The sequence below is a fragment of the Pectinophora gossypiella genome, chromosome 4, assembly GCF_024362695.1.
Source record: "Pectinophora gossypiella chromosome 4, ilPecGoss1.1, whole genome shotgun sequence".
Classification (NCBI taxonomy): domain Eukaryota; kingdom Metazoa; phylum Arthropoda; class Insecta; order Lepidoptera; family Gelechiidae; genus Pectinophora; species Pectinophora gossypiella.
The window spans coordinates 12,714,547-12,843,368 of NC_065407.1; the positions used below are offsets into that span (position 1 = coordinate 12,714,547).

General features: G+C 37.0%; 5 protein-coding genes across 9 annotated transcripts; 3 read left to right on the forward strand and 2 right to left on the reverse strand.

Moving 5' to 3' along the window:
* Positions 1-30,155: 30,155 nt before the first annotated feature.
* LOC126366069 (myoblast determination protein 1 homolog) lies at positions 30,156-31,580 on the forward strand. The gene has a single exon (XM_050008981.1). It carries the CDS (start codon positions 30,267-30,269, stop codon positions 31,473-31,475), a length of 1,209 nt encoding a protein of 402 aa, XP_049864938.1. The 5' UTR covers positions 30,156-30,266; the 3' UTR covers positions 31,476-31,580.
* A 15,850-nt stretch (positions 31,581-47,430) lies between these two features.
* On the reverse strand, positions 47,431-53,588 carry LOC126366056 (facilitated trehalose transporter Tret1-like). 2 transcript variants are annotated; one of them, XM_050008958.1, is made up of 3 exons: positions 53,348-53,588; positions 50,693-50,825; positions 47,431-49,880 (listed from the first exon to the last, which is right to left on the reverse strand). In XM_050008958.1, the coding sequence occupies exons 1-3, from the start codon at positions 53,471-53,473 to the stop codon at positions 48,634-48,636; spliced, it is 1,506 nt and encodes a 501-aa protein (XP_049864915.1). In that variant the 5' UTR covers positions 53,474-53,588; the 3' UTR covers positions 47,431-48,633. The 2 variants fall into 2 exon arrangements, with proteins under 2 accessions (XP_049864915.1, XP_049864916.1); XM_050008959.1 differs by lacking the exon at positions 53,348-53,588 and having other exon boundaries at positions 50,697-50,822.
* A 5,724-nt stretch (positions 53,589-59,312) lies between these two features.
* On the forward strand, positions 59,313-72,245 carry LOC126366494 (cytochrome P450 4g15-like). 3 transcript variants are annotated; one of them, XM_050009608.1, is made up of 11 exons: positions 59,313-59,415; positions 66,428-66,636; positions 67,218-67,415; positions 68,805-68,987; positions 69,265-69,334; positions 69,420-69,546; positions 69,634-69,820; positions 70,098-70,210; positions 70,485-70,722; positions 71,191-71,376; positions 71,958-72,245. In XM_050009608.1, exons 2-11 carry the CDS (start codon positions 66,432-66,434, stop codon positions 72,137-72,139), a joined length of 1,689 nt encoding a protein of 562 aa, XP_049865565.1. In that variant the 5' UTR covers positions 59,313-59,415; positions 66,428-66,431; the 3' UTR covers positions 72,140-72,245. The 3 variants fall into 3 exon arrangements, with proteins under 3 accessions (XP_049865565.1, XP_049865564.1, XP_049865566.1); XM_050009607.1 differs by lacking the exon at positions 59,313-59,415 and adding an exon at positions 59,777-59,798; XM_050009609.1 differs by lacking the exon at positions 59,313-59,415 and adding an exon at positions 65,483-65,548.
* Positions 72,246-77,902: 5,657 nt separating this feature from the next.
* On the forward strand, positions 77,903-95,624 carry LOC126366175 (cytochrome P450 4g15-like). Its single transcript, XM_050009136.1, has 11 exons — positions 77,903-78,043; positions 79,584-79,798; positions 86,230-86,427; positions 87,810-87,992; positions 89,717-89,786; positions 89,931-90,057; positions 90,359-90,548; positions 90,726-90,838; positions 91,733-91,970; positions 92,362-92,547; positions 94,521-95,624. Exons 2-11 carry the CDS (start codon positions 79,588-79,590, stop codon positions 94,700-94,702), a joined length of 1,698 nt encoding a protein of 565 aa, XP_049865093.1. The 5' UTR covers positions 77,903-78,043; positions 79,584-79,587; the 3' UTR covers positions 94,703-95,624.
* A 32-nt stretch (positions 95,625-95,656) lies between these two features.
* On the reverse strand, positions 95,657-119,705 carry LOC126366177 (monocarboxylate transporter 2-like). Of its 2 annotated transcripts, none has more exons than XM_050009140.1 (9): positions 119,374-119,705; positions 111,448-111,571; positions 106,615-106,758; positions 104,271-104,537; positions 102,304-102,382; positions 100,987-101,134; positions 99,608-99,752; positions 98,467-98,655; positions 95,657-97,512 (listed from the first exon to the last, which is right to left on the reverse strand). In XM_050009140.1, exons 1-9 carry the CDS (start codon positions 119,488-119,490, stop codon positions 97,391-97,393), a joined length of 1,335 nt encoding a protein of 444 aa, XP_049865097.1. In that variant the 5' UTR covers positions 119,491-119,705; the 3' UTR covers positions 95,657-97,390. The 2 variants fall into 2 exon arrangements, with proteins under 2 accessions (XP_049865097.1, XP_049865095.1); XM_050009138.1 differs by having other exon boundaries at positions 102,304-102,463.
* Positions 119,706-128,822: the final 9,117 nt, after the last annotated feature.

Genomic DNA, 128,822 nt, shown 5'->3' on the forward strand with positions numbered 1-128,822 from the left:
TGGATAGGGAGATCGGGCCTTAAACCACCACGCGGGCCCAGTGCGGATTGGTGGTTATTAACGGCTGCTAATGCAGCCGGGACCAACGGCTTAACGTGCCTTCCAAAGCACGAAGGAGCTCGAGATGAAAACTTTTTTTTTGTGGTCACCCGTCCTATGATCAGCCTTTGCGAAAGTTGCTTAACTTCAACATTCGCAGACCGAGCGCGTTTACCGCTGCCCCACCGAGCTCCGAGCTCCGAGAAGCGAAAGCTTGTAGATACAACTATTACTAATTTATATTTAACTCCTATTACTTCGGGACTGAATTTTGAAACAGTTCCTTTCAACATTAGTTACAATATTCCAATGCTTCTCTAATAGCAGGAACGTCGCCAGCTCTATGATAGATATGCACTGAGCTTCAGGCAACGGCGCCCATGTTATCTATTAAATCTCAATCGAATACGCTCTTTATCATTAACACAACATAAATATTTATTTATCGATGTCTACTAACTCCCAAACTCAATTCAGAAGCGGGAAATGTTAAGGAGTCTTCACTCACACCATCGAGTAGCTGCGAAAAGTTATTAAAGTGAAATTTTAAAGCTCCAGGTCCATTATTCAAGTTGCAAAGCATTACGAGAATGTATGAGATTGATATAAGGTAACATAAAGTGACATTTTATTCGATTACCCTGTCATATTTTGTAATCATTAGTAACTTGGCTAAAGGCCTTGGAATTGAGTATAACCAAATTGCAAAGTCGTCATCAACATCGCTAGAAAAAAGTCAAAATTTACTTTAAATCTACACAATTTCTACATTACAGCTATTAGTGGAAGTAAGTATAAAATAAATCAAGTAAAATGATCAACTTTGATAGCAAAATATTAATATGTGTTGTATCTGTTATTATATAAAAGTTTAGTGTAAATAAGTGTACCTTTGTCTACATGATATAATGACATTTGCATGCCAACATTGTTATGGCGACACATGTATTGTACCTACCTCTAATACCCACTTGTCACCTTATTCACCATGTTTGACGCAAATAAAGTTTCTATTCTATTCTATTCTATAATAGTCGTTTGAAAGAAGAAATGTTTTCTCTCAAGCCTTCTATTCATTATGGATGACACGTTTAGTTATTACTGACTCTTAAATAAGGAAAATATAGTGCGTGCTTCAATGTTATTCTTACCTGTGAACTAGTTCTGTAATCTATGGTTGATTTATTTCACGTTAGCTTAGTTCTCTCTCTTCTTAGTAGTTTTATTCTTCAATCGAGCGGTGGGTGTATAAGCCTCTCAACGACAAATCAAGCACTAAATCCGACACCTCATTAAATATCGGAATATGTTAGTTGCCTGCGGCGAGGCCTGCCGAGCTAAAACAAACAACTCTATTAATTCCTCAAGAACCTTTTAAGGGCCATCCACGAAATTACACATACACCAATATCAATCATCTCACATGTCCAACCATAATCGATATAGATAGCTTTTCTAATATTTAAATCGAGACCTAACACGGTACGGATCGATTAAAAAGCGTGGAAACGTGAGAAGCAAAGCGCACATTCGTTTACATATTTCATTAAAGATAGTGTTCATTCGTTTCATCATAACAAAACTAATAAATTGCCTACTTTTTATAACATATTCAAACTACGTTATAATTTTAAATTCGCATTTATCTCTTGCTTTTATCGACCATCACGCATTCGAATTGCCTTCTAAATTGTTATCTCTTTTGTGGGACAAAATTATCGCGTTAGTAAATTGCAACAGTTTAAGCTGCCGCCACATAAAAATTGGTGATATTTTATGTTCTACTTAGCGCAAATCCGACATTGTTGAAACTTCAGAGTCGGTATCTTTACACACAAAGTGAAAATGAATAAAATAAGTTGCTAAACCGAGATAAAGCGTCATTAAGATACGTTGACTGTCGGATCAGATGTTACTTAAGCTTGACGCATCGACTTTCTATTACTACCTTTGTAAACGTAACTCCAAATTACGATTTAATATCTTAAAGCCACCATTTACTTTCCGCTTCGTCTGGAATTAGTTTTTTGTAGCAATAAAATATTTACATACAAAAGAGAGGTTACCGCCGAATGATATACGCATCATAAGAGCCCTAAAGGCATCTCGTCCACTCGATATCTGTTACGAACAAATCACTGTTTTATCGTTACTCCCATCGTAAAAAATATTGATATCAATATAAAAAAGTGGTTCAAAAACAATAGAATGGATGGATTGAAAGGATTCTCGCGTCAGATAACGAGTCGGTTAGAAAAAAATATATGTATTAATAATAGCTTTGTGGTGTCGGTTTGTGAACCGCCGGTCATCGGTCGTGTCATTATAAACCCTATGAGTACCGTGGTCAGGGACCCGACGTGCCTTATAAGGCTCGAAGTCTATGGAAATAGGTGACGATTATAATATACCGTCATCACCATGGCGCCACGAAAACACGATTAAATTGATACCCTCCGCTGACAATGAGGTGATAATGTAAGACAATCTCTCTTTCACTTTGTGAGACTTTTATTTTAGATGATATGACAGTTTTGTTAGGCTGGTAGATAAGATAAAACGATAGAATCCTTATTTTGTCATACAATGATTACTATAGCGACGAGTATTTTAATGCCTAAAAATCTTCAAATGATATATGCACTGGACACCTCAATGCGGATATAAAAGTCGAGGCAGACCGCGTCTAAGATGGTGTGACGACCTCAATGCTTATCGGAGGGATTGGCCGGAGATCGCGCAAAGTCGAGAGGAGTGCAAAAATCAAAGGGAGGCGTTTGCCCAGCAGTGGGATCAAATAGGCTATACAAATGTAGTTTCAACATAACATAAGCCTAGACTTTATTCCCAATTAGGCTTGTCCCAATGTTTAGTTTTAAATTAACCGAAAAAATATAAAACATCTTCCCTTTTGCTAATTTGACACAATTTATTAGTGACCTACAGATATTTTGTCGAATGTTAATGTTTCGTATAAGCGTTTGAGTTGTCAATAGGTACGACGATAAATTCACGAACCAACGACCCTAAAATTTGTAATATAATAACTAATTTGCTTGATTGGATTAAGACGTCAAAGCCTGCTCTCGATTTTACGGTCGGCAAAAAAGATTGAGTTACAGTAATGGATACCCTTTCGGACAATGCCACGCGTGCTCCGTTATGAGTCGAGAAACTAAATATTCTTCCAAACATTCCCACACAAAAAAGTAGTTTAAAAAAGTTAGATTATTTTGCCGACGCTACTGACCAAGGACATTCCAAACGTGTCATCGTAGTTTACAAAGGCACAAAAGGACAAAATGTTTTAATCGATATTGAGAACTGGGACAATCACGGCAATCGACAATTCGTATGCATCTTATTAAATTAATTTCGCAATTATTGTTGATATATCATTCATTAGCTCTCATTATATATTTAAAACAGCAATATTGTTGTCAATATCTTCATTAGTATAAACTCATCATATTTGTTTGTCTCCCTCTAATTACTTTGTTATCACGGAAAATAACAACACCGTAAAATCTACCTACTAAAAATTAGCTGAAGGTTACAAATTCCAAGATGTCCTTAGAAATGATTTTGTACGATCTAATCTGAACCGGCGTGCGTGTATGAAGCGATTGATGAATGTGGAGGTAGCAGGAGAAGTTTGTCAGGATCGAAGCAAATGGAATTCTATAGTCTCTGCTTACTCCGGTGGGAAATAGGCCCGATACCGACCACGCCGGCGTGGTCGACGATTTCTCTCATTCAGCGCTTATCGCTATCGACCCACTACGGTCGATTAATTCTTTCAAATATTTTTCCTCTCAGACGACGCCCTGATCCGAGGTTGGCGCCCAACTGGGCACCCTCAGGCTGTTGTCTTAAACGTTGTACCGGGTGAGAGCCTACAGCGCTCCCCATTTGTCCGGCCAAGTAGTTAATGCCATCTGCGGCAAATCTACAATAAGTCAAAAAAAAAGTGGGAATAGGCGTGAGTTTATGTATGTACGAATTCCACCCACCTACTAACCTACCGATCGTTTTCACGCAATCTATAATCAACTTCATGTGTAAATAAGTACACACGAAGCCAATTTCGGACGCTGCACAACGCATTTTAACCAATATTTTGAAACTGCAGGCTTTATGGAAAGTCAATCAACTCTTATATTCCGGTCAACGACACTGTAAAAAGGAAAGAAGCTCGCTTTGAGGTGTTGCGATTTAGTTAGAAGAACATGCTAAAGTTAAATATTAAATAAAAACTATTCCTTACTTTAGCAAGGAAACTAAAATATAGCTTTCGGCAAGTCGTCCAAAGAACGTTATCGCAAAACCAGAGGCTTATCAGCGTTTCCCTTGTTTTGCGGCACCCATAAATTGTTTAAATATACCATAATTCTTTGCTCCTAAGATCAAGTCGCGATAAATGTTTATTAGAACACGGGTGGTAGAAACTCGTGCGATATCCAAACCGAAAACAGGTGAAGAACAAAAAACTGCCGATTTTTTTTCACCTGCAAATCTTAAAAAGCGACCCGATCTTCAAGCTTGTTTAGTCTTATCTCAGTTTGTTTAGTCAATAATAAGGGATCGCAGGTTGTTAACAAGATTCTAACATGTTCGCTTACTTTTTAACGTCCGTTTAGTGGCAGGCAAATACAAAATTTTCTCTTCAAAAAAATATTAATTACACACTTGGCAAAGTTGCATTACTTTTAATAAATGCAGCACGAGACAGGCTTGTCTTTAGCCTTCCCTTTACCGCCCACTCTTTTAGCATGATCACTGTATTAAGCCGCGGTCAGATATTGTTGTTATTTGCATAAGGGATTGGTGGTTGAGGCGCGGCGTGTGTGGCATGCTTCCGAGTCTGATATGTCAGTATTCGAGCAAATTGAGGTTTCAGGAACACTCGTTAAAGGAGTAAGTACAGGTGCCAGCACAGCCGCGCATTGCTATGCGTAAACACGAAGTGCTTACAGTCGGAATCCATCATTTTAATTGTCGGATTTCGTGCTTCATGAAGTAGTGGTTCATTCTTGCTCACAACGGTACGCGTGCAGCTGGAGGGTAGGTAATACGCAGTAGTTTATAAACGTCTTATTTTATCGTTTGCATTTCTTCAAAAAAATGTGCGTGCGATATTTTTTGTGCCAGTCGCTTTCTCGGCGTCGTAATTGGACCCGGCATTACAACGTCTATGTATATTCAAGGAGACATTTGTGAAACGGCGAATAAATGACGTAATAAAGATGCGAATGAATTACGATATCGATATCCAGTTTACTAAATTAACGATGCAGATCGACGCATCTCTGAGATATTTATGAGACGAATTTGTCTCCGGCTTGCTCGGTGTCTCATTACAGTTGCCGACAAAGCGGCCAGCAGCATTTATCACGCGAACAGTTGCAAATAGCGAAATTCCTTATAAGTAACAATTACAAACTGTGATTTCTTCGGTCGCTAATTAGATATAGCATGGGTTTAAAAAATGCCGCAGTGGGGACTTTGTAGGCTGTCGCGGCGATAAATCAGACGTGGAAAAAAGTTGAGCATTCGACAGCGTAAACGTTGTCATTGCTATGGTCAAGGTATTCCAACCAAAGGTTGTTGGCTTATTGTGTAATAACTCAGAAATACTTTTTATTAATTGTAAACTCTTGAATCATTCAGCACAGACTGCATGAACAATAGAAGCACATTCAACTACAATCATTAAAATAATTAGCATCATACAGTGCCAATAAGGTCCAGGAGTCTGTTCTTATAGCCACGTGCGTACGGTAGCTTTCACACGTGTATGAATTCGGGTGCGATGACTGAGTGCACCGCGCATGCGCTTTCATCACTCGTTGAGATGCACAGCGCAAGCGCCGCGAACACTGTACCCGGCTCGTGCGCTTCCTACCTCTTATTATAGTGATGGGCTTCAGCAATTTCCTTTTATTATAAGCCAATATAATATTCAATGCAATTATCTTGTTATGCGTGGACTGACATTTACTTGTAATTTCCAATTTACATCTCCTGAATATTCAGATTATAATGCGCGTTTATAATATCTACACGTGAATTAGAGTGTACTCTGTAATCACACCTGCGTGTTGGCCTATGAGTGGCCGGTTAGAACACCACTCTTCTATTTATCGTGTGGGTTGTGAGGTGAATTACCAACCTCATCAAACCTCGTTGCCCAAAAGCCCCCGACATGGCTTATGTAACGACTACTTACTTACATCAGTAAGCAGTAACCGGGACCAACGGCTTAACGTGCCTTCCGAAGCATGGATCATCTTACTTTTGGACAATCAGGTGATCAGCCTGTAATGTCCTAACCAAACTAGGGGTCACAAAGTGATTTTTGTGATATGTCCCCACCGGGATTAGAACCCGGGACCTCCGGATCGTGAGCCCAACGCTCAACCACTGGACCACGGAGGCCGTATCCAGCGGCTTCCCAGCAGCACAGCAGCAGCGGTTTCCAGCATTGGGCGTCGTACGGCTGATAATGATGATGATGATGATGACAACACTGCGTGCCAGAGCAGGACTGAATTCATTAATCATCGATACAACTTATAGAACATCTTTTAATATAGATGTATTATTTATGGAAACTGGAGCATGAATACATTTCCACTCCATAATGAATTCACCTTTTTTATTTAACTTCTAGACTAGTAGTAGTACCTAACTTTTTTTATACATTTATTCAACGTAATTATCATGGATAAACTTGTTGAAGGTCCATCTAACATTTTTGAATTTACATCATTTCGCAAGGTGTTATGGTTGAGGAGAAGAAATTACAAGAAACTGCTACAGCAACACGATATCTTTTAAATCAATGAGGGTATACATTACAAGTTATTTAATAACTAGAGGAACACGTTCAATACCAAACATTTTTATCATATAGGTAATCATTAATCTTATAATAAGCTTTTTTACATAAAGTAAGCTTTACATGAGCTTTAAATTTATTTTCTGACAAATTTAAAATATTATCTGGTATTTTATTGTAAAAACGTATACATAACCCCAACTGTTACCAATAAGCATACTTCATCATCACCAGCCCATTAACGTCCCCACTGCTGAGGGACGGGCCTTCCCTATGGATGGATAGGGAGATCGGGCCTTAAACCACCACGCGGGCCCAGTGCGGATTGGTGGTTATTAACGACTGCTAATGCAGCCGGGACCAACGGCTTAACGTGCCTTCCGAAGCACGGAGGAGCTCAAGATGAAAACTTTTATTTTTTTGTGGTCTCCCATCCTATGACCGGCCTTTGCGAAAGTTGCATAACTTCTACAATCGAAGACCGAGCGCGTTTACCGCTGCGCCACCGAGCTCCTCATACTCAACTTAACTTAAGCATACTTAACTGTATGTAATCATTTATTTTACATCAAAATAAGTCAAGATCAAATTATGCAAATTCCGTAATATTTATTCGTCGCTTAAATGCATGAGGAATGCACTTTCATGTGGAATCGATAAACTTGCTCATAAAGTTCTCTTCCTTACAGGTTTAGGTGCAAAGCAATTGGCTGGTTGATTAAGACTTCGATCGGTTCGGGTCGTTTTGAGGGCTCCCCCGGGCGGCGCGTGCGCCGACCACCCGTCTTTGTTTATTTGCGACAACGGGACCTTGTCATTATTGCATTTTAGGGTCCACAAGCCAGGCAACCGCAGAGGGCAACGACCGGAACGAATCAGCTGATTAGTCCCATTTGTACCTAATTGAAAATGACGCTGTGATATTGTCTTGAGCTAAGAATTTGAAATCACAAATATAATGGCCCCGATTCCTGCAGACACATCCTAATGTTATTTTAAGTTATACCTGTCATTTTCTTATTTGCCGAAAAGGAAAGGGGTGGATGATTGAAAACTGATAATTTTAAAATGAATGAGTAACTCGGGCGAATAAAATAGGCATCGCTCTTTTAGAATTCGCTCATATGCAACCCGTTTGACGTGTGTCAACTTAATTCTATCGGGTTATTGGCCAATATAAAATTTCGAATAGGTTATAAATTTCTTCCTAAAATTGACGTGTGTTCCATAAATTTTATGCCTGTCGATTACCCGTCCCTTTCTTGTTCAGCGGATAAGAAAATGACAGGTATAACTGTAAATAAAATTAGATGGTGTGCACTGAAATCAGCACAATTATCATTCAAAACTAAATAACATGTCGTGTCAATTATTATAAAGGAATATAAACCTTGCATTGACGTAGGTTCATGGTCTTCTCTTGAATGACTCAGTAACATATTTTAGAACCCCGAACGACAATGGGTCGGGACAAACTATTACCTCCTATAAGGTATGGACACATGTAAGCGTACCCAACAGTATATCGAGACCACTTAATGTGGATTCCCAAAGGAGCGACCAGTAAATAAGCCTGTTTTACGAGCGGCGTGCTGTAGAGGCGGTATTCCATTGTGGCAGGCTTCGACAAGCGCACTTTATTGGCTAATTTTATTCAATTAAATTGTTCTCGTTGCGCGCCGACACCGCGCCGGGTTCATTTTAGCGCCTCGGAAATTATTGTAATAGATAACATAATACACGGCATGCGGCCGCGGGATGTGATTTACAAGCTGCGTCAGCGTTTACGTTCGGTGCGCGCGCGCCGGCGAATTTATAGTAATGAGTTGCGACTGCCGACGTCCACCGTTCCTGATGCTATAAACGTACAATTTGATGAGGGATTTTCCAGGCTACGTTCCCAAAAAAAAATAAGTAGGTGGCGCTGTATGTATTTGCTTTCGTTTAACCTTCAAGTTTCATGGATAACAGGCATATGTGTATGTGTAATTTTTTTTTTTGTATAAATGATGACCCTTGTTATTACACCCATTATTATTTTGCGCAAAATAAAGAAAAACAATATAAGTAGGTAGCAACATAATTGTATATGTATCAAGCAACAATTATTTTCATGCCTCTGCCATTAGATTATATTTTTACCCACGACGGAACGGAGCAGGTATATGCGTTTAGGGTGAGAGATGTTTGTGTGTGCGTTTGTGCAAAGTAATATTACCACCTATCTTTTAAAGTAATGATCCGATTTTGAGGCGGTTTTCAATAACGGGATTGTGTTTGATGAGTTCATGTTCTTAGACAGGTGTCATGGCTGTAACTTACTAGGGGGCGCCACAATATTAGTGCAAAACAATGTTGCAATAAGATATACTTAAATGTAGCGATAATAATTTTACCATAAGTCATAACCGAGGAATATCCGTCGGGGGCTGCCATTAACCCAGCTAAAGTTTTTCTAGTGACGTGAATACAATTATTGAAGAATTGTAGATGTTTAACGACGACATAAAATACACTTATGAGTATGATTAAATTTTTGTTGATATTTCATATACAAAAGGCAGCCCCCGACGGATATTCTTCGGTTATGTATTATGGTAAAATTATTATCGCTACATTTAAGTATATCTTCGAGAAACAGACACGTTAGGAAAAAACTGTAAACATCCATATTCATTGTTTAGGTACTTAAGTATATCTATTACTGATGTCTCGAGATACCAACTCTTTTTTAGAAAGTATTTTTAAGTCTAATATAATATTTCGTTACATAATAATTGGGTTAAGTCGGGGGTTTTGAGTTATTTTATTCTTTTTCGATGAGATTTTTACCGTCGTGGGTTTTTTCAAAATTTTTAATTTTGCTTAATTTTTTGAATAATTATATACTCCGAACAATGAGAAAATGGGTTATTATCACGCTAATTCTGAACACCGCTATCTTTTTTTTAGCATATAGCCTAGAAAGTTCCTCATAAGGAGGTACATCCATCGCAAGATGACTAAGTACCCTTCACCGAGAGTACTATTAGAACAACTTGATGTTAGTGAAAACTGCACTTTAGATAAATAAACAACTCATTGGTACAAGTCCGGTACTTACCAGGATTCGAACTGCCGCTCGCCGATTGAGGAGCAAGCCGATGTACCACAGGACCACAGAAACAGATGATGCAATAAACAAACCATTTTAATTTGTCTGCGGTATCATATCGGGGGCCGCCTCCGACCGGGAACTTAATGCAAAGGGTTGGAAATGAAGATAATATGTTAATTTCGTACAATAACACAAAGCGGGTGGCTTCCAAACGGTGAGCAGTCCGTCAACCACATGCTGGGTATCCACTAAGACGTTTCATCACAACATTGTCCAGGGGACAAAACTATTATATCCCTCGTTGTAAAAAAAACGAATTTCATAAAGAGTTCACGTCATGCTGACATCGCGTTTTACAAATCGCTTATAATAGAATTTTATACGAGCGGAGATGCGTATGCGTTCATGATAAAATCGTGCGGTTATGAATGTTGACAACACAACAAATGGTTTAGAAGGGTTGTTTCTTTGAATCAATGGCAATTAATCGGCATGATACTATGAATTGCTGGACTTTTATTGTGGTTCTTCTCAACAATAATTAATTGATATTATTTGCATTTTTATAAAAAGCTGCGTTCACATTCTTTCTGTACAGAATGTTATATTTCGAACAACATTCTACACTCTTGACAAAAGCCTGTCTGTTGGTTAGCTAATATTTCATTGATACTCTGGTAGCAGACTGCATGAAACACTTTTTTTGCCTAAAACAAAAAACAGCATAATGTCGTAGCGCCACCGTTTAAAATCGCATCCTCATAAAACACAGGTCCGAAACATCCGCAGTTATAAATACAAGGATACCGCGCCTATAAATCTGTTTAAAAACAAAACAAAATTATATTTAATAGGCTCGTGAGAACTGTCGCCACCACCCACTGAGGGTGGTTCGTTAAATATTTTAATTGCCGCTAAAAAGGTCCCAAAATTTTATTTGTCGTAAATCAAAGGCGACGGTAGTCGCTACCAAGACATTTTTTTTTTTTCAATTATTCTTGTCGAGGAAGACGTCTGACGGACTGGCGATAAATAAAACCTAATAAGGTCTACACCTACACTATATCGCCGTCCCCGGAGAATAAAAGTATAAGTGCAAAAAGTCAACTTTTCAGGAAAAATAAAAAACTGAAATATCGTCATAACTTTGTAACAAATAAACTATGTGAAACATCAAAGATTGAATTAAATAGCTAATTTTTTACACTAACGCTTATTTATTATTAATTTGCTATTAAGTTTACAGTTTGGGAGATAATGTATTATTTTTACTTTAGCAAAAGAACAAATAATGAAAATTTTTTTAATAGTCACTTGTCATTTTATTCTTGTAAATTTTATTATGCAATATAAAAAAAAGGAATCAATATCATTTTATTCGTTGGAAATAATAGAGTGAAAGCTTGACGATTATAGACAGTAGTATTTTTTTTCTGGTTATTTGAATTATTGTTGAGGTTGGCAAAGTCAAATATAACTTTGTTCTAGTACTTAAAATAAAACAAAATTTTGTTAATGTTATATAAGTACATTAATTAGGAAATATTATTTTCATGAGATTAACTTTTTTTGATACAGAATAATTAATTTAATAAAATTTAAAACAGTAAAGTGCAATTTTGATAAACTAGCATTTCACCTACTTTTGCAATAATATTTAATTTATAAATAAGGGAAGGCAATATTCAGTATAATTTATTATGTTATAATTAAAACTTGATTCTATGTTTTATCCATCAAAAAAACTAATAGAAAATATTGCTCAAAGTGCCATACGTTGAAACATAGGACTGCCTACAGCCCTGAGCAGATGTATGGAATCATCATAAATGCAATGAAGTAAAAGAAATGAATCAGTCTGATTTTTACAATATTAAAGAACTGGTAACACATACAGGAAGTAACTGGACAAAAGACGAAAGTGGACAAAAATACAATCGTCAAAAAATATGGAGGTTTGCACTTGTCATACTCACCTAAATGGCTTATATTTTTAATATGATTTTGACAATGACATTTATTTACTTATATTTTTAATATGACATTTATAATGATTGCATACATCCATCAGCTGCTCAGGGGACAGTCCTGTATTTCAACGTATGGCAATTTAAGCAATTATTTCTATTAGTTTTGATATTTGGATGATACTCGTATATTTTTAATGGATGAAACACATAATCAAGTTTTAATTAAAACATAATTACTAAATGTTGTCTTTTTAATTTTAAAATTAAATATAATTGCAACAGTAGGCTAGCTTACGGCCTTTTTTCGATTTGCGGTCACCCGTAGCCAATTTGTGGCCGTATGTAGGTAAGAATTAATCAATACGCATTACTGCCTTTTTCCGGCTGTATTTACGTATTACAGCTATAGCTGCACAGTTATAGACGTAAATTGCTTTTTCCACTACACTCCAGAGTTACATAAAGCTGTCTAGAATAATGGTCACAAACTTGGAAACTACTTCGATGGATATGAAGTTTATTTGAGAACTCAATCTGGGCTACTATCACATCAATATTGACAGACTACTGATGTTCTTCAAGAGGCAGTTGCAAACCACATTTTCAACTGACGCTACCTCCTTGCACAAATTACCTACTACGTATACATCCTGAAACACAACTACAGCTGTAGACGTCTTCTAAACCTCGTGGACAGGGTCCGTGGACAGGGTCATAGGTCAAAATCTGTCTATTCTGTGAACTCTAGTGTATACTGACCTACATTAGATAATTTAAGACTGTATCTATTACTAGTACAGCAATGATGTTGAGATCGCCAGACCTTTCAGCTAGCTCCGATACAGGAGAATTAACTCAGTAACCATATCCTCATGGGCCACTTTTTTCTGGAGTTTTTCTAACGTAATCGGGTGCTATATGTCAGACGATGGAATATTTTATCGTATCATCTGACGCCCGTTCTTCATGCAATGCGGAAGGTACCAGTGCCGAGACACCAAAGCAATTCGCACCTGCAAAACGCTGACAAGTTTTCCAAGAGGTCGACGTGCAGGGCTCGTTTTAACTATTCATTAACAATCGGAATAGAAATTTGGTAAAGTACTCTTCTGGTAGTACATTTTGGTTACCATCCGGTGAAAGTGAACATCTGGTCAATCTCATCACAAGAAAAATGTTTCTGGTGGTATTCCGGCATTTGTCCCCTATAACCGTGTGTCTGAGTTATATCGTTCCATGGCTGATGCGCCTCTGTTGTCTATATGAGAGGACAGTACGTGTCACAAAATCTTGAAAGGTTGTCAAGTTGCAGCCTGTTCCCGAAAAAGAGGCAAATGACGAATCAAATCCTCCATCTACTGGCGATCTTCTTGTACGTGTAACGCCCCCGATTTCAGTGACTGTTCTCTCCTTTTTCATAATATATTAAAGATCTGTTGTTGACGCCTGATATCTATGGCTATGCAGACGATATAACAGTAACAGATAAATACTTGTTCAGTGCACGAGAAAACACCACAGATGTCTGTGCTTTCAGAATGTTCTTTTATATCGTGTGAATCTAACCACATAGTTTGAGTGGCCGCAAACTAATTTCATAGGGCTAGATTGCGGCCATGTAAATCTTATACATTTCTTAGGTAAACAACATTTTAAAACATTTAAGCATAACAGCGACCGTAAACTAATCGAAATGCAGCTCACGCGCAATAGTATTAAAATAATAATCGTAACCTAACTTAACTTATCACATAAACCAGAAGGCAAGGTACGTCAGTCACCTGCCACTCAGCCGTAAACCTGTAAAACCTATATACCGTTTAGTATTCGGCCTTTCTGATTTATACGTATATGTATTTTTGATATTTTTAACCAAATAGATTACCAAATAGACACGTATTTACTTAATTTTTTGTAACATTGCGAGATTTTGCATAAGGTTCGTATGGGTGACGAATTTAACAAAAGTTTGTCGCCGTATGGTTGATATTATCCTGCCAATTAAATAGCCTTCAATTGTAGTAAGTAAGTAAATAGTACTATTCTACTCATCCAAAATCGTAATTTCGTGTGTAAGAGTGTGATAGAACGCCTAAAATTTAAGTTTTTCTTCGTCACATCCTTCAAAAGGCCGCAAATCGGAGAGGGGCCGCCAACCGGTGCACTGGCCCTACTAAAAAATAAAACAAACAAAATTGACCTGGACGAGGATGAGCAAATGAGCGATATCGTTGCGTTACTTCCTATTCCAAACATTTTATTATGTAATAGGATAAGACAATACTAATAATCCTGATTAACGCATGATTTGAGACGATTAAACATTGCTTGAAATCAAGTTCGTGTTACCTTTGACTCCGATAACGTATTGTTATGGTGGAAGGTTACTTTATTTTATTTTGCTTATCATTCATTAGTAAATCGAATGTTCTAATAAGACTAAATAATATTGGTGTTTAAAGAATGAATGTATCAATGTGCTAAGAAGATATTGTTTAAATTTTATTATTATTTGGTTACAAGAATTACAAAATATCTTAAAAATGATTGAAACGAATTTCACCAATAGACATTATCAAAGTAATGTGTGAAGTAAATTTTATTAAAGGAAATTAGTGAATGTAGTTGCTTTCTGGTTTAACAGAATAAAATGACAAGTGCACTTAGCTATTTGAGTAACTGGATAAATCTAAGGGAACAATAATACACGTGCTATAACCAAATTAAGGTAAACTGAAAGTTTTTTCTAATGTGTTCATATTATAATCTTCTGGTTAATGCTGTAATTTAAAATTAAAAAGAATAAAATAACAATCTTCAGTATCTCCGTAAATAATCACTAGAAAAATCTGGAAAAAATTGACAAGGTGTATTTCAACTCACAGAAACAGAATATCAAAAAACATTAAAAAAGACGATATATGCGTTTGTCATTTTATTCTCCGGGGACGGCGATATCATTTTATTCATATACTTAAGTGTTTCTATTCTACGTTCATTTAGGTACTATTGAAAATATATAAGTATATTTGGATGATTGTTACAATAAACCGGGTAACTTTCCGGTAAACACACACACATAAAAATAGGAAGACTAATCTTATAACTACTACTATACAGAGGTTTCTCTTATATGGTTTTTTATTTCTTGTGGTTTTATAGAATAAAAATTATCTATCGTCTTCTATCGTGCGGGTTGTGAAGTGGATTACCAACCCCATCAACGCTGGTGTCAGGGTTATTTATTATTGAGCCGCCAAAGGCCCCTGACATGACTCATGTAACTACCACGTACTTACATCAGTAAGTAGTAACCGGAACTAACAGCTTAACGTGCCTTCCGAAGCACGGATCATCTTACTTTTGGACAATCAGGTGATCAGCCTGTAATGTCCTAACTAAACTGGATCACAAAGTGATTTTTGTGATTTATTCCCACCGGGATTCGAACCGGGGATCTCCGGATCGTGAGCACTACGCTCAACCACTGAATCAGGCCGTTAAAAAATAGTCGATGTTTTTTATCGATTTATAACAACATCAGCAGTGGATCGCGTAAGCGAATCCAACAGATATCGATTAGGATCGCTGCCCACGCACCGTCAGCCCGATTAGCCTTCTCGGGTTCCCTACAACTTGATATATTCACCACAATGCTTCTGTTGATGAACAGATAAATCGTACGCCGCCTATAAAAATAAAAAAAAAAACAACTATAAACGGCTATTATATATCCAAAATAGTTCTTACCATATCCATCATAACTGATTGATATAACTTGATGTAAGCTGCGCACAGAACAGCTATTTTTTGAAATCCAAATGTACTTTAGTAGCTATAGATTATACTATGGATTTCCAAATCAGCGAAACTGTCAACTTTGTATAGAATTTACTTTGTACAGGTTCACTTTTACACGAAACGTCTATTAAGTAATTGCAATTGTTCCTGTACACGGTTCTATAATTATAGCCTCTTTAAATAATTATAAATATATAACACCTAACATGACATGATGGCGCGACGACTTGGATGCTTTCCTGGAAGGCTGGCCGGAGGAAGCACTGGAGAGAGAGTCCTGGAAGAAATGGAGGGAGGCCTTTGCCCAGCAGTGGGACACTTTAGGCTAGATAAGATATGATAAGAACACCTAACATAGCATAGGTAAGCTCACGACTATATTGGGATACATCCATACATTGCAAGATGAACTATTTACCCACATCTCACCGAGCTTTCTGTTAAATTAAATATATTTATTTACCAAAAAACTCAAACATACATACATTCCGTATTCCGTGCTTCGGAGGGCATGTTAAGCCGTTGGTCCCGGCTATTAGCCGTAAAAACACCTCCACCAACCTGTAGTAGAGCAGCGTGGTGGAGTATGCTCCATACCCCCTCCAGTTGATTGAGGGAAGGCGTGTGCCCAGCAGTTGGACGTATATGGGCTGTTTATGTATGTTTGTATGTATGTATACATTACTGGCAGACCCCGCACTAAAGACACCCTGTATAGCGGAGATCCTGTACATTTGTTATTAGCAAATACTTTTAACACACAGAATATATATAAATATATATACGTAGTAATACTTATGTTTTTATTTACTTAGGTACAAGAATGTTATAATATAGCTATTCAATTAAGAATTAATTTAATTTATTTATTTGCTTATAAAGGGTATATTATTAGCAAAATGATACACAAGATGATGATGATGTTACAAGTAAAAATAAAATTAGCCAGATACTTATCAACAATAACATCAATAATTATTATATACAACAGGAGTTTCAGAATCACATTTTATCGACCACCCAAAAATCTGCAACTGAATCAGTCCACCAAAACTACCATTTACCTCTAACCACATTTTAAGGATATGATAATAATCATACTTGCTTGAAAATAAGTTATAATTTTTTCGATCATCATTTAGATTTAGGCTTCCATAATTGTGTGCCATCAGGTCGGAAGCTCTTCCTTGAGTCATTTGACATCCATCACTCATTCGCAACGAGACATCATTCTAAAATAGTCAATAAACGAGTATGTTTGTTTTTCTACAGGAAACCTACTTTGTAAAAAGATGGGTAAAAAATAAAGTCATGAGAGAGCACCGTGCCCACGACATGCGGGTTCCGTATACGACGGGTTTTTATTTTTATTTAGAAGCTACATAGAGAAGACTATGTAGCAAGACTTAACTTTGTTTCAAAGTATTTATTTTTCTGTGTTGGTGTGTATTTGGCTATCTAGAAGTGAAAAGCTATTGATTTAATATAATTATCAGGGGGGTTAAAATGACCACATCGAAGCAATTCATCTAAGAAAGCAATATAGCAATTTGACATTTGCGCATATAAAAGTTAGTGCGCAATGCAAACAAGTGTCAAATAGTAATATTTCTTTCTTAGATGAATTGCTTCGAAGTGGCCAATTTAACGCCCCAGAATACACAGTAAAAAAAAGAAAGTAAGAAAGAAAAAGAGAGAGAGTAGAGAGAAAGAGAGAGAGGCCTGATCAAAATTACTCTAAACCGACTTTGGTGAGAGTGAGTCACGAGCCATGGTCTCTGCCTACCCCAACGGGAAATAGGCGTGATTTTATGTATGTACGTATGTATAACATAGTATGTAAAAGTACGTAAAAAATATCGAACGATAAAAGCTTTGCCAGTTTTGGTGACGTAACTAGGCAAAAAAAAGGTAAGAAACTGTTTATCCCAAAATCGTAAGCATAGGTACTTATGTTTCGTCCCTTTTCTGATTAAAAATAATCTACACCTCGTGTGTATAAAATATTTGCGCATTCAATTGTTTTCACGCCAGCAGCACGAGTAGTCGCAAAATATCAGTCATTAATGGATTTCTTATTCGACGGTCCCCTGAATAAATTGGTAAAAAAAAAATAAAAAGGAGCCGTGTGGGTGGCGCGGCCGACGACAGTTTAAGTAGTGTAACTCGATACGAGTCCAGTAGTTTGTTTTTCTTAAACACTCCAAATTGTCGGAAGCCAATGAGATGATGATATTATTTTGCCGACGACCCTTCATAGAGCGTTTATGAGCATTTCAGCAGCCTTGATGTTTACGGAAGCGGCTTCTTATGGACACTTAACGGATTTTTTTTAAACATCCATTATAACATATAAAGAAACAGCCTTTAATAAAAGGTAACAAAAATTCTTATAAGTTTATGATTTAGGTAAGTACTACCTATATCAAAAGAAGTTATTATTAACATTATTACATTGGCAAATCAGTTCAGATTCTCTTCTATCGGAATGTTTTTTTTTTTTATATAAGTAGTATATATATAGATAGCTATGCCCAAAACTTGGTAAGCATTACATAAATCACGTACAGAATAAGAACTAACGTAAACAAATTCAGGGAATAACAATTAAATTCGGAATCACATTAATCCAGAGTCGGCGCACACAATAGCATTAATCGCAGAGATTTTTTCCCGAGATCAATAAAATGATCGAGGGTTCCGTTCTCTGTGTGTGTGTAGGCGCTGGGAAGAGGTCACGTGGCAAAACGCTCGCAACCCCTATTCTTATCACCCATCCCTTTCCCTCTCACAAACAAACCCCGAAAGCAGAAAGAGAAAAAATACACTGGTGTGGGTAAAAGCGGCGCGGGCGCAAACATCTGCCGTGCACTGATATTTTTTGGTCGGTTACGTTTAACTGGAATAATAATACGACGAAGGTTTTAATCAAAGTTGCAATTATACGCCGAAAATTGTTTTTGAAGTAATACAGCTCTTTCCTTTTTGATCGAACTGGAAGAGCGGAAGTTAAAGTTGCTACGTGTATGATCTGGAAAACAAGACTACGACAGTCGACGATCTTGAGTGCTTGATGTTACAGAATGCTTACATTACAACGAAGACGAACTTCATTTTGAGGGTGCAGGCTTTCTGATATCACTGGTGCAGCTACTTTATAGCTACAACGCTAATTTATAGCTTTTATGGTGCACTAGCTTTTGCCTGCGGCTCCGCTCGCGTTAAATTCGGGGTAACACGGTTCCCCTTTCCTAATGTACCAATTTTTAGCTTCCTACCTTGACAACTGTGAAAAGTCCCGTATAAAATTTCACTCCCTCTTTGAAGGAATTGGGGCAGATATCCAAAAATAAATGATGCACGATTTTATTGTTAGTCACAGTTAGTCTGCGTACCGATTTTTAGCTTTCTACCTTGAAAATTGCGGGTTGGCTCCACACAAACTTCCACCCCCCATTTTAGTAAAGTGGGGGGAGGGGTTAGAAAGAGACAAAAAGTAGCCTATGACACTCTCTATCCCTTCAACTATCTCCACTTAAAAATCACGTCAATTCGTCGCTCCGTTTTGCCGTGAAAGACGGACAAACTAACAGATACACACACTTTCCTATTTATAATAATATTAAGTTTGGAAGAGCATTCTGATCTTCTTGAGGAAGGACTTCTGGCCGAAGGGCGTCGTTACTTCTGGAATAGACAGGCGACGTTTCCTGCCAAAGCAGCACAAGTATTGCCAGCAGTATAAATTAATGTCGTTTCCATATCTCGGGACAATGGAGTCCCGGACTTTTGGAAGGCGTGCGTGGGGCCGAAACGTAGAGGCCCCTTAAGACAATTTAATCTAAATGTTGCGATTTTATGTATTATTAGATTAACCTAAGGCTCAGACTTCCAGACACAATAGTTAAACAATGGGGTTTGGATTATAAAGGACCTTCGGTCTTACGATTTTGAGGTACATATTGCATGAGCCACTTTACCTGATTTAAATAAATAAAAGCCTCTAAATAACACTTGGGAATTTTGAAATTTGTTGTGTCTGGCACAAAATTTACACTTCGCCAAATCGTGTGACTCAATTCTTTATTCCTCAGCTCTGCTCAGCATGTAACGGTTTCGCTATTGAAAACGAGAAACGAAATAATTAAACTCAACAGCTACAAGGACCTGATCTTGCACCTTTGCAAACATACTCTTACAGCCCAAAATATTGTATGCATAATGAAACCTAAGCAATTTTGATGGGAAGCGAAGGGTAAAGCATTTTGAATGTCAGCAAAATTTAAGTTTGCAGTTCAATAAGATGTTGGTAAGGAATTCATTGAAAATGAATGCACCTCGTATGGAGTTCCTACAGGGGGCAAGTTTGTGAACCGTCTGCTGAGGAACAAAGATTGAAAAGGTATTATGCCTGGACCAGAATCTGAATGAAAGCGCATTTAGGATATTTTATTTTGCTCCACCTGAATCGGTTACTACGCCAACGAGTTTGGTTCTTTAAAGGGTCGCTAAAGATGAATGAAATTAAATGAAAATCAAATTGCAATTTATTGCCGTTCTCCTGGAAACCAAAATAGTAGGTAAGTAATTTGATGAGGTGGCCGAAACAGTTTACTATTTTGCAAACTTCTCACGTACCTATAGGTATACGTAGGTACGTATACACTATATGTACACTATGCGTATACGTACATTCAACTACCTCTATAACGTCTTCAACTGAATTAGAGGTGGTGGACTCGCTGAAGAGCATAACACTATGTACCTCATACCTTAGGTATTTGTTTCGCGATTAAGTAAAATACTTGAATTCAAATTCAAAAATATCTTTATTCAGTAGGTAACATAGTTACACTTTGAATCGTCAATTTTTACATAACGAACGTCGCATCCGCCTAAAACTACTGCAGCTTCTCACAACCTGTATAGCCGGGGAAAAGAAGCTGCAAGAAAAACCTCGGCACAGGGCCCTAGACGTTCTTTAAAAAAAATAAACATAAAATATTTTTATACAATTGAACAATAACTGTATAATTAAAACACATAATAACGGGTTCTTACCGCGTTTAAATGGGGATATGAGACTCCCGATATTTCGACACTGTTGCAAGTGCCATGATCACGGGATGACTGACCCGTTATTATGTGTTTTAATTATGATAATAACCGCGTAAACTTAAAACAATGAATAAATGTATATCTACGAAATGATCTAATGTAAGAAATAACCAAGATTGCAAATACTAATAACTCTCGTTTGCAATACACAATAAAACTCCTGTCATAATCTTGAAGCTCCGGAAGTAATGCTTTTATGTGTCCCCCTACAATACAAGCTCGTCTAGCGTCTAGATCCGATGCAACAGCCATTGTGTGTGACCTTAGTTTATTTCATTTTCAAGTTGAAGGTTCCCTTTTATCCCAGTTCTAATAAGAAATAATGCTTCGTCTGGCACGGGGAAACCCTGAATAGCAGTCTAGCTATTTCAAGGCGACCTGTATAGAGGATATTGAGATAGGTTATAGCATTTGAAGGTAACTCGGTCGCCTATTCAACACAGCTGTTTGATATGAATGCGCAGGTAGTGAAGCGTGTGTCTGGTATTTGAATGACACGTTTTTGCAGTTATTAGAAGTGTAATGGATCTTATTAAGTTCTTAGCGGAAATTTACAGTCTTAGGTATAAGTATTAAAAGTCTCTGCAAGTTTTATCTACCGTGATAGACGGCACGTAAGACTATGTACATTAGATATGGGGGTAAGATACCTTTTCGATTCGCCCGGGTTATTCATTCATTTACTCATTCTTCCTAAAATTAAGAGCTGTCAATCATCAGTCCCTTTCCTTTTCGGCAGATAAGAAAATGACAGGTATAACTTAAAGTAAAATAAGAAGGTGTCTGCAGGAATCAGGGCCAATTTTCGTATGAACTAAATGTTATAGTACCTCTTACTGCTAACATGTGTAACAAAAAGGGTTGTGAACGATGTTTTGACAGTAAAAGCACCTTCCCCATGCTGTTCCGCGGCTCAGATTTGCCTCACCTTCACCTTCACCATATGGTCTGGCTAAATTTAGCCCGTTTAGTCCATAAGCTACGAGTCCCACATGTTCGCAAGATGGTAAGCCTCACCTTACAGAGGATTGGCGGGAAAAAACGCGACATCTTGAGTTACAGGATGCACTTTCGAGTATTAGGAACATTACTTCGACGATCCTAATCCGTATGCCGTGTTTAATTTCATTTCAAAAACGAATTTTAAATCTCGTAGACAACGCCTTCGAAACAAAGGCTTCATAAATGCTGTCCGTGAAACATTGCTCTTTCAAAAGTTAAGGCGTTTTGTGTATCATACAAAATTCGTTAAAATACAGTTGCGACATTCAGGTGCAGTCGATATCACATAAAGGAACATAAATAGACTATATACGTCCCACTGTTGAGCACAGGCCTCGCCTCAAGCAGTCAGCGTCATCAAGCGGAGGGGCTCTTGCAGCATACTCCACCACGCTACTGCAGTGCAGGCTAGTAACTCAGAACCAACCAGTCGAAATAAAAAAAAAATATTTCAGTTATATTGTAAGTACATTTATAATTGCCACCTATTGTTCGTAATAATACGATAAGTAAATGAAATTTTAACCCCCTTTGAAAATCCAATCAGTTTTGTATTAGAGTTGCATTATCAACTATTATGTCACTCGAAATCGCACTTTATCGCTTCGATTTATGGGTCTACGCTACTCTATAGACAAGAATAGCATGATGTAGAATGGGTACAATGGGATAGGACAGTGAGTGGCGCGTGCCGAAGCACAAAGGGCAAGCCAGGCGGACAGCTGGCGTAGGCGATACACACATACATACACATAGACACGTATGTATACAAACCGTAATGAATAGATATAGATAATATTTGTTTATCATTCCATTTATCAGCTGATCCCGAGTGAAATGACTGCGTTGGAACGAAACAAAGAGAAGCGTCGTTTTAGAGACTTGTAACATAAAACAGATAATAAGCAGTTACATAGGTATCTGTTTATACTTTTAAGTATTAATGTTTCAGCACTACTGTTTCAACACAAAAGTACTTAATACTACTTATTAATTTAATACTTATTTTATATCATGTTATCTATGGATACGGACTTTTTGGCGGGAACGGGAACGCGACAGTTGATTTCTTCATTGAATAATCTAAATAATTAATACAAAGTAGTGTTTTGTGGTTAATGATCGCATTAAGTTAGTCGGAAAACATTCGCGATAGTGTTATTATATCAGAATATTCAATAAACAAAGTGTACCTATTTATTTTCGCTTCGTGCCAACAAGTCGCTTTATAACTCGAAAATTTATGCGAACTTTTGAGTTAATTCGTTTGGGGTTCGGAGTAGGAGTCTGCTCCGAGGGTGGGGGCTTAGGTTTCATCATTCATCGTCATCACCTTTCATTAATCATCATCAACAAAAAATACATAAGACATGGCTGTATGGGCATAGTTCCCTTTGCCTTGCCCTTCGGGGAAAACCAAAATGAAAAAAAAAATATCAATGGAAACATGTTTTGAGGTTTACGCGGTTATTATAATGATTAAAACACATAATAGCGGGTTCTTACTGCGTTAAAATCAGGCACTGCAATTTCATCTGTCATCCCGTGAACATGGCACTTGCAACAGTGTTGAAATATCGGGAGTCTCATATCCCTGATTTTAACGCGGTAAGAACCCGGTACTATGTGTTTTAATTATACGACCATTTGTAACCATATACTGTCATGTTACAAATGATTGTGACAATAAATCTAAAATCGATACGTAAACAGATTTATTATGAAATGTATCTATCAAATATTGCATTTATTTATTAACTAAATTTTACTATCGTTAAAATTAATATTCATTTTTTATTTAAATACACAGTTTATCCCGCTCATTAGCTTAGGCGTCGTATGTATACAGCTTATTAAAATATAAGCTTTATTAAATATACGTAAGCAAAATAATCATGACAATCCCAAAAGTGCCGTTGCCTAAGATTATTGGCATAGAGCACTGCGCTGCAATAAACGGCGAAATATCTTCTGATATTTGTACATGGCCACACCCCGGACATTTCATACAAACAACCTCGGTTTACACAGACACCACACATTGACGTTATCGTACACGCGAAATCTGTGTGTGTGTCGTCTGACGCCACACGATTGAAGACTAAACTATGTCCGAGGGGGTGGGGGGCGATTAACCTAGCACAGACGCAGGCGCCTAGGAAGGGAGCGGAGAGTTGCCGTAATGTAATTAGTAGTATATTTTACGTAGTATATTTCTTTATTCTATGACATAACTAAAAAAGTGCACAACCTAGTTGAGTTGAGAGACATGGCATTAATCGTGGCGAATTTCGCCTCAATAGCCAATGACTACCATAGAATAAAGAATTATACAGGGTGGCCCAGAAGTTCAGGTTCAAAATGAAAAATTAGATAGAGGGGCTCATTAGCTACCAGAAACACCCCCATGTATGTTCAGCAATTATTTACGGTTTAGGAGATATGACCCATTTTGTACCTTTTTCTAGATTTTCTACCTTACTTCAGAAATAATCATTTTGTCGCTATCCCTTTCTTAATAATTATTTTATTTTACTTCGCAACTATGCCGAAGGCTGTGTTCCGCTCAATCAAAGATAAATCAAAGTCAAATCAAGTATGGAAAAAAAGTTATCGGAAGTCAAAGTGAGAAGTCGACCAAAATTGTTACAGTTGTTAAAACTTCGCCGAAGAATAATAAACACATGAGATTGTCATGGACCCTTAAAGTATTTCTAAAAACTGCTCCATTTAATAGGCTTTTAGAAACATCTAAAAAAAGTACCCTTAATAAGGACATAAAACTAAGTAATTAGCCCTCAAAGATTGCAAGACAGACAGATTTGAAGGAAAATTTGACATTCTCATACAATGTAGCTGCTTCTTTCTAACGTTGTTAAAGGTGCTCAAAGACAGATTTTATTTTAGTATCCAATATTATGAATCACCAACAGTGTTTGAGTATAACTTTTTCCTTGAAATCTATGTGTTTTCATTAAAATACGAATACCAAAAGTGACTGCAAGTTTTGTCTTCGGATTGTTGCTATGTTTGTTTGTTTGTTTGTTTGTATACTCTTTATTGCTTTGGAATACAAAGAAAATTTACATATAATTTATCATTAGATAAAGCATAGGCGAGCTTATCCCTAATTGGGATTTCTTCCAGCTAACCTTGGACAGCCTGAAAGAAACTCAGTGGGCCGGTATTATCACGCAATAAATGAGCTAATATCTATGAAAAAGCAAGTAAACTAAATGTATACTTATTACTAATATTACTAAATACGTATATAGACTACTTATTGATAATTACATAAATAAGTATATTACAAGATAAGTATATACATATATAAAACAGATATAATATAATATATAGTATGGTTTAGCTCAAAGTCAATGTTCCAGAAAATACTTCTTCAATAGAGCTTTAAAGGCAGTAATTGAGGGAGCCTGCCGCACAGTGTTAGGCAGCAAATTCCAGCTACGAGCAGCCATGACCGCGAACGATTTGTCATACGACCTGGAGCTACGTGATGGAACGTGCAGATCCAGCTCATTTCGTGGCCGCAGCCGAGCATCAGCCACCGCACGAAATCTGAACAACTCCCGGAGGTATCCAGGGGATGTCGGATTATACAGACAATTCCAGAGAAGACATAGGATGTGGCATTCTCTTCGCTGACGGATCGACAACCAGTTCAACCTTCTCCTATACTCAGACACGTGGTCAAATTTCCTTAGGCCGAACACATACCGGATCCCCAAATTCTGCAGCCTTTCAAGTTTGCTCAGCATCTCCTCACTGGCGTCAGGATATGCCACGTCCGCATAATCCAATAGAGGGAGAATAAGAGAGTTTACCAGCGTAACTTTTGTGTCAAAAGGAAGAAAGTTCTGGAGTCGTTTAAGCGAATGGAAGGACACGAACACTTTACGGCTGACCTCACTAATATGCGCCGACCACGTTAATGTAGGGTCCATTGTTAGGCCCAAGTTTTTAACTGCAGCCTTTAGTGGTAATACAGTGCCCGAAAAAATAATATCAGACCATCGTACGGAATTAAATCTAGATATGAAGTGGGGACTACCAAATACTATAGCTTGGGACTTGGAGGCATTAACCATAAGCCCAAAATCCCTTGACCAGATGTCAATTAAGTCTAGGTCGGAATTAATAGTACTTATGGCAGACTCGAAACTGGAAAGAGGCGCAGCGGTATATATTTGGAGGTCGTCGGCGTAGAGGTGAAATGAAGATGACAAAGTCGAGGTAATACTATTGATAAAAATGGAAAAAAGAATTGGAGATAAAATACCGCCCTGAGGTACACCAGAAGAGACTGAGCACCACTGGGAATGACTGTCACCGACTCTGACCTGCTGAACCCGATCAGTCAAGTACGACCTAAACCACGAGAGCGCTATTGGAGTAACGTTAAGTGTGTTGAGCAGCGCTAGTAAGATATCGAAATCTACTGTGTTAAAGGCGCTACTGAAGTCAAGGAGAACAAGCATAGTTAGCTCCTTGTTATCGACATTAACACGAATGTCCTCAGTGACTTTAACTAAGGCCGAAGCAGTACTGTGCCCAGCCCGAAACCCCGACTGAAACGGGCTCAACAGATCATGGCGAAAGAGATGATAAGAGAGACGCTGCTGAACAAATCTCTCCAGGACCTTCGAGAGCAATGGAAGAATAGATATAGGTCGTACATCCGAAAATGATGCAGGGTTAGGCTTCTTTGGTAGCGGGATAATAAGCGCTCGTTTCCAGGCAGCGGGAAAAACGCCTGACTCAAGAGAACAGTTTATTATGTGTGCTAGAATGGGAGCGATTAACTGTTGAATAGGTTTTAGCATATCCATGCTTAGACCGTCATCACCCACCGCACCGGATGTAATTGAGTTGAGAAGCTTCACCACTTCACTAGGAGATATTACCCCTAACTCAAACGGCGTGGCGGCTGCCAGAGGGGTAGTCGCAATACTCATAAGGGTACTTTGCCTGACGAGCGGATCCATACTAACTGGAGAGGCACTGAAATGCTGATTGAGCAGATTGAGGTCCATGTTAGACAACGTATCAGAATGTGTCTTACCAATTCCCAGTGATCTCAGAAACCTCCACAGCTTATCAGCAGGACAATCCTCAATGGAAGAGTGAATATATTTCCGCTTCGCAACTCTACAGCGACGATTACAAGCATTCCTAACTGCAATGTAAGCCTCATGGTTAGCCGTGGTAGGATCCTGCCTCAGTTTCAATTTGGCTCGATCACGCTTAGCCATCATGCCTTTCAGTTCTAGCGTTAACCATGGCGCTGGGAAATGTTTAACTCGGACAGGATGCAGAGGAGCATGCCTATCATAAATCTCGCCGAGAATTTGATTGAAGATGGCAAGCTTGGCATCAACATCCGAAACTGAGAGGATAGACTCCCAGTCCGCGTTGTACATATCCTGCATAAATGTTTCCTGATTAATACGATCGAAACTACGAACCAATATAACGTTATGTCTATGCTTGGGAGGCCTAATTCTAAAGGATGCGAACACTAGATCATGTGAAAAGGCTGCAGCGTTAAACTGGCCATGACTGTCAACAAGATGGGGAGATGACGTAACTATCAGATCTAATAGGGAGGGGGGACCATTGTGAGGGAAATGAGTTGGACCCAGAGGCAAACAGTTTAAATCCAGGGAGTGAAGTAAAGAAAGGAGCGAGCTTGCCCGATGATCATTTTTAATTAAACAGGTGTTAAAATCCCCCATCACAATGGTATGCTGATATTCGGACCGGAGATCCGCTAGAGTGGCCTCCAGACTGTTAAAATAATTTATGTGACAGTCCGGGCTATAAAACACCCCTAACAGTATTTTACTGTGATGTAGGGAAACTTCTAAAAAAAGATACTCAGCAAGATGCTATGTCTACCCTGTTAGCGATTAGAAGCGTGATTTTTATTTACTTTTAATTGAAAATGTGTCTTTGAGCACCTTTAACAACGTTAGAAAGAAGCAGCTACATTGTATGAGAATGTCAAATTTTCCTTCAAATCTGTCTGTCTTGCAATATTTGAGGTCAAATTACTTAGTTTTTTGCCCATATTAAGGGTACTTTTTTTGAATATTTCTAAAAGCCTATTAAATGGAGCAGTTTTTTGAAATACTTTCAGGGTCCATGACAATCTCATGTGTTTATTATTCTTCGGCGAAGTTTTAACAACTGTAACAATTTTGGTCGACTTCTCACTTTGACTTCCGATAACTTTTTTTCCATACTTGATTTGACTTTGATTTATCTTTGATTGAGCGGAACACAGCCTTCGGCATAGTTGCGAAGTAAAATAAAATAATTATTAAGAAAGGGATAGCGACAAAATGATTATTTCTGAAGTAAGGTAGAAAATCTAGAAAAAGGTACAAAATGGGTCATATCTCCTAAACCGTAAATAATTGCTGAACATACATGGGGGTGTTTCTGGTAGCTAATGAGCCCCTCTATCTAATTTTTCATTTTGAACCTGAACTTCTGGGCCACCCTGTATACTACGTACAGAACGGTAGGTAACTCGGTAGGTAGGTAACGGAAGGTTTTTTTCTTGTACCCATTCTTCTTTTTTTTTGTTGTAGTGTTGCCTGGCTGTAACTTTTCATACCTTTTGTTATTCCGTTATTATTTTATTTTTGAAAACAATTTCTACATACATGTTAATTACATAAGTTGTGCACGTCTGTAATTGGTGCAAACACTAGCCTTAAGAAAGTTTTATTAATTGTCGTGTGTTTGTACTGTTGATGTGCCCAATTAAAAAAAAAACTCGCCAATTCGTATCGGACGCTGACCTCGTCCCCTATCGGTCTTACCTTAGTCTTAAATGGCCGTAAGCTGCTAAGGAGTAAGGGAGACAAAGCGCGGATTGTGTCTCGCTCGCACTTACATGTTAGGTAGCACATGGTAAGGATAAGACTTGAACGCAAGAACAATACTACGCTTCTAATAGATTTAATATGTGTGTTATGTAATCGATTATTTACCCCTAAATAATCTAAATATCAATATAACTATCGATTACATTGATACTATCGATATGGAAAATTCTACAATTATATCGATTATAAATATGATTTAGATTATTTAGGGGCTTTGGAAATAATCGATTATAAATCGCTAGATTACTATTGAGCCAACTAAAGATTTGAAGGACTTGTATGAAGCCAAATATCATCTTTGCTACTTAGCATTAAGGGTTTCTTTTTTACTCTTTCTATTTCTCTTTTGTTTTGTGTTTCTTAAGTATGCAATAAAGTATTTGTTACTAGCGGCTGCCAGCGACTTTGTCCGCGTGGATTTTGGTTTCCCCGGTAAGAATTTTTTTTAATTGTTAAAGCTTATATGTTATTCTGATGCATAAGCTACATATTTGTAAAGTTTCATCAAAATCCATTCATCAGTTTTTGCGTGAAAGAGTAACAAATATCCATACTCACAAACTTTCACATTTATAATATTAGTAAGATGTAATTTTATCTTTATATAATGCAGCTGTTGTGATTGCTATAAATCTTTAAGCAACGGATAACATAATAAAATTGATGAACACGCTGTGTACAGCGCAGTGCTCCAAACCAACCCCATGCGCTAGCGCACTCATTTTCCGAATTCCATTCAAGCACGCGAACGGTTTTAGATCGACGAAGTATGTGTGTGTAATGCATTTGATTGTATACATGTGCGAGTGTGAGTATACATGTGGAGGTTAGTTGTTGGGTGCGACACCCCTTAGGAATTATTGTCCGCGATGTTCGTAAGATCCGGGCAGCGTCGATGCTCGGTTAATAATTCGGTATTGATGTAAAAAATATTATGTTTAATAATGAGCTATAGCGCTATAAAACGCTGTCATTAGGTATTTAATTCAGTCTTATAAAAGTGAATCTTGTTCACTATCTCGAATACTACGTAAGATATAATTGTCTTTTTGGTGTATAATTAATAAATGTAGATGCTTACGGCGAATAATAAATCAATTTCAGGGACCAAATAATGAATAGCAAACTGTAGGCTATAAATATCTTAATAAAATATAATAAACGTAAAATATGGTAATTATTACGCGACAACTGTTACCCATGTCCTAGTGTGCGTTGAACACAAATGCTGCCCCGATCCGCCCTTTCAAAGAGCATGTGTGCAACTAGTAAACGTAAGTACCCCTGTTGATCCCCCCGCTAGCCACCCCAGGTGCGCCCGCGCGGCACGCGCCATTCCTACCGCGGCCGGCGCCCTGACGCCACCTAACCTTCAAACAGTTATCCCAACAGTTATTCCCTACGTGACCTCATCAACCAACAACCCGCATCTAATACTACACAAACAATCATAACATGTAAAAACAGCAAATCATCGCGCCGAAATGAGCTCCATCGGCGTCGTCGTCTTCCGCAACTCGCCGCTTGCCAAGGCGCAGGTACTCCAAGAATCCGTGAATAATTCCGTGAACATAACAAACAATGAAGCCAATCAAAACGTGAGACGTGAAATTATCATAGTGAGCAAGAAACAGAAGATCCCAACTCCAACTACGGTATCAGTGACTTCCCTAGTGCGTGCGGCGGACTCCGTGACTTCCAATTCCCTTTCGAAAAGGCCTAGATTGCGCGAAAACATAGTGGAAGATAACACAAAAACGCCAACACCTCTGGCCGTGGCGCGGCGAAATGCGCGGGAACGTAACCGAGTGCGACAAGTTAACGACGGGTTCGCAGCCCTGCGCCGCCACATACCTGACGAAGTCGCTGCTGCTTTTGAAAATGCCAATTCTAACAGAGGACCGAACAAAAAGTTGAGTAAAGTGGAAACATTGCGTATGGCCGTGGAATATATTCGCAACTTGGAAACTTTATTAAATATTGGTCACGCAGACAAAGAGAATTCCTCTCGACCCTCGATGGAATCATTTCCTTCGCCAGCTTCATCTTCACCCAGAGAAAACAGTCAAGAAAGAAGTTACTATTCGATAAATTCACCGGCACTCGAAGACGAAGATATGGACGAAGATGAGCTAGATGGCTCCATTCATCAGTTACCACAGCAGCATTACGTGGACCTCTCAATCCCAGAAACCTTCCAGTTAGTCTCCACACCTCATTTGTATGAAGAAGAAGATGGTGCTCAACCATTAACTCCGTCGTCAGACCTTCTAGGTCAAGAAGAAGTCGGTCCCCATCTTCTTGACGGAAACTTTCCTTTTCCGAACTCTGCAGAACAATTTACTGTGATCCCTGAACAGAATTACTGTAGCGAATCTGACATGCCAGTGAATGAAAGTAATTTCGAAGTAAAATATGCAGAATCTATTCATCAGCAAATCCATGGCTATGGAGAAGACACCGAGTTGCCTTTCGAAGCGATAAACCCTGACTTGATTTTATCCCACGGTGACTATAAGTTTAAGGAAGAAAATGCATATAGTGGGACCCAATATGATGAAGTAGAACTGAAGAAAGAGCTTCCAGACATTCAGGTTACTCCTGAAGATAGAGAACAATTCGAGGAGACGCTTAAATGGTGGCAAGAGAAGACCAGACAAGCGCGTCCTTTAGCTAAGGCTCATAAAAACTGATGTTTTATATAGCATATTATGAAGTTAATTTATAGTAGTTAATATGAGATATTTATTGTGAAGTTGTAATAGAACATACAGCTGTCGTCAGTGCCAAAGACAGTGAAGGCGGGCGCAAGCGCAGACGCAAGGTGCGCGGTAACGGTCCGCGCACTGTAATCAAACCCGCACTTTCAACTACTTACATGTTCATAACTAATGAACAACTAATTTCATAGTCACTAGATAACAATTTTACGACACAGTTTATTGCTAATTTATTTTTACAACTAGAAGTTTCTTTAAGTACACAAAGAAAAGAAACTGTCATTAGAATTTAATAGTCAAGTTGTTTTTAGCTCGCTTGAACGTTAGGGAATGATACTTTTTTACGACTAAGTGTAAATGAAAGCCAGGGCACCACTCTCGCTACAAATTAATTATAGTGCCTTGTATAATAATCTTGTGATGTTAGATGTTAGTAATTTTAAATAAAATAAATAATAGTTTACATTTTTAAAAAGTTGCTTTTCATTAAGTTTCAGAGAAGAAGAGAATGTGTATCCATCGAACTTGTAACTAACTGCTGTTTAAAAGTCACAAGTTGACAATAAATTCGACAAAAAAACACTTTTACACTTTGCTTGCATACCTAGTTATCTCGACATAAATTCCAAAGAAAAAGCTGTCATAATAATATATACGTATCTGTTTTCTTAGCTCACAAATCTTTAAAAATAATTAAGTAGGTATAGGCGTAAATAGCTAGTTCCATTCATTTACAAAGCATCCCTTTACCCCACACCTGAACATCAATGGCGCTAATCAGCCCATTAAAAGCACATTCTTTCATCTCACCCCGTTTAAGACACAGAATTATTCTAATGAACCCGAATTTGTCAGTAAATGACCCACTTTAATACTTTTACCCTTTACCGCTAAACGAAAGCCGAAAGGGCCAGTTGCACGATCTTAAAAGCCTAATAGTTAAATAACCGACTTCAAATTGTTGCATGACTGAAAATAAATATTTTTCAATAAAAACTATGACACATGTACTTACGTAATAAAGTATTTTAAAATTAATTGATCTTGAAATCGGTGCCTGGACAGTAGATCATTACTGTTTAAAAAACATTGGAAAACAATTTATTTTATAAACTAAGTACGCATAATGTTACTAAAAAGTTACTAATTTACAGCACACATTACTTGAATATTAGGGTACTCCTAATCCATATTAAATAACCTAATCAATGTTCGTGCATGTGGACCCCAAACTTGGGCCGTTAACGGTAAGGCGATACGACTATTGTGATTATAATGCGTTGCCGTTAGCCGGGAGGAAAAAAAATCCTAAAAGAGAGCAGAAGCGTTGTGATTACATTTCGGGACAACTTGTAGTTTCTGTTTTTAAAACGGTCCGGGCATTTCGGGCTGCTTGGTGAATGAATAGCCCTTGATGACGTTTGAAAAGTAGGAAAGCTGATATCGGAGATCGATTTCAGCTTATTAGAGAACTTTTTTGCGGTCTACCTTATTTACATTATTGGCATTTTCGATTACAAAGTAGATAAAATACTTTATTGAGCACAATGGACACAAATTACAGAGATAAGGACAACATATACGGAAAAGCACAATAGGCGACCAAGTAGATATTTTTTTTACAAATAATTAAAATTAAGAAAGTTCTGACATGCGCTGGAGTAAAGTATGCTTCGTGCGCCATCTTGCTGCTCCACTGTGGGTTTATGGGTGTAGGATAATGTAAGGAGAGTTTAATTTATGATTTATAGAAAAAAATATAGAGTCAAATTTGAGTTGCAGTATTTTTTTCCAGAGCAGTATTACCATCTGGGACTAAGGAAGTAAGTACACGCGTTTAGAGAATTCAAACAATTCGAATGTTGGTAAAATATCATTTCTTGCTTCGTTCCGCACGCTCCCACGTTTCCGGGGTAGTAAGAATTTTAATTTCTCTCAATTTTTTACATCAAAATATGGCGATATTTTACGGGGTAAGCGGCTTGCACGCTATTTTGGCTTCCATTTAAATATTTTCCGGTTCATTCGTTAAGGGCTGTTTCCAGTGATTAGATATTTTGATGCACATGAGCGCGAATCCATCTTCGTTTGAGAATCGACTTGATATGACGCGGCATATTGTATCTAAGAGACCTTTTGGTAAAACCCTTTTTTATTCAAATAAAAAGTGGCAAAGATTATCACTAACAATTTCTTTGGAAAGTAACAAAACCATCTTATCACAATAATAAGAATTATAACTATAAAAGTATCGCTGCCTGTATGTCTGTTACGTTATCACATTAAACTTCTGAACCTGTTTAACTAATGAAATTTGGTTTGGAAATATTTTGAGTCGTAAAGAAGGATAAAGGATAGTTTTTATCCCCTAAGGGGATGAAACAGTGAGGGGAAATCATGCCGCACGCACGCAATAACCGAAGTTCACGCGGACAAATTCTCGCATCAATTCATATCGGGTGCCGACCTGATCCTCTCTGGGTATTAACTGGTCTTAAATGGCCCTAAACTAAGGAGTAAGAGGGAGAGGCCGCGGACTCTATCTCGCTCGCACTCATGCGTTAGGCGGCACATGATGATTATGAAAATTTTGTATGGAGTGTCCCGAGTGTGCCATAGTTAATCATTTGGGACTACAAGTGTGAGTCTATTTATGGAATAAATACATCCATAAACAGACTCACAGATTGAAAAACCAGAAAGAACCAGAACCCACTATACGAAGTGCAGCAACAAGGGTCCCCGCAACACATTGCCCACGACGTTGTCCTAAGGGTTATGCTAAGTACGTTTACCGCAGATTCCTGTTATCTCTCCTACATTAGTACTATACTTTGTCGGTTTATTAAAGGAAAATTGAAGAGATAAATACTATGACTGCAGGTACTGCTGTGCACTTATCTTTTCCTATCTGTAATAGGTAATTCCTTATCTATTATAGTAGAAGTTGAGATGTTGTACCTACTTCGTAATATACAGCACTTATATCGTAATCATAAAAAAGATTTGAATTAGTTATTTATCCGAATTTTCTTAAGTTACTTTCACTTGCCTGAATATGAATAGTTTTTATTGTTTTCAATAGTTTTGTCCAAAAATATCATTTAATTAACATTAACAACAACAACATTTTTGATGTTTAGGCAAACCCATACATGCCTACATATCCCCGGTGTAAGCAGAGACTATATGGAATTCCATTTGCTTCGATCCTGACACACTTCTCTTGCTTCCTCCACATTCATCATAATTGTTTCATACACGCATACCGGTTCAGAGTAGACCGTACTGAATCTTTTTTAAGGACATCTCCAATTCGGTTAATGTACGTCCTTCTAGGTCTTGCTCTGCCAGCCCTACTACCAACCTTCGCTTTGTAAATCATACCTATTATCCTTCATCCGCTCTACGGGTCCAAACCAACTTAACATTCCTTCTCAATCTTAGTCACTATATCGCCTTTTACACCACATCTAAAATTACTGATTACTTTCGGAAACGAACATTCCTACAATTACCTGATCAGTCCATCGACTAATAATAACTGAAAATATGTATGTACCATAAAATTAAGATAGGTATAGTGAATGCGTGGGAATCCCTCTTGGCTTCACAATCAACTAGGAAGCGAACCCTGATCGATGCACCAAAAAAGTCCGTTACTTGCGAGCCGCAAAGCTTTTATCCTCTCGGGTCTTATAGTGCGACCGAACCGTCATAAGAGTTTGAAAAGGAATATTTTTAAATGAAGAACAGCGTTTTTAAATACGTATTAAAAACTTTTTTACTACAATATTTACTTAATGAGGCGATTGCCATGAACCTATTTAAACCTCTCCCGACGTTTTAACAAAATATTTGATTAAACAACACTAACCTTGAGCTTGTGAACATTTGGCTATTATCATTATCATGATAAATTAATTTACGGGCCATATAAATCTGTTTTAATAAAGAAGCAAGGTTATGTAAATAAAATCGTTGAATCAAAAGCACTAGTAGGTAAAATAGTTACTTTGGAATACTTTACAGAAGTAGTAAAATAATAGAGAATGACAAAACCTTACTGTTCATAACTTGTGTGATAACAATATAGCTGAAGTCATTGTTTTGCGAAATCCTTCTATTCTAATATTGTAACTACTCGTAAAACACTTCGGAACTTCGGTTGTGCTTCGGAAGGCACGTTGCCGTTGGGCCCGGTTACTACTTACTGATGTAAATAAGTAGTCTTTATCATGAGGTTGGTACTCCACCTCACAACCCACACGATAGAAGAAGAGACTAAAAGATAAATAAATTAAAAGTTTAGTTATCGAATGAGAAAGAAAAATAACAAACGGTCAAGATTATTCGAGCTTGTATAGGTAAGGCAAAAGTGAAGTCAAAGACGCTACCCTATTGTAGTACAATATTTATTCTTGCGTGGATCTCCTCGGTGTATTTCAGTAAGGTCGTGTCTATTGTCACAGGGTTCATGGGAACCTACAAAAAACCGTTCGCCTTTAGGGAACGCCGAACCAACGAACTAAATTGAATAAACACTTTTTCTATGCTAACTTGTGCAAAGATCCACGTGTTCGAAGGTTCAAAGCTTAGGATGACGTATTTTATTATATTTAATAATCTCCGTTTCTTATGCGATCCCTGCAGCCATGTTTAGAAGATGTCTTTAAGAAACGCGAATATTTGTCTACCTTCATTTGTAAAGATATGTCGTTGTCCATGTTTGTACTGTCTCTTAATCCGAAAGCATAACCTGTTTCATGATGCGCTAAAAAAACTAAAAATATTGAGCGAAAATACTTACGTTCAACCAAAATTACTTTTAATTATAGACATTAATAAAAAATGATAGAACAGCGATCAAAGTATTCAGATTTCTATCAGATTGGTAATAAAAGATACGTTAACAAATTATAATCAATAAATAATTGCATGCACTTTGATATGCTCATAATATTAATAACTATTTTCACTTTACTTTGTATAGTAGCATTGACTTTGCGATGAGATTGTAGTAAAATATTATACCTACATCAATGTTACTTTGTATGATATATAGCCGACTAGCTTTGTGTTTGTATGCTTATTTTGTAGCATACACAATGGGCAATTGGATTACCAAACCAAAGCAAAATTCATCACTAATTTATAACCCACGCTCTTGTTGGTGTAGCATTCTCCATTCTTGCCTACCAAAAGACAATTCTTTCACTTCTTTATAACTTTATTACACGACGTTCGCCTTCTCTTTAATCTGTTCCATGTAAGTTCTTCAAGGTCTTCCCCTTTCTCTCTTCCCTTGTAGCTTCCCTTCTATGATTTTTTTAATAAATTCGTTTTGTGTTATTAAGCGTATAACCATCTTGCCTCTTCTGTTCTCAATAACTCTCAGTACAAAAATCAAAGTAAATTAATTCAACGTAATTGCTCACCCCAGACAGTACATACAAAACACCTCGTTCTACACAAACTCTACACATAGACGTTATCATACACGCGTACCTATAGATCTGTATGTGAGACGTCTGACGCCAATACGATTGAAGACTAAAGTAAGACCGAGGGGGGACGAGGTAAACCTAGCTCAGCCGCTGGTGGGGGCGGGGAGTTGCCGTTCTATACGTAATATTATTCCTTATTCTACGATTACTGTGCCTTAGGTCACAATTATTTATGAAATGCTGATTACTAAATAAACAAGGAAAAAAAAAGTTTATTTACTTATACTTATTACTTCCGAATTGTAATTATGAATAACTCTGACGTTATTTTCAATATTACATCATGTTTCCTATGACATAGTTCGCGATTTCATACAAATTCCTTAGTAAATTCTTGTTTTTATCTTTAGTAAAAAGTGGTTAATAATGGAGTATAAGTGGTTTTAGAAGTAGTGGAGTGGAAAAAATGGACTCTATATCAAGGATAAACTTGCCGAAAGTCAATTTCACAAGTTAAACAGATAGCAAGAAACTCAACGGAAATCAGACAGACAATTTATTTGGTATAGAAGACAATAAAATTGCGTTGAGATCGAATTTATCTTGCCGCCATACGGCATGCGAGAAAACTAAACCATCTGGTGATCAGGGATTGCACAAAAACACAAAATTAGCTCCAGAGCACGCCAAACTTAAAGTCGCGGTGGCATATGCTTTTGTTTAACTTAATTAATTTAATTCGATTCGAACACAAACAAACCATATGGCTGTAGACAGAGATAAGTAATCAAAATCAACAGTTTTCATTATGAATCACAATGAAGTCAGACATTATCTTAGTTCAAAGTAGTGTTCGCTAGATACATCTGTTATGTAAATAGTACCAGCATCGTAGATAAGTGGGATCTTTACAACACACAATAAAGCAATTTTCCTTTGTCAGATTTGACTAACCTTGTAAACATTAAGTTTATGATAATTAATTTTAGACCACGTTTATGGCGTATTAACAAGTTTATGTTACAAGATTATATTCTTTGGAAAAGTAGACTAATCCTAAGCCGTGTGTGCGTGTAATTAAGACCAATGCACAGAGAGTCGGTGTTCACTGAGTGTGAATGTAGATAGGTGTAGGGAAAAGAGACGACCCAAGAATTGTTCGTTCTACACTTTCTTCCACATAGGGTCACAGGGACTGTAACATGAAAACTGACAGAGGGCAATAGTAACTGTCAGTACTATTCAGAGGCGGAGGACAGGAGTCCTACTTGGAAACAGACTACTCTGGGCGCCATCCCACTCGCGTCAAACAGAGTATTGGGGGGCACAAGGCAAGAGGGAAACCACTACTCTATTTTTCCCTAAAAAGTAGCAAGGAGGATGCTACACCGACAAGAGCGTGACTCTTAAATTAATTATGATGATGGTATACAGGGTGTTAGTGATATCGTAACGAATACTGAGGGTGATGATTCGGACCATGATTCTGAGTTAATATCAAGTGGAATTTTCCACAGCAAAATTCATGACTTTTTTTTTCTTTTTTAACTACTATTTTCAGTTCCATATTTTTGCGAAGGAAGATTCCACTTGATATCAACTCGGCATCATGGTCTGAATCACCCTCGAATTTTTGTTACGATGTCACTAATACGAGACCCTGTAAGTATATGGATTTATCAACAAGTGCGACGGTCGCAGGAGACCATTTGTGCAAAAACAATGTGTAAACGAAGCTTTGTAATTTCGTCACTGCTCTATTTTTCCCTAAAAAGTAGTAAGGAGGATGCTACACCGACAAAAGCGAGGCTCTTAAATTAGTTTTTTTGACGTGACTTACTGTAGATTTGCCGCAGATGGCATTAACTACTTGGCCGGACAAAAGATAAAAGATAAAGACAAAAGATCTTAAATTAGTGATGACACTTTCTTTGGTCGTCCCGTACCCTTCTTCAGACAACTGAAGAAGGATAATGTTTGTGTGAAAGGTGTAACTACTGAGATAAATACTGACAGAGATGAATAGAAGAAACCCCACTTAGAACGGAATAAGGGCAAGAGCATAAAATAAAGAATAATACTACGATATATACTGATATAGATCTCCGCCCCGCACCAAATCGTATCTGGCGCCGAGCTAGATTTACCTCACCCCCTCTAAATGTTGCTATAGTCATAATGGACGTAAGCCGCTAAGGAGTAAGAGGGAGCACTGAGATTGTCTGTCTCGCTCGAACATACGTGGCAAGAATGAGATTTTTGTATGAAGTGTCCGGTGTGTGGCAGGAGGACGGTGATGCACACAGTGGCGGTATCGCGAACACTGCGGGCTGGAGATCGGTAGTAGTATAACGCGCCACGTTTTTTGTGTAAACGCGTAACGCTATTATTGCTGGAACGTTCCGCCATGCCGCCTCTATGTGTCTCTGTCCGCAATGCGCTGTATTTCTATATTATTTTAGCTCTTTACGATTATTGTATGTCTATTGCATGATTATATTTATTTATCTGCAATTGCGTTTTGTTTTTGTAAGACTGGAAAAACAAGCACAAATCTTAAAAAGTCAGATCAAGTAAATAGACGCAACGTTTATGCTGTTATAAAAAAATATCGAAACTTACTGGACTTGGACGGCATTCGAGCGAACTAAGTTATTCTTATGTTAACATAAGTATGTAAATGTCCTCTTTGTAAGTTTCTCTAAGCACAGGCTCGTTTCGTTTCATTCATTTCTAATAAAATAATGAATCCTATCGCCCGTAAGAATTGTCCATCATGATAGAAAGGACACAATCATGAATAGCCATTTGCAAGCTAAGCGTGATCCACATTAGACCACATCGTTACTTACCAACAGGTGAGGCCTATATTATTAAAAAAAACCCTCTGTCATGTTTATATCACTTATCCATGCTTAGGGAAACTCATAAAGAGTAAATTTAAATCGATAAAAATAATAATGCGAAATCCTGTCCTGTGTCCATGTGTAGTCCTGTCAGCTTAATGACGATACATAAATCGAAAGAATTCATGGACAGGAGGAGGACCCGGTGGTGTAATGGATAACACGCTCGTCCCGGCTTGACAAGAGCTGCGGGTTCAAGTCCCGTCCAAGTCAGAATTTTATTCGATTTAAATTTTCTCTTTGCTAGATAAGAAAACTTAAATCCGTTTAGTTCCAACTTTTTTCTTTTTTTGACGTGACATATTGCATATCATGTGGCATTCACTACTTGGCCGCACAAAATAGTTCCATCGAAGTCAGGTACCAGGTCAAAAAACGCAGTCGATGCAAGGTATTGCGTTCCCCAAGGAGAGTTATAATGAAGCCATATGGAGGCATGGAAGACCCAATTATGAAATACAAAAATAACCTCACGAGTCATGTGTGTCATTCGGCGGGAAGTGGGTTACTTTTACGGTGCTCAGTGGGGCTTAGAGCGCCATACTTTGAACATAATGTGGATGCGGTTAATGCTTTGTAAACATGATAAAAAAGAACAAAGTTTTAAGGTAACGATTTCTTTCTTCTGTGAGAGAAACATCTTTCTTACACAAGAATGCCCAAGATAGAGAAGAGTGGTTGAAATGGAGAGGCAGTGGGGTATAATAAAACAACAGAGCACTCTAAGCGGTCGCCTATTAGAACCCCGATTTTTAAGTGAATAGACCATTAGGGCCCTATCTCACTTGGATACCATTGTAACTCAACCAAGGTCGCGCTACCAACAAGACGTATGCAGTTGTACAAAGGACTAATACTTCACCTGCGGGCATAGCACCGTAAGCACGCGACTCTTTCTCGCGGCGACGGAGATCGTCTGTCTCTTTCTGTGCAGTACTGTGAGAGAGTGACGGATAACGTATGTCGAGGCGAGAAAGAGTCGCGCGCTTACGGTGCTAAGCCCGCAGATATCTTTATAGTTCGAAGACCAACCATAAGCAATTAATAAACTGCACAAATTTCCATGGTGGCGCCACCATAGCCGCATCACCTTGTTGAGATATGCCCTATTGCTAGATCGTATTGAAGTATTAGTTTTTCTTGACCATTTCTTAAACATTTTGTCACAATTCGTAGCTGACTTTGCAAACAAGACGTACCTGCATTATTTTGCTAAAATAATTTGTATCTTATTGCAAATGGTGCAAATCAGATTCGCCAAAAATCTCAGATACCTCTGTTTGCGACGTCAGCGACGAATTCTTACGATTCGTGACTCCGCGTAAACCGATTTGAATTCCGAACCGGATTCTATATAACATTATATCGATACATGTGTATATAAAAACGGAAACAAGTGGTATGTTGTATTGTAACTATGTAATTAATATTCAATTGATCCTTCTTTTACTACAATCTTTATGGTTGTAAATAACTAAGTATAGATAATTCTGTAACAACATGATTGCATCATCGAATGATTGCAACGATTACGTAGACGTGTTAGCTGTGTACATACACATACATACATACATACATAAACTCACGCCTATTTCCCACTGGGGTAAGCAGAGACTATAGAATTCCATTTGCTTCGATCCTGACACACTTAACTTATCTCGCTTCCTCCGCATTGATTCAATCATTATCTGTGTAATGCGTCGATTATTACAATACGATATATACAATTTATTTTCACACAATTAAATAAATTGTTGGCCTTGAGCTTCTGACAGTCAAATCAAATCAAACATACTTTATTGCACACAAACAAAACATACAAATATTTAGCAACAGTACAAACAAGGCAGTGCTCTTTTTTCTCTCTTGTTATCTCTTCTTTATACATATAATTTACCATTTTAACAAACAACTAATCCGTCAAACGATTGTTCTAAGGTCTTAGAATAAAATGCCTCTGAAATATACAGATTACTATTATATCAAAAAATACCTTTATGTTTTTTTTATTTTATGTTTCGTAACCGGAATCACGGAAGCATAGTGCACAGCTCAACCCTGCTTCCTATTCAGTCACATGTCACGCAATCTATAAATAGTGATGGGACTTAACATAATATATTGACTAGATAACTACTACTACTAGATAATCACATTAACAAAAGTATTACAGTTGTTGTTAATAACAGATGATCAAAATGTTCTTCTAAAATGAATTTCGATTAGTGGCTTGAAATAGGAAAGAAGAGTTTACCACAGACATAGAATAAAATATAATACAGAAGAATAGAAAGGTAACTATCCGCCCCGCACCAATTAGTATCGGTCGCCGAGCTACATTTACCTCACCCCCTCTGGGTCTTACTTTAGTCTAAGTGGTCGTAAGTCAGCTAAGAAATAAAGGACAGCGCACGCGAATCTCTCTCGCTTGCAATCACGCGATAGGCGGCTCACTGTAAGAATAAGACTTTTATATGGAGGGACTGGGATGACCCAGAAATCACTTGAAGACACTTTACACAATAGCTAATTCTAATCATAAGTTTGTAAAATGAAAACATATTGGAAAACACATCCATATAAAAACAAAAACCAGTATTACTCCCCGTAACTATAGGTACCTATTACAGAAAATAGCAGTACAAAAAAGCTACTGATACTACTGTAACTTTACCTGTACTAGTTTCGCCCATCCCTATTTGGTAAATAATTCAAAAACAAATCAGCATTACACACGACTTTATAAATTATTCATTGAATATACGAGTATTTAAACTGTGTATATTAAAAAAAATACGCTGGTATTTATTAAAGAGCAAATGATGACTATATCCGGTGGGATATCTGTCAAAATTACCTATATTTTCATTAATATCATCAGAAATACGTATAGACTATCCGACCTTTTACGTAACGAAGATTAACACACAGTAAATGTAAAATTTCATACTAAGTTACTGCTAAAGATAATTATTATCAGGTGTAAAAGTTTTAGACTGCGCCATGACAAAATTCCACGAATTCTAATGAAACTACTGCTTAATTGACCACATAACGTAATATAAACTCACGACTATGTTCTAATTGGAGTAGTTAGAGGTACATCCATCAAGCACGCTGATCTATCCAGCAAGATGAACTAAGTATGGGTACTTAGTTCCCTCACCGAGCTTTCCTAATTGACAAGTCATAATTAATTCTATGCAGAATATGCGACACTAGCGCCGCGGCTGTGGGACTCTTTCGTTTCGTGGCCTTTGTTACTATCACAATATGTGTTAATTCGCACGTCTATGGTCCACTCGCTCAAAACAATCCATACTAATATTATAAATGGTAAAGTATATATGTGTGTCTGTTTGTTTGTTTGTCCGTCTTTCATGGAAAAACGGAGCGAGGAATTGACGTGATTTTTTAAGTGGAGATTATTAAAGGGATGTAGAAGGACACGGGCTACTTTTTGTCTCTTCCTAACTCCCCACTTCCATAAAATGGGGGGTGGTAGTTTGTATGGAGCATTCCGTAAGTTTTAAGGTAGAAAGCTAAAATTTAGCATGCGGACTATTTTTGTGCGTCATTTTTTCTAAATCTGCCCGCAACCTCTTCAAAGATGGGGTGAAATTTTATAATATGAAACATTTCGCATTTTTCAAGGTAGGAAGCTAAAAATTGGTACATTAGGAAAGTGGAACCGTGATACCCCGTATTTAATACGAGCAAAGCCGCAGGCAGCTAGTAAATATTATAGTTTGTTTTAAGTAAAGTCGAAATAACAACTTACTTTAAAATCATCTGCGTCATAGAGTGCGTAAATAATAGGTATTCCATTATTTGATTATTATTTTCAAATAGCTACATGCAAAATACATCAGAAACATCTCAGTAAACATGCTTGAGAAAGCTTATACTGTCAGTCAAAACGGTGATAGTAATATCTACTTTTGGTTTTCTGTTTGATGCTGAATATTTATACTCCGCATGAAATATGGCGACGGCATTGAATACTTGTATAATTAGACACGACTAATCAACTAAAGAATAAACCGCCCGCTAACATATTTTACAATGAGGCACTTTCCAGACTAAGTTCACCAAAAACTATATAGATGGCGTTGTACAGCTTTTACGTGATAATTACCTATATTTCATACATACATACACACGTTCACGCCTATTTCCCGCCGGAGTAAGCTTTTTTTTTTTTTTTGACGTGACTTATTGTAGATTTGCCGCAGATGGCATTAACTACTTGGCCGGACAAATGGGGAGCGCTGAAGGCTCTCACCCGGTACAACGTTTAAGACAACAGGCCTGAGGGTGCCCAGTTGGGCGCGAACCTCGGCTCAGGGCGTCGTCTGAGAGGAAAAATATTTGAAAGAATTAATCGACCCTAGTGGGTCGATAGCGATAAGTGCTGAATGAGGGAAATCGTCGACCACGCCGGCGGGGTCGGTATCGGGGTCCTGAAGTGTTTGGTGTCGCGAGCTGATTGGCTGCCTCTATGGCTAGAGTAATCGGGTCGTCGGGATCGTATATTACGTCCTTCGGGCGCCGATACTTTTCAGTACCGTCCCTAAGCGGAATGTACTCGGAAGCCGCAACTATCAGGGGATTTGGGTGGTGCGGAGCAGAATCGAAAAAACGTTTGGAAGCTAATTTGAGCCATTGGGCAATGGTTGGCAGACCTAGATCAAACCGGAGTAAGCAGAGACTATAGAATTCCATTTGATTCGATCCTGACACACTTCTCTTGCCTCCTCCACATTTATCAATCGCTTCATACACGCACGTCGGTTCAGAGTACATCGTATTAAACCTTTTCTAAGGACATCTCCAATTTGGTCAATGTAATTCCTTCTCGGTCTTCCTCTGCCAGCCCATCAACTATCGCAATTATTTCAAAATACAATGTAACGGCAGAAGCATATATAAAAATAATTGTTGCTTGATATTTGGATCACATTATGTATACAATTACGTTGCTGCCTATATTGCTTCTCTTTATTTTGATCGGAATAATAATGATGGAAGATGTAATTGTGCGTGGGTGTAATAAAAGTCGTCATTTATAACCAAAAACAAAGATAAAAGATGCATATGTCTGTTATGCATGAAATTAGAAGGTTAAACGAAGTAAAATGTGTACAGCGCCATCTATATAGTGTTTGAGGGTCGTAGCCTGAAAAGTTCCTCATTGTCCTTGATGTCAATAAAAATATGAAGTGTATTGTCTTTTATTTAGCTAACATTGTAGTATTTTTAAATAGGTACCCATTACAACCCTTTCGTTCGCCTATCGCTAAAGAAATCGAGTTTACGATTTCGCTTTCTATGCCGCCCCGCCCACCGAAGGGCGAGCTTCAATAAACATTAGACTAGATGTTTTTTTTTTCTATCTTTCCACTTCTAATTGATAGCACGTGCAGCGTTTCCGTTCAGCCACGTGTCCTATTGTAGATTATTAAAATATTCGTTCCGGATTGCGTTCTTTCTACTATAGAATGCAAGTGGTGCGAGATAAAAGAAAAAGAACAACTTGATATGAAAATGAAGGCAATTGATGCACTGGGTATGGAAACAAGGGCTCCCGATATTGGCCTCCTTTTGTATCGCAATGCCGCATGTTAATAGATGTGCCCTACATTTGATATTCAATTAGGTACTTTTATCACGCGCGTGTAACACTAAATATTATTGTTCAATCCTCATTTACTTATTACTTGCTTATTATTTTAAATTTCGAAGACGTTCTTAAATTATTTTTTGAATTCGAACATTTCATTTAAATATAGAATTCTTAAATTCCTATTTTAATTCAAAAATTATGTAGTAGCTTAAGATTCTATTGCATAACATTTAGGTAATTCTAAGGTCGTATTTAGATCAGCGGGAATCAGAGTTTATGAGGCCACGGCTTCTAATCAGTGCTAACTGTCAATATTATAATTGAATAGACAATACAACTCTGATAAAAAGGTTGAATCAATTCTGATATAATGTTTCAAATCGTTACAATCAGTTCTTGACCCATGTAGTAGAGAGTCAGCAAAAGTGGGGGCTCGATAAGCGCCCTAATAAGATCGGTCATTGATCTTTATAACCCAGACTAGAGAAAAATAATATCCTAGCATCTAACATTTTTTTTTTGACGTCGTTTATTGTAGATTTGCCGCAGATGGCTTTAACTACTTGGCCAAACAATTGTACCGGGGGTGCGCTGAGGGCTCTCACCCGGTACAAAATTTAAGACAACAGGCCTAAAGGTGACCGGTTGGGCGCGAACCTCGGCTCAAGGCGTCGTGTAGCATCTAACAGAATATTGTATTTACCTACACAGACAATGGGTGCATATACATGTTTGAATCCCGGCTTGAACTCAAACCACTAAAATCGACTTTATGAGCTTGAATTCATATTTGGACCATAGATAATTGAAATCACGTGGTTTTAAGGATTTACGCACGGTAAACGGCAATAGACACACCACCTCTTATATGAGACTTAAATTTATTGCCTACCCCTTCGGGGATATAGGCGTGATGCGATGATAATATGTAAATCACAAAGTCTATGCAAGTAAAAACGTACTTAAAATTTCTCCCGTCAGAAAGCACTTCTTAATTACTTCCTCACACTTCACTTCATAAACATAGTCCTCCAAATATAGCCTAGCCCCCCAGATGTTTTCCCGATTGTTTTTTGTCAACCTCTCACAAAAACTGCATCGTCGTGGGAACTTCAAAAAAAGGGAAAAAAAACATCTTCGCAGATGTTAGCGAATCCTAGAACATAAAGTCACGTGTCAAAACAGGAAGAAGTTATAATTTACCGGACGCGTGCCTTCTATCTGCAACGGACTGTGAAATAGTCCTATTAATTTTAGGGTTCTCTTTTTGAAATCAGAACTAGTATTTTATGTCTAAAAAGGCCTTATTTCGATAATACAATTTCTCTAACGGTATCTCTTTTTGTTTTTTTTTTATTTTTTATTATAGACTTATTGTCGATTTGCGTATATGGCTTCAAGTACTTGTAACACTTACGATGGATATACATACTACTTATAAACAAAAAAGCGATGGCGTAGAACCTTAGATTTTTTACGTCAGACAGAATGAATAACCACATCGTCACTTACCATCAGAGGGGATTGTAGTCAAACGCAAGCCTATTTTATTAAAAAATAAAATGACCGCCTCCTTCCGTAGTAGTTCGTGGTTAGACTGTCAGTTGTTAGCGGTTATTTTGTCCATTAGTATTTCTGTCCATCAGTCTTTTATCTCTCGTGCTAGGAAGTTTCCCTTTGCTATAGGTCTGTTCTAATGTCGCAGACTTTATCCACCGTCTCTGCTACACGCGTCATCAACTACAAAACTCACCATAAACATTTGTGGGTCGTCAAATTCGACAGAACCCTGAAGTCTATCTCACGCTTGACCTATTTTGTTACAAAGGGTACCTCTTCACCCTTTTGTTTAACAAATAGAACATTATTGTTAACAAGCTATTTCTTATACTTCTTGCAATATACATAATTACTAGTTACTCAAGTGAATCGAAAGGAGAAAAAAGTCATTTTGTGTTTATAATTTATTTATTACAACCTTTATAAATTAATCTCATTACAAATACGAAAACATTCATGACTTACCGCTCTATTTGCGGTCTTTTTACGGACATTTTTAAAATTACAAACCATTTATTTATAAAACATCATTAACTACTATAACGTACTCCAAAGTCACATTCGTTGAACTGTAATAAAAACTCTAAACTCGCATAAAGAACTCTGAAGATGAAAGAAGCATTATTATCAAATCCCATTCTTAAGAAAAGTCAGATATAGCCTCTATTACAAAATTACACTTAAAACAATAAATATTATTATTTTACGAAGCGACTTCCGTTGTCCGGTGGTTGAGCGTTCGGCTCACGATCCGGAATCCCGATGGGGACATACCACAAAAATTACTTTGTGATCCCTAGTTTGGTCAGGACATTACAGGCTGATCACCTGACTGTCCAAAAAGTAAATGATCCGTGCTTCAAAAGGCACATTAAGCCGTTGGTCCCGGTTACTACTTACTGATGTAAGTACGTAGTCGTTTCATGAGCCATATCAGGGGCTTTTGGCGGCTCAATAATAACCCTGACACCAAGGTTGATGAGGTTGGTAATGATCCTCACAACCCACACCATAGGAAAAGAAGATTATTTTACGCAGACAAGTACAATTTTAAAGCAATTTAACAATAACGCATTATATAATAATAAAATAGAAATGCGATTCTATTAGACAACATATTTGTTAATTACGTATGTATTTATTCAATGTCTTTGTAAATCAACTAAGTACTTAGACTCGTCAAATTAATTATCTATTATGGCCATCATTCTGTAACAAATACACACATTAACTTGACGCCACAGTTATCAGTTACAACCATTATCTATTAATTTTAGTGCATCCATTTCGACACTAAGATATGCGACTAATAGCCATGATTAGTACCCACACATAATCAACGTCCCGTTATAAACAACAAATTATCATCAGACTATCTTTAACACAAGTACCGAAAACTAATTGAACCTTATCAAATATATCTACTGGTATCTACTTTACAAAGTAATTACAATGTGTCTCTAACAATTCGTTTGCTATTCAGAAAACAAATAATACTTGTGTAAGTAAATAAGATCTATCACCACATAGTAGAAGTGTGAGAGAAATTAATCGTATCTTATCAGACTCGTTTGTCGGTGACGACCTTGTTATCAGACACATGGTATACTTGCATCGTTATCTACGTCTTTCGTTCTCCCTTTCTTGCCATACCTAAAGTATTCCTCGATCTGCAGCAGCGTTTTGCCTCTTGTCTCGGGCAAATAGAAGTACAAATATATCGTGCCTAGCAACGTCGATAGTCCATAAAACATATAAGTACCATGATGTCCTAAACCTTCCAACATTCCCGGCGCGGTCTTTATCGTTGCGAAGTATGCAACTGATGTCGTCATCACACTTATTCCTGAGCCTATGCCCTTAGTTTCAGTGGCGAACAATTCTCCAACCATATTCCAGGGTAATGGCACCACACCCAAATTGGATACTATCATATAAACAGTCATGAGTCCTATAGTAATCACAGGCGAGATGCGGTTCCTTTTCACTGAGAACATGTATATTGCTAGAGCTATTAAAGATAAAGAAGTAAAAATTCCACTTATCATAGCCATAGGTCGCCGACCCTTCTTTTTAAGTAGCACACAAGCTACAAGCAAAGACGCACATCTCAAAACGTCTAAGCTCAACATTGCCGCGTCCGCATATTTCTTGCTACCCATCAATTCTTTCACTAAGTCTGTAGTATACGCACTGATAACATTCACCCCAGAAAGCTGTGTCATTATGAAGAACACTGTCATTATCGTCAGAGGCTTATAAAACTCTGGCTTTACAATGTTCGCCTTCAGCGCACTGAGTTTGCTCATCGATTGGTCCCTCTTTTCTTGAGCTGCTATTATTTTGTCAAGTTCGGCCTTCATTTCTGGACACGTTCCTCTGTACCATTTAAATGATTCAATGCACTTGTCTATGCGATTTTGAGTTGCCAGCCAAGCTGGTGTTTCTGGCGCAAAGTACAGGATAACACCACCAATTAATGGGAAAAGTCCACAGAGAAGCGAAGCGTAGCTCCAATGGAGCAATGTGCCAAACACGTGTGACATCAGCACCCCCACTGCTATAGCCAATGACAACCCAGCCAAGAAGAATCCTCTGTAAGCTGGTGTGCTGATTTCTCCAATAAACACTGGACCTAGAGGACCAAGCCAGCCTTGAGAGAGTCCGGTGATGAATCTTCCCACCAGAATCATGGCCATGTTTTTTGCGAATCCGATCACAACCCAGCCACTTATAAAAAATACAGCCAAAACCACTTGCGAGTTCCTTCTGCCATATCGTTCCATCAAGTATCCAGAGAGAAGGTTTCCAAAGAGCAGAGCCAATGACGCTGTGGCAGCTGAAACAAATAAAAATTATAATGTAAATGTATCTATAAAAAGAAACGGATAATGAACTTTATTCAACATGTACAACTGTACGTTTGAAATAACAACAGTAATCTTTATCTCTTTTTTTTAAGTCCCGCAGTGATTACTGAAATAGATTAGCTTGACCTGTGGTATCAAATTCAACAAAACATGGAAAAGTTCTGACCCAACAGTACGTACATACTTCCGTACTTAAAGACTGATGCAATGATGAATATAAGTTGTTACTTCTTTCCATCTTTACCTACATACGCAATAATATGATGTCTACCCGGTGAAAGGAAGCCGTGATAGCCCAGTTGGTAGAACGCTTGCCTCTCGCTTTGAGGTAGCAGGTTCGAATCCAACACAGGCCTAAGTCTAAATGATTATCACGTGCTCAGCGATGAAGGAAAACATCGTGAGGAAACCCACATTCCCGACAAATATATTTTCCGAGGTATGTGACCTAACTTATATTGGGCTGGTTTTCCCTTCGTGGGTTGGAAGGTGAGACAGGCAGTCGCTTCTGTAAAATCGGACCTGTCAAATCTTCAGGTTAGGTAAGCGGATCCTGTAAAATGATGCCAGGGAGATAGATAGTGTACCCAGTGAAATTAAATTTAAAAAGGCCACATCACCTAAAAAAGCAATATTGCAACTTGACATTTGCGTATACAAAAGTAAGTGCGCAATGCAAACAAATGTCAATAGCAATATTAGGCTTTATAGATGGTTTCTTCGATGTGGCCTTTTCAACCCACCAGAATTTTTCATTATATTATAATATTTCAATACATACCCACCCATGACACCATTTCCGTGGAGATGTGGCCATGTCGCTCGTGCTTCAGTTGAGGGATGAGTATTGCGGAGAAGCCAGCAGTGGCACCAGCTCCCAAAGTCAGCATAAACGTTCCCATGGCCATGATAGCCTGAAGGCAAAATTATGAAGTCCTTATTATAATATACCTCTATAAAGGCCTCTATAAGGGACGATAAGAAGAAGAAGGCCCCGATTCCTGCAGACACCTCCTAATTTTACTTTAAGTTATACCTGTCATTTTCTTATCCGCCGAAAAGGAAAGGCACGGATGATTGACAGCTCTTAATTTTAGGAAGAACGAGTAATTTAATGAATAACCCGGGCGAATCAAAAAGATATCTCGCTGGTATGCAAACCGTTTCACGTGCGCTGTCAACGTAATTCTGCCGGGTTATTGGCCAATGTAAAATTTTTAGATGGTTGTTTTAGATTTCTGCTTAAAATCTAAAACAACCAACACACGTCAGTGTGTTCCATAAATTTTAATTATGCTTGTCGATTACCCATCCCTTTCCTTTTCGGCGGATAAGAAATTGTGATCTAAATAAAGAGAATAACTCTATAATTCTATACGTATTTGATCCAAAACTCACGCAACAATTATTTTTATACATATATCACTGCCAGTACATTATATTTTTGTTTAATTATGTACCCCGAGAAATAAATAATAAGGTAATTATCACGTTAAATCTGAACAGCGCCATCTATAATTTTTTGGGGAACGTAACCTGGAAAATCCCTCATAAGACAACCAGCAGCCACTCCTTGATATGAATTCTATATAATGTATTCTGTGATGAATATGACAGTGACAGGTAGGTACTCTCAGTAAAGCTATAAGGGTTTATAAACGCCACAAATACATTTTTGATATTGATTGACATTGCGCATGCGCACACATTACTTTTTTTATAAGTACGCAAATGTTAAATTGCAATATAGCTTCTTTTTAGATAAGTTGATTAAACGTGGCCCTTTTAGACCCCGAGTGCATTATGTAAATAGTCCAACATTTACAAAAGGACATTTTCGGAATTCGGAGCGATATTACAGTTACATGTTGATTGGATGATTAAAGGAATTGGCCCCAAACAATAATTCCGAAGGTCAATAAATCGAAACTAATTGTCTAGGAAATTGGTCTTTGTCGTTTGTATCCATTTGGTAGTAATTTAATTTTGCCAATTTATTTTTACATTCAAAATCTCATGCCCTTAATTTATATTCCTATGACGGTATCATCTACCACCCCGGGAATTATCGTTCAAAGATAACGCCTATGAATGTCCCACTAGACAACATTAGGTAAATTAAAATAAATAAAAGGTAAAAATAACGTAGTAACATATTAAACATTAACAAGCGAAAATGTAATAATATCTTCTTTGATGTCTACGATATTACCAGGCTAACATATGGAATAAATATTTCTTTTCCCCTCCGGTTGATTGAGGGGAGGCCTGTGCCCAGCAGTGGGACGTATATAGGCTGTTTATGTACGTATAATCCCTTTTATGGACCAGCGTATGTTTGAATAACGGCTTGCAAATCTCCCTAGCGTTACTCCGCTTTCACCCTGAAACCTGCAAACGGGAGGACTTAATGAGCACTTCCGCCCTGTGCTGTTGCCATGGCAAAAGATAAATGACAATTCGAACAACGTAACTTGTCATCGACACGAAAGAAGCAGAACAGATTCCGCTAACCTAAACTAAAGATTTGACCGGTCTTTTACAGAATCGACTCGAAGGCAAAACCACCCTAAAAGAGGTTAGGTCATATACCTCCGAAAACACATCTCTCGGGAATGCGGTTTTCCTCAAGATGTTTTCCAGCTCTTAGCACGTGGTAATCATTTATAATCCAAACATGAATTTTAATATTAATATAAATAACTATTGGTCATTATAAACTATTGGTCATTATAAATATTATCGTTTTTATTACTCGTTATTAAATTATCATAAACAGTTATGGTAATGTAAAAGTAAATAATTCGTCATGATTTATAATCAAGATAACATTATAAAGATGTTTTGTGTTTTCTTCTGACTCACATTACTCTGTGTAAATAAATAGGTACTAATCATGAATTAAGAGAAACGATACGCAGCCTTTCCTTTACTTGTTCTGAGAAACATCTTGAGATATTCAATAATGTAACGTTTGCTACATCAATGTAATTTTATAATTGAATTGAATAAAGAAGGATTTTAGTAACTACGTGAATTATTATTTATTGTTATCACAGTTCGTTGGCATTTATATAAATTCCTATACTCGGAGTTAAATAATTTATACTTTTATACATATTATTTGTCTCAATATTTCATTATTAATTGTTCTGTTTTAAATTGTTTTTTTAGTACCTATTATATACGCAAAAATCTTGATATAAATTATATTCAATATTTAAATTAAATATGGCCCAAATTTAAATGTTTAAAAAATTTAGAATAACGATCATTTTTTTAATCTAAAATAATAAATCTCCACGCACAAATAGAGTTGTAGAAAAAAATAATTAACACAAAACTAAATACACTTATAATTGAGTTACACCTTTAAAAACACTTTCTTTTTGTCACCCTTTCAAAAACAATCACTTTGTCTTCAATTTCAACACACCTGGCGTTTTAGGGGCCTGTTGCTTTTCGCGTTTTCCCCATTTTCACATATCCGTTTTTCGTTTTCTTTCTCACATTTTTCATTGCTCTTGAATTTTTCCAACTCTGATGCTTTGTCGTGGTCCATGGCCAGAGTTTACTTCGACACTGCAACATATGTGTACCGAAACAACACTTTTATGTCCCAATCACTTCGCCAGATCGGACCTTATCTTATCGCATTTGTAGTCCGAATGAGTAATTTCATATAAGGGGACAGCTGTTTGAGTAAGTAATCTTTATGTTCTATGTTATAAGAAGATAATTGCGGTAATAAATATCTAGTACGGGAATTGCACTTCTACTATACTGACGCTTCGAGATTACGAATAGATTTCATATTAGATTTTCCTTATTAACGTAGATAGTTAGTTAGTAGAGGATAGTAGGTAAAAAAATATCAAAACCTATTTTTTGTTAAGAAAAAACCTCATTAATAATATCTACCGTAATAATATTGTGTTATTTTATTATAGAGTATTTAAATACTAACAAATAATAAAATAAACAAAAAATAAAATATAGCAGGCAGGTTGTCATATAAGAAACAGTGTCTTTCTTTCTGAAAGACGATGCATAGCATCTTCAAACCTATCGACTGCGCATGTCACAGGGTACTCAACTGGATACAAGTGCCTTTGTGCTCATTTTTTTTTTTTAAATTAGAGATAGTGTAGTAGCCATAGTAGGATCACAACCTTGTTTTTACTGATGTTATTTAATTTCCTCTGAGGCAAGGCAAGAAGATCTTCTGTCTCACTCGCACTAGTCGCACTTACGCGTTAAACGGTAAGAATTAAATTTTTGTATGGAGTTTCCTTCCTGTGTGCTACTGGGCAAAGGCCTTCCCTTGATCCTTATTTATTCCTGTGCACTCCGGCTAATCTCTCTTATAGGCACTGAAGTCATCACATCTTCTTTGTCAATACTGGGTGAGTAGTAGGTAGATTTAAATCAAGCTAGGTTTTTATTCACTTTATATTTTTACGTCACGCGCAGACTTTACTTGCAGTGTAATCTGCTTGTCCCTACAATTTTGTTACGAGCAAATATTCTTACTGACAATGTTGCATTCATAGTTTACAAGGGATAACCGAAACTAGTTTGTAGATAAGTGCAGTTTTATACCTTTTTTATTTAATATATTGACCTATATCCGTAAATCATGTCCTCTTTAAAGATAAGAAAAGATAGCTAAGTACATATAATGTTATCTTGGAAAACATTGGTTGTTAGCCATATTATCAAATCGCTGTTAGATAATCTGTTAGATGTTGAAGATAGCAATAACTCCCGCGTCCGTGATGTAGTGAATCAACAAATTTTGTGAAACTAGTTTTTCGCCCGCTATTCATCCGCCTCATCATCACTAATTTAAGAGCCACGCTCTTGTCGGTGTAGCATTCTCCATTCTTGTCTATCAAAGACCAATTCCTTCACTTCGTTATAAGACACGACGTTCGCCTTCTCTTTATCTGTTCCATGTAAGCTTGGTCTTGCTGCTGGGTTGACAGGTAATGGAGGATTTTGAAGACGGTTTGATTTTTTTTTTTGCTCTTTGGATATTGGCACACATTATATTGTAAAAATGACAACTGGGGGGTTAAAAAGGCCACATCAAAGCTTTGTTTGCAATGCGCACTTACTTTTATATGCGCAAATGTCAAATTGCTTTTTTAGAGGAATTGCTTCGATGTGGCCTCTTTACACCTTCCCTTGACACCTTCTACGAGGCAAGGCTACAGCCATTTAAACTAGCGTTAAACCTCCAGAACGGTTAAATATTGCCCAGAGCCAATTTGTAGAAAATGTTCTCTACAGCTTTTGTTTTCATTCCAAGTTCAATTATTATAAAACAAATTAGATATTACAATATGGCGGCGCGAGCAGGAAAGATACGAAGTAGCAAAATGAAAATTCGGAAAAAGAAAATATGACTAATTTTTAAAACTCCCGGAAAACTTTTCTAACAACCAGATTGATAACGACCAAATGATTCGAAAATGGACTATAATTTCAAGTTCTTAATAACTTTTGTTTCTTTCAAAATTCCATAGTAATTCCATATTCAATCGATGTACCTATGCCTAGAGGTTTAGGGATGAAAATTACAGACAGTATTATTTACACATTAATATTATTAGGACACAATGGTGCTGATTTCGGTACATACTATCTATGTTTATTTTAAGTTATACCTGTCATTTTCTTATCAGTCAAAAACGAAAGGGACGGGTAATCGACAGACATACAATTTATGGAACACACGACAATTTTATTTAGAAATTAAAAAAAACCCTTCCAACATTTTATATTGGTCAATAACCTGAGAGAATTAAGTTGACAGCACACGTCAAACGGATTGCATATGAGCGAGATGCTTATTTTATTCGCTCGGGTTATTCTTTCATTTTAAAATTAACAGTTCTCAATCATCCGTCCCTTTCCTTTTCGGCGCGCATAACTTAAAATAAAATTAGGAGGTGTCTGCAAGAATCGGGGCCATTATTTAAATACTTAATAATAAAACCACAATGAAGTGTGGGTACTTAGTTTATCTTGCGATAGATGTATCCCTGACTACTCCAATTGGGAATATAAACATGGGCTTATAACAGTGATAAGTAATCTCCGCGAACCGCGGAAATATTTTTATAAATGTATTTATGGCTATATATTAGTTATTCTGTTACTATGTATCATAGTATCTGATAAGGTGAAAGTATTTATTAGGTCCAATTTAAGTATAGCTATCGACTGTATTTTTAGTCGTAAACATTCTCGAAGTTTACTGTTCCTTTGCATTACGTAAAATATATTTTATAGTGTTAGTGACATCGCAACGAAAACTTTGAGAAATGATTCAGACTGTTATTCTGAGTAGTTATCAAATGGAACTTTCCATCGCAAAAGTAAATAAGATAAAATAATTTAAACAAACACTAAAATCATGAGTTTTGCGACAGGAAATTCCACTGGATATGAACTTAGAATCAAGGACTGAATCATCGCCCTTAGTATTTGTTACGGTCAGACTAACATATATACTCACTTGTATAGCTACCTGTACATATTTGTACGGGGTGTAAATGACACATCGTAACGAATACTGAGAGGGATGATGCAGCTCATTATTCTGAGTTACCACGTGGAATTCTCCATCGTATAAAATTTAAAAGTATAGATTTAAAAATAATAAAAAAATAAAAAAAAACATGAATTTTGCGACGGAAAATTCCACTTGATATTAACTCAGAATCATGGATTCACCCCCTCAGTATTCGTTACGGTGTCACTAACACCACTACTACTTTACTACTACTATCGAAATTACTACTTTCTATACAAGTAGTAATTTCGATAATGATGGTGCTAATTTCAGCAGACACCTCCTAATATTTTTTTAAAATATACCTGCTATTTTCTTATCCGCCTAAAAGAAATGGGACGGGTAATCAACAGATTAAACATGTACGGAACATAAGTCCTCTCTATTATGATATCATTACACCATTGCAACCCACTAGATATCCCCCTGACCCTTTCTAACGAACGGTCACGAGCATTAATATGTATACACTTTGGTACCATGTCACATTAACTTTTTTGACAAATTGAACTGTAAGTCTCACTAAATGTCAAATATGTTAGTGCGACAGAGTCCTAAAGTGGGTACATTATATTGCTAATGACTGAACATAAACTTACGTCTATGTTCTATGGAATTACTGGACGAGTTACAATTCGACCACCGAACAGGAGGGTTAAAATGGCCACATCGAAACAATTCATCTAAGAAAGCAATATTGCTATTTAATTTTGACATTTGTTTGCATTGCGCACTTACTTTTATATGCGCAAATGTCAAATTGCAATATTGCTTTCTTAGATAAATTGCTTCGGTGTGGCCATTTTAACCCCCCTGTTATCTTAAAACTAGGCTCCCGTTTCGACGCCCCTGACAACTCAGTAACCCCTAAGACAATAGTGGACTGGAGAAGGTGGCCGAAGGCCTCCAGTCTTCTGTTCAGTATACTTAGATAGTAACCCAGTAGAAATAACCACCTTAGAGGAGGCCTCGACAGCTATAAACTTCCGATCACGTAAAGTCGGTTTTGAACGAATGTTTTGTGTACTCGGAGTTATAAATAATTTATAGCTTTATACATATTTATATTGTTTTATGAATTATTTATTGGAAACTGTTTTAAATTGTTTTTTTGTAGTACTTATTAAGTACGCAACAATCTTAATATTATTTAAAATCAAATTTAAATTATACATGTTATAAAAATTTAGAATAACGATTATTTTTGGTTCTGAAATATTAAGTCGAAAATTAGTTAACATAAAACTAAATACACTTATAAGTGAGCAACACATTTAAAAACACTTTGTTTTTGTCAAAAACATACATTTTGTTTTCAATTTCACCACACGTGACGTTTTAGGAGCCTGTTTCTGTTCGCGATTCCCTCATTTTCACATATCCGTTTTTCGTTTTCTTTCTGACATTTTTCATTGATCGTAGTCCATGGTCAGAGTTTCCTACGACACTACAACATATGTGTAATCTAATAATAATATACAGGGTGTTACTGACATCGTACCAAATACTGAGGGGGATAATTGATAATTCAGACCAAGATTCTGAATACAGATAATTCCGCTTGATATCAACTCAGAATCAGGGTCCGAATTATCTCCCTCAGTATTCGTTACCATGTCAGTAACACCTTGTACAGCAGACAGATTGTCATATTATAAGAAACATGTCTCTTTCTTTATGAGAGACGATACTTAGGTCAAACCTATCGACTGCGCATGTCACAGGTTACTCAACTGAATACAAGTGCCTTCATCCTTAGTTTTTTTAATACAGAAGGTGTAGTACCTAACCATAGTAGTATCACAACATTGTTATTATCTTATCCGCCTTAAAGGAACGCAGAAAAAAATATGAAACACAATTGAGTATGTTTGCAAAAGTACTTGGTGATACTAACAGCTACATTTGGTAGTTAGTTAATTAAAATGACAGCTACATTGACCTCGTTTGGTGAACAGGGGGCATAAAATGGCCACATCGAAGCAATTCATCTAAGAATGCAATATTGCAATTGGACATTTGCGCATATAAAAGTAAGTGCGCAATGCAAACAAATAATATCAATAGTAATAGTAATATTGCTTTCTTAGATGAATTGCTTTGATGTGGCCATTTTGACCCCTCTGCTATTTATTTTTAACTAAATTTCACTTCATGTCAAAGTGAACGTCTTATATAACGTCATAATATTATGTCTTAGAACGTTTATTTCTAAAGTAATACATTAAATAGGCAGGAATTACTGGAATAGAACATTAGTAAAAACATAAGTTTTACTACCTATTGTTTGTAAGCTCAGTGCCATTTATTCCACCAAAAATATATATGTAAAGGCTTGGACAAGTTCTCGGGAAGAAATCAAAACTTTGTGGTTCTAAAAAAATATATGTAAGTGCTTAAATTAGCTTCCCGAGTATTTTTACCGACTTCAAAAAAGGAGGAGGTTGTCAATTCGACCGTATATTTTTTTTCTGTAAGTTACACACTATATTTAACCTACGTAAAAATATTATTTAACAAGGATTTCAAAAGTGTTTATTACTAATGTTGTTTACTTAGTGTGTCATACATAACTATTTCAAAGTACCTAACTATCATATTAAATGTAATTTGATAGATCCATCTCTTAAAATCTATAAGCAGCTATAATGATTGTTATCGTGTAGCTACAACTTCGAATATTCTGTAACGTAAGTATATTTATTTATACAATATGTGTTTAACAAATTACAAACTTAGATTTACCAACAGTGGCCGAAAAAGATTTGCATGCGGTCGGTAATTGGAAATAGGAGCTTGTCCTTTGCACTACTATGCGCTTTGATAGATGACTAGGCTAACGTATAAATATCCCGTATTATTCCAAAAGTAAACTACAAATTTCTTGTAACTCGGAACTATATATGCATCGGGTTGCACAGGTTCGATTGCATTTTTTTAATAAGATTTTGTTATTCAAGTGTTTTCAAGATAATAATCTGGGGGGGTTAAAGAAGCCACATTGAATCAATTCACCTAAAGAAGTAGTAATACATACATACATAAACAGCCTATACACGTCTCACTACTGCTGGGCACAGGCCTCCCCTCAATCAACCGGAGGGGGAAGAAAAGAAAAAAAAATATTTCTACTTTTAATTTTTTCACATTGCACACTTATTTTTATATGCGCAAACGTCAAATTGCAATTATTGCTTTTATAGGCGAATAGCTTTAATGTGGCCTTTTTAGACCCCGTGTATTCTAACCCTCTGTGGTGGTGCATGCCCTAGTGTGATCCTAGTGTCAGTTTAAGATCATGCCAGTACGTAATTTTAAGTATCATCGCAGCACTATGCTGTTTACACAAGGTCCGCTTACCTATCGAGAAGATTAAACAGGTCCGGTTTATTTACAGAAACGACTGCCTGTCTGACCTTCTGACCCGCAAAATACTAAACTAACTACAACTTCATAGTGTAAATTAACTGTACGTAGATTGACTTAAAACATAATTCACGATCTCAAGAACCTTCAATTATTCTAGTGCATACAAGTTAAAGTCCGTTTAATGCATTGTAAATTAAAGTAGATAAAAGATCGACCTTATCTGTTGTGATCAAAACAAAGTCAAAGAAATTCATGACAAGTTATAATTCCACAATATCAACAGGGCCAATAAACTTTTGACTATATATTTAGAAAGAAGATAACAGTAGCATGATTTTGCCCTCATTTCCGCAGACACTTTCTAATTTTATTTTAAGTTATCATTCTTTTATCAACCGAAAATAAAATAGACGGATGATTAACTAAATTAATTTTATTTTATTAGTGAATAAATTAATAATCAAGGCGAATCAAATAGGCATTTCACTGATATGCAACCCGTTTGAAGTGTGTTGTCAACTTAATTCTAATAGGTTTTTGGCTAATGTAAAATATTGATAGGGTTGTTAAAATTTCTGCCTAAAATTGATGTTAGTTCCATAATGATATGCCTGTCAATTACTCGTCCCTTTTTTTTCGGCGGATAAGATAATGACAGATACATCATCATCATCATCAGCCCATTAACGTCCCCACTCCTGGGGCACGGGACTTCCCTATGGATTGATAGGGAGATCGGGCCTTAAACCATCACGCGGGCCCAGTGCGGATTGATGGTTATTAACGCCTGCTAATGCAGCCGGGACCAACGGCTTAACGTGCCTTCCGAAACACGAAGGACCTCGAGATGAAAACTTTTTATTTTTGTGGTAACCCATCCTTTGACCGGCCTTTGCGAAAGTTGCTTAACTTCAACAATCGCAGACCGAGCGCGATTATCGCTGTGCCACCGAGCTCCTCAATGACAGGTACAACTTAAAATAAATTTAAGTAGATGGTGAGCAATAAATTTATTTTATGTAATTTATTTTAATTTGCATCCAAAAAGCAACAAATAAAACTACTTATATCGCAGCAATAACGTATTTAAATAATTTTGAATTAGTGTCATGCAAAACATTCGGAACAGCAATATTCAATAAGCAGTTTGTATTTTTTGTTCTGATAACGAATAAAATGATTGCTATTTTAAAAAGTCAAGTAAGAAAAAGAACATGGGAATATCAATTCTATGTTATGGACTACCGTCAAGTTTAGGTAAGCTGTTAACGAATTTCCCACATTAATAGGCTGATCTTCTGTCACTATGCGGTCGTCATAATATCCATTTTAGAATTTTGTAACATAACGAGGGACTTTCCAGCCTACGTTCCTCAGAAACAATGTAGATGGCGTTGTACAGATTTGAAGAGATATTTACCCATTTTCTCACTACTTGGGTGTTGGGTATGGCAGAAGAAGCATGAAAGTAGGATCAATGCCGTAGAAATGAGGTCTTTGCGTAGCATCTGCGGTGTGAAGTTGAGTGATAGAGTGAGAAACAGTGTGATAAGACAGAGATGTGGTGTAAAAGACGATATAGTGACTAGGATTGAGAAGGGAATGTTAGGTTGGTTTGGACACGGTGAGCGGATGAAGGATAATAGAATTGCAAAAGCGGTATATAAAGCGAAAGTTGATGGTAGGGCTGGCAGAGGAAGACCGAGAAGGACTTACGATGATCAAATTGGAGATGTCCTTAGAAAAGGTTCAATACGATCTACTCTGAACCGGCGTGCGTGTATGAAGCGATTGATGAATGTGGAGGAAGCAAGAGAAGTGTGTCAGGATCGAAGCAAATGGAATTCTATAGTCTCTGCTTACCCTGGTGGGAAATAGGCGTGAGTTTATGTATGTATGTATGTTGGGTACATAACTATTCAAAAATATAATGTAATGGTAGAAGGATAAATTATCTATATAATTATGTAGCTAACGACATTGCTTCTCTTTTTTTGATCAGAATAATAATGGGTGGAAGATGTAATTGTATCCCAAGGATAACTTTACAGCGCCATCTATATTGTTTTTGAGGAACATAGCCTTGTTGAAATTTTAGTTCTGTGCAATAAAGTATATTTGATTTAATTTGATTTGAAAGTCCCTCATTGGCTGCAGTTTTCTGATTATTCTTTACCCTGTCTCCTCTTAAGGATCGCGGGTGGGAATTTGTGTATCTTAGTGTGTGATATTGCTCATAAGCAATATCACATATTCACTTTAGAATCCTATCTCATTAACACTTTCAATGTCAGAACGTCTAATGACGTTCCGATTCCAAGGTGTCATACTATCTATTATGAACCATCAATGACCCATGGTCTCTGCCCGTCAAAGGGTTAACATATTTGATAGAGAGACTTACAGCTCAATTTGTCGACAAAAAACGTGACATAAATAGTAGACATAAACATAATTAATTTTCATGGCCGTAGGTAAGTATGTGTAAATTAGTGCATTTTGATTTGATATTTATTAAAATATTCATTATACTTAGAGATCAGCATACCTATCTAAAAATTCCTTAATGTAATTTTACATAATTGTCTGCATTCGGAGACAAAACTACTAATAGGTATTTTTTTTTTTTAAGTTTATCCAATATGAAATCCTAAACAGTTTTCACGTGATCTAATCTAAAGATTTGACAGGTCCTTTTTACAGGGCTGTCAAATAAATACTTATACACGTTCGTCTCTTGTTTATTTTATATTGGTAAGGCGGTAAAACTTCTTTTTCATAACTCGCTTTTCGAAACTACTCGCTTTTTTAATACAGTTTTGGATTACATAGGCGATATATTTACGACTTAAATACATTTCTAGAAAAAAGTGTAAGTACCTATGCAAAGAATGCACTTGCACGTGTTCCTTAATTATTTAAAATGGACAAATGAATAAATAATGAAGTACCTTCACTGCATCGTAAATTAAAAACAAAGAAAACAGTCACAAAAAGGTCATTATTTACATTAGTTGCAAGTCAGTATGATAATTCCTCTACAAAATTAAATGTAATACCTACAATATTTTTACCAAGTATAAGTAGTACCTACGTAAAATGAGCTTTCCTTTATTTGTAATGAAAACTGCTTTTATGGTTCGGCATTTGTTAGTCTGCCAAACAAATGCACTCCCGACGACCCGATTACTCTAGCCATAGAGGCAGCCAATCAGCTCGCGACACCAAACACTTCAGGACCCCGATACCGATCCCGCCGGCATGGTCGACGATTTCCCTCATTCAGCGCTTATCGCTATCGACCCGCTAGGGTCGATTAATTCTTTCAAATATTTTTCCTCTCAGACGACGCCCTGCGAGCCGACGTTTTCGCCCAACTGGGCACCTGTTGTCTTAAACGTTGTACCGGGTGAGAGCCTTCAGCGCCCCCCGTTTGTCCGGCCAAGTAGTTAATGCCATCTGCGGCAAATCTACAATAAGTCATAAAAAAAAAACAAACAAATGCACACTATCCATACTAATATAATAAATACAAATTCAAAATATCTTTATTCAGTAGGTAACATTGCCAATTTTTACATAACGAACGTCCCATTCGCCTAAAACCACTGCAGCTTCTCACAACCTGTATAGCCTAGGAAAAGAAGCTGCAAGAAAAACTTCGGAAATACGGAAGTAAGTCTTGTCTGTATTACCTTTGAGCTATGAAGATATTTTGGGACCTAGGGAAATACATGGACTTTTATCCCAGAAATTATTCCCTATGAAAATGGGATGGAAAAAACGCGTCACGCTTACTAAGTCACGGATGGAAAGCTGGTGGAAATATAACTACTTAAAATCGTACTACTATAAAAAAAAATACACTTTCAAAGTTATGAACAAATCAAGTCTTAACGTTTTATTTCTCCGGCCAATTAGGGAAATCTTCAGGGGAAAACATACAATGATGATTGCTACTTAGCAATAAGGCCGCCTATTGTACTCTTTCCGTTACTGTTTTGTATTTTCCTCTTTGTGCAATAGAGTATTTGTTATGTTATGTAGATGAAAGAACAAAATCACTTACTTGTCTCGTAAATGACACATTGGTGCCAGAAATTTTATCCTTTGGCACATCACTATTCACACCTTCCGTATTTTCCTGTATTTCATTTATTTTCTCAAGTTCATCAAACTTTCCGTGCAGCATGGTAAAAATCTCGGAAGAAACACTTCAGAGCACTTCGGAAGAAACACTTCACACTGCAGAGCAACTGATTTCCTTACTTACCTAACTTTAATATCAAAATAAACTATTTCGTTAAGCTCATAAAATTAAAGTAAACCTTGAAAGGGCTACTATTACTACGAGTAATACTAGCGAACAAGAATCGAACTTAAAGGTTAAGCCTCACAATGCCTCACATCGACTTCGGAATTTAGTAGGATTATAATTCTGGTTATGCTAAAAATATCTGGATATCCAAGTTGCATAACAAATAAAAAAAATGCTTAAAAAAAGAAACAGTGTGACAAGTGCATTGCAATGTTTGATTTTAATAAAGTCTTTGCTTTCGTAGAATTTTGAATTTTTAGTTGGACCCCATTTTTTAAAAATTTAAAGTTTATTGAAATATTTCTATGATCCAAAAAGCACATATATTCTATTTAGTTCGTTTACATCTTATTATATAATAAGTCAATTCAATGAAAAGTAATGTAATCAAAATGGGCCCTCCGTGTACTTTGGACTGTGTCATTGCTTTTCGAATTTGTTAACCGACTTCAAAAAAGAAGGAGGTTGTCAATTTAACCGGTATGTATGTAATATTGTTGGGATTGTACAATACAAGTATTCGCATATTTATGTTAGTATAGTAAAATCTTGTATTATTTCCAATGTTATTGTTCTGTAAGCTCTTTTCACTCCTGTTCTAACATTAGACAACGCACTAAGAAAGTAAAGTTTGTACTTACTAAGTAATTACTTAAAGTGCTCACAAAATATCTTGTGCATCTTATACATATAATATCATCACTTTGTAATCAAAACAACGTAAGCGCTTTATGTTCTCAAAACTTCCCAATAGCAAGCAACAAGCTAATTTAAATCCAGGTAAAATTAGTGGTCTCAATTTTTGTCCGTATCATTGAAGAAAGTCACACCAAAAATTGATTTTTCGAAAAGACGCTTTGTATTGAAGTAGGTATATTGCCCTCAAAAACAATTTCATGTACATATAGTAGAATATAAACCACAAGGTTCGCACTGTCAAAAATCAAGCCAATCCTACAAGCTTCAACCTAGCTTAGAGTTAGAACTCTACACGTCCTAACTCTATAAACCCAAGGTCATAAACTCGACACTTTAGTCGAAATATGTAACTTGGTTTCTTGAAGCCTAAGAAAATACACCTCAAAAATAAAAATATGGGTCTTATCCCTGGCATATTAGAAGTAAATTGACTCCACTATATGAGGGTTTAAAAAACGAGGAAGCGCTTCGAAAAAACGTAGGTGTGAGTGCTAGCGCGTCTTGGCGGGTGCACTACAGTGCCCCCAAATATTGGGAATTGGGGTACATAAATATAAAATGCGTTAAACTTTTTATTTCACTCGAAACTGAAAAGTGAATACAATAGTACACGTATACGAGTGAACATCCAATATCTGCTATAAGAAAATTAATAAAAATATTCTGAGGTAAGACTTGCAATATCTAATAAAAATTAATATAAAATATCTTATAAATAAAAAAAAATCTTATACGTAGATGATGATAAATTGCGTATTCTAACGTATTTTACGATAATTAATTGCCTTACTTACTTATTGACTGGAGTCGTGGTAGCCCAGTTGGTAGAACGCTTGCCTCTCACTTTGAGGTCGCAGGTTCTAATCCAGCACAGGCTTAAACCAATGATGGTCGAATTTGTTTTCGAATTCATGTTAGGATCATAAAAGTTTACCACTGCTCAGCGGTGAAGGAAAACATCGTTAGGAAACCCACATTCCCGAGAAATGCATTTTCGGAGGTATGTGGCCTAACCTGTTTTGGGCTGCTTTTCCCTTCGCGGGTTGGAAGGTCAGACAGGCAGTCGTTACTGTTAAAAACCGGACCTGTCAAATCTTTAAGTTAGTTTAGCGGACCCTGTGAAAACTCGGGATAATGCTAGGGGGTAGTATAATTGACTTACTTATTATAGGTACCTACACTTGGTAATCAACTATGAAAATAACTTAAATTATTTCGGCAGTTTATTCCAACTAGTCATGTGCCGTTCCCGGGTACTTACATTCCCACTTTTTTTTTAATTAAGATTGGGAATATTGTCGTTGTTGTTGTAAAAACTCTAATATTAAGGAGAAGCTGCTTTTCTTTTTCAAATTGTTCTTCCTTGTAATGAAATGAAATGAAAAATTGTCATAAATGTGGTATGTATATACGTAGATAGAAGTAATGCTTTTAGCGCTCAGCACATTTAGTCATATTGTCACATACAATAATAATAATAATTACATAAGCTCTTTAATAAAGCTCTTTTTACTGTAGAAAATATATCAAATCTCTCTTCTTTGCAGCACAATGCCAACGATCATCGAAGGTCTCTCGGGCTACGAGAGTACGCGGTACATCTTCTACCCTCTTCTGGCTGTCACCACCGGTCTCTGGCTCTTCCACCGATGGCAGCAGCAGACCAAGTTCTTCAAGATGGGTAACGCGATCCCCGGCCCTCTCAACCTACCTATAGTGGGCAATGCTCTTATGGTCGTCGGAAAAACACCCTCTGGTAAGAGAATCAAACTCACAACTCAAATTCAAAAATAATCTTTGTTTAGTGGTTTTGGATAGTTAGATTTAAATATACTTTATTCTCATTAAATACAATACAATACATATCAGTTACATGAGAAGAGATCTTACGTAATTATAAATGTATAGATAATAGAACTGTGATACATTCGGCCTCCATGCAAGTGTACAAATGATTTTCTTTATTTATGTACCTATGTTTTGTTCAAAATGTTGCTATTGTAATCAAAAATACCTTCTGATGGCCTTCTGAAGGTCGTAGGAAAACTATGGATGCGGGCAGCAGAGGATCGGTCATTGTGGTGAGCCTTTGAGGAGGCCTATATCAAGCAGTGGACGATTTCCGGCTGATGATGATGATGAGGAATCAAAAATATGTTCATATTTACTTTTTTTCTACTTGCCGGTTTTCTTCTGTTTTGTACAAGTAAACCTGGTGGAATTTTTGTAATGTTTGTGTTTTTATGCACCCGATCACACAAAAATCCTCTCCCCTTGCTGATTGGAAGCGCTTCCTGAACTACGTCTACATTAAAATAATCTTACGGTATTTTCCAGACCTGATGCACTGGGTGCTGGAGTATTCCAAGCAGTTTGGGAACGTAGTCAGGGTATGGTTGGGCTCTAAGCTGATTATATTCCTAACTGAACCCGACGATGCTGAAGTCATCCTCAACAGTCAGATTCATATTGACAAGTCCACGGAGTACAAGTTCTTCGAACCTTGGCTTGGTGAAGGATTGCTTATTAGTACAGGTACGTACAGTGTTTTGTTTTTCTTCATGTCCCTCGGCAATCATCGCAATTCCCAATACAAACAAATGTCCATGTTCATCAATTATTAGGTGTGTAATTTGAATTCAAAACTAATAGTAGAGTCATTGATATAAGAAAACCAGGTATGCTCAAAAGTGACAGTTAACATTTCAATGTTAGCCCAGCGACGTCATCCCAGCACCCTGCGTTGTCATTTCGTATAAAATAAATTACCCAATGTTTTTAATCAATCAATCAATCAATAATACTTTATTGCACAACGACATATACAAAGGACATAAACATACGAAATTTAATTTACTTTGCAAGGCAATTTTGAACTTTTTGTAAAATATTTACTAACAGTTTTAATGTTTTTTTTATATTGTGATAAGTAATAGTAATTAAATACATTAGTCAGTAATTGACTTAATTTACAATAAGTAATAAACGTCCTTGGAATGTTGGAGACAGCAATTTAATGGTAACACTTACATCATCACCAGCGGTTTTTCATTGGAATCAGCGTACCTGGTTTTCTTATAAATAAATCCAGAGCTTCCTAACTGACTTCTAATTTGTCATTAAACAAGTCCGATTTGATAATGTTTTCTTTTGTGTTTGTTTTTAATATCATTTAAAATCAGAAACATCTAAATATTTTATTGCTGTTACGCAAAAATTATTACAAGATATTAAATATAAACAAATAAATGATCTAAAAATAACAATATTAACAATACGAACTTATTATAAATAGAAGATCTCCTCCAGCGCGCCGCACTGAGGCAGAGCGCCCAAAACGCTGGCAGCATTCCCCCTCTGAACTGCCAGGCCTATCCTCTGCGCAAAATAACCGCCAGCTCTCGGATCGCCAGTTGCCTCAATGAGACGCGCCGAAATGTCACTCAAAAATAATTTCGCCTCAGGACCCCACGGACCCATCGTCAGAAACATCTTAAGTGACGCAAATAATTATTTTGATCAAATAAAAAATTGTTTTATTTTTAATGAAAAAGTCATCAAAATCGGACCTGTCCCTGGGAAGTTAGAAGTGAAACCCTTCATTGACTTCCTTATTAGGTCTAAATTATTGTTCCCATGTGAACGAAATTCTCGCCACGAATATGAAGGTACCTACGTTGTAAGGTGTTCGAGCGGGCTCATGCTTCGCAATGTTTAACATTCGCCTCTAGTTTTCTCTAGATACAATGTGTCAAGCCCCATCACGTTAGTGTCTATACAGATTGTCAGTAAATGTTTATCCAACGTAGACGTAAAAGTGATTTATCTTTTTCCACTAACAAATCAGTCAACATTATTATACGTAGTTACTTCACTCACTGCTCGTTTAAATTTTAGTAAATTTATTTTTTAATTACTTTTCAGGTGAGAAATGGCGCTCACATAGGAAAATCATTGCTCCAACATTCCACATAAACATCTTAAAGTCTTTCATCCCTGTTTTCAACAAAAACAGCAAAAACGTTGTCGACAAATTGAAGAATGAAATGGATAAAACTTTTGATATCCACGACTATATGAGTGAAGCTACTGTTGATATATTGTTAGGTAAGATTATAATACAATACTTTATTGTACCTAAAAAACAGAAACCACATGAAAAGATCTGTGGTTCGAGCCCTATATCCCAGCAGGGGAAAATATAATTAAAAGAATAAGACAAAAATATATTTTGGAGGCAGTAAGTAGATTCCTTTCAATGGAAAAAAAACCTAACAACCATCAGTTGTAGAAAGTTGAAAATATGACGGAAGATGCAAGTTTAATTGAACCTAACGCTAGCAGTTTTCACAATTTTTTGATTATTATATTTCCTTTTTTCCAGAAACTGCCATGGGTATTACAAAGCAAACACAAATGGAATCAGGATTTGACTACGCTGTAGCTGTTATGAAGTAAAACCTTATCAACAAAAAAAAATATTTTTACATACAACTAAAAATGTATAATGTTGTAACGGTCACATATTTTGCTTTACAGGATGTGTGATATTATCCACCGAAGACATTACCAATTCTGGAAGCGATTCGACTTCTTATTTAGGCTTACGCCGTTTTTTAATAAGCAAATTGAGTATTTAAATATCATCCACGGTCTTACTAAAAAGGTACTTTTTACTAATTCGGTACTATAGAGCAGACATAAACATGCGAAGTTTTCAAGGATTCTGAAATTCTATCTTTTTATCGTCCAGGTGATCAAAAGTAAGAAAGAAACATACATGCAGAACAAATCTAAAGGCATCATCCCACCCACATTAGACGAACTTACTCGTAATGTAGAAGATGATAGCAATGACCTTGCGAACGGTAAAACTCTCGCTGATACTGTATTTAAAGGATATCGTGATGATCTGGATTTCAATGACGAAAATGATATTGGCAAGTAATACTCTAACTAAAATAATACTTTTTTTAAAATACAGACACTCACGCTGGTAATCAGTGGGCAGAGCCACTAGTAATCAAAGATTACTTGCAGCTACTGTTGATCAATACGAACTCCCAAGATGAATATAATGAACCTTCTGACAGAGAGATCAGCCTATCGCCCATAACAATTGTCCATCTTGTTAGAAAAGACACAATCTCTTCTTTCTTATATTATTCCTGATTAAACCTAATATTGATGAACTAATTGATATATTTAACATTATAGGTGAGAAAAAGCGTCTAGCATTTTTGGACCTCATGATTGAGTCTGCCCAAAATGGTACTAACAAAATCACGGATACTGAGATCAAAGAAGAAGTGGACACAATCATGTTTGAGGTAAGTACTTGGGATTTTCCTATCCTAGTGCATGTTCACTTATTTTCTTAATGTCCAATTCAAATTCAACTATATATTCAGTAGCTAACATAGCTACACTTGAATCGTAATTTTTTACATAACGAACGTCACATCCGCCTAAAACTACTTCGGCTTCTCAATTAATCAGGTTTTTTGAACACGTACTTAATTTTTCCATATCGTTATTAACAATACCGACCCTAATTATGTTGAAGCTAATCATAAATTCTCATGAATCCTTTACTTGCACTAGGGCCACGACACAACAGCAGCTGGTTCCAGCTTTGTCCTATGCCTTTTGGGCGTCCACCAGGATATCCAAACCAAGGTATACGATGAGCTGTACGAGATTTTCGGCGATTCCGACCGACCAGCCACCTTCGCTGACACTCTGCAAATGAAGTACCTCGAGCGAGTTATATTTGAAGCCTTAAGGATGTACCCACCAGTGCCAATTATTGCCAGGAAACTTAACCGCGACGTCAAAATTGGTACGTCTCTTACTACTATAGCAGGTTTAAAAATACCAAAAAGGAAGCATTTACAATCCACAGTGGAACGGAAAATTCTTGCTCATGACATTTTATCGTATTCAGCGCAATTTGGTATATTGTCTTAGCTCCGTGGTTCCTTCGCAATGAAAATCTGTACATTGACCTAGGTCTTTCAACCATTGCCTAAGGGTTCAGGCCTGTTGTCTTAATTTTTTACCGGGTGAGAGCCCTAATCGCTCCCTATTAGTCCAGTCAAGTAGTTAGGTAATACCATTTGCGACAAATCTATAATAACTCTCGTCAAGAAAAGGTATATCATCTTCCTTCTTTATCATCTCAACTTCTTTTCCTTTTGTGTTTTTGTTAATATAAACGTTCCTTACACAAAAATACAGCATAATTTAGTAGTCCCAGAAAAAAAATATTTTGATGTTTTGCACTTTCATTTTTATCTACTGATTTCAGTGACAGACAACCACATATTGCCGGCTGGTTCTACCGTGGTTGTGGCTACGTACAAGATCCACCGTAGCCCGAAGTATTACAAGAACCCAGATGTCTTTGATCCGGACAACTTCTTACCTGAGAACACACAGAACCGACACTACTACAGCTACATTCCCTTCAGCGCTGGGCCCAGGAGTTGCGTCGGTAAGGACCTTCATGGTGTTAATAGTGCTGTTATTGTTAAAAGAAATGCTGAATATTTTGTTCATTTCCATAAAACATAATAGAACAGTTTTGTCTTCATTAACTTTCTTGTCGATAAAGAATTTTCCATTTGCACCTATGCAAAGCCAATTATTTGACTTCTTCATAAGAAACATTGTTGGCCCTCTTAGTTTGTCCACTTAGTTTAAAAAAATTAAGTGATCAAAATACATTAAACGATCACTTCTACTGCTTTGTTTATCTTCGCTTTAGAAAACTTCCTTATTTTATATGTCATTATTCCTTATGGTCTTCTATTCTGTTTATGTTTTATTCTACCTGTCATTATTTGTTATGCTTTTTTTTGTTTACGTTTTCATACCCAACTTTTTCCCAGTAACTTTGTTAGTTACAAATGGGATTGTATTTATTTATTTATTTTAATAATTTATTGTAAACAGGATAACACAGAAACATAATATGACAACATGAAGAAAGACAAAATGCACAACTAAAACTGTTGTACAATTCTACTGTTATGTACTGTATATTGATAAACATTTTTTTCTTTTACATTACAGGCCGCAAATATGCTTTATTGAAGCTTAAAGTTCTACTGTCTACGATACTACGCAATTATAAAATGGTGTCAGACATTCCTGAGGAGAAGTTCAAATTGCAAGGTGACATAATTCTGAAGCGGGCTGATGGATTTAGAGTCAGAATCGAACCCAGGAAGAGAATACCTTCAACTGCTACTTAGAACCCTTCATCCATCATCATCATTCTCATGTCGACGAAGTTATATGCGGCGACGGTGACTCCCTAGAATAAATACGCTTATGATAAATAAATAATAATATATTTTACTTGCATTTGTAATTTAATTCTTTAATTCAATCATCATCATTATTCTTCATCGCTTATTTAAGAGCCACGCTCTTGTCGGTGTAGTATTCTCGATGCTACTTACTTTTTTTAGGGAAAAATAGTGCAATGGTTTCCTTCGCTCTTGCCTTCCGCCCCACAGTACTCTGTCTGACGCGAGTGGGATGGTGCTCAGAGCAGTATATGCCAAAGCCTGTCCTCTGCCTCTGAATAGTACTGACTGCTGCCCTCTGTCAGGTTCCAGGTTACAGTCCCTGTGACTTGCCCCTTCGGTGCTTCATTACCGTACCGATGGCTCCCATCTCCGCCTCTGCAACCGTTGAGTTATTCACCCGTCCCGATCCGAACTTATTTATTAAATATCTTATCAAAACAAATATTTATTACGAATAGTTCATAAAAATGTTATGGAGGTCCATTATTAGGTCCTTGTACTAACCAAAAGTATGTGGTTTTGGGAAAACTAGCAAGCGTAAACATGAATAAAGTATTTGCTAGTTTTACGGGTATATCCCAAGAGGTACATACTTAAGATTAATTAATAACTCATTGGTACAAGTCCGGTATCGGGAATCGAACTGGCGCTCCCCGATCGAGAAGCACATGAACACAGTGCTTAAACTATGTCCGAGGGAGGGTGAGGTAAACTTAGCTTTCGTATGTAGCATTATTAAAATACACCATTAAAAATATTTTCATGAAGTAAACGACTTTACATTTTCATACTAATAATAATAACTGCAATAATTTAGTCCTGAACTTAATCATCAATTTTATTAAGTTTTGGACAAAATCTCTTGATATAAACATAACATAATCCCTCGAATATATTCTCAAATTGGAGTACATAGTCAGAGATACCCATCATAGGTACGGTCACGAGCATTAATATGTATACACTTTGGTACCATGTCACATTAACTTTTTTGACAAATTGAACTGTAAGTCTCACTAAATGTCGAATATTTTAGTGCGTCAGAGTCCTAAAGTGGGTACATTATATTGCTCATGACTGTACGTCCCTTAAAAACAATAAAGATGGCGCTGCACAGAATTTTCTTCATTTAACCTTAAATAATTTCATGGATATCAGACAAATGCATCTTTTATCTTTGCTTTTGAGTATAAATGATTTTTATGGTTCTGCCATTACATTGTATTTTGGAATCACGTTCTTCTTCTATCGCGTGGGTTGTGAAGTGAATCACCAACCTCATCAACCCTGGTGTCAGAGTTACTATTGAGCCGCCAAAGGCCCCTGACATGACTCATGTAACGACTACGTACTTACATCAGTAAGTAGTAACCGGGACCAACGGTTTAACGTGCTTTCCGAAGCACGAATCGTCTTACTTTCGCACAATCAGGTGATCAGCCTGTAATGTCCTAACCAAACTAGGGACCACAAAGTATTTTTTTGTGATATGTCCCCACCGGGAATCGCACCCAGGACCTCCGGATAGTGAGCCCAACGCTCAACCACTGGACCACGGAGGCCGTCACGGAATCACGTTAAAGCTGTACAAAACCATCTATAATTGTTTTTGGTGAACGTAATCTGGAAAGTCCCCTCATTCGTAAATGAATTTTTCTACTCCTCTACTTTAATCTGGCATTTAAATAACCAAAAAGTCTAATATAAGTACATACATAATTAAACTCTTTGAAAAAGTGTACGCTCTATGGCCTATAAAAGCATTGTTTACAAAGTGTAACTGTACTATAATGTCGCCAAAAAAGCATTGTTGTTGTTTTGTTTTTTTTTGACCTGGAAACTGGCACCTTTACTTTGTTTGGTGCCATAGATATACTATAAAAAAAAGTATACATTTGCCGCCATTTTCCCGCGCGTTGGAAAATAAATTGGAAAATTTTTGTGTTTCGTTTGTTTCATTTAAAATTACGTCGTCGTAGAAAAAGTATTGTATGCAACGTTGTATAACTAGGTCAAAAAATGCTCGTGGCGTCTCTTATTGCGATGTTCGCCAAGGCTCACATCGCAACTCACGCCACTCGCATTTTTTGACCCTTCTTATACAACTGTTGCATAAAATACTATAAGTAGGTACCTAACTTAGTAATAATCTTTTAATTATATTGTACTTCTGACATGGACAACACATGCTTCTTTTTTTTGACGTGACTAATTGTAGAGTTGGCGCAGATGGCATTAACTACTTGACCGGACAAAGCACATGCTTCAAGAGTGCGCCCATGATATGGCAAAAGGTTTTGAATTTGTAGGTACTTATTTACATATTTTCTCAATAAAATATTCTTATACAAATATTGGACCTTTTATGAATATTTTATTGACACTCCATACATAAATCTTATTAGCTTGTGCCGCCTAATGCGTACTAATACAGGTTGTTAGTTACGTCGTAACGAAAAATTTGAGGGATAATTCAAACCATGATTCTGAGTGGAAATCAAGTGGATTTTTCCGTCGCAAAATTATGGAAGTGAAAAAAATTTAAAAAATTAAGAAAATTTTCACCAATTTTCCGGCATAAAATTCCATTTGATATCAACTCAATCATGGTCTGAATAATCCGCCTCAGTATTCGTTACGGTCTCGCTAATAAATTCCCATACGTACTTGTATGGATACCTGTATGTACTTATACGGGGTGTAAATGACATCGTAACGAACACTGTGACGGATTCAGCTCATCATTCTCCGTTCATCCTTCCCGTCGCGAAATTATAGAATTGTGATTAATTTAAAAAACTTAAAAATACATTAATTTTGCGACGGATAATTCCACTTGATATTAACTCAGAAACATGGTCTCATCATCTTCCTCCTCAGTATTAGTTACGATGTCACTAACACCCTGTATGTGTACTCGTGTTATAAAGGCTGCATTACTATGTTACGCTTCTGAAACGCCTGCAGTTTTAACTCCCGCAAAATAGTGGCGTAGTAAGATTTCTATGAAGATTTATACAGGCGCCATTGCTTTCAAAGGTTAGACAGTATAGAATACGGGATATTTGCCCAGGGATACGGGCGAAGACCTCAGCGGTTGCAGAGGCGGAGATGAGAGCCATCGGTACGGCAATGCAGGACGGAAGGGGCAAGTCACAGGGACTGTAACCTGGCAGAGGGCAGCAGTTACTGTCAGTACTATTCAGAGGCGGAGGATAGGAGTCCTAGTACGGCTTTGAAATTGTCTACTCTGGGCGACATCTCACTCGCGTCAAACAGAGTACTGCGGACGGAAGGCAAGAGAGAAACCACTGACCTATTTTTCTCTAAAAATTGTAGCATGGAGACTGCTACACCGACAAGAGTGTGGCTCTTAAACTAATGATGATGAAGCTCTACTTGGTCCTTCTTCTCTTTCCTCGTAGCTTCACATCTATGATGTTTTTAATAAATTGCTCGTCTCTTATTAAGTGTTCAATCATTTTTCTCTTCTATCCTATATTTTTATACTATTACTAGCTAGGCTCACGATCCGGAGGTCCCGGGTTCGATTCCCAGTAGGGAAATATCACAAAAATTACTTTGTGGTCCCTAGTTGCGTTAGGACATTACTGGCTAATCACCAGATTGTCCGAAAGTAAGATGATCCGTGCTTCGGAAGGCACGTTAAGCCGTTGGTCCCGGTTGCTACTTACTGATGTAAGTAAGTAGTCGTTACATGAGCCATGTCAGGGGCCTTTGGCGGCTCAATAGTAATCCTGACACCAGGGTTGATGAGGTTGATATTCCACCTCGCAACCAACACGATAGAAGAAGAAGAAGAAGACTAGTACTTCAAATCAAATCAAATCAAATATACTTTATTGCACACAACATACAAAACAGATTCACACAGATGAAGATAGACTACTTCTTCATTAGTAACCCTTTCTGTGCAACATATTATTTCCATCCTCATCCAACACCACATTTCAAAGGGCTCAAGTATCTATCTGTCAATACAAAGAATAATAATACTTACTTTAAATATTTTGAAGCTTTTATTGCGTCATACATCCAACATGTGTATGAATATTCATATAATACGAACAATGAGAGTTTTCAGGTGAAAATGTCAGGAAAATAAGCCAACAACTTTTTGTGAACCCGACGAACTAGTTCATTGTTAAGGTACTCTTTATTTTCATGGATTATATTTTACTTACATTCACCAAATTGGTGATGTTCTTAGAAAAGGTTTAGTACGGTCTACTCTGAACCGGCGTGCGTGTATAAAACGATTGATGAATGTGGAGGAAACAAGAGAAGTGTGTCAGGATCGAAGCTCTGCTTACCCCGGTCCGAAAAAGGCGTGACTTTATGTATGCTTACACAAGCAAGCAGCATTTTTGGGCTAAAAAAGCTAGCGATCGCCCGAATATTTCTTAAATACCAATTAATATACAGGGGTTCCCACAAGTACGCACTTATTTATTGTTATATGAAATTAACTAAATATACTGGGTTCCAAAATATACGTCACTTGTTAATTGTTGTATATATATATATATACCTTACATTAAAATAGTCTAGGTTCAAATAATATATTTTGGATGACGTCCCGCTGATGCCGGGCATAGCAGTATCAGTACTGGTTGGAGGGCTCTAGCTAGAACATCACCGAATGAGAAATTGGTCGGTGTACTGCGGAATGGAAGGCGATTGGGGCAACCACCGTTCTACACGCCCTATCTATGGAGTATTGAAGGCGATTACTCCACCGACAAGAGCGCAGCTCTTAAATAAAGAGAGAGAGAGAGAGAGGATGACGTCAAACTATTTCGGAGTAAGATTTTTGGTAATAATATTAATCTTTGAGTTATACATTACTTGGTGACCATTTATCCATTTTGGAAACCAAATAGAATATTAGTACATGGCGTGCTATTTTTCTGACAATTTTTGTATTATTTTGGTTAATAGTGTCTCAAATATCTTATTTGGAGTTGTTTATTTTATTTGGTGTCTAAGCTTAAGAGTCTTAAAAATATTTATGATGTCCGCATAAATTATACCCTTTTCGGAAAATGAAATATACAAATCGACTGGGAATAAATAGCTGATTTTGGACCGTGAAAAGATTCCCCGTCGATCTGTAATATCGTTTCCAGAAAATTCGGAGGTAGAGTTTCCAACTCGTCCAAAGTTACTTTTTACTAAACGTCAAAACACGATATTACTTTGGAATTTGTATAAAAAAGCACACTATGACGTCATAGAAAAACGTAACATAACGTGACTTATTAGACGTGTTTCTTGATTAAAATTCATAAACAAGTTAAATAGAAAAAAGAAAATGTTTTTCGTTCGTTTTAGATCTGTCTTTATTTAGTAATTAGAATTTCATACTTTATCTTTTGAACCTAATACACGGCCGAATTATCTATGATCCAAACATGTAAGTAGGTATTCAAACTCAGTACCGTGCCGTGATTCGAACCCGTGACACTGCGATGTAAATAAAAAGAAAAAAATAGTCACGTGTCCCCCGAACAAGGGCTACCACGAATGCGTATTTACAATTCATCGCCTTAATAATTCAGTGATCCATATTACATCACACGCGAATTTATACCTACTTTCCACTTGACCAATAATATGTCGACAGGAAATCGATATAAAAGTGTAGGTACGTAATATGCAAAAACCGATATCAGATTACAATAAGCGTGTGTCAGGATTGCCCTGTGCATCGTGCATTGATTCTTGGGATCCCACCCAACGCGCTTGTGGTTACGGAGTGTAAAAAAATAAAATAATTAAAATACTTTGAAAAATATTTAGTTTCGGGCACTTTTTTGACAGGTATGTCAATATAATTTTCTTTTACAAAATAATGTAGTTATATAAACTCAGTGGGATAGGTCAAACTAGAACTTGAATTATTCGATTTTATTTTTACAAAACATTTATTCCGAATCCAATATTTAATTCAAATTATCTCATGTTTACTATTTATCATTATTTATTTTTTACGCCATCTCTCAGATCTTCGTTACAAGCACAGATTACTTAATAGCTACTTAAGTATAACCACTTATTTTTTCATTTCAGTTATCACTTTTCAGGTGTAAAAAGCAATTAATCTTTTTATATTACATTATAAATTTTATTTATAACTTCAAACTTATAAATAAATATTAGTATATAAATGTTTAAACGCAATGTGGTTCTATAGTAACACATTACGTATACATCAATTCTTAAACCAATGGAACCTAATGTAGTTATTACTGAATGAATAAAGTGAATGCAGTGGTTAGTAACCTGTAATCTCCGGCCAAGTAGTTAATGGCATCTGCGGCAGACCTACAATAAGTCACGTCAAAAAAAAAAACAAAAAAAATAACCTGTAACCCGATAGAAGAAGAAGTAACCTGAAAGTCCTTATTGCGTTTGCAAGTTAGAGTTGAAATTTAATGGTTTATTTTAGGTAAGGGATCTAATTAAGACACCATGATGGTTCCACCGCGGTAGCGCCGCCAACAAGGGGAGACTTTCCAGGCTACGAACCCCAAAAATATTAAGAGATTTGTCTTCTTTTAACCAACTAAATTCATGGATTCATCTTTTATCTTCGTTTTTGGGTATAAATGATGACCCTTGTTATTACACGCAGGGACAACACATCTTCCGCCCAATATTATTCAGATTAAAATAAAGAGAGGAAATATAAAGCAACAATTACTTTTATATAATACCTCTACCATTACGTTATATTTTTGTATAATTATGTACCCCGAGAAAATAGGTATTAATTGGGAAACGTAGGCTGAAAAGTTCCTCATTTTTTTATTTTTTTTTTGTATCTCATCTGGTTGCGTAACCAATTTGTTGCCGGCAACCGCGTGGTGTCCTAGTGAGTGAGTGAGATATGGCATTAATACCATTCAGTAGGAGATGTACTATTATTTTTTTACAAGGACAACTAAATTATACGTACCTTTATTATCGGAAACCGCATATCGTGCGCGCATTGTAATCACCGTTCGTCTAAAAACTAAATATTTATGATCTTCACTCAGAAATCTACGATCATAAAAGACACTGGGAATGTAAAGTAAAGACAGAGACATATATAAAACAAAGATAAAATATGCATGCGTAATAAATACTTTCCTTTCTTTCTTTTTGTCTGTTATCCATTAAATTAGAAGGTTAAAAAAAGCAATATTCTACAGAGCCACCTGTTTTTTTGGAAGAACGTAGATTATTTAGCATGTCGTGACCTGTAGCATTTTTGACGTAATTTATTATCTCGAATAGCATTCATAATTTAGTCAGACTCACTCTCCTACCTTTTATTATCCACAACTCATATTTACGACTTATATTTTTCTTTTAGAGCCATGGCGACCACGGTGGCAGACATCCACACCAACGATCACATGATGACCAGGCTCCTCTTTTACCCCCTGGTCCTATTGGCTTCGGGCCTCTGGTTGCTGTACCGATGGCAGCAGAAGTCCAGGCTGTATAAACTAGGGAATAAGATACCAGGACCCATGGCGTTACCCATATTCGGCAACGCTCTGCTCGCTATTGGGAAAAAGCCTGATCGTAAGTCAAATTTTATATTTAAATTTTAGAAGAAATTTTATCTTTCTTAAGACGTTCCAGGACAACGCGTCCGGGAAAAATCACCATAAAATGACACATGAATAGGGTAGTTTCCAACTAGTCGTTTTTTTTTTATAAACGTCAAAACACGAAATAACCTGTGACGTCATAGAAAAACGTGATAAAATGTCGCAATTATTATTACATTTTTCTTTATTATAATTCATGAATTAGTTAAGTATATAGAAAAATTAAAATGTTTTTCGTCAGTTTTAAATCTGTTTTTTTTTTAGTAATCAGAATTTCATAATTTATCTTTGACCTAATAGGTAACTGCCCAATAATATAACTACTATTACTCAAACAGAAGAACCAGTTCAGTGCAATTATTGATTATATTTCAATATACTTAGACAACATTTTACAATAGCCTCAAAGGTAAGAATTGGATCTGTCACAGTACGATAGCTAGTGTTGTGACATTCATTAGCATAATGATGATCAGTCGATAGTAGGTCGATCGATTCTTTTCTCTGTAACACTACGAAGTGACAATACCCGGCTCCAATATCCCCGATACCGACCCCGCCGGTGTGGTCGACGACTTCCCTCAATCAGCGCTTATCGCTGTCGACCCACTAAAGTCGATTAATTCTTTCAAATATTTTTCCTCTCAGACGACGCCCTGAGCCGAGGTTCGCGCCCAACTGGGCACCCCCTGAGGCCTGTTGTCTTAAAACTTTGTACCGGGTGAGAGCCTTCAGCGCTCCTGATTTGTCCGGCCAAGTAGTTAATGCCAAACCTAATAGCGGCAAATCTACAATAAGTCATGTCAAAAAATTAAAAAAAAATAAGGCTCCAATATCTTACAATACGATACTAATACTTCATGCTACCATATTTTGTCAAGTTTTACAAGTATTTTTATAACACAAAAATCTTTCAAGTAAGTACAAATTTAAAAGTATAAAGTAGTTAAAAAGGGTAGAATGTTTCATTCACAAGTAACAATCATTACCATACCTATTTTAGGTTTGGTTGAATGCATTTAAACTTGGCATTGGATTCGATTTCAATAGTTTTTGAGCTCAATTAAGTAATTGTGAATCTGGGGGCTTAGTCAACGCATAGTCAACGATTATGACAATCGACAGTGACAAGAGTGTCTTTTTATTAACTACTTGGCTGAACAAATGAGGAGCACTGAGGGTACCCGGTATAAAATTTAAGACAACAGGCCTGAGGGTACTTAGTTGGGCGCGAACCTCTGCTCAGGGCGTCATCTAAGAGTAATATTTGAAAGATTTAATCGACCCTAGTGGGTCGATAGCGATAAGCGCTGAATGATGGAAATCGTTGGTTTGGTATCGGGGTTCTGAAGTGTTTGTTGTCGCGAGCTGATTGGCCGCTTCGCTAAACAGCCTCCGTGGTCTAGTGGTTAGAGCGTTACGCTCACGATCTGGAGGTCCGGGTTCGATTCCCGATGGGGACATTGTCTAAATCACTGTGTGAGACTGTCCTTTGTTTGGTAAGGACTTTTCAGGCTTGAGTCACCTGATTGTCCGAAAAAGTAAGATGATTCCGTGCTTCGGAAGGCACGTTAAGCCGTTGGTCCCGGCTATTGGCCGTAAAAACACCTCCACCAACCCGCACTGGAGCAGCGTGGTGGAGTATGCTACATACCCCCTCCGGTTGATTGAGGGGAGGCCTGTGCCCAGCAGTGGGACGTATAAAGGCAGTTTATGTATGGTTAGAGTAATCGGGTGGTCGCGATCGTATATTACGTCCTTAAGGCGCCGTGTGATTATGTCAATCCCATAAATGTTTATCACTGTCACTATCGATTACATTTGTCCGGCCAAGTAGGTATGTAATGCCATCTGTGGCAAATCTACAATAAGTCATTTAAAAAAAAATCTATCAATTGTCACAATCGTTTTCTAATTAGCTAACCCCTTGATTATTTTTTTTCAGTAGGTAATACAATGTTTTTGTTGGTCTTGCAATGAGGGATTTTCCAATCGACGTTCCTCAACCACACGATAGATGGCGTTGTTCACTTTTAACGTGATAATAACCTATTTTCTCGTTGCTGGGGTACATAATTAATCAAAAATGAAATGTAATGGCAGAAGCATATATAAAACTAATTGTTGCTTGATATTTGAATCACATTATGTATAGAATGATGTTGCTACATATATTGCTTCTCTTTATTTTGATCAGAGTAATAATGGGTGGAAGTTGTAATTGTATCTTGATGTAATAAAAATAGTCATCATTTATACCCAAAAACAAAGATAAAAGATGCATATGTCTGTTATCCATGTAATCAGAAGTCTAAACGAAGAAAAAACTTAACAACGCCATCTATCGTGTTTTTGGGGAACAACGATTGGAAAGTCCTTCATTAGCTACGCTTAGAGACAGGTTAACCTCAGAAGCGGAAACATACAAACCGTTTATACACCTAGTCATTATCAAAGCAAACGGTTGCAAAAATATTAATTAAACATTCAAAAACATTAAATTGATACGCATTTAAAACGTGTACTTAGCGCCTTAACCATTCGACGGATAACTCGCACTTATGCCCCACTAAGTACAGTAATTCGTGCATATTTCAAATTATTGTCTAAGTGCTCTGTATCAAATTACGATGCGCGTAGAACACGCTATGCGTAGGTGCATTAATCAATTTCAAGGTTAGATGGATTGGCTTCACCTAGACAAATTTTAGACTACAAAGTTGCAAGTATACAAGGATGTTAGTGACATCGTAACGAAAACTTTGAGGGATGATTCAGACCATGATTCCGGGTTGATATTACGTGGAATTTACCGTCGCTAAGGTATGTATCTGAAAATAATTTAAAAAAATATACGGTTGAATTGAGAACCTCCTCCTTTTTTGAAGTCGGTAAAAATACAAAAAATTTCATGAATTTTCCGACAGGAAATTCCACTTGATATCAACTCAGAATCATAGTTTGAATCATCCCCCTCAGTATTCATTACGGTGTCACTAACACCCATACCTACTTGTATGGCTACATGCATTTACTTGTATGCGGTGCAAGTGACATCGTAACAAATGCTAGGAGGGATGATACAGCTCATTATTCTAAGTTAATATCAAGTGGAGTTTTCTATCGCAAAAATATAAAATTGAAAATAATTTTAAAAGACATGAAATTTGCTACGGAAAATTCCACTTGATATTAACCCAGAATCATGGCCTGAAACATCTCCCTCAATATTCGTTACGATGTCACTAACACCATGTATTTGGATTCTTAAAGGCTGATGAGGATGCAGATTATTTTTTTTAATGATACTGAAGTTGCACACTGATAAACTCCCACCTATTTGAGGCTGATCTTCTTCTCTCGTGTGGGTTTAACCCTGGTGTCAGGGTTATTGGGCTGCCACATATCTGTTAAGTCAATTCTAGCCGGGACCGCTTGCTTAACGTGGCCTCTTTCATATTTGACATTTAACCTTCTTCTTCTTATCGTGTGGGTTGTGAGGTAGAATACCATCCCATCCCCTGGTGTCAGGGTTATAATTGAGCTGCCAAAGGCCCCTGACATGGCTCATGTAACGATTACTCACTTACATCAGTAAATAGTAACCGGGACCAATGGCTTAACGTGCCTTCCGAAGCACGGATCATCTTACTTTCGGACAATCAGGTGATCAGCCTGCTATGTCTTAACCAAACTAAGGATCACAATGAAATATTTGTGTACGTACCCCTTGGGATTTGAACCCGGGACCTCCGTATTGTGAATCCAACACTCAATCAATGGACCACGGAGGCCGTTTGGTCAATTGTTGAAGTTGAGGTCAATAACTATGGAGTTTAATTTGCTTCGATCTTGGCATAATTCTTCCTTCCGACACGTTTATTTGGTTCAAACACGTGTGTTACAATTGATAGGTACAGTCATGAGTTATTACTCATGACTACATGACACATATTGACACATGTGTACATGATATTTCATGTACCCACTTTAGAACCCTGCCGCACTGTTATATTTGACATTTAATGAGACTTACGGTTTAATTTGTTCTTCTTCTTCTATCGTGTGGATTGTGAGGTGGATTACCAACCCCATCAACCCTGGTATTAGGGTTATTACTGAGCCGCCATAGGCCTCTGACATGACTTATGTAACGACTACTTAGTCACGTCAGTAAGTAGTAACCGGGACCAACGGCTTAACGTGCCTTCCAAAGTACGGATCATCTTACTTTTTGGACAATCAGGTGATCAGCCTGTAATGTCCTAAGCAAACTAGGGATCACAAAGTGATTTTTGTGATTTATCCCCACCGGGATTCGTACCCGGGACTTCCGGATTGTGAGCACAACGTTCAACCACTGGACGACGGAGTCAGTTTAAATTGTTAAAAAAGTTAATGTGACATGGTATCAAAGTGTATACACATTAGTACTCATGACCGTACACGTTTTTAAGATAGTAATAGGTATCTGACGGTCCATTGGACAACGTTTGGGTTCGTAATATTTATTAACTGATAATTATTAATTCAATATTAATAAAAGACCGAATAAAGTCAGGAATCTGTAAGTTTGACACTGTTCAAAACACGAATTCACTGAAATCACTATTAGATAACTAAGTTATTCTTAATAATTAAAGACTGTTATTTATAATTAATAATAACATTCTTTATTAAAAGGCATAAAAAACCCATATATCATATACAAATATCATAAAAATACATTGTTTTAAGTTTACGCGGTTATTATCATAATTAAAGCACATAATAACGGGTTCTTACCGCGTTTAAATGGGCCCGTTATTATGTGCTTTAATTATCATAAAAATATAATAAAATAATATACAAGATAAATTAAAACACAATAAAATCAAATAAAATGATAACATTATTTATGTTAAAATCTCTGCAGCTCACTCATTACTCTGAAAATCGCATTGCTGTAAATAAAATATGTATATTCTTTTTATGTTATGTACGTATATCCTCGTAAGGCCCGGATTTCCAGACACAATAGTTAAACAATGGGATTTGGATTTTAAAAGTACTTTGAGCCTTACGACCCTATAGTACACAGATGACTAAGTATAATATTATAGGAATAGGGATATTGTTTACATAATATATGTCGCAATAGGCCTATACCTGCAACGATTATGTGTATGGAATACTGTATAATAAATAAATATTTATTAAGTATTTATATCGGATTTTGGACTAACATAACAATAGCGTAAACAAGGCCACAATAACATACTTGTGCTTAGTGAAAAGACATGCGACACACAATTGAAAGTGTTTTAATTACCTACTAATAAAAATTCAACTAACTTTCAAGTTCATGTTTACAAACTCTTTAAGTAACAGTACATAAAAAATAAATTATACTGAATACCGCACGCCCTTGTACAATGCTTCTTAATATTCCTTGAATGCTAATTAATTGCGATTCAGCAATAATTCGATAAGGTTGATTAATTTGCATTCCGTTGTAGGGCCATTTCTACTCGTAAAGGAAATATATAAAATAAATATAAAAAAGTATCTATATAATATATTTGTAGAAAAACTTAATTATATTTCGCTTATTTGTGTACTCAACACAACATAACTAAATTAGACAAACAAAACCAGATAATGTAAATACACTTTATTAATATAAACATAAACAGCCTATATATGTCCCACTGCTGGGCACAGGTCTCCCCTCAATCAACCTGAGGGGGTATGGAGCACACACCACCACGCTGCTCCACTGCAAATTGGTGGAGGTGTTTTTACGGCCAATAACCGGGACTAACAGCTTAACGTGCCCTCCGAAGCACGGAATCACCTTACTTTTTCGGACGATACCGGGTACCGAGTTGTACCGGATGAGAGCCTTCAGCGCTCCTCATTTGTCCGGCCATCTGCGACAAATCTACAATAAGTCACGTCAAAAGAGGCTGTCTGAATTCGGATTTATCATTGTCTAGATGCAGATACATAATGTAAATACATAAAATCACGCGTATTTCCTGTTGGGGTAGGCAGAGGACTAATTCCACCTACTACGATCCTGACTAACTTTCGCTTCTATAACAATGATATACTTCTTTCTTTCTTTCTTTCTAACGGCCTCAGGATCCTGAGGTCCCGTTTTCGAATCCCTAGTTTGATTAGGACACTGCACGCTGATCACCCGATTGTCCGAAAGTAACATGTTCCATGTTTCGGAAGGCATGTTAAGCAGTCGTTTTCGGTTACTATTTACTTAGTATGTAGTCGTTACATGAGCCATTGTCAGGGGTTTTTGGTCGCTTAATAGTCACCCTGATACCAGGGTTGATGAGTTCGGTTGTTGAACTCACATCCCTCATGAGAGAGAGAGAGAAAGTTATTTTTATTTTATGTCAACAGAACTAGTGGACATCGGCCTGGAGTACGCGGAGAAGTATGGCAACGTCATCAGAGGTTGGCTCGGGTCGAAGCTGGTCATCTTCCTGACGGACGCTGACGATGTCGAGGTTATCCTCAGCAGTCACGTCCATATCGATAAGTCATCGGAGTACCGGTTCTTTAAGCCCTGGCTGGGTGAAGGATTGCTTATCAGCTCAGGTAATTAATATTAGTGGCATCGTAACGAACACTGAGGAGGATGATTCAGACCATGATTCCGAGTTAATATCAAGTGGAATTTTCCTTCGTATTTTTTTTTTCATTTCTATACTTATACGATGGAAAATTACACTTGATATTAACTCAGAATAATGAGCTGTTATCCCCATCAGGAAATCACGTGATATCAATTATCTATAGTGCAAACATTTCAGACATTTTAAAAAATGGCCAAATATTAAACCCATCTTTGTAAGTAACATAACACGTGGATGGATCGTATTACTATATATTTTTTACGTGACAGCTGACTTATAGCAATTTATAAAAATGGGACAATACTATCAAATAACGCTTGAATAACTTCTAGGAACTAATTATTGACTAAAGCTTATTAATTTGAGGAGCTCGGTGGCGCAGCGGTTAACGCGCTCGGTCTGCGATTGTTGAAGTAAAGCAACTTTCGCAAAGGCCGGTCATAGGATGGGTGACCACAAAAAAAAAATTCATCTCGAGCTCCTCCGTGCTTCGGAAGGCACGGTAAGCCGTTGGTCCCGGCTGCATTAGCAGTCGTTAATAACCATCAATCCGCACTGGGCCCGCGTGATGGTTTAAGGCCCGATCTCCCTATCCATCCACAGGGAAGGCCTGTGCCCCAGCAGTGGGGACGTGAATGGGCTGATGATGATGATGAATTTCACCTCAGGCCAAGTAGTAAACGCCATTTGCGGCAAATAATAAAAGCTAATTTAATCTCGAAGGGCCCAGATTTCGAGACATTGACAATAAATAATCAACAGCGGGTTTTGGATTTTAAAAGGCCTTACCACCTTTACACAACAAATTGTACGAAAAGTAATGAGATTTTTAACTTTATTAGTAGTTAAATTAAACGACCTCTGTGGCCAGTGGTTGAGCGTTGAGCTCACGATCCGGAGGTTCCGGGTTCGAATCCCGGTGGGGACAAATCACAAAAATCACTTTGTGTTCCTAGTTTGGTTAGGACATTACAGGCTGATCACCTGATTGTCCAAAAAGTAAGATGATCCGTGCTTTGGAAGGCACGTTAATCCGTTGGTCCCGGTTACTACTTACTGATGTGACTAAGTAGTGGTTACATGAGTCATGTCAGGGGCCTTTGGCGGCTCAATAGTAACCCTGACACCAGGGTTGATGAGGTTGGTAATTCACCTCACAAAGAGAAGAGTAGTTAAAGTGTTTTATAATGCAATCAATATATTCAGAGACGAAAAATACTGCTGCATTATCGTATTCATACTTATATTATATAACTTATTTTACTTTGCCATTTGAGACAAAAAACAATAGAATTTTCTTAATGCTGATACAGTTGAAAATAATCATTTATATATTATTTATAGGTGAAAAATGGAGATCCCATCGAAAAATGATTGCTCCTACGTTCCACATCAATATATTGAAGTCGTTCATCGGTGTGTTCAACCAGAACAGCAAGAATGTGGTCGAGAAGATGCGATCAGAGTTGGGGAAGACCTTTGACGTCCACGACTACATGAGTGGTGTCACTGTCGATATTCTTTTAGGTATGAATTTTGTTTATTAAATATTTTAGGGCCATTACTAATCGAGACGCTTTGTTCGTTACGAAACAATTTGTACATGCAAATGGCTTCGTCGCCAAAGTGTCGTCTAGTTTCCAAAGCGTCTCCAAGTGCATCCCCGGCGAATCATAGTCAGACACTTATTTGCAAGAACACAAAGTTAAAGATCTTATTCTAAGTAAAACAGTGCATATATTCAACCTGTAACCAGGTGCGCAAATATTTATACAATTATATCCTTATTAATAGACTTATGCCTTGACTTATAACTATGCTTAATGAATTGTTGGCGACCGTCGCTGGCGATAGTGTGGTCATATCGACGTGTCGGTGAGAAACACAAAATAACAGATACGAAACAGACGACAGATGCGAGACAGATATGACATCCAGCATCATTATTTCTTGTCTTGAATTCTTTCGATATTTTCCTTTATTCCCATCTGCCCCCTTTAGGCTTGCCACCGGGGTGGTGGTTGGGAAATTAGGCAGCTTAAAAGCAAAACGAGCAAGAATCCCCTGTATCTGTTACAACTTTGGCGGCGAAGGTGTGCTGCTCCCAAAGAATGTTTTTCGTGTTACCGAACAGAGCATAGTACCCCGCTAGCCACAAGCCGGCAGTGTGACTAGGGATCGACGATCCAACAGTGTCATGCTGCCCTGCCACACGATGATACATAGATAAGTTACCCTGGTTTTAATTTACAACTTATAAAATCTTAAAATTATGCAAATTAAATCAGGCGCATTGGATTAATCTGTAAATCTGTTATGTTGTTGAATCATCACTAATTTAAGATCTACGCTCTTGTCGGTGTAGCATTCTCCATGCTACTTTTTTAGGGGAAAAGAGCAGTGGTTTATGCGTTCCGCCCCCAAAAAAAATTAATAAATATACTTACCTACGATTTCTGAAATAATTAATATTGAACGAAAGGAAAGGCGTAAACAATTACATTAGAATATAATAGCAAAAAAAGGTTAACAGTAATAGCCTATATTGCAAAAAGTAGGTTTAAATAATTCAATATATGCAAATTAATATGACCCCAGCGCCACGATACGAATGAATTGAGGTACTCCAATGAATCTTTGCGTATTTACTGTATTTAACATAAAGCTACATAATTGTATTTTGTAATATTATGTTGAAACAAAGAATGCGTTAATATCGTTCTTATTATGTGCATTTATAACATATGTTATGTTATGTAGGTCTACAATATTAATGTTATCATTGTTTTAAGTTTACGTGGTTATTATCATAATTAAAACACGTCATATCCCTACTTTAAACTCGGTAAGAACCCGTTATTATGTGTTTTAATTAATGTTATCGTTAGCATCAGAAAATGACAGATAAGTACCTACCATGATACACTCAGAATAGATTGATATGTATTAAACAATCTACCTAAAGCTATATTAGAGTAACGCTACTAAGTCTTCAGCGTTTCTCATTCGTCCGGCCAAGCAGTGAATGCTATCTGAAGCAAATCTACAATATTCACAACACAAATAAAAAAACATATCAAAGGGTTCTTCAAAAGAGAGAAAAAGCATTTACTAAGTCGGCAATAGCTCGGATACTGTTAACGTTCATAGGCGGTGGTGACAAGCATCTTTTATATAAGTACATAACAATAAAAAAAGCAAAAAAGACGAGTCTGTTATTGATGCTAACACCACTTTTTATCATCTTTCAGAGACCGCAATGGGAATAACGAGACAAACTCAAGACGACTCTGGGTTTGACTATGCTATGGCTGTTATGAAGTGAGTCGTCATCTTAATGTTAATAAAGTACTATACTAGCTACTCTATCCGATTTCAAACAAACTTTCAAAGTAACTCATGATTATGAATCTATTAAGCCGATGTTAAAACTATTGATTCATTAATAAGTATTATCTATTGCAGAATGTGTGATATTATTCACCAAAGACATTACAAGATATGGATGCGTTTTGACTCCATTTTCAAATTCACTGCTTTCTTCAAGAAGCAGATTAAACTTTTGGGTATTATTCACGGATTGACCAATAAGGTGCGTATCGTATAGACATAGCTAAATATAAAATATGTTGAGAAAGGAAAATTATTTAATGTAACGATGTAGAAGACTAATAACATTCAATAACAAAGCAATAACCGACGATTGTCAACCAACAAAACAATTGGATTTCATTGTAATATTTACGATGACCTCCTAATTTTGACAGTTGTGGATGCTGATAATTACTGTTCTATTTACAACTCGACAGCTGTCAAAGAATGTTCGGTAAATTTTCAAAATAATGGCAGCGTAATAGTAGCCTTATTAAATAAAAGTACTATCATCATTGCAGGTAATAAAGAACAAGAAGGAGACATACCTACGGAACAAAGCTAAAGGCATCATTCCACCGACTATCGATGAGCTTACTCGTACCCCAGAGGAGTCAGATAGTGGACTGGCAAATGATACCTCCACACTAGCAGACACGGTCTTCAAAGGTTACAGGGACGATCTAGATTTCAATGATGAAAATGACGTTGGTAAGAGTTTTGATATAACTTAAAAAATGGACATTCGTCATCCAATCCTAAATTTGACAAAACTGCTTATACTGTTCTAATTTCTATATAAATAAGAGACAATCTGAAGGTTTATCTACGAGATTTGAGATTTGACAAAACACTGCAAACAATAATCATTGCTGTTTTCACCTTTAGGTGAGAAGAAACGACTTGCGTTCTTAGACTTAATGATAGAATCAGCTCAGAATGGAACAAACAAAATCAGTGACCACGAAATAAAGGAAGAAGTTGACACTATTATGTTTGAGGTAAGTAATATTTCCATTCATTCTAGTATTATAGCTAATCTTAGGGTTAGCGTAGATATACCAAGAATCAGAATTCAGAAAATTTGTGAAATTATTCGCTCGTTGCTAAAAGGACTTGTTGATTCCCAATAGATTATCACTATATGATATCAACAACACAATCAGCTATCTTCTGACCTGCCCCAACAATGGTCGTATTATATCGGTTCATGGAGTTTCACACCACTTGCGATTCGAATCGATTTAACTGGGGTCTTTATCCACTTTCAACGAAGGAATTTAAACTTCTAACAATAGCTTAAAATCTAGTGTTTTAAAGAGTTTCTCGAAAGTTTAGTTACCGAAGATTTTACATTCAAGGAATCCCGTTTCAAAAGCTATTGTGGCTGATCGTGGACAATTTTCGAATGTTCTTGTCCTTGTTCTGAAGGTCAAGATGTCCTAAAAGATGAATAACATGGTTTGAAAGGAGCTTACATGTTTTTGTTAAACATTAAAATACCTCAAATAAACGGAAAAGAAAACTCGTGGTTCGAACCGCAAGTAGTGTGAAACGCCCAATGGCCCGTCATCGTATCATACGTTCTCTGCCAAGGTCAATTGTCACTTGTCGAAGTAGCAAAGTCCGTGGCACCGGCGCCGCCGACCGCTTTTACCAAAACTACTAGAACGGGTGTTGATGTAAATTTACACATCCTACGATTAATACGACTAGTGATGTGACTTTGTACTTACATGTATATGTTTACTTACGACGCGGCTTTTCGAGTAACTTAAATATACTTACAGATGTATAAATATTTTAAAAATCTTCTCACTCTGTAGTCTGTGATCAGAGTTATGACTAGTTCATTTAAGACTAGTGTTCACAATATCAATTATAAACACTTTTAGGGTCACGACACTACAGCGGCTGGGTCCAGCTTCGTCTTATGCCTTCTGGGCGTCCACCAGGACATCCAAGCCAAGGTATACGATGAGCTGTACGAGATCTTCGGCGATTCTGATCGACCAGCCACCTTTGCTGATACTCTGCAAATGAAGTACCTTGAGAGAGTCATATTTGAGTCTCTAAGAATGTTTCCACCAGTACCCGTTATTGCCAGAAAACTGAAACGCGATGTCAAAATAGGTAAGCGATACATAGTTTTTCCTGTGATATTGAATTTACTGTATAGGTAACAAAATAGTAGACACTGTATAAAAGTACTCATGTTTAACATGATCCATGCTTATTTTAAAAATGAAGTAATATACAGTGTGTTAGTGACATAGTAACGAATACTGAGGGAGATGATTCAGACCATGATTCTGAGTTAATATCAAGTGGAATTGTCTGAATCATCCCTCAAAATTTTCGTTACGATGTCACTAATATCCTGTATTATTAATATAATTAGTTCGAAAATATAGAGATGGAATTTAAGGCTTAAGTCCAAGCGAACAAAATCGCAGGCAGAAACTAGTTTTAAATACTTAAATAAAAGTAAAATTTTACGGTTTAACCAATATTGTCACAACAGCTACCAAAGGCTACGTTCTACCAGCCGGTTCGACAGTCGTGATCGGCACATTCAAGATCCACCGCAACCCGAAGTACTACAAAAACCCCGATGTCTTCGACCCGGACAACTTCTTACCTGAGAACACGCAGAACCGACACTACTACAGCTTTATCCCCTTCAGTGCTGGGCCCAGAAGCTGTGTTGGTAAGGATATTACTATTCATAGTCTCAATTTTAGTTGGCTTAGTTGGGTCGTAGTTGTTAAAATTATAACCCTGACGCCATAGTTGCTAAGGTTGATCACCCACCTGACAATCCACATGATAGAAAAAGAATTTAAGCTAGTAAAAATTTCAACAGTTTGATATTTTGTATTGATCTTCATTTTCAAGAAATTATGTTGTCGAGGTTATGTACTGTCGAACCCACTGCCCTCTATTACCTAATAAGCTATTTTGTTAGAGCACATAACTCGAATAGTTTAATTTTAAAAAATAATGTTCTACACATTTATTCACGCCTATTTCCCGTCGGAGTAGGCAGAGATCATGGAATTCCACATACTACGATCCTGACACACTTTCACTTCTTCTACTCTCATCAAAGACTTCATGCATGCTCACCGGTTTAAAGTACTCGTGAGCTGGCTTTAAAACATCCTAGATCTGATCGCGGTATGTCCTTTTTTGTTCAATTCGAAAATATTAAATCTTTTATGTAAACATTGACTAGTTATGTAAAAAAGACATTTCAAAGTGTAACTATGTTACCTACCTACTGAATAAAGATATTTTTAAATTATAATTTGACTGAAACTGGTATTTCTTCTTATTTTATCGTTAGTTCATGGTCGTGTTAAAAACTATTAAAATCGTTTTGTTTTGCCTCCATTTTTCTGTTTTGGTCAGTTATCATCATCATCAGCCGTACGACGCCCACTGCAGTCAGTTATATGTTTTTAAAAATGCTATAAAAACTTTGCTGCTAGATTCAACATTAAAATAGGATTGTCTATTAATAGACTGATTTAATGATCCATATGTAGTAGTAATTAAAAGCTAATAAGCTACTTAAATGCTAATGTATAATGTCCATCTGTATCTCAACTTAGTGATTCCACATTCTAAAGTGGTCAAAGGTGTTAAGTAGCAGAGTTATATAATTAACTTACCATGATACTTGACATTGACCAATTTAGCATTCGAAGGCGAAAATAAAAAAAAAAACATTCGAAAGAATGCATTCAGCTTCTAATCATATAAAATGTTGTCACAATATAGGATTGTGTGCTCTATACGTAATAGGTACAACTAGATTATCTATATGGACAAAGGGCCAGTAGTAACCTGTGACCAATGAGTGTTACTGTCTTCTTCAAGTGCCACCTCCATTTCGGTGACTGATTTATCGTCATTCGCGTTCATTACAATCGCAATCATCTTAGCATCTTACACAAACTCAATACCTGCAATTCGTGTTCTTACAATATATAACTCGCCCATTCCAATAGGCGTGACTTGCGTTTAATGAATGAATAGATTAAGCCTAACCATAAATTTTACTATTAGTACAATGACCATGCCCTTCGAGAGTCCTTTACCTCTATAAAGTTCGGCTTTGGCAGCCATATTCGAGCGCACGCGAGAAGAGTCGGAGGTCGCTGTTGTCGGATACGACAGTTCAGGAGAGACCAGAGTGATGAAAAAGGCCACATTTAATTGCAGTACCTGAATTTATACACAATGAATATCTTATCTTATCAATATATCTAAAAAAGCAATATTGCTATTTGACATTTCTATACGCAATATACGCAAATTTCAATCAGAAATCAATATGGCCTTTTTAGACCCCGAGTTAGGTTAAAATGAAGATAACTACGGTGAATTTCTGTGGGATATCTAGAATTAAAAGGAATATTTCATTGTTCTTCGCCCCTTATATATTATTTATATACTCCTTCTTTTTAACAAAAAAATACACTTTGACATCGTCCGTCTCCAATACAACCTCTTATTTAAAAAAAGACTTCCTTTCGTCCCATTCATTAACCATTCTAAATTCATACCATAAACAACCAAATTCCCATTCATTATCTTTCCATAATATTCTCTCTTACTTTCTATCAATCTTACGTTCCGTTCTACCTACTCACTTTCCTATATTTCTACTTCCAGGCCGCAAATACGCCTTACTGAAGTTAAAGGTGCTCCTGTCGACAATCCTGCGCAACTACAAGAGCGTGTCAGATATTCCTCAAGAACAATTCAAGTTACAAGCAGACATCATCCTGAAACGATCTGATGGCTTCCAAGTCCGATTTGAACCAAGAAAAAGAGTCCCATCCTCAACTTTATAAATTCATTTCTTATTCTTAAACAGGGTCCACGTCCCAAACAACCTTAAAGACTGCTAGAGTTGCCACCAATAATAAGAGAATAATATTTTCTTTTTTTAAGAAAAGGCTAAAAAGTCTTTTCGGTCAAAATGCAGAAAATAACAAGGTCCTATAAAAACGGGTTTGCATGCGGTCAATTTTAGTATTTTTGTTTGTGTACTATTAAGTAACTAGTGGCACATCATCACTAATTTAAGAGCCACGTACTTGTCGGTGTAGCATTCTCCATGCTACTTTTCTAGGGAAAAATAGAGCAGTGGTTTCCCCTCTTGCCTTCCGTCCCGCAGTACTCTGTCCGACGTGAGTGGGATGGCGCCCAAAATAGTTTGTTTGGAAAAATAGCGAGGCATGTGCCCCGCACGCCGTATTCCGCACGCATTTTGTAAGTAAGTACTTACTATGTAAGTAGGTATTTTGTACGTGCGTAGCACATGCGTCCCTCGTGAAGGTATACACATTGCGAGTCATGCATGCGTGTGGGGCACATACCTTCCTATGTCTATCTCCTCCCTTAATAAAAGGCACATTATTGATCCTTAAAACTAAATTGTTTTTTATAAGCTCAGGTGATACCGTTTTACCACTAATAGGAAGCTTTACATATTTACTGTGCTATAGGCATTGACAAAGACACCCTAGCCCTAATTTCATTTCAAAGTTCTAAGTCGATTTTATTCCAAGATTTTTTGTTTAATGTGAATCTTTGTTTGGCCTAATTAATTAGGTGGTTGTATGTTTCTGCATTTTATGGTCGAATTGTTAGAATAAGTATAAATGTTAAGCTTAATTTTAATTAAAAGGAGGACGGGCGCGCCTTTCTCTTAAAACTTCTTAAAATGTTTTGTGATAAGAACATTTAAATAAAGATTTTTTTATGAATAAATCTTGGGTTTCTTTTTCTTTAATAAACTAATATTTTCATATAAAAGCATTTTATTACGTAAACAACATTTTGCTTAAATTATGCATAATATTCTGACCTAATAAATATTTCTTCGGGTCACAATACAAATCTTAAAATATGTTTTTATAGATTTACATAATTATGGACACGCATTCATACATTACTATAAGTACTTACATTAGTAGGTATATTTGATCAAAATATAATCTTTTCTTCAAAACTAATAACCTATAAAACTTAAATAAAGTTTACCTAGCCATAAAATCATAAATCTCTGTTTATATACGCATCTAGTTATAAAGTCATTATTTATCTATTTATAAAATATACCTATAACAACATTACTAATTTAAATATCTTTTCATTCGCATTGTTCAAACTTAACAATAATTTTTCTATTACATTTGTCTATTTTTATTTCTAAAAATCTAAAAAACATGACTGTTATGATCAAATGAGCAATAATCGGAATAAGTAGAGCTATTTTGGTGGTCAATGACCGCAAAAGATGAAAATTATAAGACACTTTTCAAAATTAATTATTTTATAGAAATACCCATATATATTAGGCTTATTATTACTTAAAATATAATTTCATAAAATATTCCCATTCTTGAATTGCACTACTATCAAAAACAAGGGTTTCTAGGGATCATAAAGCCAAAATCATCATTTGCTTCTAACACTTAGAGTGTTACTATCTATACGGCCACCTTGAACGTCTTTAATTAATATTGGACATTCTGGATGTTGCTAACTATATGTATAAGTACCTTGACTGTCACTATTTGCTTCTGACTGTGCCTACCAAAATTGCTCAACTGATTATGTGAAATGCTATTTAATTAACTAAATTGCTGCTATTATGCTAAAGGGTCTGAACACTGGATAAAACTCAATTACTTAACAGAGGTGATTTCAGGAGCATTTCGGGTCGAGAATTTACGAATTGTTCTAGTTCATTCTATCACTAATGATCGAAAATGTGTTATTTAAATAATTGTGTCCAAACAGCCTCCGTGAAGTAAATAGTGGATAGAACGTTAGACCTACGATCACGGGACATGGTCGAAATCACTTTATAAGACTGTCCTTTGTTTAACTTGTAAGTTTGCAGGTTGAATCTACACATTGGCCCCCATTCCTGCCGACACATCCTACCTAATTTTATTTTAAGTTATACCTGGCATTTTCTTATCCACCGAAAAAAATAGACGGATGATTGACAACTGTTAATTTTAAAATGAAGGAATAACCCGGGCGAATCAAATAGCCATTTCACTCATATGCAACCCGTTTGACGTGTGCTGTCAACTTAATTCTGTCGGATTATTGACAATACAAAATTTCTGTCTTTAATTGACGTGCGTTCCATAAATTTTATGTCGATTACCCATCCCTTTCTTTTTCAGTAGACAAGAAAATGACAGGTGACAAATAAAATTAGATGGTTTTTATAGGAATCGGTATCATTGTCTGGAAAACTAAGATGTTTCGTGCTTCGGAAGGCACGTTAAGCCGTTGGTCCCGGGCTACTAGAACTTATATGTAATACCGCAGTGTAGCAGCGTGGTGAAATATGCTCCATACCCCCTCCAGTTGATTGAGGGGAGGCCTGTGCCCAGCAGTGAGAAGTATATAGACTGTTTACGTACGTATGAACTCCACTCCACTCCATTTTCTCGTTTGAAACGCTCCAGGTACCATCTTTGTGTGCATTGTGCTTTTTTCTGGCCACGGCGTGTTCATGTCTTTTTACCGCGGTACATGATATATTCTATGACCCATAACACTACACATACGAAACAACAGAAGCTCATAGCCAGGAAGCAGTACACGTAACTACCCGTAGCCTCGAAAATGACACCTGAAAAATAAACATTGTTGTGAGTAGTGATGTGCCCTTCCAGGGAACAGCAACAGAACGTCCCCGGCAGTTAAAAGGCGCAAAACTTATGTAAAAGAACTTTATTACCTAACCTAAACAGATAAGACCAAAGTACAAGAAAGAACAATTTGAAAAAGAGAAACCTTTTTTTTGACGTGACTTATTGTAGATTTGCTGCAGGTGGCATTAACTACTTGGCTGGGATGGGAGCGCTGAAGGCCTTACCCGGTACAACGTTTAAGACAACAGGCCTGAGGGTGCCCAGTTGGGCGCGAACTTCGTCTCAGAGCGTCGACTGAAAGATATTTGAACGACTTAATCGACCCTAGTGGGTCGATAGCGATAAGCGCTGATTGAGGGAAATCGTCAACCACGCCGGCAGGGTCGGTATCGGGATCTCGGCGGGGTCGATATTGGGGTCTAAAAGAGAAACCGGCTAGTGCCCCTACTATTAAAAAGTAACCCTTACACCAGGGTTGATGGGGTTCGTATTCCACCTCACCCACACGATAAGAAGAAGATTAAAAAGTTTTTACAATTTGGGAAAATTCCCGGGAACTGCAAATCACTGGTTGTGAATTTATTTTTTACAATTCTAAATATTCCACAAATGTTCTCAGACCATAATTGTTTTCAAAAACCAGATCTAAGATTATAAATATTATCCAGAATCGATTTCGATGCGCTACGGCTATCTACCATAATAATGATATTCATCAACCAATAAATAATTCTTTATTGCATAAAAATGTAAACTTACGACATGTAGAAACGAATAAAATAAGCACAATAGGCAGCCTTATTGCTAAACAGAAATTTCTGTCAGGCTTAGGGTGAAAGAAGTTGATGAGTATTGGAGCGCGGGACGGTGAAATACAAAAAATATATTTTTACTTACATGAAAATTGTACATTATATTATGAGTAAACATACCTATTAAAGGGTCTGCCATGAGCATGAGACATCCTGAGAAGAGGATGTGGAGTGCCAGAGCAGCGGGGAACCTGTTAGGTGCTGCTGTGACCAGCACTAGAGGGAACAGCACCTGAACCGAACATCGCACCAGCCCTGAGATAGCAGTCACCGCAAACACGAAGTTTATGTCCGAAGATGTTACTAGAGCTGGAAACAATTAATTTAATTAATTAAAATCATAATAACAATAATGTTATGAAAAATGTAACAACGTAATGTATGTTGTAATGTAATGTTTATCACGTCGTGAAGGATAACATCGTGAGGAAACCCACATTCCAGAGAAATGCGTTTGGGAGGCATGTGACCGAACCTGTATTGGACTGAATTCTACTCGCGGGTTAGAAGGTCAAACAGGCAGTCGTTTCTAGAAGTATAAAAAACCGGACCTGTTGTTAATACTTCCTGTTAGGTAAGCGGACCCTATGAAAAGCGGGATAGCGGTAGGGAGATGAATAACAAAAATATCTCAGGGGTAGGGGGGGGGTCAGTGTTAGTGCCCCCGATCGGTGTTACCATCATGTTTTAATTAGAGACAGGTCCGAGACACTTTGTTGAGACTTTGCACGCAATAATGATAGCCGTGGTGATACTTTATCAGCTAGCTCATTGACCACGTTGATAGTTCATATTATTTACTTTTTAAATGGTATGTAAAAAGAAACTAAAAAAAAACAGTAACTATCAGTGCGCAAAGGCGGAGGACAGGTGTCCTAGTACGGCTTTGAAATAGACTAATTTGGGCGCCATCCCACTCGCGCCAGACAGAGTACTGCGGGGCGGAAGGCAAGAGGGAAACCCTTATGCTTACCTTACTTTTTCAGGGAAAAAGTAGCATGGAGAATGCTGACATAAGCGGAACTCTTAAATTAATGATAGCGATGATGATATACAAGGTGTTAGTGATATCGTAACGAATACTGAGGGTGATGATTCGGACCATGATTCTGAGTTAATATCAAGTGGAATTTTCCGTCGCTCTCTCCATCCCTCAAAGTTTTCGTTACGATTTCACTAACACCCAGTATAATGGATTTATCAACAAGTGCGACGGTCCCGGAAAGACGAAGCTTTATAATTTCGTCAACTCTCAACTTACCTATACGTAACACAACTGTGATACAAGTACCGAAGAAGAAAATTCTTCTACTATCTACCGTGTAGAAATAAGTGAATATTGCTAGGAAGAATCTCGCCAACAAGTCGGCTATCGCACCGACCATCACACATGTTGCCACTTGCATCTGGAAAATATCACAAATATTAATTTACCACTTGTGCATAATTCCAAACTTCTTGTTCTAAATCCCTATTGAGTCAGTCTTCATAAAGGCTTCGGAAATCACGCATGTTAAATTCTACATACGAGTTATTACATCATACAAACATAAATAGCATTTATAATCCTCTCAATAAACTGAAAGGGGATTTGATGATGATGATGTCCTCCCAGACGTATCCGTCGACTGCGACACCCTTAGCTAGTGTTAGCCTGGGCTCTTGCATGGGCGCGGGTGTGACTAGCAAAACCAAATTTAGTTTTGAATGTCCTGTTGCAAGAAGCACAATAGAGAGTCCCATTTGAGTTATAAGTGTAGTGGTAGGAGGGCTTGGGTCGAGTTTTTCGGATCTGGCGTTTGGCGTCAAGATCTTCAAGACGGGTTCGTTCAAAGTTTTTTTAATCCCGATTCGACAGCAGATCGCCAGTCCGATCTCTGAGTGGTAAGCTTCTCCCACGATTCACTAGACGTGCCAATAGCAGTCAGATGACGTTTCAAGACATCCCTGTAACGCAGATATTGTCCTGAAAGGGGATTTAAAGCATACTCCGCCATAGCAGTTTGAGCTAGTAGCAGTAACAACCGATTCGCCCTTGAGAGAAACCTTGACTTATCGACACTCCACACAAATTCCATCGTTTATGTTCATAAGAACTGTTGCTGCTGTTGTTGTTTGTTTTCGAATTCATGTTTGGATCATAAACGATTATTACGTACTCATCATGCAGTGAGGGAAAACATCGTGAGGAAACCCACATGCCCGATAGCCCGATTTTCGAAGGTATGTGACCTAACCTGTATTGGGCTAGTATTCCCTTCGCGAGTTGGAAGATCAAACAGGCAGTCGCTTCTGTAAAAAACCGGACCTGTCAAATCTTCAGGTTAGGTAAGTGGACCTTGTGAAAAACGAGATAATGCTAGGGAGATGAAGATGTTCATAAGAACTGTCAAACTAATATATAAAATGGTAAAATAAAAGAATAATAGTCCGTGAATAAGTATAAGAAGAAGAAAAAGAAATGAGAGAAGTAGTAGAAGCAGAGGATGGTATGGGCAAATATACAGTGATCAAATTGGGCTTTACGCTGTCGAGCATTACGACGACTGATGTGAATGGAGGAAGCGAAACTGGAGTGTCAGGATTGCAAAGTAAATTCCCGTGATCATAGATTCGCTCATATTATAATGCATATCTTACCTTGGTAAACCCATACGAAAACAGAAGCATAGGCTCCATAGCCAGGTACGTGACGTCAGATACAAATGCGAATCCAAGTCCCACTAGAGTGCTCACAAATCTGGGATCCTTCAGCAGATCCAGTTCTACGTTTTTATAAATAGTTTTTCTGAAAAAAAAAATGCAAATAATCATCCTGTAAATTCATAAACCATCTGGATACGTCTCACACCTAGGCAAAGCTTTTTGCTCTTCGAATGATGGGGACAAGAGATACTGAAGCCACACTCGCATTTCTCTATTAGCGGATTGGATTAGTTCTCAAGCACTAGAAAGTTCTTCCTAATAAATGCAACAGATAGTCGAACTCACTCGCTTTAATTACTTAGTTTATATAGCAAATGTAAATTGTTACTGGCAATAAATTTATTTTATTCTATTCTTATTCATAATGTTTTGGTGATCAAGGTATAGAAATGCATTATTTTTTTTAACAATTACTTATTATATTTATTAACCTTACATCTACATTTCATATGTCTTCCCCAATCATCCGAAGGGCATGCAGTATAAACGCTACCTCGTGGTCACGCAACCAACCAGACACTTAGGGACTTAGCCAAGTTTCAAACGTTTATGTGAATGAGGGATTTTCCAGACTACGTTCACTTTAGCTTTAACGTGATAATTACTTATTTTCTCATTATTTGGGTGCATAATTATTCCAAAGTACAACGTAATGGCAAAAGCATATTATTATATAAAAATAATTGTTGCTTGATATCACATGTCTTCCCGAATCATCCGAAGGGGTATAAGGTTCATAGTTTAATTTTTTTTTAGTCTGTATCATAATTATTAATCTAACAATGCTCAAGCAGCATACTTTATAGCGGAACGTATTCAGTTTAATACACAAGTGAATGCATACATAATTGTGTATTGAAAATAATATCATGCGTAACAAAATAAATATGATTAACTACATAAACACAGAAACTCACGCCCGTAAGGCCTAACGGATTGGATTGATACAAGTAATCAGAATTCAACTTGCAGCCTTTGATTCTGATTTTGAAAGTATACAAACGGTTAAGGTTACACTACCGATACGCGAACCAATAAGAAATCGGTACAGTAGTTTCATACCGGTATAAAAACGAGAGCGTAACCTTGACCGCTTATATGCCTTAACCGCTTTCCAGCCCTGGTCAAGACACAATCACAATCCCTCGAATGAATCCCTTAACACGTTCTACAGATGTTTTTTATTCGCTCCAATCGAAAAGGGCTGGAATAATTATTAGAATAAATTGTCAAAATAATAATATTACTTACAGTATATTCTTCTGTATAGACTCATGTCGACTATGCGTTTTCACATCTTTGTCTCTATTTTCCACAGTATTATCTTCACCTGACAACATTTTTACTGCAGTTTCGTCATTGCATTCATATTTTATTTTTTTTATACTTTGCACATCACAATTTGATGATTCTGAAAGGGTTAATAATGAAGGACACAAAATGTTAATGACAGACACAGTGACAACATTTAATGGTAACAAATAACGTAAACAGAGCGAAGTCTCAAATTATCAGAAGACAACATGCAGCCACTTTTAGTAGAAAGTTCTAAAATGAATATGATGAACCGTATGGTCCATACGGTGATCAGCCCATCTCCTACTAGCAGGCTATCATTAGGACACCATGGTGTGGTGGCGCAACCACGGTCTCGCCACCCACAAACAAAATGTATGCAGTATAAACGCTACCTCGCGTAGTGTCTTGGTGGTCACATAACCAACAAGACACTAAGGTAATTAGCCAAGTTGCAAACGATTATGTCAATGAGGGACTTTTTAAACTACGTTCACCAAAACCAAGATGGCGTTTTACAGCTTTAACGTGATAATTACTTTTTTTCTCATTATTCGGGTGCATTATTATTCCAAAATACAATATAATGGCAGAAGCATATATAAAAATAATTGTTAATTGATATTTGGATCACATTATGTATAATAAGGTTCAATACGATCTACTCTGAACCGGCGTGAGCAAGAGAAGTGTGTCAGGATCGAAGCAAATGGAATTCTATAGTGACTGCTTACCCCGGTGGGAAATAGGCGTGAGTTTATGTACTTATGTATAATAAAAAAGGTTCATCGTTTATACCCAAAACAAAGATAAAAGATGCATATGTCTGTTATCCATGAAATTAGAAGGTTAAACGGAGGAGAATGTATACAGCGCCATCTATATTGTTTTTGAGGAACGTAGCCTGAAAAGTCTCTAATTGACAGTGACAGTAAAGAAGAAGACGAAGAAGAAGAAAGAAGAACTGTCTCTATCGATTGTCATAACTGTTTGCAACTTGGCTAATCCCCCAAATGGCGTGTTGGTTGCGTAACCAACAAGACATTTGAGGACTTGACACCACGCGAAGTCAGATATGTCCTAATGTTCCTTCGTGTTGGAGTGGACATCTTTAAAAAACATAAACCAACATTGAAATGATACATTACATGATGTTCCATAAGTAACAGACAATCAACAACTACATACAACATTAAGTATATTATGATTCCTAACACGTATAAATGGTCATGCATTTATTCTTTCCACCATAACATGTAGACACATAACGCCATGCAAACATTATATTAGGTATGTACACCATGTTTTGTATTTTTTTCCATGCACATGATAACTAACAAACATAATTTTCAAAATTTTGTAAAAAAACTAAAACGCTTGAAACATTTACACTTAGAGAGGTATTAGAGACTCATGACAGGCCAGACTAGATTACAGTTAATTATTAAAAAGTCCACAATATAATCTACTTTTCTTCAACAAGGTCAAACTTAGGGTAAAAGTTGTACCCAGGCAAAACTCGACGCTATGATTATACAGGGCGTTAGTGACAACGTGACGAAAACTTTGACGTCTGATTCAGACCATAATTCTGAGTCAATACCAAGTGGAATTTTTCGTCGCAAAACAATAGAACTGAAAATAATAAAAAAATTGTAAAATTTTCATGATTTGTCCGAGAAAAAATTGCAATTGACGTCAATTTAGAATCATGGTCTGAATCATCCCCCTCAGTATTCGTCACAGTGTCACTAACACCCATACGTACTTGTATGGCTACCTGTACGACGGAAAATTCCACTTGATATAAACTCAGAATCGTGGTCTGAATCATCCCCCTCAGTATTCGATACGATGTCACTAATACTCTATATTATGTATTATCCAGATGGGATTATCATAAAAACACAATTTATTCTCACCAGGATCACTATTTCCCTTGATCATGTGCCATTCAACAGGGTGCATCAACAACATCGCTAAGACCAGATGTAAATCCATCGCCATAATAAGGGCCAGGGTCCACCTGAAGCCGTACTCTGCCAGCAGGAAGGTGACCAGCATAGGAAAAGTGATGGACGCCATACTGCTCATAGACTGGTTGGCGCTCATCATCGCAGTTCGCTTCCTCGTGAAGTAACAGTTGAACGCTGTGAAGCTTACTGGAATCATCACGCCGAATCCAGCTCCTGAAAAATACATTCATACATCACTCCTACTTTTGTCTCGATGTTCTAATCTATCCTAAGAATTTGCTTCCAACACAGCTATCACTTAAACGCCACTATTCAAAAGAATTTCTCGGAAGTATTTTATTTTATCGAACTTTTTACAGCGCTTTAAAGTGAATTTTCCGTAGCCGGGTTTTAGTTTTTAAACTTACATGTTTTTTTCTCTTCATCGCTTATTGCTAACAACGACTAATCGTTTAAAATTATTCGTATCAGGCGACGCGACGCTCTGATCTGAGGTTCACACCCAACTGGGTACCCTCAGGCCTGTCGTCTTAAATTTTTGTATTAGGTGAAAACCCTCAGCTCTACCCATTTGTTCGGCCAATTAGTTATGATGCAATCTGATGAAACGACTCACGTCAAAAAGTGTGCTATTTCTCTCGTGTTGATTGTGACTATTGTGAGATCAATGACCGATCATATCAACCGTGGTGTCAAGTGACATTGATTCATGTAACGACTACATACTTAGGCAACTGCTTAAGTAGGTAAAATGTAGCCGCGACCAGCAGGTAAGCGTGCCTTGTGAAGACCTCACCCCCTCTGAGTCTTACTTTAGGCACACCCCGGACACTTCACGCGCAAGATTCAAGACACACTACATCCGAGGGGGGGGGGGGGGGGGGGTGTTAGCGGAGAGTTGCCCCTCTATACGTAGTATTATTCCTTATTCTATGTTTTAGGCTAAAATGGCCGACTCTCACTCAACTGACATCACTTTCAAAATTACGAAAAACGCATCGCATCATCACAGTACTTAACAATAAACTGCGACTTTCGCTAATTAAGCCTATCATAAAGACTTCTCTTATCACGTTTAGGTGTAATGATAATTCTTAGAATGAAGCGTACGCGTGGAGTTAATTCCTATTAAAATATATTTGCAACGATTTACAACATAATCACAAAGTATACATATAGCTATCCATTGCATAATGACATTGGAATGAAATGAAATTAACATCTCCGTTTATTGCGTGTGTTTCAGTTGGAAATGCTAATTTTTTCGTGTTACAGTTTTCTTTGTAAAAATGCTAGATTGTAAAGTTTTTTGTTTGCATAGTGTTTTAATAAAACCAATAATAACCAATAAGACATAAAATAATAATTGTCGAATTTGTTTTCGAATTCATGTTTGGATCATAAATGATTGTCACGTGCTCAGCAGTGAAGGAAAGCATCGTGGAAGGTCAAGACAGGCAATCGCTTCTGTAAAAAACCGGACCTGTCAACTCTTCAGGTTAGGTAAACGGACCCTGTGAAAAACGGGATGACGCTAGGGAGATGATGATAGTGTTTTAATAAAATAAATTATTTACATAGAAATATAACATTCATTACCTGCTTGTTACGTAAGTCTAACATATATAACATAAACAGCCTATATACGTCCCACTGCTGGGCACAGGTCTCCCCTCAATCAACCGGAGGGGGTAGGGAGCATACTCCACCACGCTGCTCCACTGCGGGTCGGTAAGTCTAACATAATATATATTTTTTATCTTCTCCACTGGTACACCCGAACACTCCACATAAACATTTCATTCCTATCGTCTATCGCCTTACGCGTAAGTCCGAGCTAGACTCAATCCGCGCGTTCTACGGGATAAATCATGTTACATTAAAAATAATAAGTTTTATTTCTTGTTTTCAAGAGCACAAAGTTTTGAGGCAACCCGAGGAAGCTATTTATTATTTATTTATTTATTTGTACCCAATAAAACAGACACAAGAAACATAAAAAAATTAAACAGAATTATTATTATAAATAATAATACAATTTTTATTTAATTAGTTTTTTTTTATTTTATTTATCTTTTAATTTTTACATACTTCCACGCCTTCTGTTAGAAATCGCTTTGAAATTAAGTCTCTTTTTTAGCTATTTTATTTATTTTGGTGCAATAAAGCATATTTACATTGCAATGGCTTCGTTATCAAAGCGTTACCAAGTTCAATATGAATAATTCGGCAACCGTCGCCGGCGACGCGATAACTCACCGGCTCTACGTTTATTAACATACTGTTTTACCTCTCACTACACCAAATGTGAAAACCAGCTGATAAGTCTTCTGCACGAAGATGGTCAGTATATCACCCAGGACGAATAACCCAGCTCCGACCAAGCCGACTTGCCGAAACGAGTACTTCTTTAAAGCTATCCCGCTTAGGAAACCTGAAAATTAAAAATATATTTTATAAATGTTAATAATATAAAATACATGTCAATTCTTCGGTTATAGTTAGCGGGCTCTGTGAATACAGGATAACGCTAGATGGTGAATAAATTACATTATAAGTGTTGGCTATGGATTTAAAAGAAAGTGATGTCTATACTTTTGTCTTCTTGTCATGTGTGTCTTTTTATTACAATGCGAAGGCGAACTTCGTTTTTATCTCTAACCTGACAGAAAAACAAGATATCACTTTCTTATAAATCCATAGCCAACAATAAGTATGTACGTAACATAATTCACTCAAATTATCCACAGTACCTACTGAGAATGGGTACCTACTCAGTAGGTACTGTGAATAATTGGTGTTGGCGTCAGATCTGGCAACCCCGTTGCCTAGGTATTGTTGATTTTATGGCGCTTAGCAACGGGGGTGTAAGTTAGGTTTTTTTACATTATTATTTTTGTGATCTTTTACTCTATATTATACGTTAATACTGAGTTGGTCATCTTTGATTTCGCTCGCTAATATCGTCGAAGGACCACGATAACTTACACCCCCAGCGCCATAAAATCAAAAATACCTAGGCAACGGGGTTGCCAGATCTGACGCCAACAATGGGTACGGACAAAAATCATCATCTCCCTAGCCTATCCGCTTACCGGACCTGTACCTAACCTGAAGAAGTAACAGGTCGAGTTTTTACAGAAGCGACCTCCAACCCGCAAGAGGAAAACCAAAAAATGTATTTCTCGGGAATGTGGGTATCCTCACTATGTTTTCCTTCACCACTGAGCGCGTGATTATCATTTCATTGATCCAAACATGAATTTGAAAACAAATTCGACAACCATTGATTTAGGCCTGTGCTCGATTCGAACCTGCGACCTCAAAAAACAAAATGAGCGAGCGTATAGTTATGAAAATAATTAATTTTTAAACATTTGCATCTCTATTTGAATCAATCATGAATATTCTGTCTATGTTCGGTCTCTGAACACCTAAATGACCATTGGTTTTGTGACTTTCCCTTCGTTACTAAAAGTTACTGATTTCCTTTCCAAAGGGTTCACACAAACACTCGTATTACAAAGCTTTGGAAATATTATACGGTTTCATAACATGCGGTTCTTGTAACTCGAGCCCTGTACTTCCGAACCGCACTTTACGGAAATCAGACTGCATACAAATATGGGTCAAATCAATAAATGATATCAACCGTAGCCACCAACTGAATCAAGTCAATGAGCGAGTTAGAAACAGTTCAGTGATCGGTGTCTTTGCTCAATCAGCATTTTCGATTAAGCGACTTGTAGACTAGATTAGAAACAGTAATTTTCTAGGTTAGATATTCGAGCTAGATGAAATTGGAGAGTTTGGTCAATTAATTAAGGACAAGGCACACGGGTGGTCTAATAACAGTGTAGTTAAACGAATTGCGGGGCAAGAGCCCCAGCTCTGTATTTCGCCGCCTAACTTACTTCTCTTCTTATTTATTTATTTATTTGTACACAATGAAACAGACACAAGAAACATACAAAGAAAACAGATAGTACAGGCAAGCTTATCTCTAAACAAAGAGATTTCTTCCAGCTGACCTACGTGACAAGAGAGACTTTCAACGTATAATATTATATAGATAGACATACATACGCGTACAAATTATTTAGAAATTACTTATACTAATATAAGACACAATATTAACCTAAACCTACAAACCACATTTAAATAAATTATAATATAATATACACTTCTCATCAAAAAAACCGAAACACTTCCGTTCTCATTGTTTCTGTCCGAATTTAACACAAAAAAGAATTCATACGATGAAAAAAAATACATAAATGTATAGCTGGCAGTTTGGCCACTACAGTAATAAGCGAAAATTCTAAATTCAAAATTAGAATTTCATTTGTTTATCTTATAAACGAAATGAATCTTCTTACATACATACATACATAAACTCACGCCTATTTCCCACCGGGGTAAGCAGAGACTAAATAATTTCATTTGCTTCGATCCTGACACACTTCTCTTGCTTTCTCCACATTCATCAATGGCTCTCTCTCTCTCGCTCTCTATTCTCTTCTTCTTGTAATCCTTTTATCTCCTGTTGGGATGTAGGGCTCGAATAACAGATTTCCACTCCTCAAGATCTCTTGCAGCCTCTTGCTTGCCTAACTTCATCATCATCAGCCCATAAACGTCCCCACTGCTGGGGCACGTGCCTTCCCTATGGATAGATAGGAAGATCGGGCCTTAAACCACCACGCGGGCCCAGTGCGGATTGGTGGTTATTAACGACTGCTAATGCAGCCGGGACCAACGGCTTAACGTGCCTTCCGAAGCACGGAGGAGCTCGAGATAAAATCTTCTTTTTTTTGTGGTCACCCATTCTATCTATGACCGGCCTCTGCGAAAGTTGCTTTACTTCAATAATCGCAGACCGAGCGCGTTGACCGCTGCGCCACCGAGCTCCTCAACTTACAACGTTCGTTGCCTAACTTACAACGTTCAAAATTATAGTCACTATGGTCCTGTGATACACCGGCTTGCTTCTCAATCGGGGAGCACCGTTTCAAACCCCGGTACCGGACTTTGAATTATTCTTCTTCTATCGTGTGGATTGTAAGGTGAATTACCAACCCCATCAACCCTGGTGTCAGGGTTATTACTGAGCCGCCATAGGCCCCTGACCTGACTCATGTAACGACTACGTACTTACGTCAGTAAGTAATAACCGGGATCAACGGCTTAACGTGCCTTCCGAAGCACGGATCTTTTTACTTTTTGGATAATCAGGTGATCAGCCTGTAATGTCCTAACCAAACTAGGGATCACAAAATGATTTTTATGATTTGTCTCTACCGGGATTCGAACCCGGGACCTCCGGATCGTGAGCACAACGCTCAACCACTGGACCACGGAGGCTGTTTGAATTATTAATTTATCTTAAGTGCAGTTTTCACTAACACAGTTGGCTTGACTATTACAGACGGCGATACGGCTCACCGCCTACAACGTTGGTGCAACAGAAAGCTCGATGAGGTGTGAGTACTTAGATTATCTAGCGCTTTGTATATCTAACTACCCCAATTGGGATATAGCCGTGAACTTTACAATAAAAACCTCGTAAGCTCATTTTTTCAAAATCACATTTTGAAGTGAGTTCCTTCAACAAAACCAAGAAACACACGCTGACTACACAATATGGATTGCAAATAGCGTGTTGCGAAGTTTTGTTGAAGAATCACATCAGAATACGATTGAGAAAAAATTAGTTTTCACTATAAAGCGAAGATGTGAGTACGTCCTAACAATTTTATAATGGCTGCCTGATTTAAAACTACGAATTATACGTAACATAACATAAACAACCTATATACGTCCTATTACTGGGCACAGACCTCTCCTCAATCAACTGGAGGGCGTAAGGAGAATACTCCACCTCGCTGCTGCACTGCGGGTTGGTGGAGTTGTTTTTTACGGCTAATAATCGGGACCAACGGCTTAACATGCACTATGAAGCACGGAATCAATTTACTCTCTACGAATAAAAAATAAATAAATAGCAAAATAATAAATATATTTGACAAAGATTTTAATCTCGGTATGCAGAAAGTAACATTGCCCTGCGTGTTATTAAATTTTTAATGAATTATACTTGATCTTGAACGATGTCCTCTTATATAATAAGGCCGCCTGTTGTGCTTTCTGTATATGTTGTCCTTATCTCTGTATTTTGTGTCCATTGTGCTCAATAAAGTATTTTATCTATCTATGTATCTATAGCGATGAAAAAGAACCTGTGCCCTTCATAAATCTTTACTGCAATAAAACTAAAAAAATAATTAAGTATATTCCATTTTTACATTATTACGTAACGCTTCATCTGCATTCCAGTTTGGTCTAATTTCATAATAATTTACTCGTATATTCAGTTACATCAGTGGTTCCCAACTTTTATTGTCTAGGGACCACATTTATTTAATTTTAGAACAGAAAATTTTGCAAATATGCTGGTACTCCATCTTTCTATTCTGACCTTGCGGCACGACAACTGCGCGTCTATCTACGTAGACAAACACCGTACGGCTATTGGTCAAAGCCGTCGATATAATACGCAATGCGCGCGGTTGTCGTGCTGCTGTAATTCTAATCAAGTTACTTTTAATGAGGTATAGATAAGCACAGTAAACATACTGAAGACACAGTTATTGTGGCCACTAACCAGCTAAATACAAGGTGTTAGTGACATCTTAGGATAACTGACGGATGATTCAGATCATGATTCTGAGTTGATATCAAGTGGAATTTTCCCAGAATAATGGTCTTAATCATCAAAGTTTTCGTTACGATGTCACTAACACTCTGTATAATCAGTAAGTAACTCAAAAATCAAGAAAATGTATGATTATGGACGAGCTCGTGACATGCCTACCGTTTTTCAGTCACGTTCATTCAAAATTTATTCACTTTTAGCTCTCGCGGACCACCAGTGGTCTACGGACCATTGTTTGGGAACCACTGCGTTATATGGTAAAGATCTACTAAAATATTTATGAATCGGTAATTATAGAATTCTTTCCTTGTTTTGTTATAGTTGCGACACTAAAACCTGCTTAAACATCTATTAATATTTAATTACTCAAATACCTAAGTGTCCCAAAGTCTATCAACTGTAACTCACCCGCTATAGATAGAGCTCCATTATATACTCCTATGACGAGAGGTAGTCCACTGGCTCCTCCTTGCTCTAAAAAGAAGTTATTAAACAAGATGCCAAATGCATTCGACGATCCAAAACCGAACATCTGAAACAAAGATTAAAATAAATTTGGTCGTGTACAAAGTTCAAGATCAATTATAAAATTCTGATTATTAAATAAAGACAGATCCAAAACTAACGAAAAACGTCAAGAACACATAAATACATACATAAACTCTCGCCTATTTCCCACCGGGGTAAGCAGAGACTAGACTATTCCATTTGCTTCGATCCTGACACACTTCTCTTGCTTCCTCCATATTCATCAAAATCAAGAACAACGGAATTATTCCGATATTTTATCACGATTTCTATGACGTCACAGTGTGCTTTTTCATACAAATTCCATAGTAATTTCGTGTTTTGACGTTTATTAAAACGTAACTGATTTGACTAGTTAAAAACTAGTCTCCGTCAGGAATCCCGATTAGGAATAGTTCGAGTCCAGTCATGAGCAATATAATGTACCCACTTTAGGACTCTGTCGCACTAACATATTTGACATTTAGTGAGACTTACAGTTCAATTTGTCATCAAAGTTAATGTGACATGGTACCAAAGTGTATGTCCATCATACAACTGTTTTAAATATCTCTGCTTCCCAGTTATAGAACCACATACAGTTGGAAAACAGTTGTGTTGCAGTTAATTCTTTTTTTGACGTGCCTTATTGTAAGTTTTGCCTCAGATGGCAAATAATAATAATTCACCGGACAAATGGGGAAGCTGAGGGCTCTGAGAGCATAGAAAAACTTAACAGTTTTAATGCAGTTATACTTACGCAGTACGCACACAAAATATGCATGCAAGATCGTCATTAATAAGTACTAAGTATTTAAACTACAAATTAGACTAAGTATCTATAAACTCCCTACCATCATCCATTCCATAGGGAAGGCCCGTGCCCCAGCAGTGGAGACGTTAATGGGCTGATGATGATGATGATCTATAAACTAAGTAGCCTAATATAAACGGGATAACGCTAGGGTGAAATTGATTTATAGTGATAACCTGAGTAAACTAACAAAAGATATAAAATTATATTCATAAAAGACTTCAATATAAACGTGCGAAAATTTAAATGATCATAAAATAAATCGCTTATTTAAGATCATTATTATCTAGCTAATTCAAATTAGATCTTTTCTTTCAATCTGTAGTTGTCTATCAGGTTTTTTCTAGATTTTGGGAGTTTTTTTTTAAATAATTATTTAAGTCAATTACCTTGGTCATCTACTTGGTCAAACAACACAGTAAAAGATGCGGTCGCACGTGCAACTCACACACACACACATGTATACATACATACTTACTAGTGATGTTCCGAATATCCGTATCCGTATCCGTATCCGTATCCGTGTCCGTTACTTTTCACGCGGATCTTTTACGGATCTTTTTCGGGTGATTAAGTAGAATTATTAAATAAAAAACTATAAAATTCCATTCTGATTGTTTTTATTTCTTAAAATCAAATATTTGGCACCTTTATATTGCAAACATTTAGATAGATAGATGTTTATAATGAAAGCAAGATAAAATATCACTTTTATAACAATGAAATAACTAAAACTTTAATCTTTTTTTTTACCGACTTCAAAAAAGGAGGAGGTTCTCAATTCGACCGTATATTTTTTTTTTTTTTTTTTTTTTTTTTTTTATGTTTGTTCGGGCATATCTTCGTCGTATATGAACCGATTTTGATAATTCTTTTTTTGTTTGAAAGGAGATATACCCAAGGGGGTCCCATGTCAAGGAAGTCAGGATCTGATGATGGAAGACCAGAGAAATCGAGGGGAATTTTCAAAAATCGTAGGAGCGACTAGTGCGTTTGTAAAGTCATATTGATCGGATCGATCTTTAGGCTTCGGGAAAACTTCCCGACCTTCGAAAACTGGTCAGCATCAGGGAGATACCCTATGGCCTGGCAAAACTATACAACCTGGAGCAATTTTTCTTTCACGAAACGTATTTAAATCTTGATCAAATTCAATCGCCGGTGCAAAAAAACAAAATGGCGGAAAAAAAAGATGGCCGCCATACAAAATTTTGTCGATTTTGGAAGAAGCCCGTTTGGGTAAAAATAATGTATGGGGCGCTTACTCAAAACGTCATGTAGAGTACGGAAATACTTTCTGGTCACCAAAAACTGCTCCGCATCAGAGAGATACTCTACGGCCTGGCAAAACTATCGCACGTGAACCAATATTTCTTTCAGAGCACTTATTTAAATCTTGGTCAAATTCCATAGCGCGTAAAAAAAAAACAAAATGGCGGAAAAACAAGATGGCCGCCATACACAATTTTGTTTTTTCAGAAAAGGTCTCGGGATATAAAATATATATCGGGGTTGTGATCGGATCGTCATGTTAAGTATGGAAATACTTCCCGATTTTCGAAAACTGCTCCGCATCAGGGTGACACCCTACGGCCTGGCGAAACTATCACACCTGAACCAATTTTTCTTTCACGAAACCTATTTAAATCTTCGTCGAATTTAATGGCCGGTGAAAAAAATACAAAATGGCGAAAAAACAAGATGGCCGCCATACAAAATTTTGTTTTTCCAGAAAATGTCTTGGGGGTAAAAATGATGTATAGGGGTGTGATCGGAACGTCATCTTTGAAAACTGCTCCCAATCAGGGAGACATCCTACGGTCTGGCAAACCTATTGCACCTGGATTTTGTTTGTTTCCACGACACCCATTTAAATCTTGGTCAAATTCTGTCGCCGGTGAAATAAAACAAAATGGCGGAAAAACAAGATGGCCGCCATACGAAGAGGGACAGTTTCGAATAAACAGGACACGCGAGCTGCTTTAGCAGCGAGCGAACCACGCGAAATCTACTGTATCTATATGTATGCGTGAGTGTGTATGATAGCAGCTTCCACTGACAACCACATGTGTGTATGTACACATACACATGTGTGTGTGTGTGTGTGCGTGTGTGTGCGCGCGCGCGCGTGTGTGTGTGTGTGTGTGTGTGTGCGTGTGTCTGTGTGTATGCGTGTGTACGTGCGCGTGTGCTCGTGTGCGTTAGCGCGTGTGTGAGTGTGTGTGTGTAAACATGTTCATCAATAATAATTGTGATCACTACTAATAATATATTATATTATTATATATGAATATAAATCAGAAAATCTGTCTGTCTGCATCCTTGCTCGGTCTAACCATCACTTAAAATCGTAAAATAAAATAAAATTTTTAACAAAAAAAAACCGACTTCAAACGCAAAACTAAAAAGCAATAAATAAATTTACTTCGCACAAAGTAATTAGTACGTATTTTCAATTAGTTAATTAATTTATAATTCTGAAGTCGGTGCCAAGTAAATGCTACAACAACCCTACTACAATATCAAATTACTATGTACACACAATATTGTTTAATACCTATATCAAAGCAATTACAAAACAATGTCAAACAAAAAATTACAAAACAATCAGTATTGAAAAATATATGAATCGGTACTTCGTTGTAGCATTTCCTTGGCACCGGCTTCAGAATTATAAATTAATTAACTAATTGAAAATACGTACTAATTACTTTGTGCGAAGTAAATTTATTTATTGCTTTTTAGTTTTGCGTTTGAAGTCGGTTTTTTTTTGTTAAAAATTTTATTTTATAAGAAAATAAAGATCCGTATCTGTATCCGTATCCGTGGATCTTTACACTAAATATCCGTATTCAGATCCGTATCCGCGGATATACATTTTTAACGATCCGGCACATCACTAATACTTACACACACAAACACACACACACACTACACACACATACATACACACACACACGCAATACATATTGGCATACTTTTTTGTTCGTACCCCTGCCATACAAGAAAAGCAGGGATAGGACCCTACGCTGCTCACTCAATGAGGGACATTCCAGGGTAAGTTCCCTAAAAAAACGTATAAAAAACAAATTTAGATAGCGTGACATATGCATAATTATTCAAACATAAAATGTAATGGCAGAAGCATTATACTTGTAGACAATACGATAATTGGATCATATTATGTCTAGAATTATGTTGCTACCCGTATTGCTATATCTTTATTTAAAAATATAAATAGCAATTATTATTATTATAATTGTTTATTGCAACCAAGGAATAGAAAAAAGAGGTTGGAAGTGCCAAGTTAGAAGACGAACGTCAAGTCAAAGAATTTTATTGGCCTTTGATAGACAAGAACGGAGAATGCTACGCCGACAAGAGCGTGGCTCTTGAACAGCCATAGGACTGCATTACAAGAATACAGCTAGTCTGCAGTTGTTAGATCTGCCCAGTATGTGTGCAGTGGTATTGTGATGCAGTTATACCAACCGCACACGGCCTCTGTGGTCCAGTGGTTGAGCGTTGGGCTCGCGATGCGGTGGTCCCGGGTTCGAATCCTGGTGGAGACATATCACAAAAATCACTTTGTGATCCCTAGTTTGGTTAGATAGAACATTACAGGCTGATCATGATCATTGTCCGAAAGTAATATGAACCGTGCTTCGGAAGGCACGTTAAGTCACTGGTCTAGGTAACTATTTACTGATGTAAATAGTTACCTAGACCAGAAAAAAAAGCCATGTCAGGGGTCTTTGGCGGCTCAATAAAAACCCTGACACCAGGGTTGCTGAGCTTGGTAATCCACCTCTTAACCCACACGATAGAAGAAGAAGACCAACAAAACTGCACCCAAACTGCAACTTTACAGTTGGCTGGCAGTTCAAATGCTGTACGTAATATTTAGCCCTAAGACACACGGCGTTTCCTTTCGTCCAATAAAATCTAGATTATGGAATTTCACTTCTCTGCAAAAACATTTGAAAGCACAATAATATCCGAAAAACGTAATGAAAGTAAGCAAATAACATTCTTACGTTCTGAATTCTAAACGTGATTTCTTTATTAGAAAATTGATTAGAAATGCTAAAATATTAACAACGCAAGCTACGTATAAATTGAAGAAATGTTTGATAAAAACCGATAACAGCTTGCAAAAAAACTACTCAAGAGTATAATTATTATTATAAACACAACCAGGCGTTCATTTATCATTAAAAATGTAGTTTCGGTAATCTATTAGACCTCATTCATTACTAATCATTATGGAACATAATAAAAAATACGATTTAAAATGTACCAATTATGTTACCAACTGAATAAGGATACTTTTGAATTTAAATTTAGAATTTTGGAAGTCGTGGTGATTCAATTTATTAGCAGGATTTATCGATTACGCGACTAATTTATTTTTAAAACCATTTATCCTGAGTTGTCATTCTTTACACGTAGCTGGCTAGATATGCTTTTTAAAAGTGCGTATATGTACCTTTCAAATAAGCTGATTTCTTAAAAAACATGTTTGCTTATTAATCACGATTATGATTAAGTTTGCACAAAGGTGTTAATTTTGATAAATCTACGATAAGTGGAATTGGTTACTTGACATTTTAAAAATTACAATTGATTAAACCCCTTAAAATATTTTATTTTCTCGAAAAAGCTTGATATAATAAAAAAAAACAGTTTTCTTGAATTCTTTTCCATTTCGCGCGAAAACGGTTGGTCACGTGACATTTTGCCCTGTGCCGTCACATTTCGACAAACAAAGAAACTGTCAAACAGTATAACTTGAAACCTGACAGATGGTTTTTGTTTATTTTGTGAAGTGTGACGTCACACGAAGCTCAATCATGGCCGCCCGTGATTCGGGGTTTGTAATACATAGATAAAAATCGGATTCTATTTTTTTAAATAAAATATTTAAAAATGATATTAATTTAAAAAAACTATTAGATAATCTTCTTCTATCGTGTGGGTTGTGAGGTGGATTACCAACCCCATCAACATGGTTAGTTACTATTGAGCCGCCATGTAACGACTACGTACTTACATCAGTAAGTAGTAACCGGGACCAACAGCTTAACATGCCTTCCGAACCACGAATCATCTTACTTTCGGGCAATCAGGTGATCAGTCTATAATGTCCTAAACAAACTACAGATTACAAAGTGATTTTTGTGATGTGTAACCATCGGGATTTGAACCCGGGACGTCCGGATCGTGAACCCAACACTCAAACCACTGGACCACGGAGGTCGTTAGTGGATAATTATTATCGTTAAATGATAAACTACCATATCCGTCACATTTCATATTTTGTTACAACTGTCATGTAGCTAATTCCGCAGTCTTTGCCTTCCCCAACGGGAAATAGGTAAGTTTTAATGTATACCTACACCTCGGGCTTACCCCTTCAGGCATTACGGGCTTGTTGCTATGTTATTATCAAAAACTAACTGAAAAAAAAACCCGTATGAGTCATCGTATCATCATAAACTAATCGTAAATTAACAATTTCTTGTTGTGACGCTTAGTACTTAACTGTAACTGGTTTGATTAGTGTGTCAACCAGCTGCATTACCTATTGAGTAACCCTACTGAGTTTGTGTTTAGGAAAATTCCATTATTTCAACAAAAATAAGAATGTATATGTGTCACGATTGTTTGAGGTTCTGCGAGATGATAAATGATGTGTGAAATATGTTATTATATAGTTCAAGTATACTTATAATAAATAAATAAATATTGGCTCGTTGCCACACACTACGTCTTCACTCCATCCCCGTACATCCTTACAGTTTACTTTTTTAATTGTGGCCACCGCGTAGTGCATTGCCCGAGACGACAGAATATATATGTGAATCGATTATATCGATTTAAGTATTTTATAATATATTACATATTTATATATGTATATACGTATTTAATTATACCTACGTGTATCACAATAAGATGTGTTTATGTACTTATGTAAACACCACAATAGTTAAGTTACCTATTTCTTAAGTCTACGTACTTATTATTATGAAAGTTTCACGGCGCATTGGCGCTTCTGCACTGTAATATCGTAAAATGAAACAAATAAATGAGGAAAAATATTATATATAAAATTTACTAAATTCAAGTGCTCCTGAAAAGCTAGCACATAGAATTCCTATTTGTTTAACTATATTTTATAATAAGTACTTTTAAAGAATTCATCGACTTTCTTTATCTGTCTCTTTCGCTAAAAAATATGGTACGAAGGGTAGCAAAAATAGTTTTGATAATTTAAACCCAAGTACCACGTACTCGTAGGCATAAAGTTAAGTAATCTCATATATAACTTATCATCTCCATGTATCCCTTTTTACCGGGCAACTATTACTAGGTAAGGGAAGACAGTAGTGACCTGGGGCTTTGGCCAAGTTGCCAACGATTATAACAATTGACAGTGACAGTGCTAAAAATCTATGGGAGTGATATGTAACCATAGCTTACAAACGATTAGGAGAATCGACTATGACAATGACAAAATGTATGGGACTGACATGTCACTTTATGTCAATCTCATACATTTTAATCACTATCACTATTGATTGTCATAATCGTTTACATCTTGGCTAACTTCCTGTGTTGAAAATATGCCAGGTACCGTTGTTTAGAAGCGACTTAATTACCAACCCATACAAGTAAGGCTTAGAGATAAAATATTACCGAATAATTCCGTAGCGATTTACCCGTTTTTCACAGGGTCCTTTTAAGTAATCTGAAGGGTTTTATTAAGAACGTCTAGGGTCCTGTGCCGAGGTTGTTTTGCAGCTACATTTGCTCGGCTGTAGGTTGTGAGAAGCTGCAGTAGTTTTAGGATGCGACGTTCAACAATAAATATATTCATGTAAAAAATACGAATCAAAATGCAACAATGTTATCTAAGGAATAAAGATATTTTTGAGTTTGACAGGTCCGGTTTTTAGGGTTTCGTTGTATAGAGGAATTACTAAGAATCGTAAATTCAAAATGATACTTACAAAAGTGAATCCCACACCTATGCATATCAGGTAACCCCAACCGCCGTCGGGTGGTACAGTTCCTTTTTTAGCATTAGTGGGGTTGCTTCCTTCTACATGTGCAAATGCCTCATCCATTTTCACTTAACTTATTTAATACTATATTATAATACGTGTTTGTGGTAGTATTCCTTGTTTTAGGTAGATGTCTTAATTCATTTTCGATGAGCTGTTTAGAATAGTTTGTCACTGAACTCGCGATTGCTAAGACTGCATAGCGCTTCGCATGTCGCTTGTCGCACGTCCTCGCGACTCGATTTCCGTCACAACATTAACGTACAATACAAAAAATGGAGCAGAACAACCGCCAGACTGTGTATCACTGAGTTAATTGAGATCCAATGCTTATCTAGAGGTGAAAGAACAATAACATACTTACTTTACTTTCCTACTTACTAAAAGATGTCGTTCTTGGCTACCACAGTCCATTCTTTCCTACTCACCAGTGCAATGTAGGACATCGCCCGCCAGTTGTTTTTCTTTTTATAAATACACAAGTAAGTATGATTATTATGCCGTAAGTTTTTTTTTTGTTACAAACTACACTTACCTATACCTATATAAATCTGGATAACCTTCTAACACATCAACTTAAGGGTTGTGTACAATATAGTTAGGTCGCTAATATTATCATCATACGTTTGAATATGAAAACCGTCAAAAGAGGCAAGACAGGAAAGAGGAGGAAGGAGACGGCGCGGTCAGCAAGCAGTCGCATCTGTAAAAAACCGGATCTGTCAAATCTTCAGGTTAGGTAAGCGGACCCCGCGAAAACGGGATGATGATGATAGGGAGGTGGTGGTCAAGATATGAGGCAACGAAAAATCTGAACAAGATGGTTTACAACCCCGACGGGATATCAAAATCGTGAAAGTGTCATCAACATAGAGGTAGATAACAATAATAAAATGTAGGTACCAATTACTAATTTACCATTATTATAAAGGCCATAAAACTCGAAAGAATGTTACAAGGTAAATAACAATTCATATAACTATACATAATACACTATGGTTTTAACCTGCTTAATTCAATTCTTATCAATTTATTTACCTGCCGTATGATGCATGAGCCTGAGAATAAATAATCCATATTCAACCTGCATATTAGAGATGAATTTTCTACAACAGATTGCGTAGATTTTTTTTCTCTCCAGGACTGGGACCGTGGCCAGAGGTTGAACTTTGAGCTCATGATCCGGAGATTCCGCGTGCGAATACCTGTGGGGACATATCACAAAAATCACTTTGTGTTTCCTAGTTTGGTAAGGATATTTCAAGCTGAAAATCCGATGGTCCGAAATTAAGATGGTCCTTGCTACGGAAAGCGCGTTGTAGTCGGTACCGTCCACTATTTACTTAAGTAAGTAATTAGGTTTCTAAGTATGTTTAAGTAGGTATAATATCATGTTTGACGCATTTTTTAAAGCGTGGCAATATATCACGTACGTAGTACCAAATTGAATGCGTGTATTAGCAAGAATGTGACACAAAACACAAACTCAGCAAGGCGTTATTTCCGTCTGCGGTCTGTGCTGTGGTTTGAAGACTTCCAATGCTCAAAGTCTAATCAATAACTTACTTAATTAAAAAGTGAGCACATAAACACACCTTACTTTATAACCTGTGCGAAATAACGACCCATGTCGTGGCAAGGGGGATTATAAACCTACCAAAGATCATCATCAGCATTATCCCGTTTTTCATAGGGTCCGCTTACCTAACCTGAAGATTTGACAGGTCCGGTTTTTTACAGAAGCGACTGCCTGTCTGACCTTCCAACCCGCGGAAAGCCAGCCCAATACAGGTTAGGTCACATACCTTCGAAAATGCATTTCTCGGGAATGTGGGTTTCCTGACGATGTTTTCCTTCACCGCTGAGCACGTGATAATCATTTATGATCCAAACATGAATTCGAAAACAAATAAATAAACCTAAGATAATATACTTTTAATCACTATTTTTTACACACGTGACGTTCGCAAGGGTACCTATCCCACTAGGACACCATGGTTGCACAACCAGCGGGAAATTATTCGAGATTCGGTTGTCGGCACCATATTGATTCCGCAATCAGGTTTGGTACCCTTTTATTTATTTATAAAAAGGTACACTAACAGCTTATATGATAAAACATTAAAGTTACATCAGGAATTAAAATGTTACATTTTAGGTGATTAGATATGGCCCTTACGTATACATGCATTTGGGATGGTAGTAATTTATCAATCAAATTCTGGTATTTTGCAGTGTGCAACACTAATACCCATTTTTATGTAACTGATTTTATAATTGTAGATTTGCCACACTAGCCGGGAAATCTAGATAACCCGTGAGCTGGCGGCGAAATGTGATTAACCGAGAAACTATCTTAAAAATAAATACAGGGTGTTAGTGACATCGTAACGAATACTCAGAGGGATGATTCAGACCATGATTCTGAGTTAATATCAAGTGGAATTTTCCGTCGCAAAATTCATGTTATATTTTTAGTTTTTTTTTTAAGTATTTTCAATTCTATACTTTTGCGATGGAAAATTCCACTTGATCAGCTGAATCATCCCTCTCAGTATTCGTTACGATGTCACTTACACCCCATACAAGTACATACAGTAGCCATACAAGTAGGTATGGGTGTTAGTGACACTGTAACGAATACTGAAGGGGATGATTCAGACCATGATTCTGAGTCGATATCAAGTGGAATTTCCTGTCGGAGAAGTCATGAAAATTTTAGAGCTTATTTAAATTATTTTCCGTTCCATACTTTTGCGACGGAAAATTCCACTTGATATCAACTCAGAATTATGGCCTGAATCATCCCTCAAAGTTTTCGTTACAATGTCACTAACAGCCTGTATATAATAATAAAAAACTTCTAATAATCCAACACATCAAGTAAATGGGGGGGGGGGTTAAAAAAGCCACATCAAAGCAATTCACCTAAAAAGCAATATTGCTATTTGACATTTGTTTGCATTGCGCGCTTACTTTTTTATGTGCAAATGTCAAATGTGAAAATGTCAAAAAAAAATTATGCGAAAATGAATTTTTAAACCCCCAGGACGTTTTCTATTTGCATGAAACTCGTAAAATATTAACAACTAAGAATTTTATCTATCTCTTTTATTTTATCTTGAAGATACGTTTAGGTATTTCTCTATTCCCTAATATAATTTAAAAGATCGTTTGATTCGCATACCTTAATTTATTTCTATGAATCACTTACTAAACAAATGAAGAATTCATTAGTTTAATTCATTGACAGAAATAAATTAAGTTTGATCGAAACACGTTTTATACTTATCCATTAGGTATATAGATAGATACTAGGATGGCTTTTATTGCATTTACTTAGTTTTATGCAAAATTATGATAATCAATTCTACAAAGACCCCAATTAGTTTAACATAATACTTTAAAATCTGGTTCATATAAAAGTCATTAGACATTAGAATTAAAAGGAAACCATCTACACATACATAAAGAGAAGATCACGCCTATTTCCCGTTGGGATAGGCAGAGATCACGGAAATCTATTTAGGTACCTACCTGTTCAAAGAAGCCGTGGTAGCCCAGTTGGTAGAACGTTTGACTCTCACTTTGAGGTTACAGGTTCAAATCCAGCACAGGCCTAAAGTAATTATTGTCGAATTTGTTTTCGAATTCATGTTTGGACGATAGTAAATGATTATCACGTGCTCAGCACAAAAACATCATGAGGGAACCCACATCCCCAACAAAATAAATGCTTTTTCAGAGGTATGTGACCTACTCTGTATTGGGCTGATTTTCCCTTCGCGGGTTGGAAGGTCAGACAGGCAGTTGCTTCTGTAAAAAACAGTGTCAAATCTACAGGTTAGTTAAGCGGACCATGTGGACAAATGGATAATGCTAGGGAAATGATGATGACTCTGCTCACAATGTTCATGCATGTTCACCGGTTTAGAGCCTATAAGTAGTAAGACAGACATAAGTAAATGACTAAATTAAACCACATTCTTATCACCAAGTGTCCGATTACAGTAAAACTGTGGTTCGTGAACCGTGAAAGGTTTGGGAAACCAATAAAAAGTTAATCCCTCCTAGGTAGGTACATTGCTATTCGGCTGCTACTTACGCACTACTTAACTGACACTCATAATAAGTAATTCGATACTCCTGAGTCGGTTCGATTACGATTCTGGTCTCTGTCTCTTGGGTAACGCAAAATTTACGTTTCATAATTCCTAAAATGATAATACAATTTTCAATTCACGTTCGTCTAACAGAAAGCTCGGTGAGGTGTAGGTACTTAGTTCATCTTGTGATGTACCTCTGACTACACCAATTGGGGTATACTTTGTGAGCTTATGTTATGTTAGCTCTAAAACTAGTGCCGTCCTTCACTTGCAATAAGCGTAAGAAAGAGATAGAGCTAGTTTACATAAACAGCCTATATACGTCCCACTGCTGGGCACAGGCCTCCCTCAGTCAACCGGGAGGGTATGGAGCATACTCCACCACGCTGCTCCACTGCGGGTTGGTGGAGGTGTTTTTACGGCTAATAGCCGGGACCAACGCCTTAACATGCCCTCCGAAGCACGAAATCATCTTACTTTTTCGGACAATCAGGTGATTCAAGCCTGAAAAGTCCTTACCAAACAAAGGACAGTCTTTTGGCGGCGAGGGTGTGCTGCCGCCAAAGGATGTTTTCGTGTTACCGAACTGAGCATAGTACCCCGCTAGCTACAAGTTGGTAGTGTGAGTAGGGATCGACGAGAGCTAGTTTTACTCGTGTCAAATTAAGTTGATAGTTGCCGGAATAGGCACCAATGTCCGTGCTTAGACTTACCAATCATGGTGCTTGATATTGGCCCAAATATAGATAAGTAGGTGCTGTAACGACGTCTTCTTCTTCTATCGTGTGGGTTGTGAGGTGGAGTACCAACCTCATCAACCCCCCAGGGTTACTATATACGGGTTACGGGTTGTTTTTTGGTAACGACGTGATCTCTTCGAGGTACATCTGCAGCACGACAGGAGTAGGTAGTAGTAGTGGTAAGACAGGAGTCGAACAGTAAACAGTTTATCAATTGGCACTTCACAAACAGCAACTTAAAGTCACAGTTGAATGATAATATATATGTGGGATATAGAAATAACACAGGATATATTTTACTCCTTTTATTTTACACACACCTCATATTAAAACCAAGATCCTCTCACCCGACCGACATCGCACCAAAAACCCCTTTCTTACTTTTTAAAACTGCCTTACGTCCCATTCATTAACCGTCCTCCTTTCATACCATAAACAATCAAAAACCCATTCATTATCCTTACATAGCATTCTCACTTTCCTACATATATAGAATACAATATAAAGAAAATAAGGTGCAATGGACACGTAGATCACAGTTAAAGATAGTGGACACGGGCACAGTTAAGCAATATATATGTTACTCTTATCAAGATGGAGGATGTAATGAGTCAAAGCAGAATAAATGGAATGAGAATTTCGAAATTTAAAATGATTGACGGTAAAAAGGACATCCTTCTGGCTGGTAAGTGCGATCGATAAGTATATCGATCGATAAGGTCTTCGTTCAGTTCCATAACCCAGCCCAGTAAAAAGGCACGAATTATATCGAGGGTTTCGATCAATAGATGCAGCGTATCTAGGTACTGCTATTGGTCGAAACGTGGTCGAAACCTTTAATATAATTCGCGCGCGAGCAACCCGTACCTGAAGGGACTGAAGAGTAGCAGCAGGGCATCGTAGTCAGTTGTTTTTCTTTCGTCTCGATTACTCTGAATGGAAATACCAAGATGATCGTGAAAAAAAAAAAGTTTGCAAACTAAAACTCGTCTACGGAAAAAGACACGCTCTAAAAAGAATGTAACAGGAAAATATTTTCTTCGATTCTCTGAAATTGTTCTGAATAGTGATGTTTAGCAGATAGCCGTGGTCGCATGCCATGATAAGCAAACTTTTAGGACAGATTGGCATTCGGCCACAGCTATCTCACATACATACTTACATACATATTTCGCCGGAGTCGGGTAATAAGATATGTTACGCTTCAGTAAAAGTAAAAATGTGATATAATTCACGCATATAAGCGTAAGGAGGTCATCAGGTTTATAATAAGTATCCAGAGTCAATGTAAAGGTAAGCGTCGCCGTCTTGCCATCCTGCCGTGAAACCCTCGGTGTTGAATAGAAAATGCTTACAGACAATCGACCACTAGGATTGCTAAGAATAAAGTCGTAGGCATTTCTCAATTCTGTGAAAGGAAGCCTATGATTGGTTACAACTCAGTGGCGGCCCTGGCAAAATATGTACAGTCATGAGCGATATCATGTGCCCACTTTAGAACCCTGTCGCACTATCATATTTGACATTTAATGAGACTTACAGTTTGATTTGTCAAAAAAGTTAATGTGACATGGTTTCAAAGTGTATACATATTAGTACTCGTGACCGTAGGTGGCACGAGACCTCACAGTGGCGCGGCGCCCCTCATAATAGTTTTTTCGATTTGTTTGCGGCCACTGAAATATACCTAATAAAATCTTTTAAAAATGTCGTTTAGGGCTAATTCACAGGGCAGGTGTGCACAATCCAGTTACTCCCCTATTGATCCGGGGCTGCCAGCCAGGTTGGTCCCGTCTTAGCTGATATTGGCGTCCCCCTTAAAACGGCGCCCGGTGCGATCGCACCGTTCACACCGCCCTAGGGCCTCCATGTACGTTGTCTAAACTGCTCGATTGAAACTTAGAGGAAGTGCATTTATTCCGCCTGTGGTGCAGCGCGCTGTCGCCTCGTCGATTCAGCCGCGTGCGGTCGCATTTTTTCGGTTCTGCGCATAGAGCAACACGGACGTCCGTTGGTTCCGAGTGACAGTAAGATAGGACAGTGCGATGCGGTACGGTTAGATGCAGTTCAACCCTTAATCTTTCGAACGCCGGAACGCGGATCTCGACCAGACACAATGTAAAATCTATTGTGTCTGGTATCTCGGCATATGAGAGGTTAAGTAATAAAAATGACGATGAAAGTTCATTCTGCTGTTTTCTTAATATCGTAGTCATAAAGTTTAATTTTCCTTACGGTTTTTTTCTTCCTTTGATGGGTTTGCTCTTGGCCCCAGACTTGCCCGAAGGCATTGACGAGGCCTAAGATAGAGCTACCAGCCACCCAGCTCGCCCAGACCTGAGTCTGACAGCTGTCAAAATGGACTTTTCTCATGATTTTTACAGGTCCGTGTTTATACTATGTTTTTACTGTAAAGTCAGTGGGGTCGGTCATAGACAAATGAGACAATTTCTTGGTAACCGTTATCAGTTTAATTCACTGTCTTTTTTTCATATATTTATAAAATGTGTCACTATAATTTTTTATACGCCCAATAAAATAGAGTACGCGATGTATAATCTATGTAACAAGAATGTTTGCACCATACAAAATACAAATTAATACATAATTCATACAATATCACTTTCTCTTATCATCAAAATAATTAACAAATTAATGCCATACACAAACAAATTAACACAGTTATTAATCAAGTTTATTTTATGGAAGAAAATTGAGTGAACGAACCCCATCTACGGCAATCACATTTTGACGCAAAATATTCTAATAAGGAGGTGGTGTCTGCATTTTTGTGACAAAACCAATTTGTGACTATTTATAATTACGAAACAAGCTTGCCGAGATTTATGTTAAAAATATAAGTACTTTCAAGGTACAATTACAAATTAAGTATGTACTTTAAGATTATATACAATTGGCACAAACGTTTCAAAAATTTATTGCATTTCTCATTTTTAGTCACAAATATAAAGTGTATGCAACATTTACGAATGGCACTTGATCCTCCTGTTAAAAATATTTGTTATAACAATTATTGGGTAGTTTCCTAGGTCAAAGATAAATTATGAAATTCTGATTACTAAATAAAGACGGAACTAAAAGTGACAAGAAACGTTTTATTTTCTCTTTTTAACTTATTTATGATTTTTAATAAGTGCGACATTTTGTCACGTTTTCTATGACGTCACAGGTTGTTTTTCATACAAACTCCATGGTCATTTCGTATTTTGACGTTTAGTAAAAAGTTACCGATTTGACTAGTTGGAAACTACCCTATTACATAAGTACGATTACGGACAATAAAGTTGATTAAAGTAAGTACATTATGATTACAATTTCAATTCAAGGTAAGTACTCAATATATTTGGTCAATAAAATCACACATCTAAAAGTAAAAAGTTAAGAATTAGGAAGAACAAAATTGATAGTTTCTAATGTTAAGTTTTGGAAGACGATTTGTTTTGGCTACTCAAGCAGTCCGAATGAGACCACAACATTTAATGAGATACATAATATAACACAGGTTTTATAAGTTTGTATGGAAATCGGAGTGCTATGTTGGAGGATGTTGCACCTTGCGACCTCTATTCGGAATATAAAATGACGTAATAGTTAAAAAAATAATCTATTTTTCACAGCTACTATTAAGTCGTTTTGTCGATTACCTTCGCATTAGAGGTCTCAACCATGATTCAAGGAGGTATCCAGGTCAACTTGCGTTACCTATTTATTTACTTTAATTCCGTAGCTAGACGAAGTAACAGATCAGGAAAAAATATAAATATGTATTTACAATTTACTTAAGTCACAGATAAAAATTATGTTTGTCTTCAATTATCGATTTCAACATAGTTTAGTCTATGAACTAAACAGAGCAGCCTTTAGAACACAGAGCACAAATTAATTTCAAAATAATCGGACGAATTGAACAAGACGGATGCTCATTGGATATTATTGTCCAAAACTGATAAGCATACATACGAGAGATAAATACATAATGAGAGATTATATATAGATAGATACATAATGAGAGATTTTCTTTTTTACAGTTAAAAAATTAAATAGTTCTCAAGAACTCGTTAGATGGCGCTTACCAATCACGTCCCTGGACCATAGCCAAGATGCCACAAAAAATAATACACTTCTCATCAAAAAAATCGAAACACCTTGCAAGTTTACGTTTTGTCAGGATTATCAGAAAAATGTGTACATTTAGGAATAAATGTTAAATGTCGTTTAATAGTGAGTAATATGAGCTTATCAAATCTTAATGTTAATGTTCTAAATTTAAATGAATTTTTCAGAGGTTTCGTATTTTGTTAAATGAGTCATTTTTATTCCGTATGGAGTATAAAGGAAATGGATAAAACAACACACGTAAATGAAAAAAAAAGTTAAAAAACGTTTATTTAATAACTTGTATTCCCTCCCCGAGCTCTAATTACTGCTTCCATACGGTTCTTCATCGATCGGATGAGAGTCACGATCACATGCTGTGGTATATTGTCCCATTCCTCTTGGATTGCATCTTGCAGCTGGCTAAGTGTTT

Coding starts and splice junctions, on each gene's coding strand:
- LOC126366069 (XM_050008981.1), top strand. CDS start 30,267: ATGAGCTCCATCGGCGTCGTCGTCTTCCGCAACTCGCCGCTTGCCAAG.
- LOC126366056 (XM_050008958.1), bottom strand. CDS start 53,473: ATGGACCACGACAAAGCATCAGAGTTGGAAAAATTCAAGAGCAATGAA. Junction 50,826..53,347: donor ACAGGCCCCTAAAACGCCAG/GTGTGTTGAAAT, acceptor TTTTGCCTTCAG/GCTATCATGGCCATGGGAAC. Junction 49,881..50,692: donor GGAAATGGTGTCATGGGTGG/GTATGTATTGAA, acceptor TATTTGTTTCAG/CTGCCACAGCGTCATTGGCT.
- LOC126366494 (XM_050009608.1), top strand. CDS start 66,432: ATGCCAACGATCATCGAAGGTCTCTCGGGCTACGAGAGTACGCGGTAC. Junction 66,637..67,217: donor CGTCGGAAAAACACCCTCTG/GTAAGAGAATCA, acceptor GGTATTTTCCAG/ACCTGATGCACTGGGTGCTG. Junction 71,377..71,957: donor TGGGCCCAGGAGTTGCGTCG/GTAAGGACCTTC, acceptor TTTACATTACAG/GCCGCAAATATGCTTTATTG.
- LOC126366175 (XM_050009136.1), top strand. CDS start 79,588: ATGGCGACCACGGTGGCAGACATCCACACCAACGATCACATGATGACC. Junction 87,993..89,716: donor CACTGTCGATATTCTTTTAG/GTATGAATTTTG, acceptor ATCATCTTTCAG/AGACCGCAATGGGAATAACG. Junction 90,058..90,358: donor TTCACGGATTGACCAATAAG/GTGCGTATCGTA, acceptor TCATCATTGCAG/GTAATAAAGAACAAGAAGGA.
- LOC126366177 (XM_050009138.1), bottom strand. CDS start 119,490: ATGGATGAGGCATTTGCACATGTAGAAGGAAGCAACCCCACTAATGCT. Junction 111,572..119,373: donor TAGGTGTGGGATTCACTTTT/GTAAGTATCATT, acceptor TCTTTGTTTCAG/ATGTTCGGTTTTGGATCGTC. Junction 104,538..106,614: donor CACATTTGGTGTAGTGAGAG/GTAAAACAGTAT, acceptor TGTATTTTTCAG/GAGCTGGATTCGGCGTGATG.